At 38.7% G+C, this 144,179-nt stretch overlaps 2 protein-coding genes and 1 pseudogene across 2 annotated transcripts; 2 read left to right on the top strand and 1 right to left on the bottom strand.

The window, feature by feature from the left end:
* Positions 32,542–33,545, top strand: LOC102172417 (annotated as a pseudogene).
* Positions 34,282–45,401, top strand: ARL1 (ADP ribosylation factor like GTPase 1). The gene is made up of 6 exons (XM_005680512.3): positions 34,282–35,070; positions 37,255–37,392; positions 39,292–39,373; positions 40,260–40,371; positions 42,155–42,333; positions 43,060–45,401. The coding sequence occupies exons 1-6, from the start codon at positions 35,067–35,069 to the stop codon at positions 43,088–43,090; spliced, it is 546 nt and encodes a 181-aa protein (XP_005680569.1). The 5' UTR covers positions 34,282–35,066; the 3' UTR covers positions 43,091–45,401.
* On the bottom strand, positions 50,125–137,046 carry UTP20 (UTP20, small subunit processome component). The gene is made up of 62 exons (XM_005680513.3): positions 136,840–137,046; positions 135,919–135,999; positions 133,930–133,996; positions 133,685–133,817; positions 133,043–133,231; positions 132,118–132,199; positions 131,373–131,510; positions 130,753–130,908; positions 129,938–130,084; positions 129,719–129,853; positions 128,181–128,258; positions 126,268–126,446; positions 122,000–122,155; positions 121,767–121,855; positions 120,132–120,237; positions 116,521–116,671; positions 115,791–115,853; positions 114,854–115,012; positions 113,294–113,370; positions 112,460–112,539; positions 111,852–112,095; positions 106,380–106,565; positions 102,744–102,834; positions 101,615–101,700; positions 100,713–100,838; positions 97,293–97,459; positions 95,186–95,394; positions 90,092–90,235; positions 89,415–89,494; positions 86,961–87,178; positions 86,197–86,341; positions 84,498–84,585; positions 83,447–83,590; positions 83,199–83,249; positions 82,940–83,092; positions 81,462–81,617; positions 81,002–81,142; positions 80,442–80,579; positions 76,521–76,660; positions 76,190–76,272; positions 73,790–74,082; positions 73,340–73,479; positions 73,006–73,162; positions 69,649–69,747; positions 68,758–68,925; positions 67,228–67,394; positions 66,407–66,548; positions 65,393–65,509; positions 63,835–64,005; positions 63,471–63,602; positions 62,953–63,063; positions 60,891–60,970; positions 60,381–60,450; positions 60,074–60,256; positions 59,238–59,369; positions 58,634–58,766; positions 56,724–56,911; positions 54,133–54,204; positions 52,274–52,537; positions 51,963–52,089; positions 50,691–50,836; positions 50,125–50,447 (listed from the first exon to the last, which is right to left on the bottom strand). Exons 1-62 carry the CDS (start codon positions 136,882–136,884, stop codon positions 50,292–50,294), a joined length of 8,349 nt encoding a protein of 2,782 aa, XP_005680570.2. The 5' UTR covers positions 136,885–137,046; the 3' UTR covers positions 50,125–50,291.

The raw sequence follows: 144,179 nt of genomic DNA, 5'->3' as shown, positions 1-144,179 counted from the left end.
GACTCGACTGAGCACAAGCACAAGATCTATATATGCATTTACATGTATTGATAAGAGAAATGATCAATTGAGGTATGTTCACATAATGGAATAATATACAAAAGTGAAAATGAATAGACTATAGCTAAATGCAATAACATGGAAGAATCTTAAATATATAAAGGTCAGTGAAAAAAGTAAAACCCAGAAATTTACCAGGTTCAAAAATAAACAACTAAACAATATATATTTACTCAGGCTTTCTTTTTTTCTTTACAAAAAGGTTATCTAACAAAGCAAGTTGGAGAAGACTCTTGAGAGTCCCTTGGACTGCAAGGAGATCCAACCAGTCCATTTTGAAGGAGATCAGCCCTGGGATTTCTTTGGAAGGAATGATGCTAAAGCTGAAACTCCAGTACTTTGGCCACCTCATGCGAAGAGCTGACTCATTGAAAAAGACTTTGATGCTGGGAGGGATTGGGGGCAGGAGGAGAAGCGGACGACAGAGGATGAGATGATTGGATGGCATCACTGACTCGATGGACGCGACTCTGAGTGAACTCCGGGAGTTGGTGATGGACAGGGAGGCCTGGCGTGCTGTGATTCGTGGGGTCACAAAGAGTTAGACAGGACTGAGCAACTGAGCTGAACTGAGCTGAACAAAGCAAGTTAAATTCCAAGACAGAAAATTCTAAGGAGAGGATTTTGCTTTGGATCACGAACTCACTCATCAGTCAGTATTATAAATTTACCTTTTTTTTCTTTTTCCCTTATCACTTGTAGGATCTTAGTTGCCCAACCAGTGGTGCAATCCAGGCCCATGGCACTGGGAGCACAGAATGCTAACCATTGGACCACCATGGAAGTCACAAATTACACTTTTGATTCTGTTAAAACTCTAGCCTGATTTAAATATAATCTATACATTTATATCATGAAATAAATATGATAGTAATAAAGATTTACAAAGCACAGAAAATAGGTTTTGTCCCCATCATCTCAGCCTTCGATCAATTCCTACTGTTATTTCTTATTTGAAGCCTTTTACTCAAATGGGAATAATTTTGCCATCAGTTCAGTTCAGTTGCTCAGTCATGTCTGACTCTTTGCGACCCCATGGACTGCAGCATGCCAGGCCTCCCTGTCTATCACCAACTCCCGGAGCTTACTCAAACTCATGTCCATCAAGTCGGTGATGGCATCCAACCATCTCATCCTCTGTCATCCCCTTCTTCTCCTGCCTTCAATTTTTCCCAGCATCAGGGTCTTTTCAAATGAGTCAGTTCTTTGCATCAGGTCCAAAGTATTGAAGTTCCAGCTTCAACATCAGTCCTTCCGATGAATATTCAGGGCTGATTTTCTTTAGAATGGACTGGTTGGATCTCCTTGCTGCCCAAGGGACTCTCAAGAGTCTTCTCCAACACCACAGTTCAAAAGCATCAGTTCTTTGGCACTCAGCTTTCTTTATAGTCCAACCCTCACATCCATACATGACTACTGGAAAAACCATAGCCTTGACTAGATAGATGGTTGTTGGCAAAGTAATGTCTCTGTTTTTTAATATGCTATCTAGGTTGGTCATAACTTTTCTTCCAAGAAGTAAGTGTCTTTTAATTTCATGGCTGCAGTCACCATCTGCAGTGATTTTGGATTTACATATTGTAGGTTCTTGGATCCTACCTGCCTGGCCCACCCTTTATCTGGCTCCCACCCCCCCAAAAAATTTTTGCCATCAGATAACACAATACCTCAGGCTGCCCTGGTGGCTCAGCGGTAAAGAATCCACTGCAGTGGAGCAGACTCTGGTTCCATCCCTGGGTTGGGAAGATCCCCTGGAGAAGAAAATGGCAACCCACTCCAGAATTCTTGCCTGGAGAATCCCATGGACAGAGGAGCCTGGGGGGCCACAGTCCATGGAGTCTCAAAAGAGCTGGACACGACTGAGTGACCGAGCACATATGAGAAAAGCAGACCCCCTTCCTTTACACGTATTTAGTAAGGCATCCTACTGTGTTTAATGAGAAACCAAAGAGCTTGGCTATTTTTCTTTTCATTCACAGTGTGAATTCCCATGGTTTCTGTGGAAGTTAAGATCAGTTGTCAGGTTTACAGTGTATATAGCTGCTACTGTGCCAGAATGTTTGTGGGTATGAGAGGATCATTGCCAGTTGAGGTCCAAGTGAGAGACTCCTGGATCTTGGAAAGGGGAAAGTGTAGCCTCCATTAGCTGAAACAGCAAGAAGAAAAACCAACCTCAAAGTCTCCTGAAAGAGAAGGACAAGAAGGAATATCTGAAAGGAGATGAGTCATTCAGACAGGAAGGCTGCTACTGAAGGAACAAGCCTATTCTAGAACTCCAGAAGGAGAGGTAATCTGCTTCTAGGCAAAAGAACCCATATCGTAATGATAGATGCAGGGCGTGGTAGTGCATGAGTATTAGAAATCTCTATCATCTTTATCTTGAGGTGCAGAGCCAGATAAAGGGTGGGCCAGGCAGGCAGGATCCAAGAACCTACAATATGTAAATCCAAAATAAGACCACAAACAGATGTAAGGGAAATGTTTTTCTGTTTTGTTTGATTTTCAGCAAGATCCTTTTGGAGAAGGCAATGGCACCCCACTCCAGTACTCTTGCCTGGAAAATTCCATGGACGTAGGAGCCTGGTAGGCTACAGTCCATGGGGTCGCTGAGAGTTGGACATGACTCAGTGACTTCACTTTCACTTTTCACTTTCATGCATTGGAGAAGGAAATGGCAACCCACTCCAGTGTTCTTGATGGGAGAATCCCAGGGACAGCAGAACCTGGTGGGCTGCCATCTATGGGGTCGCACAGAGTCGGACACAACTGAAGCGACTTAGCAGCAGCTTAGCAGCAAGATCCTTTATTTACCTTTTGTTCTCAACCATATCACATGAGTACAGGTAGCCAGGTACCTGTGTGGGCTGTTGGCTTTGTAAATGTAGACCAATCAGTATGTGTAGAAAACATGCATCTCAATGATTCTTTAACAAGAAACATAATGAGCAAAAAGACTTCATGTGTGTTTGAAATGTCTGCCTTTTCCTGCGTTCCAATCACTAAAAATTATGTGTTGAAATTTTACTCAATGTAGACATGTCGTCTTTTTTTTCCTTTGGCCACGCCACACAGCTTATGGGATCTAAAGGGATCTTCACCCAGGGATTGAATCTGGGCCATGGCAGTGAAAGCACGAAGTCCTAACCACTGGGAGTGATTGAGAGTCCTCTTGAGAGTCCCTTGGAGCAAGATCAAACCAGTCAATCCTAGAGAAAATCAACCCTGAATATTTATTGGAAGGACTGATGCTGAAGCTGAAGTTTCAATAATTTGGCCACCTGATGCAAAGACTGACTCATGTGAAAAGACCCTGATGCTGGGAAAGACAGAGGGCAGGGGGAAGAGGGGACAACAGAGAATGAGATGATTGGATGGCATCACCAACTCAATGAACATGAGTTCAAGCAAACTCCAGGAGACAGTGAAGGACAGGAAAGCCTGGCAAGCTGCAGACCATGGGGTTGCAAAGAGTAGGACATGACTTAGTGACCGAACAACAACAACTAACCACTGGACCACAGGGAAATCCCTAAACATGTTTTCTTTGCACATTTGTTAGTAACTACCTAGTGTGTTTCAGGTCATCTTTACTTCTGATAGTTGTTCCTCCCAGAAGCTGCTGGTTCGCTCAAGGACAGGGCTGTATGTAGTTGGGGAAAAAATGTTTGATTAACTGTGGGTTAGAGGGGAGAAGTGAGACATCTGAGATACTCCCTTTCATATCTTTGATGGTAGGAGAACTGCCTTCATTTATTCCTTCCGATAGTTGCTGTGGGTTTCCCAGGTTGCTCAGTGGTAAAGAATCCATGGATCAGGAAGATCCCTGGGAGGAGGAAATGGCAATTCACTCCAGTATTCTTGCCTGGTAAATCCCATGGGTAGGAGAGCCTGGTGGGCTACAGTCCATGGGGTTGCAAAAGAGTCAGACAGGATTTAGTGACTGAACATGCATACCTACATAGATGCTGTGCTAGGTGCTAGAATATATTTGTGGATAAAACAAAAATTCCCATCTTTGTAGCATTTCTATGGGGGAAAGACAGATAATGGGCATGACAATAAAGTAAATCACATAGCATAGTAAACAGTAAGTGGTTCATGAAAAAAAGAAAGCTGAGTAGGGTAATGAAAAGCAGGAAGGAGAACAGTTCCTCTTTTAAATAGGGTCATCAGCCATGCTGTTTTAAGACGGTAGACTTTGTGCAAAGACTGGAAGGAGGTGAGGAAGTGAACTGCTCAGTTGCCAGTAAGACAACAAGTCAAGGACTGAAAGAAGCTTAGGACCAATAGTGTCTTAGGAGGGAGAGCCGCAATTAATTCCTGGGATTATATTGGTTGCCTGGGGTCACAGAAGTAGTCTTTATTTCACCTTTCCTGCTTTCAGAACCCACGTCTAAATGCTTTAAATGTCATGTTACTATCTCACGGATATTGATTTGAGTATTGACAGAATCAGGTTCTCAGGATGCCCCCTTGTTTTTCTCTCTTCTGGTGCCGTTAATGCTATGAGTGATGTGTGACGTGTGCGCAGTCACATCCGACTCTTTGAGACCTCATGGACTGTAGCCTGCCAGGCTCCTTTGTCCATGGCATTTCCCAGGTAAGAATACTGGAGTGGGCATTGGAGTCACCATTTCCTACTCCAGGGATCTTCCTGGCCCAGGGATCAAACGCACATCTTCAGTATCTCCTGCATTGGCAGGCAGATTCTTTACCACTGTGCCACCTGGGAAGCCAGCGCTATGGGTAGTGGAGGCATAAATTTTCTCTCTAACTTCCCTGGTGGCTCGGATGGTAAAGAATCTGCCCACAATGCAGGAGACTTGGGTTCAGTCCCTGGGTTAGGATGATCCCCTGGAGAAGGGAATAGCAACCTACTCCAATATTCTTGCCTGGGAAATTCCATGGACAGAGGAGGCTGGCAGGCTACAGTCTATGGTGTCTCAAAGAGTTGGACATGACTGAGCAACCAACACTTGGATTGAGAGCTTGCAAGCCCCTACTCTATGGTTAAGTCAAAACTGGAAGTCAAATTGCCTCACTAGAAGTTTTAGCCCAGTTTGTAGCTATCATTTTAATTCCTGAAATTGGATTTAGGGACTCAAAGTTGCTAATGCCCTGTGGCACTTTTAGATAGAAGATAGCACTGTGGCCTCAGGGTTTCAAATACAATGCCCACAGGCATTAAAAATCATTAAACCTGTATGGAGATAAGGCAATTTGAAGGAGAACAAGTAATAATGGAAAATAGAGTTACCACACCAGGGCTTCTGATATTGGAGTTGTCAGCCACAGGCTTTAAAATAATTATGTTTGATAGTGTTTAAGGAGATAAAACACAAGATTGAAAATCTCAGCAGAGGACTAAAAATTATTTTTGTTGATAGCAGAGGTTAGGGGTATGGCAGATTTGAAGAAAAACCAGTGGAAATTCTAGAACTAAAAGCATGCAGTAATCTAGATTAAGAACTCAATACATCCATTCATGTCTTTTCTATCTTGGAAAATAGAAAAACAAACCAAATAATTTTGTTCACCTTTTCAAAAACTTTTGGCTTTGCTGATTCTAATTATGTGCCTTCTTCTATTCTTTGTTCTCTGTATTATCTATCTCCTTTCATTCTGTTTGGATTTATTCTGTGTTTCTTTCTAATCTCTTATTTGAGATACATGTCTTTAATTTTTGTTTATTTGTATTTTATTAGCTAACATGAGCATAAAATGATAAAACTATTTGCTTTATCCTACAAGCGTGTCTAGTCAAGGCTATGGTTTTTCCAGTAGTCATGTATGGATGTGAGAGTTAGACTGTGAAGAAAGCTGAGCGCCAAAGAATTGATGCTTTTGAACTGTGGTGTTGGAGAAGACTCTTGAGAATCCCTTGGACTGCAAGGAGATCCAGCCAGTCCATTCTGAAGGAGATCATCCCTGGGATTTCTTTGGAAGGAACAATGCTAAAGCTGAAACTCCAGTACTTTGGCCACCTCATGTGAAGAGTTGACTCATTGGAAAAGACTCTGATGCTGGGAGGGGTTGGGGGCAGGAGGAGAAGGGGACGACAGAGGATGAGATGGCTGGATGGCATCACGGACTCAATGGATGCTAGTCTGAGTGAACTGCGGGAGATGGTGATGGACAGGGAGGCCTGGCGTGCTGCGATTCATGGGGTCGCAAAGAGTCAGACATGACTGAGCGACTGAACTGAACTGAACTGAACAAGTTTTGTTTTTTCCTATTCCACAAGTTTTGATGTACAGGGTTTTCACTATCATTCTGTTCCAAGTATTTATTAACTTTTCATTATTATTTCTTTTTTACCCTGGAGCAATGTATATTTTAAATTTCTAAGTACAGTATCTCAAAGGGCTTTTAATATGTTTTTTGTTATCAATTTTTAATCCTGAGACCATGTTCTCTAATCACTCACTATTAAGTTAAGAATTAGCAACAAAAAGAGAACCCAAAAAACTTCCTCTGTAAAAGGCCAGGTAAGTATAATAGTTTCCGCGGCATAGTCTTTTGTTTTTGCCACACCACGTGGCTTCCTGGATCTTAGTTCCCAGGGCAGTGGCGCAGTGGTGTGTGCTCAGCCGTGTTCGACTTCTTTTGACCCCGTGGGCTGTAGCCCACCAGGTTCCTCCATGCATGGAGTTTTCCAGGCAAGATCCCAGACCAGGAATCTAACCCAGACCCACAGCAGTGAAAGTGCTGAGTTCTAACCACTGGACTGCCAGGGAATTTCTGTGGCATATTCTTTAATGGACTGTTATGTAGCCATTACAATGAAGCATTTTTAAAATATCAACATGGAACTCTAAGTTACATTATAAAATAGACAATGCACGATCTAGTGTATATATGGTAATTCAATTTGTATTTTAAAGAATATATTAAATATGTGTGCTTACATATGCATGGAATATCCTGGAAGGATATATAGGAAATTGTTAAAAATGAATGTCTCTGGAGAAAACTGGGGACTGGGTACCAAAGATGCGAGACTTACTTTTCACTATATACTTTTTGATATTCTGAATTTCTTTTTTTATAACTTGTATTATCTAGTTTTAAAAGCATTAAACCTTTAAAAAATTATAGGCTGGCATTTTATTATATAACACTGTTTAATATATATTTTCCTCCCTTGTCCAAAAGAAATGTCACAAGTAAAAATAAAGGTTACTTTGAAAACAGGTAAGAATATTTTATTAACACCTATTCTCAGTAGAATAAAGAAATCTTAAATGTTGACAAAAGAAAAACAAAAAACCTTAAGCATGCATTTAAAACCTGGCTGTTTGTGGCCTTTAAAAATTATATTTTAAACAAAATTACCTCTTATCTGAAGTCTATTCAGATTCCAGAAGAGTTTAGCTCTTTTTTTCCTTAATGTATATATTTTATAGAAGTATAGCTGACTTACAATATTTTAGGTACACAGCAAGGTGATTCAGTTATATATATACACATGTTATTTAAAAATTATTTTCCATTATAAGTTATTACAAGATATTGACCATAGTTCCCTGTGCTATTTAAAAAAAATTTTCCAATTTTTTGGCCCTACCATGCAGCATGCGGGACCTTAGTTTCCTGGCTAGGAATCTCAGGGATCAAACACACTTCACCTGCATTGGAAGCAGAGTCTTAACTGCTAGACCACCAGGAAAGTCCCAAGTTTAGCTCTTTTAAAAAGTTGAGCTGATGAAAGTTAAAATCTAGCAGAAAAAGTCCAAGAGTCATAGAATTTAATATGAGTTAGGAAAGTTAAATTTCAAAAGCCTTACGTAAGAAGTAGCAGGGCACAGCAAGAGCATAAACTTTGAAAATCTTTCACCATGTAATAGCTACAGGAATTTGAATAATGGCTTACCTATTGGTTCATTTTCTTATCTGTAAAGTTTATCAACTACCTGACTCCTTGGCTGTTTTGGATCACCTGAGAATACACCTCCCAGAATGGAGTATTGAACAAAGTTGGTTTTCTCTCTCTTCCCTTGGTATATTGTCACATAGAAGGAACTATGATGATATAAATGCTGCTTTTACTTTTTTTTATAATAAGAAGAAAATGATAAAATAACACTAAAGAAAATATATGAATGATAACATATGAAATGTTGTTCATCAGTATCATTGTCATTGGGGAAATGCAAATTAAAAACCACAATGAGCTACATCTACACACATACTAGAATGACTATAATTAAAAAGACTGATAATTAACAAGCGTCAGCAAGGATATACAGCGATTGGAACTTTCATAAGTTGCTGGTAGGAATGTCAAATGGTATAGCCATTTGGAAAATAACTTGTTAGTTTCTTATAAAACTGAACATGTGTACCTCCTGTTATGACCCAACCATTTCACTCCTAAATAGTTGCCTGAGAGAAATAAAAACATGTTCAAATAAACACTTGTATGAAAATGACCATAGCAGCTTTATTCATAATAGCTCCAAACTGGAAAAACCCAAATTTCTATCAACTCATGAATAAGTAAACAGTTTGCTATACAGCCATGCAATGGAATTTTACTCAAAAGAAAAAGGAACAAATTATTGATACACAGTCATTCAACATGGATAAATCTGAAAAGCATTATGCTAACTGAAAGAATCCAGACACAAAAGACTACAAACTGTAAGATTCAATTTATATGAAATACCAGGCAAAATGATAGTGTCAGAGACCAGATCAACAGGTGTCTAGGGTTGGGGACTGGGGGAAGGAACTGGCTGTAAAGGAGCACAAGAAAAATCTGGGGGGAGGGGATGATAAATATTCTATATCGTAATTGTGGTGATGGCTGCACAACTGTATGAGTGCCAAGTCGCTTCAGTCATGTCTGATGACTTTATGAACTGTAGCCCTCCAGGCTCTTCTGTCCAGGGGATTCTCCAAGCAAGAATACTGGGGTGGATTGCCATGCCCTTTTGTAGGGGATCTTCCTGACACAGGGATCAAACCCACGTTGCTTGCACCTTCTGCATTGGTGAAGTGAAGTCACTCAGTCGTGTCCGACTCTTTGTGACTCCATGGACTGTAGCTTACCAGGCTCCTCTAGTCCACGGGATTTTCCAGGCAATAGTACTGGAGTGGATTGCCATTTCCTTCTCCAGGGGATCTTCCCGACCCAAGGATTGAACCCGGGTCTCCTGCATTGTAGACAGACGCTTTACCGTCTGAGCCACCAGGGAAGTCTAGATGGGTTCTTTACCACGAGCACTACCTGGGAAGCCCACATAACTGTATACATTTGTCAAAACTCTTTGCACATTTAAAACTGGTGAATTTTATTTTTTGTAAATTATACTTTGATAAAGCTGATTTTTTAAAAACTAATAATAGAAGATATAATGAACAACCTTATGTCCAAAATTTAAGTTTAGATGAAATGAGCAAATTCTTTGAAAAACATAACTTACTGAGGTGACACAAATAGGAAGGTTTTCTAAACTAAGTATGTTTGTGAAAAAGAAGCTAATACTGGCAAACAAACCAGCATCATACTTGTCAGGAGCATTAGAGGATGCAATTAGGACTTGTTATTTGTTGTTATTGTTGCTGTTTTGTTTGTTTCGAACTAGTATTTTAAAACCATATTTATCCCTCCTTTTTCTGTTTGCTTTTTTTTTTTTTCCTGCACCAAAAGGCTTGTGGGATCTGTTTCCTGGCCAGGGATTGAACTCTGGCCACAGCAGTGAAAGTGCCTGAATCCTAACCACTAGATCACTAGGGAACTCATTATCCCTCTATTTTCTTAGGAACTTTATCAATGAGTACTATATTGCTTTCAGAAAAAAAAATTCAACTACATTTGTTTACCAGAAACCCGGAGACATGTATTGTTAAAATCAACCATGAAAACCACAAAAGAAAAACAAATGATTAAATATATGAAAGATATACATAACTCAGTGTGAAAATAAGTATATACCCAGGATATTACAAAAATTATAGTAGAAAGAATTTTTTTCCCCATTTATCCTGTCTTTGTAATTTCCAATTTGGTTTCAGTAGAAAATAAAATCTTACTTAATATGTCTTTATGAAGATCTGGTAGTGGGTAGGAGAGGAAGGTAGGTCTCTGGGTTGAATTTTTGCTTTCTTTAAACAGAAAACTATTAAAGAGATTATTCCTACCCCCATTTTTCTTCCCCTTAAAAAAAGATAAAGCTAAAGTTGAATCTGTAAGTTATTGACCTTGCTTTTGTGTATCTGCACTCATTCAAACTTATTTACATAGTGTACTTCCTCTTGGATATCTTCTCATCTATTTTTGCTCTTTTTTTTTCTCTCAATTTAATAAATCAAGAAAAATCATCCAGGGCACAGACTCCTAAAGTTGGAGACAGAGTCCTTGGGTCAAAATCCCAGCTCTTCCATTTTCCAAATTCAAATTTTCCTATGCCTAATATTAATAACAATTAAAACATCACTGACAGTTATTTACTATATGGCATAGAGCAGTTAAGTAACTTGGCCAAGGTCATGTAGCACTCGCTACCTGGGAAAAGCCTCACCTTTATGGAAATTCTATGCAGAGGCAAATTAATCTAGACACTCCCATTCAAGTCCGGGAAGAAAAATTCCCTTCAACCCACCATTGTTAGCAGCCACGGAAACAAGACAAGACTTACAACCTTAGGTCCTTGATCATCTCAAGAGGAGGTAAATGAGGAGACAGCCCAGTAGTTATGTGTGAGAAACAGACATGGGAAGAAAATTGGGGAACTGATTTAAGTATGGATCTGAAGTCCTAGAATAAATCAGTAAAAGCTACGGGACATTGGAAAGGCAGCCTTAAAACATGCTCTTTAGAATCACCTTGGGGCTTCCTAGGTAGTGCTAGTGGTGAAAGAACCTGCCTACCAATGCAGGAAACATAAGAGACGAGGGTTCATTCCCTGGGTCGGGAAGATCCCCTGGAGGAGGGCACAGCAACCCAATCCAGTATTCTTGCTTGAAGAATCCCATGGACAGAGGAGTCTGGTGGGCTACAGTCCATAGCGTTGCAAAGAGTCGAACGTGGCTGAAGCAACTGAGCACAGAATCACTTTGAACCTACAGATTCTGCCAATGTCTGCTAACACAATTTTTGTAGTGGTTCTTCCAAAGTGAATTGACAAAGCCAGTCTGGTGAACACAGGGTTCCAAGCTGTTTACCTGGGACTGAATGGTCTCCCAGGATGTGGGACTTTCAGTTTTGAAACTGAAGAATTAAAGCAACCCTGGTCAAACTGGAAGAGTTAGTTGCCACTGCAGAAGTAAACTATAACAATGTTTGCTAGCATCTGTTGATTGCCTGCACTGTGTTAGGGGCTTCTCAGGTGGCTCAGTGATAAAGAATCCACCTGCCAATGCAGGAGACGCAGGAGATGCAGGTTCGATCCCCGGAGGAGAAAATGACAACCCACTCCAGTATTCTTGTGAGGAAAATTCCATGGACAGAGGAGCCTGGTAGGCTACAGTCCAGGGGGTCACAAAGAGTGGGACACGACTGAGTGACTGAGCATGCATGCCTACTATGTTAGATGGACACTGCTCTAAGAATTTTCCATATGTTTGTTCATTTAACTCTCCTAATAACCTCACCCACCATTTGAATACTATCAGTAGCTCCATTTGGAGAAGGAAATGGCAACTCACTCCAGTATTCTTGCCTGAAAAATCCCATAGATAGATGAGCCTAGTGGGTTACAGTTCATGGGGATGCAAAGAGTTGGACACGACTTGTTGACTAAACAACAACAATTAGCTCCATTAGGCAATGAAGGACACAGATGCTCAAGGTCATTGTTCCGGGAAGTGTTGGGACCAAATCCAGACATTGTCCTTCTGGGGTCGACCTTCACATTGTTCTATCCTGGACAAACATCCAAATATCCAGCTGTGCTTTATGTCTGAGGATCTTGGATCCCCAGGAAAAGCAGAAAGGTCAGACTTGCAGGGGGCCAGTATTACAATGGATAATGCGTCTGACTAAGGATCAGAAGAAAGGTCAGACTTAAGAACCAAAGCATTAAAAATGTCTCTTAATTTAAACCCAAGACTGCCAGACTGACAAGTCCATGACTCTCTAGGGCAAAATTCCTTCTGCTTTGGATGAAGTTCTAGGTCCTTAGGACACTTTGCAATTGGTTCTTATGGGCTCTGACTTGTTCCCAGACAACAATGGTTTAAATAAGACTCAGTCTCAGTACTGCTCAGCCAATATTTTTCTCTCTTTTAAAAATAAGTTATCATTAGTTGAGAATGTACTGTGTGCCTGGAATTGTTCTGAATACCTTGCCTATATTAAATCATTTAATCCTTATTTCTTGTAATGAGTCATATGCATGCCTGCAGAAGAGAAATTTGAAAGTTATCTCTTTATCCTCTTTTAAAATCGATGATGGCTCATGAGGAAAAGGAAATGTATATACTTATAGCTGATTCACCTTGTTGCATAGCAGAAGCTAAACAACATTGTAAAACAATTATCTTCCAATTAAAATACAAATTTAAAAAATTAGAAAAAAATAAAATTGATGCTGGCTAATTGGATAAAATAAATTGATGGAGAATGGAACATGTTGATACTTCAATTAATATTTCTCCTAGTATATAAGTAATTTTGTTTTCTCACAGCTAATCTCTGCTTTTGCAATATTCTGATTTATAACCTATTTGTTTTCCTTTTAAACACAATTTAATTCTCCCCATCAAAGTTCTATAGAAGTGTTCTTGGTGAATTATAAACTCATGATTTCGGTGTTAAGGAGCTTTGGAAATGTTGGTTTGCTTGTTCATAGAGGTTTTATCAGGCAGTTTATATGCCCCCATGCTCGAGGGGAGAATGAGAAACCACCAGCATCTGTGGAATTTGTTGAATGATTTGGCTTAGAGCACTAATACTTGGGGAAGAAAGGATTTGAATGGAGAGGGCTTTTTCCCCCCCGCCCAATTCTCAACCACTCTACAAGAGCCTTGGATTTCTGTTGCTAGAATATTCTTGCTTTCAAGTGGGATTTCCACTTCTCCGTTTTTATGTTGCCGCAGGACTAACAGTCATACAAATTCATGTCCCCTTCCAACCACCCCATTTATTTTCTCCTTCAAAACCTCCAAGGAGGACTTTCCTGGTGGCGCAGTGGATCAGAATCTGCCTGCCAGTGCAGGGGATGTGGGTTGGATCCCTGGTTCAGGAAGATTCCACATGCCGAAAAGCAACGAAGCTGATGTGCTGCAAGTACTGAAGCCCAAGTGCCCAGACCCCATGTTGCAGTAAGGGAAGCCACTGGGATGACACTGCAGTCAGAAGCCTGTGCACACCAAGGAGTAGCCTCTACTAGACTCCACAATTAGAGAAAGCTAGCGGAAAGCAGCGAGGACCCAGAGCAACCAAATAAATAAATTAATTAAACTTTAAAAGACCTTTAAAGAAAAAAGCCTTCTCTGGTGGCTCAGACGGTAAAGCATCTGCCTGCAATGTAGGAATCCCGGGTTTGATTCCTGGGTCGTGAAGATCCCCTGGAGAAGGAAATGGCAATCCACTCCAGCATTCTTGCCTGGAAAATCCCATGGATGGAGGAGCCTGACAGGCTACAGTCCATGGGGTCACAAAGAGTTGGACACGACTGAGCGACTTCACTTTCACTTTTAAAGAAAAAACCTCCAAGGAGGGAGAGACTAAAACTTTCCTTCGAAAACCAAGACTAGTGAATCAAAAGCCTTTATGGTAAGGAAAGGCAGTCACAGCTTGGATTTTGCCAGTTAGTCTCATCAATGGTGAATTATATTCATAGCATTTTGTATACATTCTTGGCAAAAATGTACTGTCCTGTGTCCAGAGCAGAGCCTGCCACCAACCAATAAGTGCGTTTTTTTTTCTTTAACATTTATTTATTTGGCTGTGCCAGGTCTGAGACATGTGGAATTTTTTAGTTGCAACATGCAGGATCTAGTTCCCTGATCTTGGATCAAACCTGGGCCCCCTGGATTGGCAGCTTTGAGTCTTAACTTTTGGATCACCAGGGAAGTCTCACAACTTTCTGTTTTAAAATAATTTCAAACTTTAAAGAGTTGCAAGAATAGTACGGATTCAGCAGTTATTAATGATTTGCTGCATTTGCTTGTCTAACTTTTTATTTTGGGGGGCCCAGCTGAGATCCATTTATTATTTATGCATAAATTTTTAATAAATCAACAAATATCATGCTCCTTTATGTCTGAATAGTTTGGTATCTATGTCCTATAAACAAGGACATTCTCTTATATAGATGTGAGGCAACAGAAAACGTATATTGGTCTCTGCCCCCAGTTCCTGAAATCTTTGTAAATTCCTTCGTGATAAGAGAGAGTACTAGTTACATCTTTTGTTCTATTGATGTGACTGGATGACCTCCCTGGATGGCTCCTAGGTGTGGGCTGGTCACCAGAAAGACCAAACTGTGATTAGAGGCTTGGAATTTTCAGACCCAGTCTCCATCCTCCAGAGAGAGGAGGGGTTTAGAAACAAAGTTAATAACTGATCATGCCTACACAAGGAAGCCTCCATAAAATCCTGATAGTGTGTGGTTTGGTGAGCTTCCAGGTAGGTCCTCAGTGGGAGGGTGACACACCCCATCTCCATGGGGCCCGAAGCTTCTGCATTCAGGATCCTTCTGGACCTTGCTCTATACTCTTCATCTGTCTGTTTACCTATATCTATTATCATGTCCTTTAATAAACTAATGAACATAAGTAAATACATCCCTGAGTTCTGTGAGCTACTCTTTCAAATTAATGGACTCCAAGGAGGGGGTCTTTGGAACCTCCCACCTACAGCTAATAGTGAGAGGCACAACTGGTGTTAGAAATTAGTATGTTAGCTCACGGGGTGAAGGGCAGTCTTATGGAACTGAGCCCTTAACCTGTGGAATCTGATGTACAGTTGTAGAATTGTGTTAAATTGCAGGACACCCAGGTGGTGTCAGAGAATTGCTTAGTGCGGGGAAAAATAATTTTTTTTGGTGACCAGAAATGGAGTGTTTGGGACTTCTCTGGTTGTCCAGTGGCTATGACTTCATGCTCCCAATGCAAGGGGCATTGTTTCAATCCCTGGTTAGGGAATAGATTCCCACATGCTGCAAGCAATGATCCCTCATGCCACGACTGAAGATCCTGCATGCTGCATCCAAGACCAAAGATCCTGCATCTCTACAACTATGACCCAGCACAGGCAAATGAATATTGAATTTTAAAAAGTGAAGTATTTCAGTTAAGCAGTAAAGGAGACTCATAGGGAAAAAACATACAGGTGGAAAACTGAGTTTTTTCCCTTTTAATAACCATGGTAAAATTTGGGAAATTTGTTATTGTTATAATACTTAATATATTGTTCATATTTGAATTTCACCAATTGTCCCCAGTCCCCTCATTTGGAAATTGATCATAGTGAGAGTATATGTAGTTCATTTGTCTAGAATGAGGTTTTGTAATAAAGCACTTAGCTCTTGGCTTGGCACAAAGTAAGTGCTCAATAAAAATTAGTGATTGTTACTATTATCATCAACCTGTACAATGGTAGGCAGAGATAGCTAGTTCTCCTTAAAATTTTCTCAACTTTCGCCATTGGGATGGGGCCATGTGATCCAGTCTGGCCACAGGACTGTAGGGGGAAGTGCCATGTGCCCCTTCTGGGCTGAGGGAGAGCTTTACAAGCTGGGGCTCTTCTCCTGCCACAGTGACCCTGGAGGCTTTGTGTTCCAAATGGAGTAGCTACAAGGTGGAGATAGGCTGCCTATTTAAGTTGGTGTTGGAAAAAACTCTCTTGGTGACCAAAAGTGTCTTAAGTGGGGTGTTCTATACGAGCAGTAAAGGAGAGGAAACACACAGGTGGGAAACTAAATTTAAAATAAATAAGAAGTAAACTTTTTTGTCTTAAGCCACGGATATTATATTTTACTACAGTAACACTTAATATTTCCTTGATTAGGTAGCATGTCCACATAATATGTGAACAATAATTGACAATTATTCAAAAGACTAAAACATACTGTTAATTCTATCTTTACTGCTGGTTGACTTATGTTTATTGAGACTGCCTGACCGTCTTGCCAAGTGGTGATGCAAAACCAGGGTTCCTTTAATTGTGAGTATAATAGTCTAGTAGGGGAAACAGGCATTAATCAAATAATGGCATAAGCAAATGCAAAAATGTGACCAGCTTATGCTATGAAGAAGGGAGAGGACCGTAGTGCTATAAGAGGCTATGATTGAGAAGCAAGATCTGACACCAGCAATGTCATCTTGGGTAACCTGGCTTGTTGTTTACTTGCTAAATCTTATCCAACTCTCTTGCAACCCCATGACCTGTAGCCCACCAGGCTCCTCTGTCTGTGGGATTTCCCAGGCAAGAATACGGAATGGGTTGCCATTTCCTTCTCCAGGGGATCTTCCCGACTCAGGGGTTGAACCTGAGTCTCCTGCCTTGGCGGCAGATTCTTTACCACTGAGCCACCAGGGAAGCAACCTGGCTTAGTATCCTTAGTAGTTTCTCTATAAAACGAGTACATTGGCCTAGTTGATCCTGAAGGTCCCTTCTTTTTTTTTTTTTTTTTAGGTCCCTTCTTTTTTAACTCTCATATTCTATATTTCTGTGTGGATTCCTCTTTTTTCCTTGTTTGTGTGAGCACTTTTTAATTAAAAAAAAAAAAAAACAAATTTAGCAGAAAATTTGGCTAGCACATGAGGCAATGTGACTTCTTTCCCTATAGCTAACTTAAATTCAATAGTGTTAGGCAGCCTCCCTCAATGTTTTTGCTGAAACTTTGGAATAATGCTTACTCATCATCTGCAGGGGAAACTTGTGAGCCATGAGTAAGCAGTTTCATTGAGTGACAAAGGCAGGCGGCTGACATCCATTTAGCAAATTCTCTGGGGTAGAATTCGGAAAGTCCATGAAGAAATCTGAGGGTGGAGACAATATTTCCCGCTTTGTCTACCTGAATTCCCATATTATTCATAACTTCAGAAAATCTTGAAATAGCAATAAGTTTTCTCAGGAACATCATAGTTCTTTTTTTCTAATGCTTCAGTGTGAATGTTTTGTGGTAGCTGGAAGTCACTGAGGGATAAAGAAGAGAAAGAGCTCAGAAAAACTGAGCTTATGGTAGCTCAGTCACTGAGGGACTTGGCCAGAGAATGCAGATTTGAGTCTGTGTGCTGAGGTCATATGCTCTAGGAAGGCCCTGGCTATCAGGCTAAAGAGACCACCCACAATGAAGGATCCAGGGACACAATCCTACCTCACAATGTTGCCAAGGACCAACAATGAGTACCTGGCTTGTTTATTATCAAAGTTCACTACCTCATACCAACTACCATAATAACATGAAATAGTGGACTTAACACAATCTAAAGAAAGAAACAAAGTACTCTGAGTAAGAAAAGTAAAAGGCATGATTTTCCCCCCTTTTTGCTAAATGGATGTAATGATTGGAGGTCTTTTCTACGAGTTTCATAACACTTGTCTGCCCTAGATAGGTGTCAAAGAGGGAAAAACGACAGAAAAAAATTAGCACAAACTTCAGTTCATGTGACTTTGATTCCCACGTTGATGGCAGCGAAAAAGCCAATACATAACTGCAAAATAACTTTAAAAAAATTACATGACTAAGCAAAACTGGTATTAATAAGCCAGTTCTTCTTTTTATAAAGGACTCGAAACTTGCTAACATAATAGGAGCAGTTTTCTCATGCCCATAGAACCATTTTCACATCCCACATCTTGCCAGTTTGATATTTCCTTCCTTTATTGCTTAAAAGATTGTCAGACATTTTTGAAAGGAGAGAAGTCAATTAAAATACATTCAGACTGTTCTTTAAAAATTCTAACAGGACAAGGAGAATTTAAAATGTCAAAAATGATTAAATATGAGGAGTGTATTTTTTGAGAAGGCAGGGAACTTTGGTTAATGTTCTGTATCTCTAAGGGAAAATACTATATTTTGTTCACAGTAAATATGGTTTTTTTATTCACTCAAGCAAAGAAATTTACTTTACTTCATATTCTTGAGTTGTCTCAAACATTAAGTTCACATAAAGTTCTTCATGATAATACACATATCTAAGATTGTATGGAGACTTTGGGGACTCACTGACTTTCAAATCTTTTTCTCTTTTAATCAATGGAACTAGTGTCTCATGGGAAATGTCAACATATGAAACGTATGAAAGCCACTTTGATGGGAGAGATGACTGAAGACTCACCTCAAACTCAATCCAACATTCATGTCAAATAAACTTCATTTCACTACTTTATCACCAGAAACCAACAAAGTATCTGGCACAGATGTTTGTTGAAAGAATATGTTAGGCTGCTTCAGTCAATATCAAATAGAGATCACTTATAATACATATTAGAAAAATTATAAAAATAAATAAACCCCAAATATTCATCAACAGATGAATGGATAAAATATTACATATATATATATTTTATATCTGCAATGGAATATTACTCAGCCATAAAAAGAATGGAATTTTGTCATTTGCAGCAACATGGATGAACATGGAGGATATTACACTTAGTAAAATGTCAGACAGAGAAAGACAAACACTGTATGATATCACTTATATGTGGAATCTAAAAAATACAGCAGACTAGTAAGCAGAGTCACAGATGCAGAGAACAAACTAGTCACAGATGCAGAGTTACCAGTGATGAGAGGGAAGGGGGAAGGGGAACATAGGAGCAGGGACGTAAGAGATACAAACTATTAGGTATAAAATACACCACAAGGATATATTATACAACATAGGGAATGTAACCAGTATTTTGTGACTATCAATGGAGTATAACCTTTAAAAATTGTGAATTACTATATTGTACACCTATCATGCATAATATCAAATAGCAAATATACTTCATTATAGAAAAAACATTAAAAATAATGTAATAACAGAAACTACCATTTAGCATATTCTTTTTAATAATAGTAATTAGCCAGGTAACAGCCTTGGAATATGTTTCAGTTCTTGGCAAAGCAATGTGAATTCATTTTCATTAGAGAAACATATTTTGAGCTCGATAGGGTACATGCATGCGTGCTAAGTCACTTCTGTTGTGCATGATTCTTTGCAACCCTATGGACTGTAGCCTACCAGGCTCCTCTGTCTGTGGGATTCTCCAGGCAAGAATACTGGAGTGGGTTGCCATGCCCTCCTCCAGAGGATCTTCCCAACCCAGGGATCGAACCCATGTCCCTTATGTCTCCTGCATTGGCAGGCTGGTTCTTTCCCACTGGCACCACCTGGGAAGCCCCTCTCAGATGCTACAATGAACTGAAGAGTTCGAGTACCTGGTGTCCACTTTGCCTGGACACTCTTCTCTGGTCTTCACGTGACTGGCTGCTTCTTCTCTTTCACCTTTTAGGCTTCAGCCAAGATGTTACTTTCTTCCAGGCCTTCAGGGATCCTTCTATCTAAAATAAGCCTTTTCCCCCAGTTATATTTTATCACACTACCCTACCCATTTCCTCCACAGAATATACTGCAATCTATATGTACCTTGTTCATTTATTTGTTTATGTGTTGAAAGTGACATGTTCTTGTATACTATCATGTAAGAATTGAATCGCCAGTCTATGTCTGACGCAGGGTGCAGCATGCTTGGGGTTGGTGCATGGGGATGACCCAGAGAGATGCTGTGGGGAGGGAGGTGGGAGGGGGGTTCATGTTTGGGAATGCATGTAAGAATTAAAGATTTTAAAATTAAAAAAAAATTAATAAAAAAAAGAAAGTGACATGTTCTGCCTCCTTTGCAGGTGAAGCCCAGGGCTAGGCACAGTGGCTGGCCTATTGTCAGAGCTCAATGAATAAAGAATCAAACATGTAGTGCCCCAAAGTACATAGCTGTCCATGGTGAGCTTATAATTTAATGGGGGTTTGAAAACAGTTCGTGATTGGAATGGCTGTGGATGGAGGGGTTCCCCAGCCCTGGGGAGGCAGTCTGGAAGGATAGAAGACTTTAATACCAATTGATTAATATCAGCCCCCTGTTTGAACATGCCAGACCAACTTCTTCCCATCCATGGTATTGAACCTCACTTTCTTCAACTGTAAATGAAAACAATAACATCAAATTTGATGTCCATTGATAAAAACCTTCTCTTCTCCATGCATACTGATAAATTTCGCATGGGGCAAGGGGACTCTATGGGAGCGCCTCATAGTGTATATTTAGGAGATGAGAAGTAAGGGGTGGGATGACTCATTTTGAGCCAATGAACATAGTTTTATTATGTAGATTGAGATCCAACTGGGAATAGTTGGACTTTAGTTAGAGAGGGTCTACCAGTTTGTCTGAAAGACTCAGGAGCTTCCTAAAAGGCTCTTATTTCAGGGGAATTAGTTATTGGAAAAAAAAAGGCAATTTCGAGTGTTGTCTATCGTTTATCAGTCAGATTGAAGAGCTTGTGTATCGTGTCAAAAGCGAGAAGTGGACAAGCTGTTTTGACACAAAGGTTTTAGTAGGACATAGCCGGGGAAGGAATGTCCCGTTGTTCTCTGTAGTGCAGTGATAGGGTTACCGAATCAGGTCCAGCTGCTTAGTACTCAAAAATCAATACTCATGAGACAGACAAATCTTTGTAGGAAAGGAGAGTTACTTCTAATCAGAATGCCAGCAATCTGGGGAGATGGTGGATTCAATGCACGCCTCCCCCCCGCCCCCACCCCTTCTCAAAACCAGCTCCAAAGATTCTGCTCAGCCATGAGAGTTTTTAAAGGGAAATAATCTCAGTTAATCATTGAGATGGGGGTGTGGGTCAGAGTCGCCACCATCCCCCACTGTTTGCAGGCTTGTCGACTTTAGATGCTCTCTTGTTCACACAGTTTGTTGATGAGGTTACTGAAGGGGAAGCTAGGGAAGAGATCCGGTCATCTGTTAATTATTTATTCTTCATTTCTACTTCTTCGATCTACAGAAAGAATCAACAGATTAAGTCAGGTACTGTGTGGTCAAAAAGATCTGAAATGTGTCCTTAGGCCAGAGATGAGTAGAGTGTGGGGGTGCCTGATTTTGGGTTAGTAACAAGACAAGGAGACCTCCTGCAGAGAGCTCTGTCTTTGCAAAATCTACTTATAAGAGCACAGTGTGAACTCCCTGTATGATGGCACCAGTATCCACCTGTATCTACTCCCATTAACTCCAGGTTGAGAGGACATGTCTGTGGACTTTGCAGGGGGCCTAGTCACCTTCTAGTCACATCTAGAAGGTAGAACCTAACAGATGCTCTTTATTACTGTTACTCAGTTTCCAGCTTTTCATTTCACTTTATTCCTCCATGTCTCCTCAACAGAACATTTTGCGAGTGTTAAAGAGAAGGAAGTAAATCTATGTGTATAGATACAGAATATTCTCCAAGTTATATCATTTAAAAATTTTTTTATTGGAGTACTATTGATTGACAATGTTGGGTTACTTTCTGCTGTGCAGCAAAGCAAATCAGTTACACATATACACACACCCACTCTTTTCTAGATTCTTTTCTCACATAGGTCATTACAGAGTATTGAGTAGAGGCCAAGATATATTCAGTGTAAAAAAGTACAGAACAATGTAAATATTATACTGCCATTGATAAATGAAGGAAATATACATATAATGCCTAGAAGACACTGGAAGGATACACAAGACCACTCAGATCAGTTCAGCCTCTCAGTCATGTCTGACTCTTTGCAGCCCCATGGACAGCAGCACACCAGGCTTCCCTGTCCATCACCAACTCCCAGAGTTTGCTCACACTCATGTCCATCAAGTTGGTGATGCCATCCAACCATCTCATCCTCGGTCATCCCTTTCTCCTCCTGCCTTCAATCTTTCCCGGTATCAGGGTCTTTCCAAATGAGTCAGTTCTTCACATCAGGTGGTCAAAATATTGGAGCTTCAGCTTCAGCATCAGTCCTTCCAATGAATATTCAGGACTGATTTCCTTTAGGATGGACTGGTTAGATCTCCTTGCAGTCCAAGGAATTCTCAAGAGTCTTACTCTAACACCACAGATCAAAAGCATCAATTCTTCAGTGCTCAGCTTTCTTTAGTCCAACTCTCACATTCATACATGACTACTAGAAAAACCATAGCTTTGATTAGACAGACCTGTGTTGGCAATGTCTCTGCTTTTTAATAGGCTGTCTAGGTTTGTCATAGCTTTTCTTTCAAGGAGCAAGCATCTTTTAATTTCATGGCTGCAGTCACCATCTACAGTGATTTTGGAGAACAAAGGCTCTTTAGTTGGTAGTGATTAATTCTGAGAAAGTGACTCTAGGTGTGGAAATCTGGGGAGAGAGAGACTTTTTTATTATTTCTTTTTCAAACATATCTACATTTATATATTATCACATATCTTGTATACATATTACTTTTGAAAACTATGCATCGCAAAAAATAAAATTAAAAATGACTGATAAGGAGAGTGAAAAAGTTGGCTTAAACCACAACATTCAGAAAACTAAGATCATGGCATTTGGTCCCATCACTTCATGGCAAATAGAGAGAGACTTTATTTATTATTTTTTGGGGCTCCAAAATCACTGCAGACGGTGATTGCAGCCATGAAATTAAAAGATGATTACTCCTTGGAAGGAAAGTTATGACCAACCTAGATAGCATATTCAAAAGCAGAGACATTACTTTGCCAACAACCATCTGTCTAGTCAAGGCTATGGTTTTCCCAGTAGTCATGAATGGATGTGAGAGTTGGACTATAAAGAAAGCTGAGTGCTGAAGAATTGATGCTTTTGAACTGTGGTGTTGGAAAAGACTCTTGAGAGTCCCTTGGGCAGCAATGAGATCCAACCAGTCCATCCTAAAGGAGATCAGTCCTGGGTGTTCATTGGAAGGTCTGATGTTGAAGCTGAAACTTCAATACTTCGGCCACCTGATGCAAAGAACTGACTCATTTGAAAGGACCCTGATGCCGGGAAAAATTGAAGGCAGGAAGAGAAGGGGATGACAGAGAATGAGATGGTTGGATGGCATCACCAACTCAATGGACATGAATTCGGGTAGGCTCTGGGAGTTGGTATTGGACAGGGAGGGCTGGTGTGCTGCAGCTCATGGGGTCGCAAAGAGTTGGACACAACTGAGCGACTGAACTGAACTGATAAGTTAGTCTGAACTTTCTCATATTGACTATTACTATCTAGCCTAAATAAAAGGAAAAGAACATACCATTTAGAAAATAATATGTAAACATTTTCAGTTTTCATATCTATGAGAAATATTTTCAGTTACACATATATGTTCAGTCACTAAGTAATATCTGACGCTATATGTGTATAAATAAATATATATATATACATGTATATACACACATACATATATATATTATTATTTTTTTTTTAATAAGGAACTTTCTTATTTTGGGTAGGTTGGTTTCTTTCCCAGAACAGAACATAGCAATACTGCTTAAGAGGTCTGGCTCTAACATCAAACAGCTTGAGATTTAATCTTAGGTATGCCACTTACTAACTATGCACCTTGGGTAACTTAACCTGTCTAAGCTTCAGTTTCTTTGCCTTTGAAATGTGGGAGAATAGTCGTACCTAATTTATATGGTTGTTAATGAAGACTACATGAAGTAATGCACTTGAAGTGGTTAGCGTATTGGCTGACCCAAAGTAAGCACTTGTAAGCATTATTAGAAAATGCATGATGAAAATGAAGGGCACACAGCAGTGAGGATTTGTGGGAAGTCAAATCTGTTTTCCTTTTTGAAAAATGTGGACATCCAGTGACAAATATCGATAATAAAACACTTTAAGAGAAATTCCATTGTGTAATTAATAATCTAGTAATTTCCAGTCACTGCTTGAAGTTTTGGATGTGGATTAAATGGCAGGGCTCAGTCAGTTTAGAAGAGACTGTATTACCTGTGTTATTGACACGTCTTCCTGGATGCTCTCACTATTCCCAGTTTTCCCATGTGTCACTTAACAAGGTGGATAGAACCAGGGAACAAAGAGAAAGAGAATAATCCAAGCCTGATTGTAACTAATGAGCTGGGCAACCTCAAGGCCACACCGGCCCCACTTGCAAAACAAGGAGACTGGCCCAGATGATTTCTCAGGTTCTTCTAGATCTAACAGTTCTACGAAAAAGCCATGCCTGCTTAAGCTCTCCTGGTCTCTACCGATTCTATATCCTGTGTTACTCCATTCTGATGAACTCAGGTTATGAGGTGACAGAAAGCTGTGTAAAGTGGGAGCTAAAAATAACGTCTTCCCATAAATATTTTATCAAAAGCTAGAGAGCTAAATAAAATAAAGGTAATTAAAAATCAGTATTAATGTCTGTTTTCTGAGAATTTTCACTTTGTTATTCATTTTGTGAAGAGAAGTTTCCACCAGAGACTAAGAATGAAAACCTTCAGAGTTTAAATAGAAGAAACAGACTTAAGTGACTAAAATCTACTAAGAATCATTCTGCTTTATATCTACTATTCAGGTGACCCAGTACTCTTAACAGGTGTGCTCATTTAGCTCATATTTTCTAGCATTTTGTAGAAATGTTATAAATTATGTGTAATAATGATTAAATGCTTTACATTTGTGGAATTGGTGTCTCATAGTTTACCAAGAGATTTTTACAGTTTAATAATTTACAGTCAAAACACCTGTCTGGTCATGAATTTGATAATATACAACATAGCTCTTTTCTCTTGTCAAAATGATAAATTGATATTTGAGTTAGGGTTTATTTTATTTTATAAAGCAAATATTGCAAATTGGTTAAAAAAAAAAACTGTTCAATAGAAATGCAAAATAGGGTGGTATGTTCTGGAATGCTTCTTTTTTCCCACAATAGTGAGTTAGGCAATATTCAAAGAACTTCCTTATTTTAACTTTAAAATTTAAAACAACTTCTCTATATCAATAATAAAGTTTCTTTGTTTTTTACCAGGCAGGGAGTTCACTTCATTATTTGATATGCAACATAGTATTTGGTATAAAGCCTGTTGTTTAACTAGGCTACTAAAATCATGTTATGATACTAATTCATATGCTATAGGACCAATCTTTTATTCTCTATAATGCTGAAGTTCTCATACAAACTATGTGCTTTTGGTTTTGGAAGTTGGGACAGAAACAGCAGTAGCAAATTTCATTGTTTCAAATACCAAACAGAAAATTTTATAAACTCATTTTAGGAATTTTAATATTGTTAATTTTTGAATAGATCAAATTATGGGGAAGTTCCGCATTGCCTCTTTCCTCCATGTTCTGGAAAATGACAGTATAGACAAGCAAAGCACTTGATTTATCTTTGGGATAATAATACTGAAGTGAGTCATTCAGTCATTCAACACTTTATTGTATATTTACAATTTCTTTCCTCACAGGAAAGAAAAAGAAGTATATAACTGTGTACTTGCACATACACAATGATAATCATTAATTGCTTGTAGATGATGGTTTCAAACTCCAAGTACCAAAAATGGATACTCTAATAGATTAAAAAAAGACAACAACAACAAAACACTGGGAGCAGCAGCACTAGGTTAGCCAGGAAAGGCTTTGTCCAGCACAAAGAGCTGGAAAAAGATGGACTGAATTCAAACAGGGGGAAATAAATGGAGGAAATATCCCAGGGACAAGAAGCAATATATAAAACATTATAGTATTAGTCAGGCAAAAGACATGTCCTGAAGACAATAAATAGGTCACAAAGCATAGAGCTTAAAGGGTGGTTTGTGGACCAGTAGCATTAGCATCCCCCAGGAACTTGTAGATCTACAGAACCAGAACCTAATTCCACATCTTCAAGGTTTTTGAGTGCTCTGTGTCTATATTAAAGTCTGAGAGGCTCCAGTCTACAGGTTCTTCATTTCGTGGAGGAATCTGAACTCCAGAGCAATTGGATGTCTTCCCTGATGAAAATGCAAACTGCACTCTAGAACCAAAATCTAGCCATTCCTGGAAATGGTGAGTTTCCCCCCAAATTCCACAATGTCTGCCTAGTTTGGAGAGAGGAAGTAAGTCAGATATGATTGTGAAAGTATTTGATTGCCAAGCTAAGAAACTCAGGTCTTATCTACTCATGAATTCAGTAAATATTTATTGAACTCCATTGTGATAGCACTGGGGATACAGAGAAGAATAAGAAAAGCCCTGCCCTTAAGGAGGTCACAGTCTTATGGAAAACTAAGTAACCAACAATTATAAATATCATTGTGAAAAAGAATTTTAAAGATTTATAACCGAGAAATTAATGATTTATTCAGTTAACATTTACTGAGTGCCTAGTATATGCAAAATGATGGTATTCAAGCATATTTGGGATTGGGGAGAAAAAGAGATGGAGCAATTAAGTGGCTACCACCTAAGAGTAGGAAATAAAGGAAGAATAAATAAGGTTTGGTTCCTGTGAATTTGATGGAAGGTCAGAGAAGAAGCAAGTCTTCATTAACTCAGAGGTGGTGGGCTGAGGTAGAATTTGGATCACTGAACAGAGAAACAGGAAAGTGGAGAGAATGAACCATATTTTGGGGGGTTTGTTTTTTACTTTTTAGCTGAGTGACAGATATGTTCGATTTTAGATATGTGAATCTTGAATGCATGTTCAAAGAGAACTTTCTAGTAAGGAGTGGGAGGTTCAGAACTGGAGCTTAAGAGAAAAACAGGGCTGGATAAATGATTGATCAGATGTTTTTTCTTCCTAACAGATCATTTGAATCATTGGACAGTAAATAGGATTGATTGTGCATTTTGAAGCTGTCTGTTGCAGGTTAATTACATTTTGTTTAAAATAAATCTTCAAACTTTCCTTTCTTAGCTGAGAACAACACACGCTAGTTCAGTGATCTCAATCACAACTATTATGTTCACTAACATCACTTTATTTCCTTTTCCTGCTAGTGCAACTGTAACAGCAAAAAAAAAAAAAAAATTACAATAGCAAGTTTTTCTTTCAACTCCATTTGCAAAGTCCTACTCTAGTACATTTCGCCTGTGTTCACTTTTTAAATGTGTTAGCTAACTTTGGAAACCACAGCTGTCTTGTATCCTACAAAATGTGAACAACTGTATCAACGGTTATTGCAGTCAATGCGCAGCTGAGTGACTCAAATGTCTCAAGAGTTAATCATGCAATTTAATTTTAACATGCAGATTTCATGCTATATTTACCTATTATGCTCTTGCTTTCCCCAAGCTTCGGGCAAGATTTATTGACAGATTTATTCCAACTACCAACTTCTACGTGGTATTCTCATTTGGTAGGGACTGAGTCTTATTGTGGTAGACTTGGGGGTGGAGTGTCCTGGGGTGATTTCTGAGCACTAATGCCATGACTCAGCGGTAGATTTCTCCTACATATCTGGGGTGTTGATTCAGTTCATATAATGGAGCTTCCATGTTGGTTTTCAGAGAGACCCTTGCAATGTAGACAAATACATTCACTTTACAGAGGAAAAAACTGAGACTCCACATGAGGAAATTCAGAGTTACAGCTGATGGTATGGGCTTTGGTGTTAAACTAGGACTTAAATCTAGGCTCTGTCACTTTTAACTAGATGACCCTGGACAAGTAAAAACAAACAAAAAAGTCAGCTAGTTTACTTTTATTAAAAGAGTAATCCATGTACATGGTATAAAATTCAAACAATATAAAGGGTATACAATAAAAAATGTCTCCTTGCGCTTCAAGTCTGTAGTCCTCTGTGCAGAACAACCATTCTTAAGTGTTTCTTGTGTAAATGTTCCGAATGTCATGCATTTGCAAGCACAGCATAGTACGCATACATAGTACGCGTTTGTGGCTGTGCAAACGTGCAAGCGTATGTATAATTCCTAAAGCTGACATTTTGGTCAGGGGTATGTATATTTAAAATTTTGTATGTAGATCCTGCCTAATGATAAATGCACTGTGGATGAGAGTGACAATTTTCCCACACGGAACTACTTAAAAATTTTACAAATTAGATACGTGAATGTCATCCTAATGTGCTTCCTTCAAATTATTTTTAAAATATAACACATAGACAGGAAAACACACAAAATATAAATATGCTACTCAGTGAATTATTAAAGAAGCAAACAAGTCAGGTCAAGAAAGAGAATATCTAAACATTCCAGAAACTTTCCTCATGCTTCTTCCTACCCCATTTCTCCTTTCCCAAAATTAACATTATAGTTCAGTCATGATAGCTTTGCCTGATTTTGAATTTATATCCATGGAATCATACATAGTATGCTTTCTTTGGTGTCTGCTGCTTTTGTTCAGTAATGTGTTTATGAGATTTCTCCAGTATACAACTCTAGTGCTTTTGTTTTGTTATATAGATTTCCATTATGTAAATACACGGCAATTTATGAATTCTTCTATGCTGACATAGTTGGGTTGCTTAGTTTTTTATGAATAAAGCTACATACATGTTTTTGTACATGTCACTTGGTGCACATGTGCATGCATTTCTGTTAGGTCTATGCCTAAGACTGTCACGGCCATGTCAAGATCAGTCTAGCCTTTGAGAAGATGAACCACCACCTGCAGAGAGAAGCCAACCACCTAAGCCAATGTACCAGTTGCATATAGCTGTGTAAATAAACTCCAGCAAGATCAGGAAAGAACTGCTTAGCCAATCCATATGATGGTGATAAATAATACTTACTGCTGGTTTAAGTCCCTACATTTCAAAGCAGTTTGTTACACAGCAATAAATAACTGACCTAGAAACTGGTACCTGAGAGATACGGTACATAAAAATTGCATTTCCCCATGTAAGGAAATGGCAACCCACTCCAGTATTCTTGCCTGGAGAATCCCATGGACGGAGGAGCCTGGTAGGCTACAGTCCTCGGGGTCGCAAAGAGTCAGACACGACTGAGCAAATTCACTTCATGTACATGCATTGACTTGGGAACCATACTGTGAGTGGAGGCTGGAAAAACGAAGAGGTTGTTAGTGAGAGCTGGAGGACTGGCAAAAATTATTTTAGGAAAGGATAGAAAGGTGGTGAGAAAATATTAACGAAGGCTTGGAAAAGAGTGAACTGTGGCAAACAGTTGTGGAACAGTGGATAAAAATGCTGCCTGTGGTAACTTGAAATAGAGATAAATGAACTTGCTGAACTGATATATTTCCAGGAAGAATACTGATAGTGTCATCTGGCTTCTTAGCACCGAGTATGATAAGGTATGGGAAGAGAGAAAGGCACTAGAGAGCTTTTCAGTTTGTAAGAAGAACTTGGAGGAAATACAGAGAGCCCAGACTTCCTGGGTCAGAAAATAAAACTGTTGCTTATCCCAAGTTTTTCCAGCTGGCAAGAATTTCAAAATAAGAAATATCCCCCATTCTATAATGAGGTTTGAGAGGAAATAAAGCAATGAGAGAAAAGCTCTCACTTCTGGTATAATAACTTTGATAGAAAAACAAGCCAGTCTTGCCCTTGGGGAAAAGGGGAAGGTGGGAGGAAGGGGTAGGGTTGGTCAAGAGGGCAGTCTATAAAAGAGACCACAGACCCTCTGCTACTGTGGCTTGTGTTGTGTCCTCTGGAACAGGGGATGATCACAGCAAGACGTAGTTTAGGAAGAGCCATTAATACTGTACCTAATGCCTGCCACATCCACCCCAAAAGGACAAATGCTGGTATTAGAAAAGAACTATAGTGAATACCTATTGTGTCCAGCTTCTATAACTTCCCCATTCCTGCACCCTTATTCATGCATATGGTGCATATGAAAGCAAATATGATTTTCCAGTGGGCACTGTTCTGAGCACCGAAGAATTGATGCTTTTGAACTGTGGTGTTGGAGAAGACTCTTGAGAGTCCCTTGGAAAGCAAAGAGATCCAACCAGTCCATCCTGAAGGAGATCAGTCCTGAATATTCATTGGAAGGACTAATACTGAAGCTGAAACTCCAATACTTTGGCCACCTGATGTGAAGAACTGACTCATTTGAAAAGACCCTGATGCTGGGAAAAACTGAAGGCAGGAGAAGAGGACGACAGAGAATGAGATGGTTAGATGGCATCACTGACCCAATGGACATGAGTCTGAGTAAAATCCGGGAGTCGGTGATGGACAGGGAGGCCTGGTGTGCTGCAGTCCAGGGGTTACAAAGAGTTGGACATGACTGAGTGACTGAATGGAACTGAACTGTTCCCCTAGCCACAGCTTACAGGTCCAAGTGTGAGCAGCCTCGTTACAAAGAATTTAGTGTGTGGGTGTGGGGAGAGTGGGTGCAAATGGTAGGGATAATTATCAAGCAAGAGTGACTCTGAAGTATGGCCATAAATTGATGATTATTACAGATGGGTGTTAAGTGCATGGGTGTTCTTTGTAACTATTCTCTCAAGAGTATTCTGAAATTGTGTATCAAATGAGAGTATGATGGAAGTGCTAGATTGTCTTTCTGGGAAAAAATGCATGTACACAGAGAGAGAAAATTCTAGAGATAATTTCAGTAGGTTTACAGTCTCCCACAAGTCTATCTATGGATTTCTATGATGCCAAGTTAAGAACCCTTAGTCCCAAAAAAGCTCAAAATATTCAGGAATAAGTTTAACCAAAGTAGTATAAGACCTGTACACTGAAAACTACAAAATATTGCTAAAAACAAGTAAAGATGACCCTAATAAATGGAAAAACATCCCATGTTTGTGAATGGGGAAGACTCACTATTATGATGGCAAAATTTCTCAAATTTACCTATAGAGTCAGTGCAATCGTTACTGAAATTCTAATTGCCTTTCTTTGCATTAACAAACTGATCCTAAAATTCATATGGAAATGCAAGGGATCTAGAACAGCCAAGACAATCTTGAAAAAGGACAAAGTTAAAGAATTCATTCTTCTGATTTCAAAATCTAACACAAAGCTACATGATGGTATTGTATGAGAACAATACATGAGAACAGATATAAACATCCCTGTACTAGAACTGAAAAGTCCACAAAAAACTGAAAAGTCCACAAATCTGTACATTTATGGTCAACTGGTTTTCAACAGAGTGAATGACATGACCATTTAACAGAAAAATCAGTTTCAACAATGGTGTTGGAACAGCTGAATATTTACATGTAAAAAAATGAACCTGGGCTCCTACCTCATAAATTACACACACAAAAAAACAATTAAAAATGGATCAGAGACATAAATGTAAAAGACAAATCTACAAAACTCTTAGAATATGGGTGTAAATCGATGTGAGCCTGGATTAGGCAATATTTTTTTTAGATATGACATATAGAGCGCAAGCTGAGAAATAAAAATACATAAATAGGGCTTCATCAGATTTTAAGTGTGTGCATTAAAGGATACTATCAACAAAGGGAAAACACAATTCACAGAACTGGAGAAAGTACTTGTGAATCATGTATCTGATAAAGGTCTAGTTTCCAAAATATATAGAGAACTTCTACAACTCAACAATAAGATGACAAATAATTCATTAAAAAATAGGTAAGGGATTTGAGTAGACATCTCTCCAAAGAAGACAAACACATAGCCAATAAGCACATGAAAAGATGTTTAACATCACTAGTCACCAGGAAAATTCAAACCAAATCCACAATGAGATATCATTCCATACCTATAGGATGGCTATAAGTTAAAAGTAAAAAATAAGTGTTGGTGAGGAAGTGGTGAAATAAGAACCCTCAAATGTTGGTTTGAGGGAAGCAACCAGGGCAGTTTCCTTGGGGGGAGCAGTGGGGGAGTTATTGCTTAATGGGTATAGAATTTCTGTTTGGGGTGATGAAAATATTCTAGGATTTGATAGTGGTAATAGCTGCAAACTTCATGAATATATGAAAAACCACTGAATTGAACACTTAAAAAATGATACTATTGTATGTGAATGATTTCTCAATTAAAAAAAAGGCCACAGTCTAACGAGAAATTCTCTAACAAAGTACATATTATTGCAAAGAAACATCTGAGATGTAACACATATGTGTGAAAATCACACATCTAGTTATGATTTCAAAATGTTGCTTAGTTTAAAAAACAATTATAAATGAACAGTGTGAAAAGCCCTTCTGAAGCTTATATTTACTATACTTTTATATTTATTATATTTCATAGGTTCTGCTTCATTCTGCTTGGAATTTATTCTGCTTGGAATAAAATCTAAGCAAAGAATGTAACTTTCACTAGCAATGGAACACACTTAAATCTTAAGTTTCTAACTTCGGAAACTACAGAAAACTACAGTATGGTAGTTTGCAAATCAATTTACCAAACGTACGGTTACAGAAGGCATCATAATGTAGTTACTTTAGGTCTGGAAGTTAAATGATCACAGTAGATGTCCTAGCTCTATCGCTTAGCTCTTTTCCACTTCTTCATCTGTGACTGAGATAGGTGGAATTGAAGTTCCTTCTAGCTTTAAAATTTTAAACTTACTCCATCTAATTGTGGCTTTACAGTCAAAAGAATTTTGGAATTGTTTTCCTTGCTTGGACTATATTAAAGCGTTCACATTTTAAAATTTAACATATGCTTTTTCCCCCCCGGAGCCGTGCTGGTTCTGCAGCTCTGTGGCAAGCCGCGGAGTTGGGGTTCTGTTCCTCAGGATGGGGTTTGTTAAAGTTGTCAAGAACAAGGCCTACTTCAAGAGATACCAAGTGAAATTCAGAAGGCGAGAGGGCAAAACTGACTACTATGCTCGGAAACGACTGGTAATCCAAGATAAAAATAAGTACAACACACCTAAATACAGAATGATAGTTCGTGTAACGAACAGAGATATCATTTGTCAGATTGCTTATGCCCGTATAGAGGGAGATATGATAGTTTGTGCAGCTTATGCTCACGAACTCCCAAAATACGGTGTGAAGGTTGGCTTGACAAACTATGCTGCCGCATATTGTACTGGCCTGCTGCTGGCCCGCAGGCTTCTTAATAGGTTCCGTATGGACAAAATTTATGAAGGCCAAGTCGAGGTGACTGGTGATGAATACAATGTGGAAAGCATTGATGGTCAACCTGGTGCCTTCACCTGTTACTTGGATGCAGGACTTGCCAGAACTACTACCGGGAATAAAGTTTTTGGGGCCCTAAAGGGAGCTGTCGATGGAGGCTTGTCTATCCCTCACAGTACCAAACGGTTCCCTGGTTATGATTCAGAAAGCTGAGGTACACCGAAAGCACATCATGGGGCAAAACGTTGCAGATTACATGCGTTACCTGATTGAAGAAGATGAAGATGCTTACAAGAAACAGTTCTCTCAGTACATAAAGAACAACGTAACTCCAGACATGGAGGAGATGTATAAGAAAGCTCATGCTGCAATATGAGAGAATCCAGTGTATGAGAAGAAGCCTAAGAAAGAAGTTAAAAAGAAGAGGTGGAACCATCCCAAAATGTCACTTGCCCAGAAGAAAGACTGGGTAGCTCAGAAGAAGGCAAGCTTCCTTAGAGCTCAGGAACGAGCTGCTGAGAGTTAAACCAAACCACAATTTTCTATCAAGATTTTTCAGATAATACAACAATAAACTTATTGAACAAGCAAAAAAAAATAAAATAAAATAAAATTTAAGGTATTATTATTGTAATAACATAATACATAACATTTGAAAGGTATTAAATCAATTAGACCAACTGATCTCATTCCGCTGAGAACTGGCCTGAGGCAATACCACCATCTGGTGGTTTCTCTTCAAACATAACTTTCTAGAAGACAGTTTGGCCTCATCAAATTAGGACAGGTGGTTTACATATGCCTATTTTAGGAAACAAATTTAATAATGCTGCATATGTTTTAAGTTAACTAATGCTATGTAATTGGTCTTAAAAACTTGTAATTCAACACATTCTCTCAACAGCTATTTGTTTAGTGCCCAATTATAAGAACAAAAGAGCAGACAAAATAAAAAATACTTGCATTCATAGATGTAACAGTCTAGTGAGAGAAAGTAGACAGACAAGCATAAGTAAGTAAATTATGTTAACTGGTAAGTTCTATTAAAAATCAGGATAAGGGAGATGTAGGGTAGGTTGCAATTTTAAAAAAAATCTGAGCAAAGATTTGAAAGAGGTCACGTCAACTCTACACGCTTGTCTCAAGAATAAAATTCCACTGACTTACAATCTAAGTATCTAGCTTTAATTCTATCGTGCTACTATACTTCCGCTTCCTCAAATGTTCCTTTGTAGTAAGCAGGGACTGCAATACCAGGTCAATATTAACAAGAAGGATATTAACATATTAACAGGATAATAAAATATTAACAAGCACTGCATTTTGAAAAATGACGGTGCCCTAAAAATACATACCTTTCCTAGAGTAATGACTTTAGTATCAGGAAAGGTACAGGTGGAAGAAAGGAGGGGCTCTAACGCTGAGCCTACAGACCACTGCGACGCCTAAAATCTCAACAGCCGCCTCACTGTAAGGCTGCTCCGGAATGGTGGCGCAGGGCTCTTCCTATCATTACTATGTAGTTCTATTTCCTGATCTGAGAAAGGAACTGGGGAAAATCAGGTAAACTCCGCAGGGTGCTTCTGGACCAGGAATTTCTGCGTCGCCGCAACCTGCGCCCGCGCCCAGTCAGACAGCCGCATCCAGGCGCGACGCGCATTCCTGGTTGGCGGATTCGTCACTTCTTGGTGTCAGAAGTTAAAATGAAAATTCTAATTTATCTACTTCGGAATCACTTCTTTTCCAAGAAAACAGAAGCAAGAGCAACTCGGAGTCCTTGAATCTTTTTTTTTTCCTCTCGTGACTCCCACAATATCTACACCATGTTTGCCGGGGATTGCGTCGAAAGCGACGACGCGGACGCTCAGGCCTCGGTGTCCAGCGCGCAGTCGCGGCGGCCCTCGCTCCCGCCCCTGCCGGGAGGTCCGACGTGGAAGTTGCTGGCTGACCAAGCTTCCAAAGAAACTGTCTGGGAGCCAAGAGTCCGAGCTGTGCCGGAGCGCAGGCCTAGGCGAGGGGAGGTGGCGGCGCCGAGACTCGAATAGGAGTCGCTGCCGAGGTCGGGGCCGGTCTCTGACAGTGGACGAGGGCGGACAGGCGGTTCATCATGGGTGAGAGATCTGAGAAGGGAGCCTGGGCGCACTGAGAGGCCGAGGCCGCGGGGGCTGGGGTTGGGGAGAGGAGGAACAGAGGGGCAGGCCTGGGAAGCCCAGCCAGCGTCTCAGGGAGCTGGTTGCTGAGGACTTCGGTCACCTTGGCTCTTCACTAGTGTGCGTGGACTCTGCCTCGAACCTTCGCTTCCTGTCTCCCCGCGGCGTCAGGGGTGGGTCACCGTGGGTCGGTGAACTTTTCCCTTACCTCCTCGGACCCAGCGCCGCTTGCTGGACGGAGTTGGTCTGCGAAGCTTGGCAACATGTCAGTCGCAAGTTCGCTAAGGTTTCTTGGGTGAAAGATGAGCTCTGACCTTGTAGTGGCAGCTTGATACTCTCTCCCTGGTCGCTGGGACAGCGTCAGTTTAAAATCCAAAAGGTGTTGCTCGTAATGTTTTATTGCCAACACGGCATTTATCTGCTTGCCTTTAACTTTTTCTGTAAGAGAGGAATATGGCGGGGGAAGTGGGCAGGGAAGGTATTACTGGTCAGTGATGACGTTTTAAACCCAATTTTTGGAGTGCTAATTGAGGGAGCTACATTGTCGTCAAAAGCATCAGATAGAGCTTCGCTCCCCAATGGAGCCCAAATGAAGGTGCAGATTTTTTAACTTGTTCACAACTCTCCAAGTGATGCAAATTCTTTGGGTTATTTAAATACCTCAGCTATTTTCTGGGGAGTTTCCATCTTGCTCTGAAACATCAGAAGCACTGCCTTGTCTTTTTGCATAACCCTGTAAGTTTTTTTCCTACTGCCTCTTTTTAACCTGTAAGAAAGGGTTTTGTCAAGTCACACTGCTTATGTTACAAACTTTCAGGGTTCTCTAGCCCATGGTGGATTCATTTTTCCAGACTTGTAGTTTAAAATTTTGTCATTTCTTTGTAAAATAACCAGGTGTTGTTTGTGAGCATCGTTTCTGTTGTCAACTTTTTTATATTGTCAGTGTAACTTTTTTCTAATCTTTTCAAATGTCTTTTGGTAAGAAAGGGCCAGAGTGCTTTTATTAGGTGGGGAGGGGTAATCATTAAAGAAAGAACTTATTTTAAAAGAGCATCTTGTTTGATTGTAGACATAATAAAGATTCTGAATTTCCACCTCCCTCACTCTTAGGGGTTATTTTATTTAAACACACAACAATTTAATCTATTACTGGGAGGCCCTGCTGACACAGAGGATGATTTTAAATTTTAACTTTTTTTCAGCTGTATTGAGGTATGAATGACAAAAATTGCGTATATTTAAGGTGTACAGCATGATATTTTGATATATATATACATTGTGAAATAATTACCACATTCAAGCAGATTAACACGTCCATCACCTTACAGTTACCCTTTTTGTCCGTGTGATGAGAACACTTTGAGATCTGCTGTCTTAGCAAATTTCAAGGGTACAATATATTATTAATTAAATATAGTTACCATGATGTTCATTAGATCTCCAGAACGTATCTTCTAATGAAAGTGTATACCCTTTGACTAACACTGTCTGATTTTCCCCACTCTCCCAGCATCTGGTAACCACCATTCTATTCTCTGTTCACAAGTGCTTTTATATTATACAATACCTTGTGTATAGGAAGCTTTCTGGTAATAGTTCATGATATGTTGAATGTAGCTTTATTACTAATTTTTAAAATGTTTTCATCAAAAATAATTTTTGTTATTTTTGGCTTCTGTCTCAATTTCTTTGCAAGTTACATTCCTTACGGAGAATTCTCAGTGATTGAAGGTACTTATGGTACTATTGTTGTACAACAATAATAATTGCTTTTCATGTTCAAGGATTTCATTGTCCCACTATCATTCTAATTTGCCCTTTAATTTCTAGGGGTAATGAGGATATCATGTTAAGCTATCCATATTCTCTCGTTTAGAAAGTGAGCTACATGAGGGGAGTCATATTTCTCTTATTTTTTGCCTATATCTTCTGAGCCTGCCTAACATAGTATCCAGGACATCGTAACAATCAGTAATTACTAGTTTGATGTTGAATGATGTGTTTCATTGGAAGCAATGTTCCTATGAATGGAGGAAAATACTACAATGTTATTGAATTTAGTATAGCTTTTAAAGAACAAGATTAAATGTTTTGTGGATCTAGTTCTTGAAATGATATTGAAATACATTTTTGTTATTTTCTAAGGTGGCTTTTTCTCAAGCATCTTTTCCAGTCTGTTTGGAACTCGGGAAATGAGGATTTTAATTTTGGGATTAGATGGAGCAGGAAAAACTACAATTTTGTACAGATTACAGGTTGGAGAAGTCGTGACTACTATTCCTAGTAAGTGTTGGTATCATAAACTAATTATAGGATAGGGGCTTTTGTTTTCCATTGAAAAAAACTTTCTTTCTGAATACATATGTAATGTAATTAATAAGATTTGTAGACTTCTATGAGCATAATATTGATAACATTTTTTTTCATAAATTTATGGACAGCTTGGTGTAATTTATGAACCCCTGTCCATGGCTGGGTTCTGCTGTTTAGAGCTGTTTTAAAAGTTGGGTAGAGTTAAGCCACATAATATCACTGAGAGCCAGTATCTTTACTGATAAAATGAAGATAATAAATATTCATTTGCTTTGAAAATAAAGCCAATGAATAGGGAAAATGAATCAAGTATATAAAATAATTTGTAATTCTGAGTAAAGAATTATCAGTATGTCGATACTAAGTTATACTATTACATGTGCAGTGTTTTTTTTTCTGTACTTGTTATTATTTGATTAAGATTAGGTGTTTTTTTTTTTTGAATCCTATTGATTATTTTTAAAGATCTGAGTTGAAGAGACTGAGTGTTGAATTAATCTGGAACTTAAAAATATCAAGAAAAGTAACACCTTTAAATCAATTGATATCTTAGAAAAATATTCTTTAGTAGTACTAATTTACTACATAAGAAGACTGTTCTGTTACTTATACTATTTTCATTTTTTTACCCTGATCATTAGTATACTTAAACTAAGTTTAATAGTTCGTAGAGTTTGTTCAAGAATGTCTTTAAGTTACTCCGTCACTCAAGGTATTTCTATTTAGTACCATTTAAACTTCCAGATTAAAAAAGAAAAGTCTAGCTTTTACAAAAGAACTTTTTGGACCATGTCATCTGTTACTTCTTGCTACCGCGTTCAAGAAATTTCAGTTTCTTTGGTTTTTGGTTCTCAAATCTCCCATCTGTGCTGCAGTTGAGTCATGGTGGCCGCTGTGGTACCCACAGCTCAGTGGATTGCGTTTTAGCAAATGTGGTTTATACCACGTTCTTTCTGCAAGTAAACAACATTTGTAATTGAGGTTGAAGATGGTGATTACACTGCTACCTAATTCTAAGGGAGACATCATGAACTTGCTTTTTACTTTTTCGCTCAAGATGTGCTATAGTAATTTTTTTATACTTGCCATATATACTCTTAAGCATCGTTTACCAGTATAAACTTAAATCTAAAAAATTAATTGTCCAGTTATAGCTGTAAGTTACATTTTACTTTGTTTTTTTTAAGTTTATAAAATCTTAGTAATTTTCATATGTATAGCTTCTAAGTTTTTTCAGCATCTTCTCCAGCTCCTCTGGATTCCTTTCATTGAAAGTAATAGTATCTTGCTTTAGGCATGTGATGCCAAGCTCCACCTAAGAAGGATGGCAGGGAAAGGGGTTGAGACTCTTCCCTTTTGACCATCTAGCTGTGACCTTACTGTGGATGAGCTCTTGAGGAAGTCTTCAGAGGGTCTGTGAAGTTCCCTGCCTTAGCGAACTCAGCTTCCATAAAGAGGTATACAGCCATTGCTGTGCCTTACTGAAGTTTAGAATCTAGGCTTTATCCTATTTGCTACATACCAAAATTCCATTTTTTGTAATACGTTTACAACTGTCCTTTCTAAGTATAACTTTCTGAACACTTTTGTATGCCAGCGTTTAACATAATAGGATTTCCATTGAGCAGATTATCTAATTGCAGAGGTGGCTGGGGGTTCTTATATACCCTGAAAGTGGGGTTGATCTTGCTTATTGGGGGAGGGTGGTGTGTGTGTGTATGTATAGCACAGCATACTGTCGTAAATGGAATAATATTTGAACTAATAATGTGATTCAGCAATTACCACTAATTGCTGAAACTCAGACTGCACACTTTGAAGACAGAAGGTATTAGTCTACATATACTATTAATTTGCTTTCTCTTCCAGCCATTGGATTTAATGTTGAGACAGTAACATACAAGAACCTTAAATTCCAAGTCTGGGATTTGGGAGGACAGACAAGCATCAGGTATGGTATAAAGGCCAGACCATTTTGTAGTATTGGGATCTTTATTGCTCTTTTAGGGTTAACAGCAATAAACCAAAATATGTCTTCTTTTGTAATGTAATAGGAGCTACCTAGTTTAAAATGAGGTAAACCCACCTTATTCTCTCAATTAAAATCTGAGAATTAAAGATTTTTAACTGAAAATAATTAAAATCTACAGAAGTCAGTTTTTCCTATATCACTTAGATGAAAATTTTTTCCATGAAAGTCTCAAGACCTGATTATTTCAGTAGTTTTTAAATAAAAAGAATCCTCTAGTTAATACTTGTCAGTCCCTTCCTCTGTGAGACAGACTGTTTTGGATTTCATGAAAATACCTTTTGGGCCCACTATTTAGGACTAGATGCATTCCCCAAGCACTTTGCTGCCTTTTAACTCATTTTATTTCTTGAACCACTTTGGATTCATTTGTTAATTTTAGCCATTTCTACTTCTTGTCTTCAGTGATCAATTTAAAGTCTGTTACTAAAATTATTTTTAAAGAACCCATTTCTCTTAAGGAGTTTCTAGTTAAAGATTTATAAGATACAGTGATCAGGTCTGCCTGAAACATTTTTTCATCAGTACATTTAGTGATTTTATAAATTCTTCTCTCAGCCTGTAGTCTAAACTTATTCTGAAGCTCCTTGATCCTGTTTTATCAATATTCTTTCTACCCATTCCCATCTGAGGGATATGATACATGTCCATCAGAAACAATCATCATGGCATTGATATTGATATGGGTGCGAAAGGATTGGCAAGTAACACCCTTCACCCCACCATAGCCAAGTCCTAGCATATAAATTAACCTATCAGTTTCATATTTCAAATAATAATATATTCTCCCTTTCTGAATTTTCTTTAGGCCATACTGGAGATGTTATTATTCAAACACAGATGCAGTCATTTATGTAGTTGACAGTTGTGACCGAGACCGAATTGGCATTTCCAAATCAGAATTAGTTGCCATGTTGGAGGTAAGAAAACTTTATTAAAATGTGGGTAAGTCATTTATATTTGCTTGCACTTTTTATTATTTATTGTCACATGCAGAAATAAGTAAAAGGGAAACAGGGGTCTCCCCCACACCCATGTCTGTAGTATCATTTTCTTTTATGCAAATTACTTTCTATTCCAAAAATACTGTTGGGAAGAGTTGAAGACAAAAAAAAAATTCCAGTCCTGTAACTTCCTTTAAATAAAATTCCTTAATTTCCAGAAAATTCAGAGCTAAACCCTTTCTAAACTGAAGTGACTATCTACATCACTTCTGTGAAGTGATTGTTTTTTTTAATGTCTTCATTTCTGGTTGTATAAATTAGCATATGGAAGCAGATTTATTATATAAGTATATAAATAATAAAGTATATTTGTTTTAGAAACATTGAAGTTCAGAATGGATTTCTGGCACAATTCTGGCCCCTGTTTACCTCTCCCAGCTTGATCATTTTTTTACTCTTTCCTGTGTTTACAGTACTTCAGCCATACCAATATTTCTTTTCTTTGCTCAGTGAGTTTGTGTACCTGACACCTGGTTTAGGGTTTTGCACTTGCTTCTCCTGCTTGGAATTCTCCTTCCCCAAATCTTTGTGTGGCTGCCTTCTTGACATGTTTTATCTCACATGTTTCTTCCTCAGAAAGGAGGTCTCAGTTATATTCTAACCCTTTATCTTACTTTATTCTTTGTAACTATTTACCATTTCTTTCCATTATTTGAAACATATTTGTTTACATATGTATGCTTCCCACCCTAAAGTGTAAAGTTCTTTGCCTTTACCTTGTACCCCTGATGTGTGGAACAGTGTATCACAGCTCTTAACGAAGAACCCAATACATTATATTCACTGAGGTTTGTAAGATACTGATAAGCTAACTGAATTTAGAGGGTGCATTAAGCAGTCATCTAAAAGATTTTAAAATTGTTAAATAAGCTTCTCAAATGTACTAATGATTAACTTAATAATGAAATTGCCTTTGCTTGAGAAAATTAGATGTATAGGTTTCCTTTTCCCACTAAAACTATGATTCTGAATCACTCAATTATTGAATGTTTAAGTTCCAGGCAACTTGATTCCTAGTTAGAACCAAAACTTAGAATATTTTGGACTTCTGAGTTCTTGGATGATTAACTTCTTAGTAGCTTCCAATTTATAAATTTCAACCTAAAGTTTTAAAGTTTTGCCAAATTTTTTTTTAAACAACATAGCATCACATTTATCATAAAAGCTTCTTAGACCAAATTCAAAGTATAAGGAATTTTAAGGGACTGGTTAAATGCCTCAGCTATAACATATTTTTAAAATATAAGCTTTATTTAGCTGTAATTCACATGGTATAATAAACTTTTATTATATGAAGTATGGCATAAAAGAAATGGATTATTAACTTCAGTTCCCAATTCTCAAATTGTATTGGATTGTTATTAGGTTTTTTGTAGTATTAGGATTTGACTTGTGTACTCTTTCTCCATAGAAAACTAAAAGTTGTATTCATTCTTTAGGAATTAACTTTTAATTAATTCAATCAATATTTATTTATTAGTGATATAAAGTACACGTGGAGGTTGAATCAGGACTATTATATTAAAACTTACAGACACAAAACCAATTTGTTTTACCTTTGTACACAAAACTTCTAAATTGAGTAAAGAAATATAAAAAGGAGTTAGGAAATATGCTTTTAAAATAAGATTTTTGTTTTGACATTTCTTCCTAAACTCAGGAGCAAATTGATTAGAGAATATTTTTTTATTTTACTTAGGAAGAAGAGCTGAGAAAAGCCATTTTAGTGGTGTTTGCAAATAAGCAGGACATGGAACAGGCAATGACTCCCTCAGAAATGGCAAATTCACTTGGGTTACCTGCCTTGAAGGACCGAAAATGGCAAATATTCAAAACTTCAGCAACCAAAGGCACTGGCCTTGATGAGGCAATGGAATGGTAAGTATGTTTCCAGAAGCCATTTGTGGATTTGTGTGTACATGCATTTGTAATTTCCCTTTGGTCTTAAGGATGAAATCAGATTACTTTGCATTTTATCATATTAAGTTCCTCCACCTTTTTCTTCCACTCGTTTTCATGTATATCTGCTTTTGTTTTAGCCACACATACTAATTATAGTTAGGTAAACCACCTCTCTGCTGTATTAATAGCTTTTTCCTTTACTCAGCTCACCCTCCAGTTTCTTATCCTTCAGGACTTAGGTTGAGGCTCTGCTTCTCAAGAGTCTTTCTACCTCCAGGCCCACTGCCTTACCACACACACAGATGTCCTTGTCAGAGATCAGTGATATAATAGTACTTGTTACACTGTCTTGTAGTTGATTTGTGCATCTGCTCATTAAATTATCATCTCCTTGAGAACTGAGGCTAGTTTTCATCTCTGAATTATCTACATCTGACCTGGCTATAGTAGGTAGCAGCCTGGAAAGTAGCTATTTGGTTGTTTTTGATTTTTCATTCAAAGCATAGACAAAGTGAGAGCTAAAATATACCCTTGTGGAAACTGAGTCCATAACTTCATTCTTTTAATATAACCATCTTAACCTTCATCATTTAAAGTGCTTTGGAATTCATCTTCAGTATGAAATTTATATTATAAACGGTCATTCTCTATACCTGAAAATTTGAAGTTAATTTTATGAAACTGTTCATTTTCTCTTCACAGGTTAGTTGAAACATTAAAGAGCAGACAGTAATTCAGTCACTTTTGCTCCTCTGAAACGAAGACCACATCACATATCCCTTTGGAAACAGTTAAGTGTGCTCCACACTACTAAATGTTAAAGCTGTCTGATTGTCAGCATATACCGAACTGACTGGAACATTTGTAATACATATTAAAACTAAGTATTTGGTTGGAAGGGTAACTCATCGTGATTGAACCAACTGAATGTCTGCCCTATATAATGTAAAATATTCCTTCCTTGTTATCTTGTGTTAAGGTATATATTCTATTTGTATGTAGTCCTATTATTCAGATACAGTCCTATTAAAGAATGTACTCTTAATGAGGAAAAAAACCCTCCGATTTTTAAATTAGTGGTTGCATCTTGTTTGTATTAACACTAATGAATATCTTAACTCAGATTTTTCCCTCTAAAATGAATTAGGTTTTTCCAAAGATTAGGCTCAATAGAGAAGGCCAAGAACTTAGCGTGGGTAATTATAGTCTTCATTTGTTTAATGACCACTTTATCTAAGCTGTTTAGTTTAAAAGCTTTTGGTTATAGGCATGAAATAATTATTTTGGTGGCTAACTTCACTGACTTATCTGTAATTATTATTTTATACTATTTATAGTTGTTTAGGAATTTTTTTCAGATTTGGACCTACTCAGTCAATTTGTACAGGAATCCTGCCATGTAGCTAGGACATCATTTTTACATCTTCATTTTTATGGACATGGGCCCAAAATGCTGATAGACTGGCTTGACTAAAGTCACCTGCAAGGGGATCTTACAGTGAGATTTCAGGGTCAGAAGCTTGTCCCATGAACTATACTATAAATTCCTGGAAGTGCCAGCATTGACAACACAAGTTAATTCCTTATGTAAAATTAAGCTAATAGAAGTTGACATAGTGCATTCAAAATAATGTCTATAAATTTTTCCGTACTAGTAGAGGTAGTAGAAATAGTCCTCAATGGTTATATTTGATCAAATTCACAACACATTAAACAGAATTTCATATTAAAGGAAATTTTTTGAAAACAAGACTTATTTTAAGAAGCTTTGTAAAGGATGTTTTTTACTGTCTTTGGTTCCTTCTATCTACCTGTAATTGAACATGTGACTTTGAATGGTGAAAAGTCAAAATCTTATTGATTCTAGAGGGAGAGAAACTAAGTATTCCTGATTTAAAAAATTAGACTTACTGCTGCTAGACTATCAAAAACAATTATTTCCTAATGGACTTTTTAAAGGAACTTTACAAACAACCCAGTCTACAGTGAGACAGAAGTAAATAGAGACCTTAGTAATTACTAAAATTGGGAGCAATTTTTTTCAGGCCTTCTTCCAGGAGCACATGTTCCCAGTGTACCCCAAAGTACTAACAATATATAACTGACATCATGTCCTGATTTGCAAGGCACTCCTGATGAGCAAACTGTCTTTTTCATATTCATATCCCTAATGTCCAGTATGGTACCTGGCACATTATGGCACTTCAGAATATGTTCATGGTTAAAAATGGTAGGCTGTATGTCTGTCAGCTAGGAAACTAGTACATCAGCACTTTATACTTGGGTCCCTTTCTGGTCAGTGGCACATATCTAGTGTTAGACTTGTACCTAAATGGATAAGCACTCCCCAGTGGTTCAGGAACACTGAAAATAGAAGTATGGGGAGGTACAACCTTGGCAGGCAAATACTGCCTGACAAATAGCCTTGGTAGCAAAGGCCTGCACTTGGATGATCCTGATCCCTCTGGTTTGCCACAAAGAATAGGATGGGATAAATAGAGCATACACTGACATTAACCTGGTATAAATGAGAAGGTCCTTGTCTAGCAGGAAACAGCTGTAGGTTACAGGAGGTTGAATGTTTATATTTATAAAAATCTACTTAGTCTTGTTTCATGAGAAGCCTGAAAAGGACCAAACTTGAAATCAGAGCATATGAGTTCTAGGCACAAAGGGCCACTCCATCAGTTTCTGTTTGGTTTTTCTTTTTGTACAAATAATATCAAAGGTTTCTTTTAGCGCTAACATTCTGTTTTATAATTCTGTTTAGTAGTTGTGCTGTGTCATGTGATCAAATTTAGAAAGAGAAATTGAGAGTGGAATTCTATTATCAGAATACCTGAGATGCACTTTAAATTGTGGAACTGTAAGCTCCTTGAGGGCAGGGACCATACCGTATTTACTGTTAGAATCCCTTGCATCTAGCGTGGTGCACCTGGCACATACTTGGTACTGGGCTCTCAATAAATATTTACTGGAATAAATATTGATTAAATACTGATTAGAATGATTAAATATTGATTAAAACAAAGCCGTGCTCAATATACTTGAGATATTTATTTTTCCTGACTTTGCCTTTAGTATTAATAACTTTTGATTTATAAACTTTCTATAAAAGCAAATACCTGCACTTTAAATCACTTAGAATTGGGTCTGCTTTCCAGGATGCCCCATGTTTATCCTTTTGGGATATTACAAACACCTTGGAAGTGTGAGAACTCCTGTTTGAGATACAAACTACATCCCAACACAAATTGTGAAGTTCATGAATGTTTGAACATTTGATTCCTATGCCATATGCTGTAATATTCTAACCCTGTCACCATAAAGAGCATGGGCGTTCAGTCCCAGGTTTAATCTTGACTCTGCCACATTCAACCTGTGTCACCTTTAGGTAGATTATTTAACCTGAGATGAGATTCCTTATCTGTAAAATAATGAGTTTTAGGAAGCTGTTAGAAAGACTTAAATAAATGAGTTAAATAAAATGTAAAGTGTAGGATTTTTCCTCCCCCTACCCTTCCAAATGTATTGGATACTAAAGAATATTGCTTCTGTTTAATATATCAAGTGTAGAGAGGCAAAAGATAACATATGGTTGAACAACATAATGCCATACTGTTTTCCATAGTATTTTATAAAAAAGTTCCCTTCCTCCACGCTTCCCCACATTTGGTATTGTCAGCCTTGTTAATCTGAAGGGTTCAAAATGGAGTTTCACACACATGTTAATCTGCATTTTCCTAATTATTAACAAGGTTAATACAGGAGTGACTCAAAAAAAGGACATAGCTGATACCAAAACCCTACTAGTACAGGTTTTAGTCCTTTAATTTCTGATGTGGTGAGACAGTGGTGTCTAGGGACTCCTACAGCCAAGGAGGAGGTTTTGAAGTTCATGAGTGCTACCACGAGCTGGTCTCAAGACAGTGACTTACTAACCAGTACACCAGTTCAGTCGTTCAGTCGTGTCCGACTCTTTGCTACCCCATGAATTGCAGCACGCCAAGCCTCCCTGTCCATCACCAACTCCCGGAGTTCACTCGACTCAGGTCCATCGAGTCCGTGATGCCATCCAGCCATCTCATCCTCTGTCGTCCCCTTCTCCCCCTGCCCCCAATCCCTCCCAGCATCAGAGTCTTTTCCAATGAGTCAACTCTTTGCATGAAGTGGCCAAAGTACTGAAGTTTCAGCTTTAGCATCACTCCTTCCAAAGAAATCCCAGGGCTGATCTCCTTACGGTCCAAGGGACTCTCAAGAGTCTTCTCCAACACCACAGATCAAAAGCATCAATTCTTTGGCGCTCAGCCTTCTTCAGTCCAACTCTCACATCCGTACATGACCACAGGAAAAACCATAACCTTGACTAGACGGACCTTAGTCGGCCAAGTAATGTCTCTGCTTTTGAATATGCTGTCTAGGTTGGTCATAACTTTTCCTCCAAGGAGGAAGTGTCTGTTAATTTCATGGCTGCAATCACCATCTGCAGTGATTTTGGAGCCCCCCAAAATAAAGTCTGATACTGTTTCCAGTTTCCCTATCTATTTCCCATGAAGTGATGGCACCAGATGCCATGATCTTCATTTTCTGAATGTTGAGCTTTAAGCCAACTTTTTCACTCTCCTCTTTCACTTTCATCAAGAGGCTTTTTAGCTCCTCTGCACTTTCTGCCATAAGGGTGGTGTCATTTGCATATCTGAGGTTATTGATGTTTCTCCCAGCAATCTTGATTCCAGCTTGTGTTTCTTCCAGTCCAGCATTTCTCATGATGTACTCTGCATATAAGTTAAATAAGCAGGGTGACAATATACAGCCTTGACGTACTCCTTTTCCTTTTTGGAACCAGTCTGTTGTTCCATGTCCAGTTCTAACTTGCTTCCAGACCTGCATACTTAAGGCAGGTCAGGTGGTCTGGTATTCCCATCTCTCTCAGAATTTTCCAGTTTATTGTGATCCACACCGTCAAAGGCTTTGGCATATTTAAGCAGAAGTAGATGTTTTTCTGGAACTCTCTTGCTTTTTCCATGATCCAGCAGATGTTGGCAATTTCCAGTTGAGCTATTTCAAATCCTGAAAGTTGATGCTGTGAAAGTGCTGCACTCTATGCCAGCAAATTTGGAAAACTCAGCAGTGGCCACAGGACTGGAAAAGGTCAGTTTTCATTCCAATCCCAAAGAAAGGCAATGCCAAAGAATGCTCAAACTACCGAACAATTGCACTGATCTCACATGCTAGTAAAGTAATGCTCAAAATTCTCCAAGCTAGGCTTCAGCAATACGTGAATCGAGAACTCCCTGATGTTTAAGCTGGTTTTAGAAAAGGCAGAGGAACTAGAGATCAAATTGCCAACATCCGCTGGATCATGGGAAAAACCAGTACACAAGTACTGGTTACAGCCTGTTACAGCCATATTTGGTAACTGGGTTAAGGGCCACTTACGTTTCCTTTGCAATGCCGATTTCTATCTTTTGCCACTTTTTCAACTGTATCATCTTTGTTGGTTTTTGGTATTTGTTATATAGCCTGGGTGCTGTTAATCCTCTTATCAGTATAAGGTACATACCACATCCCGGGTGTGTCATCTTATAAGTAGAAGTTCTTTTTTCACATCATCCCTCTCTAGATAGCACTTTTTGTCTTATTTTTCATTCTCTGACAGGACAAGCCCCTTACGCTCTTCTTTTTTGAGTATCATGGCTATTTTCGACTTACTATCTTCCATATAAATTTTAGAATCAGCTTGTTGGGATAATATGAGGAACTCCTTTGGGATTTTGCTCAGATTTGTATTTAACCGTAGGTTTCCAACTGGGGAAGAACCAGCAACTTATGATACTAAATCTTCCTACCCATGAATGTGAACTTCTCCATTTGTGCAGATCTTTCTTAATGCTCAAGTGTTCAGTTCAGCAGTCGCTCAGTTGTATCCAGCTCTTTGCTCCAGGCTTCCCTGTCCATCATCAACTCCAAGAGCTTGCTCACATTCATGTCTATTGAGTTGGTGATGCCATCCAACCATCTCACCCTGTCCTCCCCTTCTCCTCCTGCCTTCCATCTTTCCCAGCATCAGGGTCTTTTCAAGTAAGTCAGTTCTCTGCATCAGGTGGCCAAAGTACTGGAGTTTCAGCTTCAACATGAGTCCTTTCAAAGAATATACAAGACCGATTTCCTTTAGGATGGACTGGCTGGATCTTCTTGCAGTCCAAAGGACTCTCAAGAGTCTTGCTCCAACACCACAGATCAAAAGCATCAATTCTTGGGCACTCAGCTTTCTTTATAGTCCAACTCTCACATCCATACATGACTAGTGGAAAAACCATAGCTTTGACAAGACAGACCTCTGTTGGCAAAGTAATGTCTCTGCTTTTTAATATGCTGTCTAGGTTGATCACAGCTTTTCTTCCAGGGAGCAAGTATCTTTTTAATTTCATGGCTGCTATCATCTGCAGTGATTTTGGAGCTCCCGTCTGTCACTGTTTCCATTGTTTCACCATCTATTTGTCATGAAGTGATGGGACAAGATGCCATGATCTTGGTTTTTTTAATGTTGACTTTTAAGCCAGTTTCTTCACTCTCCTCTTTCACTTTCATCAAGAGGCCCTTCAGTTCCTCTTTGCTTTCTGCCGTAAGAGTGGTGTTACCTACATATCTGAGGTTATTGATATTTCTCCCAGCAATCTTGATTCTAGCTTGTGCCTCATCCAGCCCAGCATTTCTCATGATGTACTCTGTATATCAGTTAAATAAGTAGGGTGATGATACACAGCCTTGACATACTCCTTGCCCAATTTTGAACCAGTCTGTTGTTCCATGTCTGGTTCTAACTGTTGCTTCTCGACCTGCATACAGATTTCTCAAGAGGCAGGTGGTCTGGTATTCCCATCTCTTGAATTTTCCAGTTTGTTGTGACCTACACATAGTCAAAGCCTTTGGATTAATCAATAAAGCAGATGTTTATTGCTTTTTCTATGATCTAATGGATGTTGGCTATTTGATCTCTGGTTCCTCTGCCTTTTCTAAATCCGGCTTGAACATCTGGAATTTCACGGTTCACGTACTGTTAAAGCCTGGCTTGCACGATTTTGAGCATTACTTTGCTAGTGTGTGAGATGAGTGCAACTGTGTGGTAGTTTGAGCATTCTTTGGGACTGACTGGAATGAAAACTGACCTTTTCCAGTCCTGTGGCCACTGCTGAGTTTTCCAAATTTGCTGGCATGTTGAGTGCAGCACTTTCACAGCATCATCTTTTAGGATTCTAAATAGCTCAGCTGGAATTCCATTACCTCCACTAGCTTTGTTTGTAGTGATGCTTCCTAAGGCCCACTTGACTTTGCATTCCAAGATGTCTGGCTCTAGGTGAGTGATCACACCATCATGGTTATCTGGGTCATGAAGATCATTTTTGTATAGTTCTTCTGTGTATTCTTGCCAGCTCTTCTTAATATCTTCTGCTTCTGTTAGATCCATACCATTTCTGCCCTTTATTGTGCCCATCTTTGCATGAAATGTTCCCTTGGTATCTCTAATTTTCTTGAAGAGAGCTCTAGTCTTGTCTCCTTGCTATTCTTTGGAACTCTGCATTCAAATGGGTATATGTATCTTTATAAATATCTATGTAAAATTTTATAATTTTGCGAATCTGCTTGATTTACTAACTTCTTCTACCTGCTGTCTTGCTATTTTAATGTGTATTTTTAATAAAAGAAAACTACATTTTAAACTCTTTAGAGTCAAAGGCTTTTTAGACAGTGAAGATACAGTAGTAGTATGAAATATTTTAATTAAAAACAAACATGAATTATATTAAACTGTATAATATACAATCTATGCCAAAGTTTAAATTAAATAATAAAACCTGCTATGATTGTGGACCAGCAGATACACCAGAAAGTTCATGTTTCCGGGTAAGTTCGGACACAGCACAGGGAGCACTTTACTCCACCATTGCTAAATCTTTCAGGCTGTGGCTCTTTTGTCTCTTGGCCTTATAGCCTGGACGCAGGAACTCAATCTTTCTCTTCTTTGCTTCACTTTTATTTTTGTGTTTCTTCAGCTTTTTCTTGGCAGCAATATCAGGATTAGTTACAAACTTGAAAAAAGAATAGAAATTTTGTATTACTTTTAAAGTAAATGTTAAACCAATGAAATTCAAATGCAGAAATGAATCATTTTTGAACATCACAAAATATGGAGCCCCAGCTATAAAGTCCCACCTCTCAAACATAGCCAATTCCTCTTTCCTCCCTGGGTAAGTATGACACACACATGCACACACGCTTGGTTAAAAACAGTTAAGCCCAATGAACAGGTCAATTTGAAGCAGCAAGCCTACCTCCAAAGCCTTTCTCTTTTTCCGGAGTGCCCTTTTCTCAGTAGCCTGTTTCTGTACAGAGGCAAAGGCTAATGAGAAGCTCTCAAGCCCGACCAGCTTTTTCAGTAATTCTATGATTTCCTGGGATAGATTCTTCAGTGAAGGATCTAATGATACACAGAGTAACAATTAGGAACGCATAGGAAAGGACATATTTGAATATGTACAAAATTAACATGCAGAATTTAAATTCCCAAGGCATGATCGCTTTTGTTACTTCAGCATTAAACACTGATCTGAAAACTAGTCTCTGTTTCTGAGTTCCTGAGAGGAGAATAAGCAGAGGTGTTGGACACAGCATTCCATGGCACCTCCTCATCAAGGATGCGGCCAGAGATCAGAGACCATGAAGCACCTTCCCACGGGGACCCTGGTTCAGAAGACATGGAAGTAATCTGAGAACTGGACAGACGCTTTGTGTTATCTTTATTAACCTGCTCAGGTCTGTGCAGATGGGGGCAAAGAAAGGTAAGTATGTATCTCTAGGTCCTCTCTAATTCATGGGTCACAGAGGCTTGGCTCTGGCTGTAACCTCTTTTTTTGGGGGGTGGGTGGGGATCAAAGACTCCTTTTAACCACCAGTGCCTGGCAAATATTTGGCGCTCAATAAGTGCTGGTTGAGAGCCAAAGCCAACCTGACCTACTCTAAAACACTCTCAAGGTTGTAGGAATAAGATAGCTCCTGTTTTGACACTTACTTCATTTATTAATATTTTAAAACTCTTAACATTCACTTTACTCCCTTGCTTTCCAATCCCGAATTTCCACTAGTCCTGTTACCAAAAGAGAGAACTTAAGGATCATTGAGGGAAAGGTACCAAATGAACCAAGCAAGAAAATATACTAGGAAAAATGAGAACATCTGAAGTAAAAACTATTTGATAGTTTTGCCTTATAATTCTTAACAGACTTATAGTGACATTTGTTCAGTATTGTTCACAGCACTGTGAGGTTTAAAACCACCCCAAATTAGTTTTCTTTTAATATTTAATCTACACTTAGGAGTTAAAAAACATCATCCTTCAGGAGAGAAACCTTGACTCTTAAGACGCAAAAAAGCATACAGAAGATAGTAAAAAATAATGCAAATATGCTTTGTTTGTTTGCTGTTGCCTTGATACCGAGCAAGTTTTCTTTCTTAAACTCTGGCAGAAAGGGAGGACAGAAAAGAAGAAGGAAGCATTCAGGAGAGAAGATAGGTATTTTAACATGTAGAAGACGATGCAGAATTACCCTGCTCTGAATAGGTGCTGTTCAGTTCCCGGAACAAAGGCGCTATGATCACTGGGAGGTACGGCTTCACCTTGTCTCTTCCAAGGTCCATTGCTATGGCTCCGAGAAATTTAAAGATGCATGTTCTCTGAAAGTATAGATCATTTTTCTTTTGTACTTGTAGCTACAGAGTTAACTTAGAAAACAAGGTCTTTTTAGGGGCAGATATTATGCTACAGTTGTAGGTTCAAAAGGTTTTAGGGACTTGGGAGGATAGCTAGTGTCATTAAAAAAAAAAGACTACTTTTAGCCATTTTGCATATGTACCACACCTTTAAGGGGTTTCTAGGTGAATACGCAGCTTCCACTTTTGCGATCCGGGACAATTTCTGGATCAGCCAGAGCAGTGTGGCTGGCCTGCTGTGCTCTTCTTTCTCATCTGCACACGGCTTGTGTTCTTCCACACCCTCTCCGGCCATGCCATCACCTAAAACTTCCTGTTCTTCCATGTCTTCTTTTATGTCCCCTTGCTTGTCCCCAGAATCAGGTTCCAATAAATACAAGACTTTGGCTACAAACAACAAATTCTTAACAACCTTAAATAAAGGGGGTGTGGGGAGTGGGAGAGAGGGGAAAGGTAAGAATTAGATTCTGATTTTGCAATAAATATGGCTTGGAAAAGCAGAAGCTAAAACAGTATCCTACAATTAGACAATAAAAAACTGGTATTCATGAGCAGTCCCTTTTTGTAAAAATTCAGTTTACCTGACAGTGTGTCCAAATCTATTTCCATGTAACTTTTATCCATTTGGCCTACTTCTGTTCTTTAAGGTCCCACTGAGTAATTTCATTCTTGACCATCCATTTATATTTTTCAAGAGAGCTTTCATCCTCATTGCATTAAATTCCTTCATCTAGTCCTCATAGAAATAACAGTTTTCATTTTTTGAGCACTGACTAGTTGCTTTGTATACATTCCAATTCACCTTTAAAATATCCCTATCAGGTACTACTGGGCTTCCCGGGTGGCATTAGAATCCACCTGCCAATGTGGAGACGCAAGAGACATGGGTTTGATCCCTGGGTCAGGAAGATCCCCTGAAGCAGGAGATGCAACCCACTCTAGTATTCTTGCCTGGAGAATCTATGGGCAGAGGAACTTAGGAGGCTACAGTCCACGGGGTTGTGAATAGTCAGACACAACTGACCACATCAAGTACTATTATCAGCAGGGAAAATCAAGGCAGGCTCAGAGTTGTTGAATCTCACCCAAAGACAAAGTGGTCAGCCAGAAGTCAAAGGTCTTTAGAATTCAAGCCCAAGTTCTTATATACTGAGCCTCTTCTTTCCCACATATCCCTTTAAATCAAACTGTCCAGGGGTGTTTTTTTCAGTCTTATAATAATGGACCCATTTATCGAATCCTAATCTTGGGACATCTATGAAATCTCTGCTGTGGGTATTTCACACCTATCGTGTGATGGAGGAAATCAAGTTGGTTTTGAACTCCTTCACCATCCTGGCTACTCAACAGAGTAGCAGCCAGGAGAGTCTACTGTGTGCCTAAAGTTCCCCCAAGTGTGGCACTCAGAGTACTACACGCTGTCCAAGGCTAGCCTGGCTATCAAGAGTTAATGCCAAGAGTATCACTTCCTTCTGGAAGCTGGGCCTTTGTGAGGACAGTACCAGATTTAGAGGCCTTTCCCTCCTTAACAGCTACTTCACATTGTTAACTCGAAGATTAAGATGAACTAAAATCCACAATTTCGTTCATCCTGAGTCAGTATTAGTCAATCTCTTCCTACCTGTCCTGGGTATGTATGGTTTATCAGCCTCTACTAAAATATATTGTGTGAGACCCCACCCACTGTCCACCCTGGACTTCTTTGGCCTCACTTTGCTATCCATTCCCCCTGCATTGGGAGCACAGTCTTAACCACTGGACCACCAGCAAAGCCCCCAAATATACCATTTTTATTGGTAATTTTAACAGAGCCAGGAGTAATCCCAGTTTGGACTCCAGAGTCGATTAGATATGTGTGCCTAATTGATCATGTATGTAAGTGTTTTTTATATTTCATTTCATTCCTCAAGACTTAACTAGGAAAAACAAAAACTAAATGTGAGCTTACTCCTATACTGTTGGTAGCATAGGTCCCTTATATTTAACTGGAAGGATCATGATACCTACCTGCTCTCCTAGAGACTGGTCCAAGAATTTGGAGTGCAACTGATGGCAAGAGGCTAGGCAGATACTTTTCATCTGTGAAAAGAAAATGGACATTGGTAGACACAATACAGGGTATTCCTGATTGTTTTCAAAGACTTCAAGTAACTGTAATAATGCAACTATGGTAGTAGATTTTTGTCTGAATGAGCACCTGCATAGATCTAGAGAAGGAAGGTTCATGAGCAGAAATTAAATGTTCCCTTCTGTCTGTCATAAGCATTTTAACTAAAGGACATGGGGATATATAAGTCATAATCTTTAGATTACTGGTAGACAACTTTACAACCTTCAAATACTTTTCCTTCCTCTTTTCTTTTCTTCCATCCTTCACTCTCTTTCCTCAGAGAAAAATCCACTACCTTAGTTGCACTATTATAGTTACCTGAAATGTACCAAGGGAACATTTCATGCAAAATGGGGACAATAAAGGACAGAAACGGTATGGACCTAACAGAAGCATAAGATATTAAGAGGTGGCAAGAATACACAAAAGAACTGTACAAACAAACAAACAAACAAAAAGAACTGTACAAAAAATACCTTCACGACCCAGATAATCATGATGGTGTGATCACTCACCTAGAGCCAGACATCCTGGAATGCAAAGTCAAGTGGGTTTTAGGAAGCATCACTATGAACAAAGCTAGTGGAGGTCATGGAATTCCAGTTGAGCTATTTCAAATCCTAAAAGAGGATGCTGTTGAAGTGCTGTGCTCAATAAGCCAGCAAATTTGGAAAACTCAGTAGTTGCCACAGGACTGGAAAAGGTCAGTGCTCATTCCAATCCCAAAGAAAGGCAATGCCAAAGAATGTTCAAACTACCACACAATTGCACTCATGTCACATGCTAGCAAAGTAATGCTCAAAATTCTCCAAGCCAAACGTCAACAATATGTGAACCATGAACTTCCAGATGTTCAAGCTGGATTTAGAAAAGGCAGAGGAACTAGAGATCAAATTGCCAACATCCATTGGATCATAGAAAAAGCAACAGAATTTCAGAAAAACATCTATTTCTGCTTTATTGACTATGCCAAAGCCTCTGACTGTGTGGATCACAACACTGTGGAAAATTCAAGAGATGGGAATACCAGACCACTGGACCTCTTGAAAACTCTGTATGCAGGTCAAGAAGCAACAGTTAGAACCAGACATGGAACAACAGACTGGTTCCAAATTGGGACAGGAGTACCTCAAGGCTGTATACTGTCACCCTGCTTATTTAACTGATACACAGAGTACATCATGAGAAATGTTGGGCTGGATGAAGCACAAGCTGGAATCAACACAGCCAGGAGAAATCTCAATAACTTCAGATATGCAGATGACACCACCGTTACGGCACAAAGAGAAGAACTAAAGAGCCTCTTGATGAAAGTGAAAGAGGAGAGTGAAAAGCTGGCTTAAAACTCAACATTCAGAAAACCAATATCATGGCATCCAGTCCCATCACTTCATGGCAAATAGATGGGGAAACAATGGAAACAGTGGCAGACTTTATTTTTTTGGGCTCCAAAATCACTGCAGATATTGACTGCAGCCATGAAATTAAAAGACACTTGCTCCTTGGAAGAAAAACTATGACCAACCTAGATAGCATATTAAAAAGCAGAGACACTACTTTGCTAACAAAGGTCCATCTAGTCAAAGCTATGGTTTTTCCAGTAATCATGTATGGATGTGAGAGTTGGACTATAAAAAAAGCCGAGTGCCGAAGAATTGATGCTTTTGAACTGTGGTGTTGGAAAAGACTCTTGAGAGTCCCTTGGACTGTAAGGAGATCCAACCAGTCCATCCTAAAGGAAATCAGTTGGTCCTGAATATTCACTGGAAGGAGTGATGTTGAAGCTGAAACTTCAGTACTTTGGCCACCTGATGTGAAGAATTGACTCATTTGAAAAGACCCTGATGCTGGGAAAGATTGAAGGCGGGAGGAGAAGGGGATGACAGAGGATGAGATGGTTGGATGGCATCACCGACTCAATGGACATGAGTTTGAGTAAACTCTGGGAGTTGGTGATGGACAGGGAGGCCTGGTGTGCTACATATAGTCCATGGGATCATAAAGAGTTGGACACAACTGAGCGACGGATTTGAACTGATCCTCCACTCATTCAATGTGTTTATGGTGTTCCCACTATAAGCCAGGTGTTGTGATAGGCCCTAAGACACGGGAGACAGACAGAACATGGTCCCTGCCTAACATTTTCATGAACGTGATGATCTCACTGAGGCATCAGCAAGGTTATGAAGGAGGCGCGACAGACAATATCTTCCTTTCCAGCACTGATAAAGAACTTAAATATGTAATGGAGGATACATGTGCTAAATAAGCAAATAAAAAATCTGATTAGGGTCTAAAATTTTTCTTCGAAAAACCTTGGCCTTGAGGGTGACCCCTCTCTAGTTACTAATACTCATGTGGATCCACATGTACATCAAGTTGTTGACTGGAAGAGTTCCTCCCAAGGGCCAACCCTAAGATGGTAACATGAACCAGAATGAATACCTCACGAAGATGAGGGAAGGAAAAGGTGTTAGAGAAATCTTACCTTTTGCTCAAGGTCACTTGTTAGGAAGCAGATTGCAACAGGTTCCGAGACTTTGTTTTTAGTTTTTCTGACATGCCGTTTTCTAATAAGTTCCTCAGGTTGGCAAGAAGCAAAGAGTAATCCAAAAATCTGGGCTGCTGTGAGCCACACCCAGCTGTGCGGATATCTCAAGTGGGACTGCACGTGACCTGAGGGAGCCAAAATGCATTCTCAGACGTCTCAAGGCTTTCCTGACTCTATGGTGGTGAGCATGACTAATTTAGGCATTTCTTGAGTATCTATTATATGCTTGAATTTAGGAACCAAAGATGAACAAAATAGTCCCTGCTTCTCAGAAGTGAGGTGGAGACTGAAATAACTAGAGAACCAACTTCTACCATGAGAAATGACATGAGGAGAGAGATCTGAGTAAGCCTAAAAACAGGCCAGTTTCATAAGAACTTAGCTTCAGATTCAAGGAGGTAAGGTAGCATCAACAACTGCAATTTCAAATTAAAATTAAATATATATATGGGTACACTCGTTTCTCCTAACTGTTGAAATCAGTGGCACCAGGTAGCTGACTGGAAAGGTATCATTTAATAAGGCATTCTGTGTGCCAGCCATAGGCTAAGTGTATTACACATATTAGCTCATTTAGACCTCACAACAGTTCTGTGAGGTTGGAATTGTCATTCACAGTTTATAGTTCCAAAGGGGGCTAAGTAATGTGCCAAGCTGTACCAGGCAGAACCAAGCCTGGACCCAAGCTCAATCTGGCCCCAAAGCTCATATCCTTAAATATGGCCTCGTAAAGGATCTTCATTATGTGCCCTCAAAGCTCATATTCTTATGCTACTCTCAGAGCCACTCTCCATATACCACACTTCGGAAGTGCAATAGAAAAGCCTTGTGTTGGGGAACAGGACTAAAATTTTGAATGATCCGTGTCATATCTGAGTTTTAGTCTATGCTATATTTTATGAAGATGGTTTTACTTTTTTTTTATATGAACCATTGTAATATCTCAATGGAGCCATACCAGAGTAGGCTATACAGTAACTTAGAAACTGGATTATTTTTCTCATAAAATCATGAGTTCTCTTGAAACAAATGGTTATTTAAAGCATTCATTGCAGTGTCTATTTCCTAGTATTTAGTTTTGATTAATCAAAGCTAAAATGTTTAATTAATAATTCTAGGATCTTATTTTTTATTTAAAGAGTGTTACATAACAAATATTTCCATAGCAATGGAATGATTTAATAAATTATGGCACATTTACATACAATGGATTATTTATAGCCAATTAGAAGGATATCTATTAAATGTTATATATAATATGCTTACTTAAATATAAACAGGATATAAAAGTTATATGGAATTAGGCAACCTCAAAAAAACCCTATGGCTATTTGACAAAAGTAAGACTGGATGGAAATGTGTAACAAATAAGTAGCAAGGAGGACTTCGGGAAACTTCTTCCTTTCTTTTACTCCTCCATAATTAACATAGTTGGGCTTCCTTGGTGGCCAGTGGTATGGACTCCACTTGTGATGCAGGAGACACAGGTTTGATCCCTGGGTCAGGAAGATCCCCTGGAGAAGGAAATGGCAACCCACTCCAGTGTTCTTACCTGGGAAATCTCATAGACAGAGTAGCAGCCTGGAGGGCTACAGTCCATGGGGTCACAAGAGCCAGACAATACTTAGCAACTAAACAATAATTAACATAATTTATTTATAAATGAAATATATTATTTATGAGATTATATTAATTTGCTTTTCCTCCCAGAAAAACATACTTTCACTGGGTGCCATTGCCTTCTCCGAATCAATCTGAAAGGCCTATTAAATCTTTTTCTTATGAACTTTCCCCCGATATTATATATTCCTAATGTGTTTATTTTTAAAGAAAAAGGAAATACTCACTCCAGATTTTACTCAGAGTTTCAGAGGGCTTGGTAAACTGAATGATATTACATTCCTTGATGAGTTTACTTATCAGTATAAGAAAACTGAACAGAAGGCGATCTGCAGCTTTTTCTTCAGTCTCTTCCATGATCTAAAAGTAGGAAGAATGTTAAATTAATTAAGACAATAATTTCAAAGTATTCTACGGACATTTTCACTCCAGGATGTACATCTATAGCAGGGTTTCTCAACCTCAACACTGCTGACATTTTGGTCAGGTAATTCTTTGCTTTGTGGGACTGTGCTATGCATTAGAGGATGTTTAGCAATACTCTGGCATCTACCCATTAGACGACAGTAACACCCTTCTGTCCTCCAGTTGTGACAACCAAGACTATCTCCAAACATTGCTCAATGTCCCCTAGGGGCTTATGAAATTTTGATCATCATATACTATGGAAGATAACTTAATCTTCATTTCAAAAAAGAAGAACTGCACTGAGTTCTTACTTTTATTAATAAAAAAATTTTTTTGACACAAATATTTAACCTGTTAGCTACACTACCTCAAGTAAAACTACAAAACTAAGCCAATACTTTTACTCCCTAACAAATAACTTACATCTGTAAAGTTTTCAGGATCAATCTCCTTTTCAATCACAGGGAGAACAATTCCAAGTCTTCTCTCAAAATTGACTCCTTCACTCTCCGCAAAAAAGCCACAGATCAGGGCAGCTAGTTGTCGATTTAAGCGCTACAGAAAATAAAACCATGACAAGACAATAAACTTGGGAGGCTATTTCTAAAACTGAAATGAAGGTGGTTATGACTGTCCTCAGCAGTTCTTTATGATACCAGAAGTCAACAGAATGTGGATTTTTGGTAGCTAATATGAAAAATACAAAGAAATCTTCATCTCCCTAGAAGAAAAATTTTAAAAAGTGGTATTCATGATTATCCACTGAATAACTCTTTCCTCATTTTTTTATTAAAAAAAAAAAAAGCGTTCCAGGCCCCCTGCCCAAAATCCCATTCTGATTTTAAAGCCAGTGTTACATTACGATGTGTTGTTTGTATTCCACAAAGATGGGCCAGTGATGATAGGGATAGATTTAGCAAGTTGATATAATTATTGGCAAAATACATTCTATAAATTGCATAAGCAGATATTCATCAATGGAGATGAATTGGAAACAAAGATACCAATGGAGATTGATTAAGTAAATTATAATACATTCATGTAGTGTAGTAACTGGGCAACCCTGACCTTGTTGTGGGAAGACAGGAGATTTTTATGTTGTTCTCTATTTGTTGTTACTCTCTATAACTTATTACTAGAATCAAATAAAAACAATAAGGCTACTTGGGAAAAACTAATTCAACAATGTATATGTATTCTTAAAGTATAAACACCAAAAGCTCAGTATTTTTTGCAGTATGACTATAAGCAACCCTGACCTTCTTTGCCCCAAACCAGGTGGTAACCATATCGAAGAGCCAATCTTTTTTCTCAAGGCTGATTTTACTGAGTAAGGATTTGATTGCCATGGATGCCATCTTCTTACACGTGGCAGAGTCATCGTTCACCATCATTAGACAAAGAGGAATAAAGAACATTCCACAGTTCTCATGGAGCAGTCCCTAAAAGAAAACAGATACTTATGAGCACACTGAGACCAGAATTCTCACATATGTCCTACTAAAGGAGGACGAGGGGCTCCCAGGAGCCACAGCTAACAGAGTCTGTCTCTGTGATTCACAGTACCTGAGGGAACGTGTCAAAGAGATAAGCAATCATTTCCAAGGCGGACTCTCTCCCGGTCTCATGTTCATAACTAGGGTAAGAACATCAGAAGGACTTGTTAGTAACTTTAAAATTGACCAATAATTATTTTAAAGAATTTAAAATATTGCCTCAAGGTGCCAGTCTATTTCTTAAAAAGTGGGAAAAAACTCCATTTTCCCAACTTTAATACAGGTACTTATCAGGCTACTTTGCAGTTTAAAATATAACTGTTAGATTTTTACTGTTCTCCTAAGCAGACTTTAAGGACAACTGATGATCAGACCGAACTGAAAAGCAGCTTACAGGACTGCTCTATGAAGCCATGTACAGTGCTTGGCAGTCAAGCCAGTGGTCCATAGAATAGCACCCTGGGAAAATGTGCCATTATGTTTTGACTTTGCTCTTTTCAAGACAGCCCACACATTAAAAGGAGAGGGAACCTACTGCCCCACCCACCACTGCCTTGTATGGTTTATGACTTCAACTTACGTCAGTTGAGCAAGCATGAATTCCAAGTTTGGTCGCAATTTGTCACCCAGAGGATAGTCAAGAATGTATTTCAGAAAAACCTAGAAACAGAAATCACACAAGAGCTTATCTGGAGCCCGTCTCTCCAGGATTCCTTTTTCCTGACCTGCTTTCTGGGACACACTGGTAGGCTATGAATAGTGGGGTGATAAGTTAGGTGAAGTCTGCCTCCTGAGTCCATAACTGTGCCTCTCCCCTCTCCTCCCACTTCACTTCCTCAGGTCCTGCCTGGTGAAGAGTCAAGCCCTGGCCCACCATGAGCCTGGATGTTTAGAGCTCCAAATCTCAGCTCACACCCTGGCAGCTCATCACTCTGAAAAGAGGCTTTGGTGAACTGAGTATGGACTGTGGTTCAACCCCATATTTCTCCTGAAATAAGACTTCCCTGGTGGCTCAGATAGTAAAGCCTCTGTCTACAATGTGGGAGACCCAGGTTCGAGCCCTGGGTTGGGAAGATCCCCTGGAGAAGGAAATGGCAATCCACTCCAGTACTATTGCCTAGAAAATCCCATGGACAGAGGAGCCTGGCAGGCTGCAGTCTATGGGGTCGCAAAGAGTTGGACACAACTGAGTGACTTCACTTCACTTGACTTCACTTCAAGAATAGCAATAATAGCGATAGTAATAATAACCATTGCATTTACTGAATATCTTCTGTGTGTCAAGCACGGGATGAAGTGTTGCTCAGTTGGTTTTCATACTCCCTTAAGAAGTAGATATGACCCCTTTTACAGATGAAGAGAATGGAACGGGCACAGAAGCTAAGTAACTTGCTCAGGTGATAGTACCAGAATCCCATGCCTAGTGTATCTACATCCAAAGGCTCTGGTTTCAGAGCCTTCAAACTGCTGTATTATTCAGCTTCCTTTATTAATAAGCTGTGAGAACTAAGCACACCATTAACCTTTCCAAAGCCTGTTTTTCCGTCAACCATAAAACGGTGGTACTGTTTCCTTTGAAGGGAAGTTACAAATAGAAGCCGTGTATGTAAAGTGCTGGGCGTGCAGCTAGTGCTTAATAAACAGCACCTGGCCCTCCTGCTTCCTAAATAAGTTAACTTTCTCTGAAGATAGCCTCAGCAGCCCAGCCCTCCTTTACCTCCGAGTTCATATTTGCAATTCAGAACCTTCTATTTCCTGGGTTGATATGTGGTCATATTATCAGGACAGATTTATGAAAACAAACCTGCTAATGTCATTCCTCTGCCTACTGATTTCAATGACTTTTTGTTATTCTTAGAACAAAGTCCTAAATCTTTAACAAGACTACAAGGTCTTGCCATATCTGGCACCTTCAACAAGCTAAGCTCTTACCCACCTCAAGGCTCATCTTCCAGCCTGCAAGGCTAAGCCTTATTCTTTCCTCAAATTCTGCTTACATGCCAATCCTCAGGAAAGCTTTCCCTCACTGTCCCACTAGGGTGGTCTTCCACTGTGTCATATGGTTCTTCCATATTTTGTAGACTTTAAGAAGTACAGTTTTCCACATTTTAACATATCAGACTGAAATTGAGATGTCTTACAATGAATGGCATCATACCACTATGTCAAAGTTTTTTTCCTTCTCTGAGGTATAATGGTGTATCTTTAAGTGATGAAATAGAAATATGACAGTATTGTTTTCCTCATGGCACTTACAATGATTATAATTAAATAACCATTCATGGGATTTCTTTTTTTTTTTTTCATTTGTGGGATTTCTGCTTTGTGTGTGTCTGCTATAGGACATACAGGGACTCTGACGGGACCACCATATGGAAATCTTTCTTGCAGGTTACCATGCCGCTGAGGAAAATGTATTTCTTCATCCATCGGAAATATGCCACATAAGTGCTATACTCAAAATGCTCCTTATACTGAAAAACAGCCCTGTACTTGGTATGTGAATGGGCTCCTGAGTCTCAGAATCAAGCAACAGCATGACACAAAGTTTTCAGAATTCAAGCAGTGTTGACATCTCTCTACCTAAAAACCAAACAGAGAAGGAAGGGCCCAACCATGGGAACAAACTTCTCTCCACAAACCTGTCTGCACTGGACTCTGGCAGGTTCGCTTTGTGCAGAGATTGCCAGCTTGGATACTTTCCGCATGACATCATCAATTTCTGGGACCAACAACTTTCTTGATAAAATGGCCTAAAACACAAAACGAGAAGACATACTCGTTTCATATTTTACCGCAAATGGCCTCTTGTTTACTAAGCCGACCTGATGTTCAAGTAGCCTCAGGCAGTTTTCAAACATAATGAAAGTATCCCCAAAAGAAAAAGAATATAAACTTAAAAAAATGGTTATAATGGTCAATTTTATGAAATGTACAAGTAAAGTACCTGCCTTTGTACAGAATTCCCTGAAGTGTAATATAGAGCTCATGTTCAAACATTTTGGTAAGTAGCTATGTTAGCTTATAATTAATCAACCAAAAAATAATAATCTTTTTAAGAACTACCTACAGCTAGTCAGAGCACTATGTTCCATGTAATTCTAAATATCTGACATGAGGCTCGTACACTGTACAACCCAACAATCTGGTGATGCCATACCTTTAGAAGACCAAATGCAGTGGCTTGTCTTGTAGTATCATAGATGTCCTCCTCAGCATATGCTAGTAGAACTTGAAGCTGCTTTTGAGTTATCTGGTACGACTTCACTTTCTTCACAAGTATGGTCACACACTGCAAGTCAACAACAGTGAGGTTAACAGAACATCTCACAGATAAGCATCCAGTGTTATGATAAGGACTCAATACAACAGCAATGTTTTTTCACACAGTTTACTAACACTCTGGCCTTACCAAATAAATCTGGAAGAAATTTTGACCAAGACCATAAAGGATGATGAGGAAAATTCACTATGTTGCTAGTCCTGGTCCTGGCTTTTTCTAAGTGCAAGTGAAAACACCTCACCTTGAAACAATTTACCACCAAGTGGAAGTTCTGTCCCCTGGCAGCCCCGAGTTTTGCATAGTCCTTCAGCAAAAGAAAAAGGTGTTTTGTCAGCTGCTCTGCTTTTGTTTCTATAGATGGCAGGGGGAACCTCAAGATCCAGATCAGGCATTGCAAAGCACCTGTGATCACCTGAAAAACAAAAAACAGAGAAAGCCAATCAACTGATGAAGTGACCAAACTCAAGAATTCAGCACCCGAGGCTGTGTAGACTCTGGGCAATCAAGCTGAAGGAATGAAGTGCTCTGGCAGTCTATTCAGGAAGCACTATGCCCGAAGTATAAGAATAAGATAAGGAACTTTCCTCTTTCCTGTTGGAGAAGCACCACACAATGGAAGGTACAGCCCAAGCCAAGTGAGAAAAAGTGCTCACTTACCACATTCTTACCCTACTATGTGTAAATGATTAGATGAGGTGGCTGATTTTAGCATTTTTTTTAAATCACGTTATAAATCCCTTTCCAATTTGCTAGAATGGTTCTTTCATGTAATCCATTCTTATTGAGCTTATGTCACAAGACACTCTACAGAGTGTTAGAAATATGACAATAAAAAGGATGCCATTCTGCATTTAAAGAGTAGATAGCTGACTCAGAAATTAAGCATGAGAACTATGACCTATAATTTGATATAGTTATGTGGAGTGCCAAAGATACGAGAAATGTGCTGGGATCAAGTGACTACAAAAGGATCCCTGAGTCTTCAAGATTATCTAGATCAGGTGGTTCACTTGGCTCAGCTCTACCCAATAGATGCCTACACTCTGATTGCCGGAATGGCCTTATTGGCCTAGATCAGATGAAGACAGAGGAAAGAGCTTAGGAGTCAGAAAAACCAGGGCTTCAATCCCAGTTCTACAGCTTATTACCTGTTTGACTGCAGAGATGTTCCTTTACCTCTTGGCACCTTTACTGTAAAACAGGCCATCTGACAAGGTTGGCAAGGTGTGGGCTTTGGAGTCTGATAGACTGAGGGTCACATCCTAAATCTGTCATAGGCGACAAGTCACTTAGCTAAAGGCCTGGATTTCTCATCTTTGAAGTAGAAGCATAAATAATATATACTTCATGGGCTGTTATGAGGAATCATGGCAGTGAGCAGTAGTGACAAGGAGAAGGAGATGATCACTGCCATGGGGACAGCACCACTTACCATCAGGAAGTTGTAAGGATCAAATGAAACAACTAATGTACCTAGAAGGGCCTTTTTTTTTTTTTTCCGGCCTTATTGAGTGGCATGTGGACCTTCCCAACCAGGGATTGAACCTGTGACCCTTGCATTGGAAGCACGGGGTCTTAACCACTGAACCACCAGGGAAGTGCCTTAGAAGGGCTTTTATAATTAAGAGCTCTCCATTATTATTAAATTGCTATTAAGGGAGCAATTTAATGCACGAACAGAGGTGGTTCATGTTGTTGTAAATGTCTTTAAAAACTCAATCACCCTGTGAAGCATGAGCCTAGAAACAAGTTTTAGGTATTCTGCACAACACAGGTCCTGTGAAGCAACAGATGCTCACCTTCACATCCATGGAACCCAGGCAGTCTATGAGGAGAGACACAAAAGGATCCAACATTTCCAGGACATGTTCACTTGAAGACTTGACCTTGGAGGTCTTCAGACTAAGGTGCAACAGCTAGAAGTTTTAAAAAGATACTTCATAAGAATGAGGTTAGGCGTAAGAATAAGATTAAGACTAAGGGCATAAGAATGAGGTTAAGGTGAAATGATTTTGAGACTAATGTGAAAAGTTAAGATGCTTCTATTTGAAATCAGAAAAAGTGCAAAGAAAAGGGAACCACCTGGGAGAGTCTCAGTAAATGGAGAAAGTGGGAGCTTACCATGCAGCTGAGATTTGAAGTTCATTTAAGAAGTGGTTATTGCTCAGCATCTACTTTGATTCTATGCACTGGCCCAGCATGAAGGATGTGGCAATAAACCAAGATGGGCAGGGTCCTGGCCCTGATGGATCTTGGCCAGGAAGACAGACTCTAGGGAATAATTCACTATAAAAGGAGGGTGCTTTGAGAGTTCTGTGGGGACCTGGGCAGAGGGAGGAATAGATGGTGAGGTACTGGGGTGGGAAAAGTGTAGTGACTCCAGAGAACGGAAGGGAAGCCCTGCATCCAGCATGAGGCCATTCCCCTTTGGCCCAAATGAAAGACAGGCTCTCTCCTGGGAAAATGGGAGCCAATGAAGGATGAAAAAAATATATACAATAAAATGATCAAACTTGTGTTTTCAAACCTCACCATCTTTTTAAAAGATTTAAGAGTAGTTCAGAGGTACAAACTCACAGGCAAAGCAACAGTGAAAGCACTGTAAATATTAGGTCAGAATCACTAATTCTGAGAAAGTTCTACCGTCAAAATAAGTAACAAATAGTAAATGGACCAAGGTACCTTAAAACGAATTCCATAATTTATGGTAAAAAGTGTTTCCAGAGGAAATGAGCGGTAATGGACACTCAGCAGAGGATTAAAAGGCACAGACTCACTGTGGGCCACAAGTCTTACTTAAGGTTAATTCTTACCCGAAGCCCAGACTCAATAAATATGTGCATGTTGGTTTTCTTGCTCACGACAGCTTTCTGTCCGCCTCGAACTGGAGTTGGGGGGAGCAGAAGACAGCTCTGGGGTGGCAGGCGTGGATCTGGTGCGGGGGCTGCTGGATTTCTGTCAATCAAATGGAATGAAAACCAGTGGAAACAAACACATTGAGATGCTGCATCCCCAAAAGCTACTGTCTCTTTCTGGTGACGAGCCTCCAGCACCAAATACTGTGCTCTTGGCTGTGGGGGTTTTTCTCCCTTAACCATGAGACACAGAAGGGATGATCAGGTTGCTGATCAAAGTTTCAGAGGAGGTGAACGCACATCTAAGTTAAAATCAACAGCAAGAGGATGCTCCCTTTGACTTCTGAAAACAAATGCCAAGGAGTCTTTCTTAGAACACCCCAGAAGCAAAATCCAAAAGAAGTTCACAAATAGGTATTTAAAAATCTTTGGAGGTCTAAGACTCTGTTTGGTCAGAACAAGAAGTATATATTTAAAATCTACCCTAACTTGGACTGAATAAATATCTAAAAAGTGGTGGCAGAGAAATGTTAAAATAATTGGTTGCCTTCACAGCTACTTCATTCAGCAGAAAAATAATCTTGTGTTGACATGTATCACTTGGAAGGACCTCAGTCCAAATACCACAAAGTAGTACCATCTCACAGCTCAGATAAATATACCCTTTTTTTTTCTCTTTTACTAAAGCCAGTTATTAAATGAATCCACTTAAGATGCTGAGAACTGAATGGCTTATTTGAAGCAAGCACCTAAAGGATACTTGTTTTTTTCAAACTTACTTTTCTTTCTGTGTTAACAGGGGGAGATTTTCGCTGACCAAACCATAACTAAGCAACAGAATGGATTCTGCTGTCATTTCCTGGTTTACAAGTAATCCTGCTATGATTCGGCGTAAGGTTTCGTGAACTTTCCGGGCCAGTTTTAAACTTGTGGTATTTTGCAAGATCTAAAGGCAAACACAAATGCATGCTGAGGTGACAGAACGGCATTTTGATTTGTTACAACAGTAGTTTTATATATTATTTTTAAAATGTTTTTTCCTAACTAAAAATGAAACATTTTAAATAAAATTTCAAATGCAAGTATAACATAAAATCAAATTTACCCATGACCTCATCACCAGAAATAATCACTGCCATTAGTGTATGCCTCTGGAGTTTTTGGGCCTCCTCTGTATTCTCTTTGTTGTTGAGGTCTGGGCACAGGGCTGGAGATAGGACGTGACCCTTGGAAGATGCCAGCCTTCCAAGTACATTGAATGCAGTGATTTACAGACAAGCACATACACATCAACACAATGCAGTCACTCCTCACAGGAAACCATGCTAATGAAGACAGATGATTGCCAAGTCTCAGGGCTGGATATTAGGTATTGGGCCAAATCAGAGGAACTTAATGGGAGCTTAGCACCATCACCCCAGGAAAACACTCAGCGTGTCACAGCTAGTCCTCTGCATAGGACATGGTATTAGTAACTTTCATTACCTTGAAGGGACTTGATAATTTACATGGAAAACGTGTGCTTTGTTGACTCTTTTTCATCTTAAAAACGTATCTAATGTTCTTAGATCAGGCTCAGATAAGCTAAATGTATTTCAGGAACAATTAGGGAGTGAATCTAGCATCAAAGCATGTGGAATTAGTTGATTTACATCATTAGATAGGGTTTTTTGCTCTAGGTTTAGAATGTAAAACTGTAATAAAGTGAATTAATAATGCTTGTTGAATGTTCACCCCTGCAACAGGCACAGTGAGCACTCTGAAGGCAGGTAAATTACAGTCCCTGCCCAACAGGAGGCAGAATGAAAATGGAAAGAATGTGAGCTTTGAAATTCCAGCTTCAGAAAGATCTGGCATGAAATCCTGGCTCTTCTCCTTATTCAAGTTTCTTTCTACCTTTTTGAGCCTGAATTTTCTCGTGTGTCAGATGGAAGTACTGTCAGTCTCAGGGACGGCTGTGCAGATTAGAAGACATAATGAAGCACAGCGCTAAGAACACAGCGATATGTTCAATGAATGCTGGTTCTCATCCTCTTGGCAATCTGGGAGCAGCAGTCTCCCTCCAAAGGCTGTTCTCAGTTACCGATGGACTCAGCTGTGTAATCCACCTATCATTCAATTTCTGTTGCCCTTGCTTCTGCATCTCATGGTTCACATCTGACTCCTGGATCAGAATGCCCATCTCAGGGCTGCCAGACACATGGTACTCGTGTTCTTAGTACTAAAGTGAATCACGATGCTCAAGGCTCTTTTCAAGAACTCAAGACACTGAAAGGTGGTGATTCCCTATATTACATTCAAGTCTTTACCTCTTTCAGTGGAAGGATAAGTTTTGTAACCTGATCTTTTCCTACAAACTTGCCCAAAATTTCATAAGAATCGTAACTCTTGCTTCTTCGTGCCTCCATGACCTTGGAGAGGATCTGCTTTACTTCCTTCTCTTCAGCAACGGCACCAAACAACTCGTGGTTAAAAATCTTTAAAAGGAAAAAGCTAGATGGTAATTATGTACACTCAAGCAAGATATGCCAACATAAGCAGTCTCTGCTTATGGTTAATTTCTATTAGATTTCACTTTTTTTCAATGTAGCTTAGAGACCAATTACAGAAACACTTCAAGATTTATACCAATGGAAAACAAAAGAATACTACATAGATTTACATATATAACTATATAACATACAAACAGGGACTTTTTTTGATATTACCAAAAGGTACCTTAATTTCCCTTTAAGAAAGTCTCATGATATTTGATATTTAATTATCAAAATTAATTCATTTAAAAACACAGTATCTAAACTTTTAATATATAAACAAAAGATTGTGTGCCAAACTTAGTGTCTTTCTAACCCACCCTCCAAATTACTGTATTATCCAATTTTAAAAGTTGAGTGTTACTAATTTTTCACTATTATACATACAGCTCTGGTGAATATACATTTGTACAAACCCCAGATCACACCTGATTATACCAACTCAGGACCTACAGCAGGGCGCCCATCTCATGTCACTTGAATCTTAGCTTTTTAAACCTCTTCCAGCCTAAGAGGTGAGATAGTACACTATTTTCATATTTATGTTTTATATTTATTATATGTTTATATGTTTGTTTATAGGCTATTATTGTCTTATTTTGTGAAATGATTTGTGTTCTTTGAACTCTTAAAAAAAAAATCAGAATTCCTTTCTCTAAATCTTACCTCAATCATTATATCCAAACAAGAGTCCAAACTCCCGACTTGGAGCTTGTTGGCGAGGCCTTGCAGCAACATATAGACAGTGAAAGTCAGCACATGAACCTGAAGTGAGATATATGAGAAGAGCACAGATGGTCAGGACCACCACAGTAGGAAGAACAAGATCCAGGAGGACTGCAAAGGGTACACTCTGATTATATATCTGTCAGCATTGCAGGAAGCTTTGCTAAATGACACATATTTATATCAGGGTCTAAAGTCCTTTAGCCAAATGGTCACTTTGTAGAAAAGATACTCAGAAACACATCACATGCACAGGGTCTATCACTGTGACCAAATCAGGCCAATCATTTATAAAGAACAGCATGCATGCTAATTTGCTTCAGTCATGTCTGACTCCATGGGATGGATTCTCCAGGCAAGAATACTGGAGTGGGATGCCAGGCCCTCCTCCAGGGGATCTTCCCAACCCAGGGATTGAACCTAGTCTCTAATGTCTCCTGCACTGGCTGGAGGGTTCTTTACTATTAGCACCACCTAGGAAGTCCATAAAGAACAGCACAAGTCTTGAACTTTTAAAAACCAACCTCTGAATTAAGGAGCCTACACGAAGAAAACAAGTTTCTGCCCTGTTAACAGTGATCACACCTAACGTTCCTTAGAGCTTACTATGGGCTAGACACTGTATTACTACTCACATGTACTATATCGTTTATTCCTCACTCACTCTATCTATGGTGTAGGAGAAATAGCATCAGTGCTTTCACTTGAGGAAGCTGAGACACAAAAAGGTCAAGCAACTTGCCCAAGGTTACAGGAACAGGAAGTGGTGAAGTCAGGATCTGAAAGCAGATGGTGCCAGAGTATACACAGAATACGTTCTCTACACTGCTTCCACTGCTGTAAGTTATCAAGGTAAACAGGTAATGACCATGTGCTAAGAAAATACACTTGGCTGTCAATATACAGACTGTATTTTAAAGGCATAATTTCATATATATCCACTTACGATCTTTAAGTACCTTTAATATATTTAAAGTGTTTGCTGAAGACGCTGGACGCATGGAACCACTACTGGGGAAGAACACCAGAGTGCAAGTACCACCAAACTTCCAGTCAGTTTACCCCTGTTTTCTATATGGCTATCCCCAAGCCAATATGGAAATCATGCTAGGATTCAGAGAAGTCTATGAGAAGACCTGTGGCTTTAGGAATAGGAGAGAAAACTCAAGAATGTTCCAAGAGAATAAGGAAATCTGTTTTTGTTTTTCTTTTCTCCATTTCCAACACCCCAAGGATCCTGTGGTGATGGTGGCAGTGGCCTAGACATAGGGGCTGCAGCAGCCACAACTCTGCAGGGAGACCTTCCTTTCCTTCAGTGGGACTGCAATTTGGAAAGGGTGGGCCCACAAGCTGCTTTTCTCCTCTCCAACTTGCCACTGCCTAGCCTCTGTGTGGTTACAGCTGTGGGAAGTGTGTGGTAAAGTAGGAGAAACAGCCCCAGCTTGTAGCTGGAGATCTGAAACATGGAAAAATAAAGTGTTAACAAAGAATCAGAAGATATAAGGAACTAAGGAAACTTGAGAAGTGAAAAGAAAAATAACTGACGTAAGAAAATTTACTGGATGGGTCCAACAGCAGGATGGATGGAGATTAAGAGGAAGGAGTCGGTGAACTAATATGAATCAACAGAAATTATGTAATCTAAACAGAAAGGAAGAAGACTGAAAAACAAATGTGAAGCACGCATCAGGGGTGGACGCTGCTGCTGCTTAGTTGCTTCAGTTGTGTCCAACTCTGTGTGACCCCATGGAATGTAGCCTGCCCGGCTCCTCTGTTCATGGGAATTCTCAGGCAAGAGTACCAGAGTGGATTGCCATGCCCTCCTCCAGGGGATCTTCCTGACCCAGGGATCAAATCTGGGTCTCCTGCATTGCAGGCAGAGTCTCTATCGCTGAGCCACCAGGGAAGCCCCCAGGGATGGATGGGACCCTTCAAAAAAGTCTAATATACAGTTCACTGAAGTCCCAGAAGACAAGAAAGAATGCAGTGCAGAAAAGTGTTTGAAGAAATAACAGCTGAAAACTTTCCAAAGTGACCAAGAAGCTCAACAAACCTCAAACAGGGTAAAACCAAAGAAATCTGTGCTCATAATCCAACTGCTGGAAAAGAAAAAGCCTTTGAAGCTGCCAGAGAAAAATAACGTGTTACTCAGAGGGGAAGAACAAATTTATCAGAAAGGCCAGAAAAAGCGGCATGACATTTTCACAGTGCTGAAAGGAAGAGAAATAGCTGTCAACGCGGAAGTGTATGTCCTTCAGGAAAGAAGGTGCAACAAAGACAGTCACAAGGCAAAGAAAACAAACAGGGTCTGCCGCCACCACACGTGTCCTACATGCTTGTCTAGACCAAAGGGAAATGATACCAGAAGAAATCTGGAAATTCAGAAATGAAGAAAAAGCAGTAGAAACAATAAGAATCTGAGGATTAAAAACAAAACTCTGCGCTGCACTCGCTGTCTGCAGTGGCCCACACTCTTGTCTGCGGAGCATGCTTCTCTCTGAATCTGAATAAGTCTACTTCTTACCTATCAAAACAAAACAAAGCAAAACAGCTCTAACACTGCCTGATAAGTTTTCAACATATGGTGAAGTAATACATAAACAACTATTAAACAAAGGAAGGGTGAAGGGATCTGTATTTTTACATTCCACTTGAAGTAGTAAAATATTGACTCTAAACAGATTATTAAAAATTAAATATAGTTATGGTAACCTAGAGCAACCACCCTACCAGGAGTCTTGGCTGGTTACTTCAGAAAAACAAGCTGTAGTGTTTCTCAAACTTTCGATCACTTGGGGATCTTTAAAAATGCAGATTGTATAGGTCAGGGCTAAGGTCCTGATTGTTCTCCTAACAAGTTCCCAGGTGCTGCTGATGCCATGTGTCCAAGGCCCACATTTAGGAGCAGCAAGACAGCCAGGTAACTACTCAGAGAGCTCTGCATTCCACCTGGTGCTCTTACTAACTTCATGACATGTATGTTTCAACTCAAAACAAATTTTTATTGTTCACATTTGTGGCAATACATTCAACAAGAATTTTATTAAGAACTCACGGAATACAAAACCTGGTATCAAGTGATTCGAGAGAAAATCCAGATTCTTCCAAAAAATAAAAAGGCTTTTTAAAAACTAGATTTTTTAAAATATGGACTAGAAATTTTTAAATATTCTTGCTTGCACTCTTAGTACATCAACTTTGCAAAAGATAGACCCAAAGTACCATGACTTAGTGTTCAAAGTGCAACTATGTGAACTCCAACCCAATCTGAATATAAAAATACATGGTGCAATTTACCTGATAGCCACGCACAAGTGTAGTCTGTAATTCTTTTAAAATATATTGTAGATAATGCACACCCAGGTCCTCTATTATTTTTGCAAGGGTGCTGCGTGCAATGTCTCTGATTTCCTGTGCTCTGTTCTTGAGGAGGGCACACACTTTCAGCAAAATACTAGAACATGAGTTGAAAATCTAATTAGCAGAAACAAATAAAAATACAAATATCCTTTTGTTTCCTAATTACTCATAATCCAAATTATTCCAGTTAGGATTCTAAATTACAGCCAACTGTGACAGTGCTTCTCTAACAAAAAAGAAGAACCAATTTCTGATTTGTCACATAACATACCTTGGCAGATTAGTTTCCATAACTTCTCTTGGAAGGGACTGCATTAGTTTAACCATGGCAAAAGCTAAAGGAACTCGAACCACTTCCTCATCATTCACAACCTTCGATTTTATGAGTTTGTGTTCTTCGTCTCTTTTAGTCTGTAAGAAAATAAATAAATAAACTGAAACAAAAATAAATGGATTAGGGACCTACCAACACTACAACCTTGCAGCTGAAAAATTATCTACCGGTATCAAAATGATCATGAAGAAGGATCATTACTCCCTTAGCTGCAGGAGAGGAATCTGAAGATGAGGAGATAAGAGAAGGAAAGTGAAACGTGTAATGTAGAGAAAAAGAAAATCCAAAAGCTGATGTCAACCCACACAGTTAGGAGCCTCAGTCTGATACGGCCCCACAGACACCCGAGTTCAAAAAGACCTGCTGGGTCCCAGACAGAGTGATTACCGTAGATGCCAGGCATTTATGGAGCCTGGGCAGGATGTCCCCAGTTATGGTTCCTTGGATATTTTTAATTGTTCTCTCTAATTCTTCCTTATTCCGAGGAAGGAAGGAGATGGACTTTGTGATACACTCAGATTCCTTAGCCGCTGTCCCTTCATAAACAGCTGGGTCAGGGTTCTCTGGCTCTTCATTCTTGTCCGACAAAGTCTTATTACATTCATCCTCCTTCTCATCCTCATCCATATGCTCTAATTCCATGGCTTCGTGCTCTGGCAACTCAATCGCTTCTGTGGTATCTATGTTTAGTAAACAACAAAAGTCAACTTAGATAAGGAAACAACACAGTTGTGTTAAGTAGTCTTTTCTACCAACATCTAATAAAAAAAATCACCAACTACAAGGGCACGATAAAGACTGAGGAAACAGAAGTAAATGAGAGTGTTACGGCTCTTTACTTTCTTACAATTTAGTCTAATGAGGAATAGAGGCAAGTAAACTGATAATTATAAAAAAGAGTGGAATAGCAAGTACAGGGTACTTGAGGAACACATGGAGAGGCTGGGAAAAATGTTTCTAAAGCTTCCAAAGTACTGTGGTTCAGTTCAGTTCAGGGGCTTAGTTGTGTCCAACTCTTTGCCACCCCATGGACTGCAGCACACTAGGCCTCCCTGTCCATCATCGACTCCCAGAGCCTACTCAAACTCATGTCCATCAAGTAGGTGATGCCATCCAACCATCTCATCCTCTGTCGTCCCCTTCTCCTCCCGCCTTCAGTCTTTCCCAGCATCAGGGTCTTTTCAAATGAGTCAGTTCTTCGCATCAGGTGGCCAAAGGATTGGAGTTTCAGCTTCAGCATCAGTCCTTGCAGTAAATATTCAGGACTGATTTCCTTTAGAATGGACTGGTTGGCTCTCCTTGCAGTCCAAGGGACTCTCAAGAGACTTCTCCAACACCACAGTTCAAAAGCATCAATTCTTCGGCACTCAGCTTTCTTTATAGTCCAACTCTCACATCCATACATGATTACTGGAAAAACCATAGCTTTGACTAGACGGACCTTTGTTGGTAAAGTAATGTCTCTGCTTTCTAATATGCTGTCTAGGTTGATCATAGCTTTTCTTCCAAGGAGCAAGCATCTTTTAATTTCATGGCTGCAGTTACCATCCACAGTGATTTTGGAGCCCAAGAAAATAAAGTCTGTCAGTGTTTTGTTTCCCCATCTACTTGCCATGAAGTGATGGGACCAGATGCCAAGATCTTCGTTTTCTGAATGTTGCGTTTTAAGCCAACTTTTTCACTCTCCTCTTTCACTTTCATCAAGAGGCTCTTTAGTTCCTCTTTGCTTTTACCCTAAGGATGGTATCATTTGCATATCTGAGGTTATTGATATTTCTCCCGGCAATCTTGATTCCAGCTTGTGCTTCATCCAGCCCAGCATTTCGCATGACGTACTCTACATGTAAATTAAATAAACAGGGTGACAATACACAGCCTTGACATACTCCTTTTCCGATTTGGAACTAGTCTGTTGTGCCATGTCCAGTTCTAACTGTTGCTTCTTGACTTGCATACAGATTTCTCAGGAGGCTGGTCAGGTGGTCTGGTATTCCCATCTCTTGAAGAATCTTCCACAGTTTGTTGTGATCTACACAGTTAAAGGCTTTGGCGTAATCAATAAAGCAGAAATAGATGTTTTTCTGGAACTCTCTTACTTTTTCGATGATCCAGTGGATGTTGGCAAAAACCTACATTCTTGAGCATGAATGTAGGCCAACAGGGCTAATGCAGAAACATCCCTTATTACAGGATTCAAGCTGGGCAGTGTGTTGGGGCAAGTCCAGACCTGGCTCTGCTAACAAGCCATGACTAACTACAGTCCATTAATTTAACTCTTGTGAGCTTTGGATTCTTCACCAGTAAACTGGAGATGGTTTACTTGCAAGGGTATTATAAGTATTAAATGTGATAAAATCTCATTTCTGACACTTCATTGACCTTAATAAATAACAGCTATATGTTAGTCTTTGTTTTGTTTACGTGCTGTGCAGCTTTAGGAAAGTTACTTTATATCTGAAATCTCAATTTCTCATATAAAAAATATGGAGTAACTAACACCTAAGGTTCTAGTAAGATTCTTATGAAGACAAATGAGAATTTCTGTGTAAATAACCTATAGCTCAGATTTTTGCCCCATACATTTTAGACTGGACTTCTCTATTGTTAAACCAGTTTTCAGAATACTACTCAAACCATTCATTTTAACTTCCTCCTGACTCATTCACTGGTCAATGCTACAAGAACAGAAAAAGGGATTTAAGCTGAATTTTGCCTTCTTTAATTCATAATAATAAATAACAGAAAAATAGGAAGGAAATTTGGTTTAAGAAAGTTTAAAAAACTTACCCTCTTCACTCTGAAGTTTTCTCATTTGTTCTTCAAGAGTTTTGTGGTCAAAGTGGAATGCTTCTAACACTATCACTAGCAAACTGTTAAAAAAAAATTTCACAGAAACATTCATTTGATTAATAATATCATTTGACTCTTAAAAGAAGTTAGACTTCTAAAAATTAAAATTACTTTTTCCTATTTTAGGTATTTTTTCACTTTAACAAATCTTAGTATCACCTCATTGATACAAATTAAAAGTAAACTGGGATTATAGAAAGGTTATTTCAGAAAGGAATCCAAATTTTACATTTCATAAACAAAACAAAAATAAGAAGTTTGGCCATACCTGACACCCAACTTTTGATTGATCTGTCCCGCCTGTAAGACATGAATGAAATGTTTCAAGTAGTATACATATGTTGACCAAGAGAGATGTCTGCAAACAGCTCCAATGACTTCTGTGGCAGCAATGGTTATATTTTCATGCTGTAAAACAAATCAAGAGCATCAGTAAGAATAAGTATTTGCAAATAAAATACACATACACAGCTAACTTGGTACAATAAAAATCTTAGATAGCAGGTGATCAGAAATTATAGAAAGGAAAGAATGCCCAAACTATGTTAAATAGTTTTCCTCTAGCTCTGGAAAAGCTTCTGTCAATTTCAAATGATATCTTCCTTTCATTAAAGGATTTAACACATTTTAGACTCTATTTCACTCAGACCTCCTTTATAGGTTCAAGCCTACAACTGTGAAGTAAATTCAAGGTACAAAAGTTGATAAATGTTAAATTTAACTGTAGATTGCACTATTGAGCACTCATAAGAACAATGCTTTGGAGACAACTCTTTCAGACCTCATGAAGAAGAGAAGCTGGATTTACTCTCATACCTTAACTAGGAAAGTAGAGAACAATATATGAAACAGTTTTCAGACTTTGAACATCAGTATAGGACAATGACCCCTGACAGAAAAGAAACAAATAAAACGAGCCTTATAACTACCCTCAGTTGATTGTGTGGGGATGACTATCAGGCCATAGCACAGGAGAAGAAACCCCAAAAGAGACCTGTATCTCCTTGAGTTAAGGGGTCAGAGCTCAGGCTGTGGAGCTAGAGTCCGTAGGGCAGAGTACCAGAGAGAAGAGTTCAGAGAGAAAAGCTGCCCAGAGAAAGAGCCCCTTAAGCTTCAGCTGAGAATTGACCAGTACACTCTGAATAAGGAAGAGATGAGGAGAGAACTACCAAAAAGGAAAAGATGCAACAACCATCAAAGACCATACAGGGACGAGAACAGTTCATGTTCCTCTCAGCCAGAGTGAAAACCCTCACGATACACGCAGGCCTGGGTATTCAGGTACTCAGAAGGTTAGTACCTCAGTGGCAGGTTCAAATGAGCACCACACCAAGGGCCACTTGTGCCTAACAGAGCTTAAAAGTGAGCCTCAAAAGGACCAGACTACTCACAAGTAGCCTAACTGCATCTGAAAACAATTCTCAGAAATACTTAAGAGAAATACAAAAATACCCAGCACCTAGCAAAGTCAAATTTATGATGTTTGGCATCTGATAAATAACTACCAAGCATACAAAGAAGCTGAGAAATAAATCTAATAAGAAGAAAAATCAAACAACAGAAGCATAGAAATGACACAGATGACAGCCCTGAAAACAACTGATACAACTGTACTGCATACGATTAAGAAGGGAGAGGAAAGCACGAGCATGTTACGGAGACACATGCGAGGCTTAAGAAAGGCCCAAACTGTACTACAGAGATGGAAAAGACAATTCTGAGGGAAGAGATACTGCATGGGATTAACAGTAGATTACACATGGCAGAAGCAAACACTAGTGAATTTGAAGACATAGTAATAGAAAAATGAAACCAAATGAAACCCAGAAGGAAAAAAAAAGCCTCAGTGAGTTATGGGATATGGGACAATTTGGAATAGCCTAATATATGATGTTATCTCCAAAGACAAGCTGCTACTGCTGCTGCTAAGTTGCTTCAGTCGTGTCTGACTGTGTGTGACCCCATAGATGGCAGCCCACTAGGCTCCCTCGTCCCTGGGATTCTCCAGGCAAGAACACTGGAGTGGGTTGCCATTGCTTTCTCCAATGCATGAAAGTGAAAAGTGAAAGTAAAGTTGCTCAGTCGTATCTGACTCTTAGCAACCCCATGGACTGCAGCCTACCAGGCTCCTCTGTCCATGGGATTTTCCAGGCGAGAGTACTGGAGTAGGGTGCCACTGCCTTCTCCGAAAGACAAGAAGGGGAACCAAAAATATCTTTGAAAAAGTGATGGCAAAAAATTCAAAGTCTGACAAAGACTACAAATCTATAGATCCAAGAAGCTCAGCAAACTCCAGGCACAAAACAGTAAGGCAATAAGGCACCTGATAATCAAATGGCTTAAAACTAGCGATAAAGAGAAAAATGGGTGGGGGGTGGGAGGGGGAAAGAGATGCTCCACTCAGAACAAAGGATGACTTCTTTTGGAAACAGTATAAACGAGAAGTCAGTTTGAAGTATTCTTAAAGTATTAGGGGAAAAAAATCCAAAACCTGTCAAACTAGAATTCCATACCTAGAAACATTATCTTTCAAAAACAAAGATGAGAAAAGACAAACAGGAGCTGAAAGAATTCATTACCAGTAGACCTGCACTACAAAAAATTTAGAGTCTTCCTGTCAGTAGTAAAATGATACAGGGTGATTATCTGGACCCACACAAAGGAATGAAGAACACTCAGAATTATAAACATGGAAACAAATACAAAAGATCTTTTCTTTAGTTTTAAAGATCTCTTTGAAAGATAACTGATGCTTTGAAGCAAAAACAACAGTGTATTATGTGGTTTAAAGCTAACATACAGGTAAAACTTATGAAACAAAAATAGCACAAAGATAACTAACAGGCCAACAGAAGTAAAATAAAATCACTAAAAAAATATCCAGTTAATCCAACAGAAGAAGAAAAGGAGGAAAGAGGAAAAAACGGGACAAATAGAAAATAAATAACAAGATCATAGATTTAAACCCAACCATATTAATAATCATCAAATGCAAATGGTCTGAAACTAATCAAAACGTAGAGACTCTGAGTAAAAAAGCAAGATTCAGCTATATATGCTACCTATAAGAAACCAACTTTAAAAGTAAAAATCACAAATAGGTTAAAAACAATAGAAAGGTATACCAAAGCAATATCAACCAAAGCTAAAACAGTTTATCTTTTCCACCTACACCTCCTTCCTGTTTTACTGCCCTCTATCCCTGAGGTGCTTATTGGCTCCTTAAACTAGAATTTAGGGACTCATTCTTTTACCTACTTAGGAAGTTTAAAAAAATTCTTTAAACATCCTGAAAATACAGAGGGAACCTATCCTTGAACAAAATCATATAATCAAGTCACAAATCCTGCTAGTAGGTCAGTTAGACTTAAATATTTATCAAGTCTTTACTATGTGCAGGCACTGTTCTTAGGCACTGTGTCAGCTGCACAGCTGTGTCCAACCCTTTGTGATCCCATGGACTGTAGCCTGCCCGGCTCCTCTGTCCATGGAATTCTCTAGGCAAGAATATTGGAGTAGGTTGCCATCTCCTTCTCCAGGAGAGCTTCCTGACCTGGTTCTCTTGCATTGCAGGTGGATGCTTTACTGTCTGAGCTACTAGGGAAACCCATTCTTAGGCATACGTTGTATAAACCTGAAGATATTCTAAGTTCAAATATAGGTTCTGACTGTATGTCTCTGAGAGTTATATAACCTCACTTATTCTCAGTTTATTCTCCGTTTATTCTCCTATAAAATAGCAGTAACAGTCCCTACCCCACAGGGTTGAGTTGCTGTGAGGATTAAATCAGAATTGTGCTTATATCTGGTATAGTGCTGAAGAAAGGTAGCTATTGTTTTATTTCATTTCTTACAAGCCATTTGGGAAAATAATGAGAATTAAGGCCTACGATACAAAAATAAAAGTATGACATCTTGGTGATGTGATCATTTCTGTGAAAGGAAATATTCTGTGGTTAGCCTTTGTGAGCTAATAATAGTGAACATAAAATAATAGCCACCATTTTCAGAGCATGTGCCTGGTACAATTTTAAGGGCTTTTATAAGATCTATTTTTAAAAGAACTATTTTAAGTCTCTAATTATGGTGAACAACATCAGTATGGATGCCACCAACCCCACCTACACTTTGCAGAAGTTCTGTCATGGTCCAGGGAAAAATTTACTGGCTTCTACAGCTAAAGCCCTACCTTGAGCATTTTCTCGTCAAAAACTGGTGCCATAGCATAAGGCATGATGTAATTCTGAAGAGATTTAGAAGACAGCACGACTTTGCCTTCCGTTAGTTGTTTTGCCAGTTTCTTCAAGGCTCTTGCTCTTCTGTGGATCTATGAGTTAGATAAAATATAAATTAGCTACTGAATGAGCTCACCAACAATCAGCTCCATTTCAGTATCACATTCCTCTTCGATGAAAAGATTAAAAGAGTGAAATACAGTCCATGTGTTACATGAGCAAACACCTGTGCCTTGATTTGTTTCCAGAGACATAATGCATAGCATTTCTTTACCAATGAATCCCAGAGCATTTAAATTTCTTAGCAAATGGCAGGGAAAGGTAACACTATTATTATGGCTTGTGATACCACCAAGCAAACAAGCATGTGCTATGCAAATCTGATGACCACAAAGACCAAGAAATGAGAAGCTCAAAACTTTTTGGAAAATTAAAATATATCTTTTAAAATGAGAACCGTTGAAATGTTTGTTTCAAAGACAAGGGGGAAAGAAAAAACAGAATTGTCTTCTACCTGAATGTGCTTCATATTCTCAAAGAAGTCCATTTCCGGATCGTGGCAGTCAGTAAGCTGAACCAAGTCTTTAAATTCTGGTTGATTTGGAAAGGTTTGAATTAAACAGGAAAGCAGTGTGGTATAATCCTGTTGAATACTCTGCAAATATTAAGTTAAGAAAAAAAAATTTTTTTTTAAGAATTTGATTAAGTAATACAAAGAAACACCAAAAAGTCATTAGAGTTTTTAAAAAGTAAAACACTGCCAATGTAAAAACAAACTATATAAAATTAGAAATGACTGCTCTCTTCTCCATTCCCACTCCCCTGTTAAAAGTCTGGTAAGTATTTATACAATCAGGTATTTTAATTAAGTGTACTAAGGTTGACTGCTTTTCCACAAATTATAGCAGAAGTACAGGAAAACAAACAAACAAAAAATCCACAGATAACGAGTACTTAATTGCAAACCTCAATACCTCTGTCTGGCTCTTCAATCCTTTCCTCAATTTCTCCAGGAGAGAACGATGAATGATTTCTCTATATTCTTTCTCTGTGACATTCAAAGCAGCAATCTTTTTGATGATATTCATCAAGCACATGCTTGCATTATCACTTAAAGACATGTCTCCTAACTGGACACAGGAAAAAGCCCAAATTATACTGTGCAATAACTGTAATATGGACTATTATTTCCTACTGAAAGAGCTTGTAACATTTAGCCACTCTTCTGTATAAAACTCTCTACTAAGAAATGTCCCACAGGCACTTCACACTTAAGGAAGAACAAATATAGGGGTGTGAGGAACACAGTAAGCGACTTGGAAAATCCATGCTTACTGAAAAAGATTGGTTATTTGAGAAAATACTATGATATGTTCTTTTGTAAAATTACTGATTTTGTCTTTTGAAATTTGGTATTTCGTACATCATGGCTTGTTTTTCTCCCCCCTCCCCCCACTTTTAATTGAAGTATGAGATACAGTTTTTAATTAGCTTTATTTCTCAAAGCAAAGAGAATAAAAGGTTCCCTAAAGCCAGTTTCAATATTCAAAATCAGCCGTTCAGTTAGAATGACAGAGTTGGCTGGTGTAATTCTGGTTAGCTGCTCCAGAGTTCATTTATAAAGAAGGTAGGTTGTAAGTGTAGAAAAATATTCTCAACTATGCTAACGAGGCAGTGATTCAGAATCCCACATGTTGAACTTTGATATATGAAGAATGAGCCCCAAATGGGGAGATTACTTTTTCCTCTATTACTTAATCCTTAATATTTGACAAATAACTATAAAATACCACTGAAGATTACTGATACCACTATACAGTCAACTATTAAGCAAGGGTTTCATTCCCTATTTTTGAAATTCAATTCATTTTAGCAACATGGCACTTAATATATAGCTCCAAACCTTTTTATTTCTACTGTATCAATAAAAGAGGGAAACTGTCAAATAATATGGCTATTTAACTTAAAAAAAGTGATATGTAACTGACACACTGTGAAATTTACCCTTTTAAGTTGTATAATTCAATGGTTTTCAGTATATTCCAAAGGTTTTATAACCATAAAACCACTAGCTAATTTTAGAAAATTTTTACCATCCCGAAAGGAAATTTTGTACCCATTATAATATAATCACTCATTCCTTATTTCTTTCTCCCGTCACAGCTCCTGAGAACCACTAATTTATTTTCTGTCTCTGTGAATTTTCCCATTCTAATACACAGCTTTTGACTTTTCAAAGTGCTTCCACATACACTATTTTTTTCAAAATATCTGCCTTTCATATCATGAGAATAAAGTATGGTCTTTGCTAAACTAAGTATTGAGCAACTAAAAGAAATTTTATACTAAATATCCCATCCCCCTCAAAAACCAAATTAAGAAATTAGGTTATACGGTTGTACTGTTGAAAGAATAAAAAATAATCCATAAATTTTTACTATAAAAAACCTACCTCCATGTTATAGAAACAATTATGCATAACCGGAATTAGGTAGTTAATGTCTACAGTTTGCATCTCTTTAATGTAAGAGGTAATGGTCTGGAACGCCGAGAAGCGAACATCAAAGTTGATATCATCAAGATGTCTTTGATCAAAGGCGTTAAGCTATAAGAAATGCCAGTGAAACCATATAAATGAAGGCATATAAATCTTAAATAAGGAAAATAATAGCAGTTTTGAAGCAAAAGAGACTTAAGATTTTCTTTCTTACCTTGACAACATCAGTAATATATGTTAATCCACTCTCAAAATCAGAAAGGGCCTAAAAGGAATGGAAGCGGTATATTAGTAGTGACTACAACCTCGACTTTCCTGCTCCCCATCCTCTCTGATTCCCTCCCTGCACTCAAAAGTACACGGAAACATCATATTGGTACCAAGAAAGCTGCTAGTATACATTCCATGTCATAGTGATCTTTGAAAAAGGAGTGATTTAGGATAAAAATGAGTATTACAGACCTTGAAAACTGTACAAAGCAACTGTCTTGACAATTTGTTCTTAATAACTGAGAACAGTTTTGCTAGAGGCTTGAGGAAGCTTGTAGGCTCCAGACAATGTTTCAACAGGTTTTGTATTGTCACCAGAATGTCAATTTCTGTGTCCTTAAGAAGTAATAACATTGAGAGAAATCATATTTCAGTAATTCAGAAAACTGGCCATGTTGTTTCTAATATATTACAGCACAGAAAACAAATAAATATGTGTAACAAGTAAAAGTAGTAGTAATTAGAAAAGTTATTTTATGGTCTTTTAAAGTTCTTTACATTTTAACTTGATCAAAAACCCGTAATAGTGTCCATCAACAGTTTCTTCCTTTAGTTCTAATAGAAAATATGCATGGTTTTAAAACATAATTTCTTCTATTTTCTAGTCAAAAAAGAAACAAAGAAAATGAACTTGCTGACAAAAAAACACACACTTTCAGTTGTGCAGAAATGCGTGGTCTTCTAAAACTGAATTACTACACGGTAAGAGTCATTTAGTATAACTACTAAGGCTTTATAAATGAGTGTGAGAACTGGGGAGACTCTTTTAAAAATTAAAGGCTAAATTAGGGTTTGAAAATCATACCAGAGACTCTCAGCAATGTGTGAATATATGTGAATATGAAAACAGTTTGACTTTTCATTCAGCTTGCCATTCATATTTAAGATCACTATCATTCACATTTAAGATCAATGTACACCTCAGGTTCCAGATTTGTGACTGATCAAAGCCAGAGAGGGGGGAAAAACCCTGAAATGGATAAGAAGCTAAACAAAGGAAAACAAAGAGGTGAGACTTTTACTGTAACAGTAGATGATGAAGTCTTCACTTTCTTACCTGCCCTCATTCCTTTCTGTCCCAATTTTTCTCCCCTGTTTTCAGTTTTATATTGCTTTATGAAGTCTTCTCACAAATACTCTGAGACAAATATCTCACAGACTCTAACCAATAAAATTATTTTTCACAAATAAACCTAATAATAAACTGTCACTTCAAAGACAAATAACTGCTGTGAATTCATACCTGAGCAACACTGCCACGGTAGAGGAACGGCAGGAGCAGTGTAATGAGCAGAGAACTTTGTTCTTTTTCTTTCACAAACTTGCTGATCCTGGAGAAGGAAAAACAAATGGGATAGGTAAGGAAGACATGTAAGATATTTCCCAAGAAGTTAAACTTTTTGTAGAAAAACATCAGCGAGGGAAGACCCAGGTAGCTTATAACTATGTGAACATGTGTAAAAAGTTTAATTCAGTTTTTGAACAGTGCCCACTCTCCTTCCATCTTCAGGTTGGTGGCTACCATTCCATTGTTCTTGTTACATCTGACTGTGCATTGCTGCTGCTGCTGCTAAGTCGCTTCAGTCGTGTCTGACTCTGTACCACTTCATAGACGGCCTCCCACCAGGCTCCCCCATCCCAGGGATTCTCCAGGCAAGAACACTGGAGTGGGTTGCCACTGCTTTCTCCAATGCATGAGAGTGAAAAGTGAAAGTGAAGTCGCTCAGTCGTGTCTGACTTTTAGCGACCCCATGGACTGCAGCCTACAAGGCTCCTCTGTCCATGGGATTTTCCAGGCAAGAGTACTGGAGTGGGGTGCCATTGCCTTCTCCGGATTGTGCGTTGGTAACTGCTTATTTTGCAAGGAAATAACATTTTTAAGTGTCGAGATTTGCTTTAGGCTTTATATACATTTCAATTTAACTTCCACAAAAGCCATATAACGAGGAATTATTAACCCCACTTTGCCCAGAGAAAACTGAGGCTCAGAGAAACTGATGTCACACAGAAAGGAAGTAGCAGAGCAGGGTTTGAAAGACCCTGGTCTTTCTGGTGCTAATCATCATCATCGTCTCACTACCACACAGCCTACGATAAAATGTAATAAATATATTTGGTACGGTTTCCCATTCTACGTAAGTTAGAAATACACTAGTATAACCGAAACATTTAAAAGAAGTTCCTGGAAGATTTAACACATCATTTTCTGTTGTTGCTAAAAGTAACAGAAAAAATGAACTTTCAACAACTAAGTCCTGTAACAATTTAGAGTTTAAGATATAACCATTCTGGGGGAATTGCCTGGCAGTCTAATAGCTATGACTCCGTGCCTCCACTGCAGGGGCAAAGGTTTGATCCCTGGTCAGGGAACTACGATCCACATGGCATGTTCCATCCCCCCACAAAAAAGACACAATCATTCTGTGCACTCAGATTTACCAACCAGACACTTTATAGAAATCACAGTTACCTACTACCAGGTCTATAGTATATAGAGAATTTTTAAGAAAATCTTTAAAAATCCTTACAAGATCTTGACTCTTAAAAAAAAACAAACATAGCAACCTGCTCTTTTAAGTTAGTTACTTTAATCAATCCCACTAAAAAACTACAACTTTATGATCTCACATAATTCAAAATCCTAATTGAACAAAATATGCAAAGGCTAATAAAGCAAATCTATTAGTCTACCTTAGAATTCTGAAAACTCTGTTATATTTTATAATAAAGACAGATGCTATAAAAGGTCTATTCCAGCAAAGAAAACGAATTCTACATAAACTTAAAACTGGAGGACATTTAAAATACTGAAAACCTTTTTAGGTTTAACCTAAAACCTTTAACCTTTACCTTGCTAAAGCAAACGAAAAGCCAAATATAATTTAAAAAAATTAACATCACAAGTGGTAACATTACCTTTTAAGAACCAACAGACCACTTACTTTGAAAGAATGCCAAGTTCCTTACTGACTTGTGCTCTATTCTTCTTCTTTTTTAACTTTTCTGCACTTATTGTGGTTTTGCTGAGATATTGGAGAATAGCAGGTACATGAGGTAGAATTAATCGTCCTCCTATTGTGACAGACTCTGAAATATAGGTAAATGTACTGATTTTAATTAACTGCACTCTTAAAAGATAACTGTACAATATCTTCTCAATGCCAGAAAAGGCAGGCACTCAATTACCATGAAAATTTCATACATTTCAACCTCCAAGATTAACTAAATTTCTTCTTAGTTAAAACATCTATGCTGTTGTTCAGTCACTAACTCACGCCTGACCCTTTGCGACCCCATGGACTGTGGCACCCCAGGCTTCCTTTATCATTATCTAAATTGAAAATCCAATATGAGACCCTCGAGGTTTTATTTAAACCACTTTCAGTAGCACTAAAAGAACTGTTAGGATAACATGGTAAGAAGAATTCAGAGACATGACAGTGGAAATCATTCGATAATGTCCTAGAGGACAGTTGAGCTTTCTGGAGAGTAAATAATCTGAATTTCTAACTACTGCAAAGAAAATTCAGTTTATATAAACTGAATTATTAGGTATTTAATTAATCTAGATATTAATTCCTAAGAAGAGAAACTCTCTTAATAGCCTAGATTATCTGAATAATCAGATTCTATTGACTTTTTCGTTCTGAGAGTACAAATGATACCTCAAAAGTAGAACCCTTTTTGCTCTGTACAGCTTACGTACCATCTGCACTTTCTGTGTATACACATCCTGTCACCGGCAAGCTCAAAACTGTTTCTGAGGGTTCAAAATCTGGAAGACTAAGAAGGTCGTCGGCTATTTCCATCACAAGACTAGCTGTGGCTTCAGAGAGGTTCTTTGCTGAGAGAATCGCAAAAACATTGGTCAGGATATCACATTCTGGGTGCCCAGGTTTCTGTTTAGCCAGGAAACAGAAATATCTGCAAGAGGAAGCATTGAAACAGTCACCTTCTTTCTCAATATGTTTACTTCTAAAAACATGTTCCTTATGGATTTTCAGTTTAATGAAGATATATGTGTATGTGTGCAGATGAATGCTTGCTAATAAGCTCAGAAGGGAAATTACTTTAAAATTTGATGGATTATAATTCTAGGCACCATACAAACACTGTATTATCTTGACACTTTATGTGTATTTCTCATATTACCTTGGCACTTTATATATATTTCTCTTTTTATGTATATGTTAATCTTCCTAACATCTCCGTTATGGTGGTATGCTTATCTCTACATTACAGATGCAAAAACAGAACTGTCCAAAGCCACTAAGCCAATAAGTGGTAAAACTGAGCTCTGAACTGCTAGTTCTAAGAGAAATGTACTAAAGACAGGCTATTTTTCAATTATAAGCCTTCTAGAATGTGAATGTTTATGCTATTGTTGCTAAGTCGCTTCAGTCATGTCCGACTCTGTGCAACCCCATAGATGGCAGCCCACCAGGCTCCCCTGTCCCTGGGATTCTCCAGGCAAGAACACTGGAGTGGGTTGCCATTTCCCTCTCCAATGCATAAAAGTGGAAAGTGAAAGTGAAGTCGCTCAGTCGTGTCCAACTCCTAGCGACCCCATGGACTGCAGCCCACCAGGTTCCTCCATCCATGGGATTTTCCAGGCAAGAGTACTGGAGTGGGGTGCCATTGCCTTCTCCAGTAAATGTTTATACACTCACATAAAAACCAATGTACTACAACATGAAAATTAGGAATACAGACCACAGGTCAAATAAACATTTGCTGATCTAGGATATGCAACATTCAGATTAGGATCATTTGTGAAAGGAAAGGTGATGAACCCATCCCCAATAATGAAAGCCTCAGATAAACAATGCCCCAAAGAGAAGGGAACACAAAAGCTTTCTAGCTACACATAAACCAGCAATTGTTTTACAGCAAGAGATGCGATCCTAACAATCAGTAGGAGGTCAAACTGAAATGGTTTGCTTTACCAGTTCATCATCACTGGAAAAAGAGCTCAAGCACTTGAACATGTTTAATCTTGACAAACTCAAAGAAAAGTTCTAAGAGGTTATGTTCATACAAGTTTGTCCAGTAGATACTGGGGACAGTGTGGCCAGGCACCAAACAAGACAGTTTACATATTATCATCTCTATTGTCAACGAGAAAGAAACTGTAGCAGAGAATGAAATGGCATCCAGTGACATGGCTCTATCCTTGATGAGGACCTAATTAACATAAAAACGGAATCACTACTGTAAAGTCTTCTTCGGTGAAAGTCCTTCATACCTTATTTGTGTAACAATGATACAACCATAAAACGTTTCTCAAGTATGCCTATGAAGTGCTGCTTATAAACGTCCAATGAGAAAACAAGATATGAAATCACTTTATCCAACTGGGAATTAAAAGAGCCCTTCTGACAGTAAAGACAAAATAGGCTTTCCTGAGGAAGACAATATCAAGGTATTCGGTTTGTTTCTGAAGACTATTTAATGACATGGGGAAATGTTCATGACAATATAAATGAAAAAACAAAATCAAAAGATAGCTATACGGTATGATCCAAATTTTGTAAACTGATGCCAAGATTTTAACATCACTGAATCAATGATAAAACACATTTTCCTTTATTCTGTCTTTTGTTCTTCGAACTAGATAGGACAAACTTAAGTCTGCTTCCATCACTCTTCAGTAAATATGCATTTAGTTTTTGTAACAAAGCATCTCTGAACCATCAGTCAATGAAGGTTGTGTTAATGGCTCATAATGGCCATAAAGGGATACTGTATTTGTGACCATGAGTGCTGCATGCAAATTTAGATGGCGTTTTATAAAGAATAGAAGAAAATGACCTAGAAAATCCAGGAAACCTGTGAAATTTTTTTTAAGTGGGAACTGAGAAAAAGACTAGAATGCCAATCACAAATCAGCTTTTACTGATTTTCTATTTCATTTTATATTTATACATAGATACATATGTAAAAGCATTCTTCCTGGATCACACTACACCTATGATTCAGCAAATGCACTTTTCTTTAAACTATGGATTTTGAGACTCAATGACTTTATTCTCTTTAACTGCACTAAACATAGTTCACTATGTGGAAAGAGCATAAATGACACTATTAGTTCCCTTTATTCGTTTTGACTAGATTAGTCTAAAACACTGCCATTTTTAAAGGTACAAAAAAAAAAAATTACCTTGCATTTCTGCACCAGATACTAATTAGCTTCAGTAGAGGAGTAGGAGAATACTGACTTTCAGATCCAAGCCTGCTGATCTAGATACAAAATAAAAACAATACAAGATAAGAACATATACAGACTTGAAGGAAAAATTCAAACAACTAAAAAGCAGAACAAGAACAGAAGCCACACGAGGATAAAAGAGCCAAAAGATAGAGATTAATATTTAAAGGATAAACTGAACAGTGAGCAACTGTGCCTAAGATCAAGTCTCTGCTACAGTCTTAGCTATAACTACACCAGTTATCATCACCAAGTGCAGACAACCAGAGAAATCAAACAAGAAAACACGCGACAAAAATCCCGGTGTGTTTTTTCTCATGCTTGTCAAAACCCAGGGGCATACCATGTGAGGTGCTATAAAAGTTATATGGCATTTGCTTAAGAGACACAGTCATATTCAAATTAGCCTTAAGTATAAATGCTGCTATACCACAGAAACTAGCTCTTGAGCTTTTGGTGGTAGTGGAAGCAAAGAAAAGTGTTCTAAAACTTCCAGAAACAAAGAAAAGCTTGACATGACAGAAAAGGCCAGGATAAGCATTCATGCCTGGGTGTAGACTGTGCAGGTAAAGCAGTAATAAAGGAAAAAGCAGATGGTATCTGGGTAGAATGTGGAAATCAAGGTTTACCTGGGGCCAAACTACACCATGAAATACTGCATCAATTTCTTCTGTTCTGAATGGATAGGACTCCCAATCCAAAAAGATATCAGTTACCATTTTGATTCCAAGACGTCTTAAATTTTTCAGTGGGTTAATAAACCTCAGCTGTATCTGTAAAATAAAGATCTTCTATTATAAGAAAGTATTGTTTTTATCTTTGATTCCTCAGGGAGGCACTCCTGCTCAGACAGCTAAGAATCAAGCTGGAAATCCTGCTAAGTCGGTTGACTTTGGTTCTGATTCACATGGAAACATCAGTAAGTCATATCACTTTTCTCACTGAACAAGAAGGGAATACAGACTTCAAAAAAAAAAAAAAAAAATCAAGTGGTGATATGTGTTCTATTATCAATGTCCAGCAAAATCACACTAAGTGTCCTCAAGGCAAAACAAAATCTCAGTGGGAACATCTGTTTTGTATTCCACACTGTTTTACTGTTTTATTCAAGCAATTGTCTCAAGTAAAATTCTGATTTCTTTCCACAAATAGAACACTCTAAACAAAACTTTTTCTCCCATTATAATCCTTCAGATTAGGAAAAATAAAATCTAAATGTTCATTTCAAATGAAAGCCACTTTTCTATTTTTTTTATATTTGTATTATTATTTTTACTTTTTTTTAAGACTATGAGTTTTTGGTTATTGTTAAAATTAGTCCACAGGACTGAAGAACTTATAATTTCTTCAAACAGTGAAATACTTTGTGCAGTAAAGGAGAATGAATTAAGGCCTGCAAAGATCTCAAAATATACAGCTCAAAGGAAAATACAATTTGGAGAAAAATAAGATTTGTCTGTTTAGAGGCATAGAAGCTAGAGTCAGTAGATGTCTAAATTAACAGCAAATTTCTTTTATTAACAGGTTCTGGCATCTCCTTTCCTACGAGTTATAAAATATAAATAATGTAGCCAATTTTTTTAGGCTCAGAGTAGAAAAATATACTGAGCCTATACTAATGAGTCCCATGGTATGCTAGCCATAGTCCTGACCTCAACTTATAATCTTCCTGAACATTTATTAAACTACATGTGAAATGAAAAATAACAAAGATATCTGACTTAGGACAAGAATTACTATAAATCAGAGAAAGGTTAAACTTCAGGCAGAATTTCCACTGGATCTTAAAAGATGAAGAGATTTAGGTCAGGCAGAGGGAAAAAAAGGCCTCAGATTTCTCCCAAGCACAGAATGTTGTAAAATCAAACAAATGGGAGACGATTCAAAACCTAATTGTTTTTCCACTTGACTAACATATTGTGAGCTCCAGATATATAAGTGGCAACTTATTTTCTACACTTGACTTTAATTAGTGACATTTAAAGCACACTAAAATGTATGAAGACAACACAAGTGCTCTAACATAATGAACATCAAGTCTTGTGGCCACGATAACATGGAGAAAACTCTTAAGTTACTTGTCATAAGAATCTGATAATCTGATGAACAGAAGTATCTGAATATGAAACTGAACATTTTAAATTCAAGAGAGTATGAAGATGCCATTAATTTGCTGTGTAAATCTGAGGAATCATGATGGCTGGCATACCCATCAAGTTTCTACCACTCACTTCTAACTAATTATTTCATTATACAAGTTACAAAGAGAGGAAGTGACAGACAAGCAGAAGACAGCGACACTGTTACAAGTCATTCTGTTTTGCCTCAGTTCCACTGGCAGTATTTCCATTGTTCTCTGGATCACATCTGGCGAAAGATAAAAACTATTACTGATATTTGAAGAAGCACGGTATCAAGATCCCCTGGAGCAATAAGAAACTAACCTTGGCAAACATGACACCAAATCAGAGGCCCCACTTTCCTCCACCTCCATCAGCCCCCCAAGGCCCCCATCAAGTAGAATCTGCATGTTCTATTCTCTTTTGTAACTACAGGGCCAACTGCTCAGTCTTCTCAGTAATTGTTGAGAAATTAAACTGGAGAAAAAGCCTAAGAATGAGCAACTGCAGACTTTAATTCCTAGAGGAATACTCCATATGACAGAGTTTATGGACATTTACAAGTTACTTCCTTACTTAAATATACCAAAACAAAAAAACACAAAAAACTAAAACCAAATCAAAACAACCTTCAAGACACCATTTCAGTGTCAGTCAATGCTCTGAAGGATCTGAAAGATACAAAAAAGTCAATTTTTGACTTCACTCAGACACACAAGTGCAGAACTTTAACTCACTTGAGCATATTACTATGTGATAATTCATTACAGAAACTCAACGAATTCCCTGGACTTGTCCAAGAATTAACAAGAAAGAAGAAAAGAAGGCTTTTATGTGTCAGGAAGGCTAGCACCTCACTGTCTAATGAACTGTGAAACTGCATAAATGATCCTTTGAATTACTGATTGTTGACTCAGGAGTAAGGCTGCATTACTGAGTAACATCTTCTAAGTTAACCAGAAAGTCAGAGGACTTTCGTGATTTAACATGCCCATGTACAGGCAGTCACTGTCACTCACTATAAGACAAAAACTAAAGTTCTGTTTCTTCCTGGGATATGTCAATACTGCTCTACCCCAGGACTTTGTGCTACTAGTCGTTTTCTCTGCCTGAAATGTTCTTCCAGTGGCTGGGTAGGTATAAGCTCAAATATCAGCTCTTGAGAGGTGACCCTGAACACCCTACTAAAAGCAGCACCCATCTACCTCTAGTTATTTTAAATTCTTTACATCTTCATGTCTTTCCCTAACACGCTCATGCTTTCCTTTACTTTTGTGAATGTATGGCACGTATTTCTTAATGTCCTTGTCTAATTCTATCACCTGTATCATTTCTGGGTCTGATTCTATCCTTTTTTTTTTTTTTTTTCCCCCATTACCGGCAAAATCCTCCTCTTTCCTGGTAATACCCAACTGGATGTTAGACACTGTGAACTCTAATTTCATTTAAATCACCCAAAAGGTTTTGAGCTTTATTCTGGGATGCAGTTGATTTACTCAGGAAAAGTTTGATCTTTTTAGGCTCTGTTGGGTGGAGGCACAGTAGCTTTTATGCCTGGGCTAATCTGGCTCCACTACAGAGACAGTCCCTTTCCAAGGACACTCTGTGATGCCACATTTCATGAGGTTTCTGCTCTGGCTGTCGGGAACATGAGCTGCTCCCAGCCCTGTGTTAGCTGCAGGGCTGCTGTGCCTGCTCTCTTCAGGTGGTTTTACTGCTTCTAGACATGATAAAATAACAGGGACCAGATTTAGCCTCCCATCTCAAAACGCTAAAGAACATATGAAACAATGATTTTCTGGACACTGGACAGCAGTTAACAGAGGACAGTCATCCCTGAGAGAGGAGAAACAGTCGAGATGAGTCCTACACATTCCTTGGCTTCCTGCCTGCAGACTTTCAGACCTTGGTATGGGAAGGAAGTGCCCAGAATGAGGGGACAATGGTGCGGCTCGGGGAGGCCAAGGTGGCTAGAAGTCATGAACAGAGGACTGGAGAGAAAACAGGGACACAGAGAATGACTTACAGACGTCTGCAGAGGGACCTCCTGAGTTTATTTTCCTCTTAGAACTTACCAACTGAAGGAATTTATTTATTAAAGGCTGTAGTCCCTCTCGAGCCTCTCTTTTGAGAGGGTATTGTTTCCAGTTAGGAAACCAAGTAGGCTCTCGGAGGACAATGATGACTGGTTCAGCTTGGTGGGCTCGTCCAGGAATCCCCTGGTCCCACACCTGGGGGTTCATTTTGTTCTCCCATAGTTTTTGGTCCCTCTCTATTGGAGGTGCAATGGGTTCTTCAATAGTAACCAGGAGCTGCAGGGCTCTAGGGGCTGAAAAACTTCCCATCTAATCTCCCCAAGATACTGAGCCCTTACTATTTCATTTTCCATCTACAACAATGTCTGGCAGATAGCAGGTGTGAAGTAAATATTTACTAAATAATTAAATGGACAGGAACTTTTGTTTGATCCTTCACCCCAGTGCTTAGTACAGTGTCTGACACAGTAGGGGCTCAATGAATAAGGCAGCATAAAATTCTGGCTGTATCTGAGAGGCAGTTTACCAGGCACATCGATAAAACAAATAAGTTTTAGCCAAATTAAAACTGTGCCTATTTGTCATTAACAACAGCAGAAACCTGAGTTATGAATCAATAGCAGAAACCTGAGTATGGATTTTCACTTCAGGTCCTATCTCCTTCAAGAAGTCTTTAGTCCATAAAAACATTTTAAGTTCCCCTAAACTCCACAGAATAAACTTATGTTCACACACCTGTTTCAACAGAACATAAATATATCATCTTCAGAATCCTTCAGAAAACATTTCCTAAGCACCATCTCATGAAGTCTCCTGGCAGTTAGCTAGTTGGCTTATCATGCCCAATCTTGTTACTTACCTTCACTTAAAACATTGCATTTAGAGTAGGTAAGCATTTACTTTTACAAGACTTCTGGGCAACTCTATCTCAACAAGGACAATGCCAACAGTGTTCTCTTCATTCTCCAAATACTCTGAATAAATGAGAGTTAGAAGATGTCTCTCATACTTTCAGGCTTCTGAAATTATAAATCTAAGAAACATAAGTTCAACTATCCCAGACTTTGGTCTCTGAGACACAGATAGAACTAAGTGCCTCCCTACCATTTCACCTCCTTTTTAAATAGACACTTGATATAATCTGCATTTTCTAGCTATTCATAAGCATTTATAACAGTGAAGATTCCCAAAAGGAAAGGTCATTTTAAAGAGACACCTTACATAAGAAAGATTTAACCTAGAATGATGTTAGCTATTCAGGCTCCAACCAATTTTCCAAGTAAAACACCGACCTGTATTAGCCCAAGAAGAAAGTGATAAAAGTTGCTCAGTCATGTTCGACTCTTTGCAACCCCGTGGACTGCAGCCTGCCAGGCTCCTCCGTCCATGGAATTCTCCAGGCAAGAATACTGGAGTGGGTAGCCATTCCCTTCTCCAGGGGCTCTTCCAGACCCAGGAATTGAATCAGGATCTCGTGGATCGCAGACAGATTCTTTACCAGCTGAGCTACCAGGGAAGTCCTATTTGCCCAAGAAGAAAGCTAAAGTTTAAAGTGAATCTCGCTCACCTTTTCTCGTTGGTCAAGGATGTGTGATACAGTTGCAGTCATGCAGAGCAGTAGCTGCAGAATCTTTGGTAAATATGCGCTGATCAGGTGACTAATGTTCTTCAAGACTATCTTAAGGCTATTTAATATGCCGTGCTGACGACCTAAAGGAAGAACTTTAGACAAATCTAAATCTTCTACTGCTTGAATGACAGCAGAATGGCACTCTCCTGGTAAAACACAGAAGAGCAGAGATAGCATGTGAAGTGAAATATTAGCTCGTTCCCATTTACAATTACAGCTTCCTTTCAATTTCTCCCAATAATAGAGCATTTTCTATTGTTATAATTTACAGATAATATATTTTACTTATTTTTTTCTCCTTCTGATTCTTACCAAACATTAAATGAGCTAGATATAGTAGGTTTTACTATTATCACTTTATAGATGAGGAAACTGAGGAATAAGAGAGAATAAGAAACCCGTGAAAGAACAAAGTCTCTAAGCCCAATTCTTCCCCTATTTATACAATTCCTCAAAACCTGAGGAATTCCATTTTATTAATATTCCGTCTATCAACTTTCCACATTTTCCCCTCTGAGCTTTCATGGACTATGCTAATTTCAGCAGTTTCAAAGAAAATACCTTGCTATGTGATAAGCTCTTTAAAGGCTGAGAATCGAATGTTTTATTTCTCTTGCAGCTGCTTGCGAATAAGTAAAACAATAGTCCTTTATAAATGGGTGCCAAACTGATTCCATAACTTACTTAAAAGACTTGAATTGTTATTGCTTGAGCTTTACTTCAGACCAACTGGTATGAGATCATGAGCTTGCTGATTCACACACCTAAGTGGTTTATCCATAAAGGTATCATTTATCGCTACACTCTTACAACAGAGGCCATTGCACTGAACAAAACCTTTTGTATTTGTTAACAGCCAACTTTCTTCACAGGGCAATATTATACTGAATGAAAACTTTTTAAACAGCTATACTTATTATTAAAAAAACAACAAGCAACACATTACCCTACAAATAAATCTATGTTTGCCTAAAGCAAACCAATTATAAAATTGGAATAGAGGTATTGTAGTCAGGAAGATCTGGGTTTGAATCCCAGCTTCATCTGGGTTCAAATCCCAGGGCAAAGTACCTACCTCTCTAAGCCTGTTTCCTACCTGTAAAATGGCAACAAATAAATACTGAACCCTAATGTGGCTGCTTTAAGGGTCAACTGAGTTTTAGGTAAAGGAGCCTGTCATTAATTCTGGCACGAAGTAGATGCTCAATAAATGTTAGCCAGTATTACTTTTAATTACTAACCTCGCATACTGGAGAACATATGACAGAACATCACACTGTATACAGTTACTAACCCACTTTGTTTAGACTGTGAGGTTAAGAGCAGAGGTTATAAATGCTCAGTTTTCTATTTTCAACAGTGTCCAGGGCACAGGGGGTATTTGACAAATCATTATTTAGTAGGTGAATGACTCAGTGAAAGAATACCCGACAGGACAATTAAGATTCATTCTGCAGCATGCTTTAAGTTTCTAAGGAAAAACCTATTCATCATATATGTCTGAGAGGTACCACTTTTCAAGGGCTTGCTTTCTTGGTGGCTTGGGTTGGTAAAGAATATGCTTGCAATGTGGGAGACCTGGGTTCGACCCCTGGGTTGGGAAGATCCTCTGGAGAAGGAAATGGCAACCCACTCCAGTATCTGTGCCTGGACAATTCCCACGGAGAGAGGAGCCTGGCGGGCTACAGTCAATGAGGTCGCAAAGAGTCAGACACGACTGAGTGACTAAGCGCTTGGCACATGCTCTACAACTTGGCATCACTTTTCAAATGGCCAAAATGTACAACAGAAGCAGAAAATACACATTTTCTAATCAGGGGCTTATTAGCACAAGGCTGATGATAATCCCAAGAACATTTGTGAGGTCCACCTAATTCAATCAAAATTTAAATGAATTGCATGTCAGCAAAAGACCACCACTGAGACTGGGAGGAGCAACCAACCCCCTGACAAAGATGCCCAAGAGCGTAGGGGAACAGCCTGAGACGGCAGACGTCTGAACAGAGAATGTGCATTCAGAGCGCGGCAGGCAGTTGATACCTACCGTTCCTGAAGTGCTTCACAGGCTCAAACAGCAGGTCTAAGAATATCTCGATCTCTTCTGGCTGGGTCCCTGCCAAGAACCTCAGGACGATGGACATGCGGGTACCAGAAGCAGATTTCCCCTGAGTTTTACTTCCAGTCTTATTCTTCATTCGACCATACAAAATTCTAAAATGTCCAAGAAGGTTATTTGTTTGCACATTAATCCTAAAACATTATTTTTTTGCACATTAATCCTAAAACACAGTTGTTTTGTTTTCCTAGAAGGCTGGAATAGCAGCTCAACAGATTTATATGAATGTTTCTAAAACAGGGAAGAATGAAATAAAAATCAAATTTTTAACATGGAGATTTTAAAATAACAACAACAAACAAGGCAAAGGGAAGCAGGAAGAAGAAAATGATAAAGACAATGACTGGAAGCTGGTTCTTTGGAGGAGGGAGAAAAAGAAATAAAACAGGCAGGCCAGAGATAAGTCTCAATAAGGAAAAATGAAAACAGGAATATATAGATTAAAACGAAGTAAAACAAGAGTGCAACTATAAGTAAAACAAGGAAACTGGAAAGATTTCAATTAAATGGGCAATCTTCTGGAAAAAATCGACATCTATAAATAGTCAAAAGGAACCTAACAAAACCTGAAGAGATCATTAATCATGAGTAAACTTGGAGTCAACACAGTTTTACAGATGAATTGTTAAAACTTTCAAGGAAAAACAATCCCCATGATATAGTTCCACAGCAGGGAGAAAGAAGGAACTAGTCCTTTTTCAGGGATGGATCTAGAGGTTATCATACTAAAGTGAAGTTAAGTCAAAGACAAATATTATATGATATCAATTATATGTGGAATCTAAAAAATAATACAAATGAATCTATATACAAAAACTGACTCACAGGCACAGAAAACAAACTATGATTACCAAAGGGGAAAGAGATGGAGAAAGGGATAAATTAGAAGTATGGGTTAACAGATATAAACTACTATGCATAAAATAGACAAGCAATGAGGATCTACTGTATAGCACAGGGAACAACTATATTCAGTATCTCATAATAACCTAAAATGTAAAATAATCTGAAAAATATATACAAGTAATAATCACTGTGCTGTACACTTGAAAGTAACACAATATTATAAATACTTCAATAATAATAACTACATAATGGGGTGGTGGGGGAAGTCTACAACATTTCTGAAAACAGTACCCAGTGCTGCATTAAAACGGTATTAAAGCTGAATAAGGATTACTCCAGGAAGGCAAGAAAGAATCACCACTGAAGTCTATTAATACAGATCAATGGCTCATAGAAAAAAGTTAATATGATATTCAAATACATGTCAATAGGCATTCTAATAAAATTCAACAATCATTTAGAAAAAAACTAAATAACATAGTAATAAAAGCTACCTTCTTAGCGTGATAGAATTACTGACTTAACATAAAATATTTAAAGACAATGGTTTTCAAACTTTTTGATATTAGGATCCCTTTTTACTCTTAAAAATTACTGAAGAGCTTTTGTATATGTGACTTTTATCTATTAGTATTTATACATTTTTAATAAAAACTGTATTTTCCAAACCTGCCCCTCTCCAAATGAGAGAGACCAGAGGCATTGTTGTACATTTTTTTCCTCTCCAAATTTCTTTATTGCTTGGCTTATTAGAAGATAAACGAATCCTCCTATCTGCTTCTACATTCAATCTGTTGCAATATACTGTGGTTGAAGAAAATCCAGCCTTACACAGATACGCACTGGAGAAGAGGAACATATTTTATAAACTTTCAGATAATTCTTCTCAGATAATTGTGAATATTCCACTTTGATTCTACACCAAAGCTCAAGAAGAGGCAGTTTCTTAAAGGCCAGCTGCAAGGTGGAATCTAAAACCATTATCAGTGAACTTTGTAAACTCTGTTACATTAAAATCCATCTGTCTACTCTGCACTTTGAACAGATCTTGACCCATGAATGATTCTGTAATATGCATCAGTTACTTGGAAAACCTGATAAAAAATTCCATGGAAACCAATGAGCTGAAGAAGTGTTTTATGCATACCTCTCAATTCATACAGAATAATAAAGACAAGTCGCTCAGTCGTGTCCGACTCTTTGTGACCCCGTGGACTGGAGCCTACCAGGCTCCTCTGTCCATGAGATTCTTCAGGCAAGAATACTGGAGTGGGTTGCCATTTCCTTCTCCAGGGGATCTTCCCGACCCAGGGATCGAACCCAGGTGTCCTGCATTGGAGTCAGACACTTTAACCTCTGAGCCACCAGGGAAGCTCAATAAAGACAAGTACTCAAGTCTCAAGACTTAATAAGGGCAGTGAGTGAAACCAACTTTTAATTTTTAACTCTAGGTTTGTGGCAATGAAGAATGACTAGCATAGTTTGGAGCCACTGTCCTGATTCATGCTAAGCACCTGGAGTTTTATACATCATTGCTTTTGCCTGGTCAGCATAAACAGGAGCACAACGAGAAAAGGGAATGTCTTTATGAAGAAAGTTTTAACCTCGTGGATGTCCGAGAAGCATCTCTGGGACAGCCCCCACCAAGAAGGAGCAGACCACACTTTAAGACAAGAACAACTGTTCTAGAAACATTACTGTTAAATACAGTAGCTAGACAAGGATAACCACAACTACCACCACTCCAATTAATTCATCTAGGCTCTGTAGGGAATATGTAGATCAAATGACAAAACAGTGAAGAGGGTATTTATATCAGAAAAGAGAAGACAAACTTCATCCTACCACTACTGCCTAAGAGGCATGGAGTTTGTCTTCTGGTAGAGAAGACGGATAGTAAGAGGCCATGATGGATGATTAAGTACTATGAAGAAAGACTGTGGTGTGGGCTCTGAGAGGGGTGGTAAACGAGAGAGATGTTAGAGAAGCAGGTCTGGGCTAGGTCATACCAGGCCCTTACGGGAGTAGTAAGGACTCCATCTGTTGTTCTCAGTAAAATGGGACCTCAGAGGTTTTTAAACAGGGACTAACAAGCTGACTGATGATTGTTATTTACAATTATTTTTTGACCCAGAAAAATCCAGTAAAAACTATAATAAAGTTTTATACATGGTTAGTTTTTATATCTCATAATTCATTACCTATCAAACAAATGCATTATTTTTACTATTTCTCAATGGTTTAAACCTTAGAGAAATACTGGATTTAATTTTAATAGCACTATTAAAAAAACACAATGTCAAGATCTTTCCTCATATTAGGGACAAAATATTTAAAATAAGTCTCTATAACAATTTGACTTTCCCCAAAGAACCAATTATAAAAATGAATAAAATTCAAGATGAAATATTCCATTACAATTGCTGAAAGAATCCTAATACGATATTCACAACTGTTTTTGTGATCAATCCTTATGATCAGTTTTGAAAGAGTATAAATTACCTCATCAGAACAGGAAACAGCTCTACTCGGTGGGCTGCTTTCACCACTGCATTGTCTTCAGAAATGCTAAAATGCACTATCTCTTCCTTAAAGTTTCTGTCTTCAAGCAATCTTTGTAGGTTTTCCCTTTAAAAATAGAATTTAGCACGAATCATCACTTAATCAAAACTACTTTTTAAAAATATAATTGAGTAATAAATATACACATAAAAGAAATAGGCATTAAGAATATTTTACATCGTAGCTGACATCCATAAAAGAAAGTCTTCACACAAATACCTTCCCAAATGGCAAGTTTCAAATTTTAAAAGGTAAGAGGGATCATAGTGAAAGTGAAAGTGGCTCAGTCGTGTCTGACTCTTTGCTACCCCATGGACTATATGGTCCCTGGAATTCTCCAAGCCAGAATACTGCAGTGGGTAGCATTTCCCTTCTCCAGGGGATCTTCCCAACCCAGGGATCAAACCCTCTCCCGCACTGCACGTGGTTCTTTACCAGCTGAGCCACAAAGGAAGCCCCAGAGGGATTATAAGCGGTTAGTCAATAATTCAGCTGTTTAAAAAAGCATAATATGAAAGCTTTCTTCAGTTCTTGGAATGTAATTACGATGATCCTTAAGTAATCACCAAGATTTTAATGCCTTATATAAAGCAAGAAGAAATGACATAACCTCAACACATATTTTTCAATTAATATTCTCTCTCCTACCTTATTATCTATGAAGAGGCACTCTTAACAAACAAATATACTTCTAGTTTTCATTTCTTACCTGAAAATAGCATTATGATTACCTTAGAAAAGAGGGTTAATTTCCTGGGGCCTTTAAAAAATTATGAGGCTCTCTGGTAAAGAGAGTAAAAATAGCCCCCTAAACACCATTTCTTTAGCTTCAAATAACTTACCTGTAAGGGAGAATATGTGGATGTTTATATGTCATTATGCAATCCAGTGTTATTTTTTGTACCATCTGATCCTGATGTAGCAACAACTAGGAATGATATTTTATAAAATAAATGAATGAAGTCAAATATATACATGCCATCAGATAGTAATTTACTTTTACTAATTTGCTAAATTAAAATTCTTAAAATCTAAATTTTTAGATGTGGGTTAAAGATGATTCATGACAATAGCTTTACATTGTCCTGGAGGTAACATAAGATAAATAGAATGTATGTAAGGAACAAAACAAAAACACAACTCTGACACCTGCATCCCACATGCCAAACTCTCAGGTCTGTCTTTTGGCCAAGGCCAATTCCCTACAGGACTTTAGATTTACACCAACTGGATTGGTCCTGTAATGAGGGAAAGCTCTTATACCATGAAGGTAACCACAGTCAGTAAGATGCCAAGAAAGACCCAGCTCTAAGGCCTCTCTGATCAGTCCAGATCTTTGCTTCCTGTCGACAACTGAGAATTTTGACTTCTGATTTTATAAACAAGTTATATCTGAATTATAGACAAAATAAGGATAAATTCTGCCAAAATAATGTTTCATTTAAAAAATCTCCAAGTGAAAAGAGAAAATCTTATTTCCCCAGATGGCTAAGAATGACATCCCATGCTTTACTCTGCTTCTGACATCAGTTTTTTTTTTTCTTCTGCAATATTTTCTGGAATTCAAGGTCATATACTATAACTGCAACAGACTACTACTCCACCTACTTTCATTCAGTCTACCAGACCCTGAAACGCTAGGGCTCCATAAGGCTAACGTGCCTAGCAGTGAAAAGTAGCAGCTTTCTTGGCACAAACGCCTACTCCCTTCTCATGAGACAATGAACACTTTGCTACACCCACTGTTAACACAGCCAATTAATGTTTAGTCACCCTCAATTTCTTTAAAATCCACTAAATCAGTACTGTCTAAAACTGTTCCTCAAGGTACAGACAGTATCTGTTAGTTAAAAAATATATACTTAAAATGTAGAAATCAGCCCTAGTCAACAATTACTGAAAACCTGGGTAAAGAAAATGGTAGAAAAAAGTTCACAACTAACTACAGTGACAAGAGTTTATTTTACTTACCTGAAGATACAGCTCGTATAATTTGGATTCCAGATATAAGGCTCGTGGATTTGAAAACTTAGAGAAAACTTGCAAATGAGCAATTAACTGCCTAAAATGCAAAAAACAAACAAACAAAAGATAGAGAGAAAAACAGAAAAAAGAAAAACCAGATATAAAAACAGACATTATTTTCGTAAGATGACAGTATCTACCAATTTTATCTGACAAGTACTCTAAACATCTCAAATACACTTTCACGGTTAATTACACTAGCAAGTTTTAATTAGTTGAATTTAAGAAACCATTCTCCAGAAATTCTAAATCTCAGGCAGGCCTTTCCCCGAAATTCAGGCTCCCAACCTCAGAAAACCATTCAGGATGTGCTTGCTAGTTGCTAAGTCACTTCAGTCGTGTCCAACTCTCTGTGACCCCATAGACGGCAGCCCACCAGGCTCCCCCGTCCCTGGGACTCTCCAGGCAAGAACACTGGAGTGGGTTGCCATTTCCTTCTCCAATGCATGAAAGTGAAAAGTGAAAGTGAAGTCGCTCAGTCATGTCCGACCCTCAGCGACCCCATGGACTGCAGCCTACCAGGCTCCTCCATCCATGGGATTTTCCAGGCAAGAGTACTGGAGTGGGGTGCCACTGCCTTCTCTGCAGGATGTGCTTAGAATGGTTTAAATGAAACCAAATATAGAAAGAAAGTAATCAAAACACTAACATATTCCAAAATTGAACACAGATGATTTTTGGAATGATCCTTTTTTTTTCTGTCTAGTTTTTATGCAGTAGACAGGAAAGTGGAACATACTACGCTTCCTCACTTTCATATAACATAAAAACTGATGTCAGGCAACAGAGGTCCAAGTTTGGAAAACCATGGCTCTTGCTTACCAAGAAACAGAAAGATAGCACAATGTTCTGTGGTTGGAATTTAAACTTGAAGATGGGGTTGCCTTCAAATAAATGGTTCCATCAAAACAGAATGAGCAGAGAGCTTCCACTGCATTTACATGTTCAGCTTCCTAATACTTAAGACTCCGTGATGCTTTAAAAACACGTGAGAAAACTATTTTCCATGTATAATTTAAAAGAGGCATTAAAACTTAAAAAACTGAATGAATAAATTAAGATCTTGAGAGATGTTATTTGCCTATTTCAAGAACCTAAGCAGGGAGAAGTGAAGAGAGGTAGAAACCAAGCCACATGCGTGGTTCTGCCATTCTGAGCTGCTGACTTTGGGAAAAGTCCCAGAATGTCTCAGCATCTCATTCCTCATCTCAACAAAGAACAAGACTTCCAGCTTTTCTGCAGGACTGAATTAAAGAAAACAAGTTGTGGTACTTCAGTTCCTAAGAGTTTAGTGAACAACACATTTCTTTGCCTAAGAATAGGCAAAAAAAAAAAAAAAGCAAAACTGAAAGTCTTACTAGTTAATAAAGAGAAAAACAGCTGGAAATTATGACCTCTTTAGATACCGTAGAGAAACAGGGGTAAGGGAAGCACTATCATTATATTTAACCTAAATGCCTGTGATTAGTCTTACGTGTCAATCTAAGTTACCGTCCCAGCTGTATAACAAAACACTAATCTAGGCGTTGTGACGAAAATATTTTTGTACATGTGGTTAACATCCACAACCAGTGGACTTTAAATAAAGGAGATGACCCTTAATAATGTGGGTAGGCCTCATCGAGTCAACTGAAAGCTGGAAGAACAAAAACTGATGTTTCCCAGAAAAGGAATTCTGCCATAAGGCTGTCACATAGAAATCCTACCCTATGAATTTCACATGTAAGACTACAGCATCAAATCCTGCTCCAGTTTCCAACCTACCCAACAAATTCTCTGGTAAGCTCTGACTGATACAATGTCCCTGTAATTACTTATCACTGAGCCTTTGCAGTTTTACAAAACGTAATTTTAAAATCTACTGAAACATATATTCCTTCCCTCAACATTTACTAAGTATTTTTTATGTGCCATGTAGCCTTCAAGAGACAAACAGAAGTTAATTTACAGGTTCTCATTAAATACCTACCAGTGAGGGGTGTGTTCCATGGGTTAATAAAATTGAACTATGAATATACTGAGATGGCCCCCAGAAGAATGTGATTATACATTTACTTACACTTTCAATGCTGCTGAATGCTAGCAACATTCTAGGTTTGGCTACAAGGGGCAGGGAAATTAATCAAGACATGGAACTTGTCTTTAAAGAGCTTTAAATTTACATGGAAGATTTATTTAAAAAAAAATTAATATCCAAGGCAAGGAACAGCATCTGACCAGAGGAGCTGTTATCAAAGTTTGAAGGTGGGTAGATAATTAGATAACTTCAAAAGACAGGAAGAGCTTCACTGAAGAGGCAGTGTGAGAACTGCGCCTTGAAGTTATGACTAGAATTTCCCTTGGCAGCAATGAGGCAAGGGCACTGCAAAAAGAATGCTATAGCAAAGGTCCAAGGATAAGAACAAAAGATGTATGAGCACCTGAGTAGCTTATTCATTCACTCAGCAAACAAATATGAGGACAAACCCTTGGCCAGCTATTATGCTGAAGCACATGAAGACAAACGCAGCAATCTCTGTCTTAGGGGAAGTAGTAGGCGACAGAACACTCAGAGCTGTGGAAAGGCAGGAGCAGGGAGGCTGGGATGTGATCTTTCTCGCCCCTGTGCTTTATACACTATTTCCATCAGCCAGCATGTCCTGTGCCTGGTAAACTTGTTTCTCAGCTCCAAAGGTGATCTCCTCTTTGTAAAAGTCTTCCCTTTGTGGTAGAATTATTATTATTATTATTTTTTTTTTTACTGTGCTCCTGTAACTTCTTTAAAAACATTTCTATTAAAATATTTCACCAGGCATTAGACTGCTTTCAGCTCTGCAGAGGCTAAAGACCATTCATCTCTGTAGCTCTGCATTTAGCAGAAGAACCTCAATACAGCTGCTGAATGCTCGGCGAATAGATGACTCATGGGAAAGACTCAACAAGTGGGAACATGAGATTGAGATGCAAAGTGTTACAGTAACACAGCAGCACCAATCTGGTGAATCCCTGACACTTCAATTCAGACAATCTTTAAGTAAGCTGAAAGCACAGTCCCTTCTTTTTTCTAAGATTTCTAACAATTTAGGTAAATGAATAATCCAGAGAGCCAGAAAGAGAATATGACAGCATGAAAAAGCGAAGAAAGCCAAAAGTAATCAAGACAGAAGTCAAAAGACCAAGTTGAGAGTGCTGACACCCTTATTTATAAAAGAAAATATGTTCCATTCTGTGTTCCCCTAGCACACAAACATAATGTCCCAGTGCTATGAAAGCGAACGGCAAAGGTCAAGGCCATTTAACTGCTACAGGGCCCAGGGCTCTCATCTATAAAAAGGTGCTATAAGCAGATGATTCCAAAGTCCCTCAACTCTAACACACTGCAGCTAAACAAGAAAAAATAAAAAATAAGCAAGCAAAGAAAAAAAACTCAGAACACTGGCAGTTTTCTTTAGGCTGTAAAAGAAAATCCTGGGAAGATGCAGCAGTTTGGTAAATAATTATCTGAGTAATTTCATCTCATTCCTGGCTACTTCATAGGCGGTCACACGAGGTCTCTTCCTGCCCCTCCCGGAGCCCTGCATCTTTCAGCAACGCTGAACCTACTTTGCCGCAGCTCTTCTTGTCTTTTTCTTCTGTGAGGGCTCCTCTTGAGGCCCCAGCTCTTCCTCCAACTCGTCGTCGTCTCTGGTGGCAGTCTCCTCTTCTGCTTCCTCTATTGCCAGCCCTCTGCCTTTTCTTCGCAGATCCTGGGTTGGTGCGACCTGCAGATCTGCTGGGTAATACTCATTGCTACAGTGGAAAGAGATCAGACAGATATCCTAAACGCTTGTGACAAACGTGTGCCCCCAGTTCACAGACTCACACACAGAAGAAACGCCAGAGGCCCCTTAGTGGAGGTCTTCCACAATATTTAAATGCAGCCTCTCTTAGGGACCTTATTTGACAAGTCTATCACTAACTGCAGAAGAGAGCCTGCTTCATCGTTTACACTGTTGAGAATAACTGAAATGTCTATTTTGGACTAAGCTGAAATCGGCCTCCCTGTCTCTGGAACCACAACTCGGGGAGGAGTGTGTAGGGGTAGATTATATTACAGTATTTAGACCATGCTGTATGTGTATCCCAAATACATTGTTTTGAGGATGTCCTTTCAAAAAGAGTGCCACAACAAATTCCAGTCCTCCAGGTATGGCCTGGTAAGACAGGCAGGACTATCAGTTCTGTTGCTTTTGAGGGAAGTCACAATATGACAGACTCGAATGGAATGTCCAGGCAATGAAAATCAGCAATGCTTCATGTTTTGGCTCCTCTAAGCTTGTGCAGTTGGTATTCATATGTGTTATTGAATTCCATAGCTTAAATTCTGGTCCACTGTTGTAGGTAACTAATACTACCTTGAAGGCTATTGTTCAGTGCATTACTTTTGTGTCACTTTGGGTCATTAATCTAACAATTATAAATATGCTGTCTATTCTGTGCATGACGCTGGGTTATAGATGTGAGGAAACTGATCAGACTGACTTTGAAGTCCTCACTCAAAAATATGCTGACACATGTTTGAGGACAGCATCCTATAAACACACCTTAAAGAAATATACTACAGTTTAATACACTATACCACACCTGGAGGGCTGAGACACTACCAGGCTCAATGCTGTATTCTTAGCTAGCAGGCTCTTCCCCTTAATAAATTAAAAAAAAAAAAAAAAAAGAATGAATGAATGAAATGAACAAAGTTGCTCTGTCCTTTACAAACTGTACTATCACTATTTAAAAACATCCGTATTATACTCTCAACGCTCAGTTAACCAAATGAAGTATTTTTATAAATAAGACAGTTCATACAAAGCACTTATAAGAGTGTCTATAAGACACAGCAAGTAGTCATTAAATGTCACCTATTATTAAGATACTGTTTCTATTGTTAGTCATTCATTTCTGCTGCTGGTTTGGGGCTTCTCAGAAAATGTTTACAAGGGATTCACAGTTAGTACTAATATCAAATTATTTGAAAAATATTTAGAAGTATAAATGTATAAGCCCCCAAAAGAAAAAGCCTATAATGTATTTCAAAGCCAGATTTAAAGGTGACTCTTGGGTTTTCCATTAGTTTGGATCATCTATCAAGATATTGTTTATAGGTATTAAGTGCCAATTCACCTTAAACATTTTTTAAAAATTATATCTTTTTAGTCATTATCTTTTTAAACTCAGAGACTCACTTTCTGTTACAGCCTCCTCTCTCCATCCCCACCTCCACAGTACCTAGTCCTAATAGAGGTAGATGTTTACCTAAGGCTAAGGAGTAATTTATTTCTTTACAAAAAAACTTTAAAAAATCAACATGACAGGAACTTCATATCCTACTAACACCTTTAATACCAGCTTCCATGGGTACAGCTCCTTGAAATTCACAAAACAAATGATAAACATTACTTTACATGATCTTCAAAACAAGGAAAGGAAGCTAAATGTCACTGTTCCTGTTCTAGAAATAAATTAAAGCCCAAAGGGTGAAAAAGAGAAAATCATTACACTACTACCACCATATCTATTGACCTGTGTGCATCTTTGCTCGTAACCTTTCCCAGAATGAATTATTCATGCAAACCTTTTTATTTATGCATGGGATCCTTTCTCCCCTTACCTATTCAAAGACAGGGCTCTAGCGATTTTACCCCCTCCGGTGTGACTAGTTCCCCCCCCTTTTGGATCATTCACACCAGCATTACATACATAGAGACTGTTTAATTAAGTTAAACAGCAATACCACCAAAGGCCTTCTTTCCATTCCCACACTTCCTTCCACCTATGTCTGCTTCCTTTCTATAAGAACTGCCCATACTTGCCGTTTCCATTTTTCTTCTCCATTTTCTCTTAAGCCCATTTTAATCATACTTTCATCTCTATCAGATTAACCAAAACAACTCTTGTTAAGGTCATTCTAAAGTCAAAAGTCAACCCTTATTCTTCATCTAATTGATGTCTTAGAGATCTGATTCCACTGATTACTGTAAGAAATACTGAGTGGTTTTAGTTCTATTACTCTGTCCTGGACTCCTCTGCTGGTTCCTTAACCTCAAAATATTACAGTTGGTCCTTGGAAATCTTTTCTCCCTGCATTTACACCCCAGGTGTGACTTCACTCCCTATCTCATAATTTTAAAATCTATCCATATACTGATGAGTCTCAAATTTATTATCTTAAAACCAAACCTTTCCTTTGAACTTTAAACTCCACAATCAACTGTCTACTTGAAATCTCTACTTAGATGTCTGTTTAGTATCCCAAACTTAATATGTCTTTAACAAAACAAAACAAAACAACTCTTGATCTTCCCCACAAATCAGCAAACTTCTGTATTTCTTCCATCTCAGTCAATGGTAACTTTCTCCTTCCACTTGCTCAGGCCCCAAAAAACCTTATAGATATTCTTATTTTCTCCCGTTTTTCCTTACTGCATACCCCCCACCACTCACAACCCCTATCCTACATGTAATATTAGCAAATGCCTCAGGTTAATCTAGTTGCAATTCTTCAAAAACGTACCTTTTTAAATTGAAATCCGAAAAGTGTCCAGAATTCAACTACTTCTCACCATCTGCATTACTCCCACCATGGTCAAGTCACCATCGTTTCTTGCACAGATTTTTGCCATCTCCTCCCAACTCCCCTCCCCAGTCCCTCTGCTCTCACCACTTCTGTCCCACAGTCCATTCTCAAAACAGAAGCCAGAAAAATTCTCAAGAAAACATTCGTTGTATAATCCTTGTTTAACCTTCCCAAAGGCTTTCTATTCCACTGACAATAAAAACCAAAGTCTTTACTGTCACTTCAAAGCCCCTACACAAATTCATTCTGTTAAATTTTTTGCTCTCACCTCCAACTACTTTCTTCCTGGATCACCCTGCTGTTCCTTGAAAAGGCTGGCAGGCTGTGGTCTGTGGCCTGCCTAACCCAACCCTACACCATTTTCCCATGTAACAAAATAATAACGGAAAATTTACCTTTGATTGACTAGTACTGTTCTATATTTTGCACCCCTTATCTTTAGCATTTTAAAGCAATCTGACTCTCACAGAGCATATCTAGTCAAAGTAAAACAGTACTCCAGAAAGTTCTTGTTATTCTTTGAGAGCACATTCCTCAGCATCATGAGAAACATTCAAGAGGTTCAAAACAGAGTGGCTCAGTCATTAAGACAGTATGGTACTGGCACAAAGACAGAAATATAGATCAATGGAACAAAATAGAAAGCCCAGAGATAAATCCACACACCTATGGACACCTTATCTTTGACAAAGGAGGCAAGAATATACAATGAAGTAAAGACAATCTCTTTAACATGTGGTGCTGGGAAAACTGGTCAACCACTTGTAAAAGAATGAAACTAGATCACTTACTAACACCACACACAAAAATAAACTCAAAATGGATTCAAGATCTAAACGTAAGACCAGAAACTATAAAACTCCTAGAGGAGAACATAGGCAAAACACTCTCTGACATAAATCACAGCAGGATCCTCTATGATCCACCTCCCAGAATACTGGAAATAAAAGCAAAAATAAACAAATGGGATCTAATTAAAATTAAAAGCTTCTGCACAACAAAGGAAACTATAAGTAAGGTGAAAAGACAGCCTTCTGAATGGGAGAAAACAACAGCAAATGAAGCAACTGACAAACAACTAATCTCAAAAATAAACAAGCAACTTATGCAGCTCAACTCCAGAAAAATAAACGACCCAATCAAAAAATGGGCCAAAGAACTAAACAGGCATTTCTCCAAAGAAGACATACGGATGGCTAACAAACACATGAAAAGATGCTCAACATCACTCATTATCAGAGAAATGCAAATCAAGACCACAATGAGGTACCACTTCAGGCCAGTCAGAATGGCTGCAATCCAAAAGTCTACAAGCAATAAATGCTGGAGAGGGTGTGAAGAAAAGGGAACCCTCTTACACTGTTGGCGGGAATGTAAACTAGTACAGCCACTATGGAAAACAGTGTGGAGATTCCTTAAAAAATTGCAAATAGAGCTGCCTTATGACCAGCAATCCCACTGGTGGGCATACACACTAAGGAAACCAGAATTGAAAGAGACACATGTACCCCAATGTTCATCACAGCACTGTTTATAATAGCCAGGACATGGAAACAACCTAGATGTCCATCAGCAGATGAATGGATAAGAAAGCTGTGGTACATATACACAATGGAGTATTACTCAGCCATTAAAAAGAATACATTTGAATCAGTTCTAATGAGATGGATGAAACTGGAGCCAATTATACAGAGTGAAGTAAGCCAGAAAGAAAAACACCAATACAGTACACTGACACATATATATGGAATTTAGAAAGATGGTAATGATGACCCTGTATGCGAGACAGCAAAAGAGACACAGATGTATAGAACGGACTTTTGGACTCTGAGGGAGAGGGAGAGGGTAGGATGATTTGGGAGAATGGCATTGAAACATGTATACTATCATGTAAGAAATGAAGTGCCAGTCTATGTTCGATACAGGATACAGGATGCTTGGGGCTGGTGCACGGGGATGATCCAGAGAGATGATATGGGGTGGGAGGTGGGAGGGGGATTCAGGATTGGGAGCTTGTATACACCTGTGGTGGATTCATGTCAATGTATGGTGAAACCAATACAGTATTGTAAAGTAAAATAAAGTAAAAAAAAAAAAAAAAGAGTGGCTGGGGTTGAGTTACCTGAAAGTACTTTTAAGCCCTAGGCAGACAAAAAAACAACGAACAACAGGGCAAGAAATAACAAGGCCACTGTGCATTGACCTAAGTCAGTATGGCCTTTCTTACTTTGCAACCTGGAATTTTTTATTAAAACCATTTATGAGCTGGTTAGATTTTGATTCATGTAAGAACAAGTAAACACAACTAGTTTATTTGTTATCCATAGAGCCAGTGCTTTAGAGATGTGCTAGTGATTTGAAAAGAAGACAGATATAAGAACTCAGCCAATCTGGGAATTTCACTTTGTACCTTCTCTTCCTCACACCCTACTAGCGACATATTCCTAGGAAAGAACACTTACTTGATAAACCTCAAGAAAAGTGGGGAAAGCTCCCTGGACCGAGGCTCCACCCTTTCTGGAAATTTTGCCAGAGCTTGCCAGAGCAAAAAACGAAAATTGGTGTGGTCCAGTCTTTCCTGAAGGTCAGTTTTCAATGTCAACTGCTTGTGATAAAGCGCTCCAACGTTTCCTTCCTGAGTCTGCTCCCAATTTGCATCTCCAATGGACTTCTCCTCATCTCTTGTGTCATTCTGCAATGCTTTCTCTGAAAGAAAAAAGGTCATCATAACCACTAGAGAAATGTTACTAACAACATCTATGTATGTCTTCCAGTGGGAGAATTTCCTGCTCTAGTAATACAAGCAAACAATAAACCACATACAAAGGTTATTAAAGATAATCTACTTCTCATTTGTTTCCCAATTTCATGTGTAATTAAGCAGCAGTAATTAGGGAATTCCCTGGCTGCCTAGTGGTCAGGACTCTGCCCTTCCACTGCAAGTGGAACAGGTTCAACCCCTGGTTCAAGAACTAAGATCTTGCAACCCTCACAGCATGGCCAAAAAATAATTAAATGAACAATCTTTCCCCCGACCCCTCAGTTCTCTTCTTTAAATTCCTTTACATACCAGCATGTGTAGCTGCTTTTTCTAGATGCTCATAGTAGACTTTCCAAAACTGCTTATTTTCCATTTCATGTGCATAAGAACTAAGAGTAAAGATCATAAAACAAATATATAGTACAGGTCTTATTTTGAGAGATCTCATAGGGAAAAAAAAAAGTAAAAAAGGATATAATTAAAATATTAAGTTATCCCTGAATGTGAGTCATAAGCAACTTTTGTACTTCTTATTTTTCAAAATACTTACACTACTTAGAACTAATAGTTAGGCTTTTGAGAGGGCATATATAATATATTTCCAATCTGACAAAAAGGGTAGACAATCTGAAGACAAATGCCTACAAAAGAATAGATTTCTACAAATGAGGCACAACATATGCATTTTCATATGATTATGACAATCTTTTTTAGCATTAAAGGGTTTTGGATACTAGACAGCAAAGGTTTTAAGAAGTCTTATTTTAAAATTAAAGTTTGGCTCAAAGATTTTATATATATAAATAAAATTATGTATTAAAATTTTTACTTTTATTATATTACTGTTACTATAAAAAATTCAATAATACAGACATGCAACATAAAGTAAAAAAGAGAAAGTTCCTCAAAGTGATTTCAAAGCACAAAGAAATACATATAAAACATCTGACTTGTCAAACAGTTGGTATCAGATAGAATAAATTAATGTTTATCTTTTCTTCACCTTGTCCCATAATGTCTTTAAGGTAACTATAAATAGTATACACATCCAGTCATTTAAACTACACCCTGGAGTACAATACTGGCTCCATCATTCTGCAGTAATGAAAGCACAACAGCTTCATCCATTTCACCCAGGCTTACCTTATGAGTTCAATAACAGGATCCCAGAGAGCACTGAAGTTTACATACAACATGCCTAATAAGTAACGAAGTGGCACCTGTAATCATAGAGAACTAGTTCCGATCAGCATCAAAACGCAAATATCCTGACTTAGGACAACCTGAGGTTTGGAAGGAAGCTTGTGTTTTAAGAAAAAAACTTCTATGTATCAATACTGATTTCAGTTACAGTAATTTTCCTCCTCTCCCCAAAACGTCACTGGCTATTCAACAGAGAAGAATCACTAAAGCAAAAATAGTATTTGAACTCACTCCAGATGTTTATGCAGGAAGAATGTATCTGAATCAACAGATTTGACTCATGATTAAACTCACTCCTAACAAACACTGCTATCACCTGACAAGACAAAACATGAACAGTAATTAGGAAAGTACAGGTGCCTAAGAACCCAGAACAGTACTGTGAGTGGCAGCTGGGGCTTCATGAGCAGATATGTGAGTTCTTAAGACTATACATCAAGAGTTTAGTTCAGAGGACCTAAAGTCTTCTCAATCCCTTTTGGAATGATAACCATTGTCACCAGCATCCCCATGTGCTCAGGAAGCATCATGCAACATAGTAGTTTCATTGTTATTGGGGGGTGGTGCATGTATCTACTTTAGCATCAGAACCCTTTTCCAAGTGAAACATTACATAGGACATACAAAACAAGTTAGGGACAGAACTGCTCTGACAGAAACGGGAATGCCTCCACTTGGCCTTCTTCCCAAAGGGATCATGATATATCAAGGGTAATGGACAGAAAATGCCTCATAGAAAAGGTAGAGGGCTGACATCCTGCTGCATTGAAAAAATCGGGAGGTGAGTTGCTATTCAGTCGCTAAGTTGTGTTTGACTCTGCAACTCTATGAACTGCAGCACACCAGGCTTCCCTGTCCTTCACTATCTCCTGGAGTTTACTCAAACTAACGACCACTGAGTTGGTGATGCCATCCAACCAAGAGACTCTTCAAGAGTCTTCTCCAGCACCACAATTTGAAAGCATCAATTCTTTGTACCTGATTGTTAACTTGACATTGCTCCTCCTGCTGCTACCTACTATTTATCCTCACACGTGTGTGCTTAGTCGCTCAGCTGTGTCCGACTCCTTGAGACCTCACGGACTATAGCCCACCAGGCTCCTCTGTCCATGGGGATTCTCCAGGAAAGAATACTGGAGTGGGTTGCCATGCCCTCCTCCAGGGAATCTTCTCAACCCAGGGATCAAACCCAGGTCTCCTGCATTGCAGGCGGATTCTTTACCATCTGAGCCACCAGGGAAGCTCCCTTATTCTCACATACTATACACACTCAGGAGAAGGAAGGATAATAGAGTATTGTTACTATTGAAAAGGCTGCAGAGTCATTTAACTCAAAACACTGAACAGAGCTGGGAATTTATTTAAATTCTTTTTAAAAAGTTCTTTTTTAAAAAAACTCTCTCCACTTTTCTACTTGGTATACTTCCCTCTTTAAAAAAAAAAAAGCTAGCTAGGCAGATCTTAAAGTATAAATTAAATATTTTTTTAAAAGTGTTTTACCTCCTGTAATGGCCCATCAGGGACTGCAGACTGCACTACATCGTGCCTGAGTTTTCTCAAATGAAGAAGCTTCTCTCTGTAATCATTCACAGTGGCTGGCACGAGCTCTGCCTGGCGCAGTATAGCAAAAACAGACTGACGCTCTGAGAGCCCATCATCCTGAACAACCACAGGAAACCAAGAGGAAGGTCAGTGTTTTTATTTTCCAAAAAGAGTTATCAAATGTGCACAGAAGTCTAAAAGATAAAAACTGGCATATATTAACATTTTAAATTAAATAAGTAACACATTTTTGGAGTAAATGATTCTTTCTTCACACTATTTACTTTTTGGTCAGTAATTTATGTTAAAGGTCTAGCACAGGCGCGAAAAGTAAAAAAATCTCTAGACTGGCAACATTTATCAAAATAAAGCAAATGTATATATACTTTCACTGTATAATTCTACTTCTAAGTAGAAGTAATTTCTACTTCTGGAAGCAGTCATTCGTGTTACTGTACAGATATCTGTGTAACAATGTATACAGCAGTATTATTGGAAATGATGAAGACTACCAATAACCCACCTAAGCATCCAGCAAGAGAGAACTGGTTAAATACAACATTTTAAACAGTGGGGCACTATTCAAACTTTAAAAGAAATGAGGTAGCGCTGGAGGAACTGATATGGAAAACCCTGTGTGACACGAGTTGTTTAAATTATATAAGTATGTACTAAATTATATGCATATGTACAAAAGTCTAACAGTCACCAAGTAACTGGATTTTCAGTGATGGCCTTACTGAAAGGGCAGGAAAAAGAATTACAATTTTTTTTCTTCAAATTTTGTGATAGATATTTACATAGTATTTGAATTTTCTGCAAAATTATCATTTTAGGAAAAAATATATCATATTACATTTTTTTTTAAGTTATTCAAAATGAACAGTTAAAATACCTCCATTAATTCCGGAAGCCTAACCTCAAAGTGGTTTAGGATCCTTATTGTCAAAAGTCGAATCTACAGAAATTAAAAAGCATGTTTCAAACTCCAAAGTTGAAAAGCAAGAAGAAACTGACAGAGTCAATGAGAGCTAGAGTTAAGTTTCATGGAATTATAAACGATATACCTGCCACTTGTCAGAGTAGTACATGTTTATTCTATCTTATTTCATATTCTAACACCAACCAACACCTGACTCAAACGGTCCATGGGAAAATTAATGACCAGACTAGACTGAGAAGATAACGAAACCATAAAACCATGCTATTTCTTTGAACTATGACACTATAAGCATCTCTATAAATAAGTGCAAAGATTCTGACTAAACTTCTAATTCCACTGAAATTAGTGATCCTTATTTACAAGTAACATGTTCAGGTATTTCTATACACCTTAATGAGCAGCAGAATCACCTAGACTTTGAAAAATCGTATAGAGATTTTACTTCCACCCTATGCCTGCTGAATCAGAACTTGGGACTGTGGCGACCCAGAATCTATATTTTTAGTAAGCTCCCCAATTAATCCTGCTGTAATCAGCTAGTAGGTCAGTGTTTAGGAATCACGGCTTTAAACAAAAACCACCTCAAAGCAGCATTTTCTGATTAAGGAGCTCTGACAACCCTTGGCAATACAAATAAAAACAAAAGATGAGAGGCAGAGAATACACCACAAAACCATAGTACCTTGGATATACCAGTCGAAATGTTTGCTTGTAGCTTGGGAAATAATTCCATTAAAGCCTCCTCTGAAAGTGGCCCCCTGCAGCCACATAAGGATAATCTCTGATAATAGAGATCAGCCAACAGCAACACAGATGGCTCCAAAGGAAACGTTCTGCAACGAGATATTTATTAGACCCCAAGTGTGCCACACACCCCAAAGACGTCAGGCTATACTAGAAACCACAGAAGATTATCACTGACAGAAATGTAAGACAGAACAGGTAAAAATTATATGTGGACATTTAGCATCACTTAAGACATGAAGAATCTGAGGCTTAGCAATAGAGAGTCACAAGCTCAAGAACAGACACACAGCCAAGTGGAGGCAGAGACAGGATTATAATACTGTATTGTGACTAAAGTCCAATGCTGTCTTTTCAGCAATAAATGACAATGCCATATGAGAGGATGTGTAATATTTGTGGGGTGTTTTCCATGTCCCAGGCACTGAGTTACGAGGGAAGAGGTACAGAGCAGGGGCCGGCACACCAGCTCTGGGGTAGGGTAGTCAGCCCATCCGCATCAGCGATGGAACCCCAAATAAGCCACTTAACCACTGTGTACTATCCTCCAACAAATATCTATTGTCTACCATGTACCAGTGACTTTTCCTAGATATAGCAGGAAACCACAGAAAAAGTCCCTTATTCTAATAGCAGAACGTAGCTCACAAGTAAATAATTAATGACAGTGGTGAGGATGGTGGACAAAAACAAATTGGGGAAGGGAGGCTGGACAGAGAAGACTGGTGTGGGGGGTCGGGAGGGGTGGTCACGGAAGGCAAAAACTGAAGGAAGTCAAGAAGTGAGCTGCAGGACACCTGGAAGAAAAGCATTCCAGGCACAGGGAGCAGCAATGCCAATTCCCAGATAGGTGTGCCTGCCCCTGTGAGCAGAACTGAGGCAGCCACTCCAGCTGGAACAGGCTAAACGAAGCATGATGGGGGATGAGGTCAGAAGCCAGGGCTAAGATTACAGAGCCCCAAGGAACACCATGAGGACTGTGGACTTCATCCCGCAGGAGCTGGATACCATGAGAGCAGGGTTTCTCAACAGTGGCTCCACTGTCGTGTGGACCAGGGACTTCGCTGTAGGCCCGTCCTGTGCACTGCAGGACACTCCTCTACCCACCAGACCCCACTGGCAGCCCCCAGTTGTGACAATCAAAAAGTCTCCAGAATTGCCCCTGGCTAAAATTCAGTGTCAGAGGGTTGTTGGCAAAAGAGTGACATGTACTCTTTCAACTGAAAAGAATCACTGTTGATGCGTACAAAACGGACAGCAGCAGGGCCAGGATGGAAGCAAGGAACCTTGTTAGGAAGCTACTGTCATCACCAGATGAGAGATGGTGGTTCCCAACATAGCAGCAGTGGGTACTGAGCACCTAGGATTCTGGATTTACTTAAGAACGTTTTTTGGGTTGTGCTGGGTCTTCACTATTGCACGGACTTTTCTCTAGTTGCAGAGAATGGTCTACCCTAGTTGTGCTGCGCAGGCTTCTCATTACGGTGGCTTCTCTTGTGGAGCAATAGGCTCTAGGGCATGCGGGCTTCCATAATTACAGTTCCCAGGCTCCAGAGCACAGGCTCAGTAGCTGTGGCTTACGGGCTTAGTTGCTCCACAGCGTTTGGGATGTCCCCAAATCAGGGGATCAAACCCATGTCTCCTGTATTGGCAGACACGTTCTTTATCACTGATCCATGAGGGATGCCCCTGAATTTATTTGAGAGCTTTAGTTCTCCCTTTTATCATGTGAACAGTACTTCCAGTTCAGGGAGTTGTGAAGACTGCATTAATTAACACACAGAAAATACTCAGAAGAGTGATCAGCAGAAAATGAAAATACAATAAATGCAATTTGCACAGTTACCACTGCACTCAGGGTTTGATTCAATCTCTAGGACGGAAATACGGCTATTCCTTTCTGAGAATAAAGTGGAGATGAACTAACTCAAGGCTATTGAGCTGGTAAGTAGTAGAGACAAGGTTCAAATCCATATTGTCGTGGCTGTGAAACCTCTGGCTTAACAATAACCAGCCCACATCCAGCACAGAGGCCTTCACCTACAACTTGTACAACCGGAGCTTTCACCGCCACCCTCCAAGCTGATCCATTCCTGTTAGAGGTTTCCAGGCCTCTGAGGCTAAGAGCACCTGCCTGGGAGACCAGCTGGCCTTCTGCAGGGGACAGACAAACCCTACTCTGTTATGAGTGCCTTTCTGTTTCAAAACCTCCACAGATGCCTTAAATTCTTCCCACTAAAGAACACAGTGTGAGAAGTTTGATGATTTTAAAGAAACAGTGGTTGGGGGGCAACATATGTAATATGATAAGTAGGATGACAGCAAATTCTCTCCTTAAAGGAATTTAAGGCAATTCAATTAACAATAGAGACAGGGCTGCCTTGCCCAGATTGTATTATTGCAGTAAGTCTCCAAACTGGTCTCCTTTATCCTCCTTCAGTCTCTTCTCAATATAGCAGCTGGAGTGATCCTGCATCAGCCTGAGTCACTCCCCTATCAAAAAAAAAAAAAAAAAACCCGGGCTTTCCCTTTCACTCCCGAGTAAAGGCCCAAGCCCTGCGATGGCCAGAGGTCAAGCTCTGCCTGCCACCTCCACCTCTCCTATCACCTACTCTTGGCTCCGCTCAGGGACAGTGGCTCCCTGATGCTCTAGTCAGGCACTTGCATGGAGCCCCAGCACTCACGTCTCCCCCAGGGCCCAGACATCCCCATGGCTTACTCCCTCACTGCTTCTGTGATTCTGCTCACATGTCCCCTTCTTCGTAAGGACTCCCCTAGTTAAAAATCCTATTGTTCCCAACCTCCAGACTCGCCCTATCCCAACTTTACTACTGTCCAACAGGCTACATATTTTAAAATATGCAGTTGTTTATTTTGTTTAGTGTATCTTCTTGCTAGTGTGTTAGCGCCATGAAAGCAGGGGATTTTGTGTCATATACTGTGTCTCCCAGTGCCTAGAATAGGGTCTGGTATATGAGAAAAGCAATAACTATTTATTGAATGAAGTAAATGAACAAATATATTTTTAAAAGCATGGAGATAAATTGGATTAGACTCCGGAAACGGAAGCAAACTACAAGATTTTCAAACGGCCTGATCTTTAGAAGGGGCACTAAACTGAATGGCTCTGAGTAATGGCCCTGTGTTACGACTCAAATAAAAATAAACTTAAGAGACCAAAAACTGAATTGTCTGGTATATAGTGAAGGACCACAGTGGAGTTTGCTAAATGTGTAAAGCTGAGAAAGATGGTGAAAGCAGCAGAACTGTATATGCTGGAACCACTGTGCAATGTCATGCGACTGACATTATCTACCCACAATACTCTGTTGTACTATAAATCTACATGCACAGTACAATACCTTGTACAAAGATGAATCATTTAAAGACTGTATCTGAAATGTTCTTATTTTAACTGAAGTATTTAAATCGATAATAAATTTGCTATGTGAATACAGCTCAGGTAAAAAATAGACCCAAGATTTCACAAACACAGACGCCTTTATATCTGATTCACCATTAAGCTGAATGGAAGGTACGTCTACTCACAACACTAAGTTCTTCACACGTTCCACAGGAACCAAACGAAGAAGTTCGGAAGATTCTTCCAAACCTAGCAGAGTATTTACAGCTTGACAAAGAACAAATAAGTTTCCTAAAGGCAGGAAAATAGGAGAGACCACATTATTTATTTCTTTGATACAATAACTATCATACAGTTCCTGAATTAAAGTGAATCTGTGCCTTCTGAAGGATTTTCTGTCAAATGTCAGAATATAACAGAAAGGAACTGAAAGAGGTTTCCAGTCTTTTACTTTCTTAAAAGAAAAATATATTCAGAAATAGAGTAAAAATGTATGTTTCCTTCAACTGAGATGAGAAAATTCAATGGTTCTACTGACTAGCATTATCAAAATTAGAACTTTTGAGGAGAACAGACTTAGACTTTCTAAAAGCTAAGAAATTATCTTTGTATAAAACTCAAGTTGATTTTATGACTCCAATTTGTAAGAAATCACACAATCCACTCCATTTATGTTAGTTAGATAATCATCTAATCCTAGATCAAAGGTTGGCAAACTATGACCCACAAGTCAGATTTTGTAGGTAGTCTGGTTTTATATGGGCAACAAAATGAGAATGCTTTTCCCATTTTTAAAAGGTTGTTTAAAACAACAAATAAACAGAATATGCCACAAAGACTGAAGACTGAACGTGGCCCACAAAAGCTAAAATCTTGACCGTGTGGCTACAAAAAAATGGCTGACCTCTGCTCTAGCCTTAGAACAAAGCTATCCAATAGAACTTTCTGCAACGGTAGAAATGCTCTATAAATGTGCCAATGTGTAGCCACAATCCCATATGGCAGTCACTAGCCACACGTGGCTACAGAGCACTGGAAATTCTCTAAACATGTCTGCTTAGTATCTAAACAGATACTAAACACAGAACCTAGTACATTAATATTTAAATGAGTGACTACCATATATACAGATTAGGAACAAAAAATACTGAGCTAGAATAAAACAAAATACCTTTTATTTTTTAATTGTAGCAAAATTTTAATACTTACCTTCTTTTAATCAAAATGCCTACTTTTAAACTGCTGTTATCAGGGAGTAGGGAGAGATGGACACGTATACAACACGAATGGTGTTTGGGACAGGGCAATCTTATTCTGCCTGGATGAGTCAAAGGCCTTCTTAGAGATACTGTGCTGGAGTTGCTTTGAAAGCTAGGAGTTCACTGAATGATGACAGACCCAGAAAGGACTCCAGGCAGAAGGGACACATACATAAGGGCAGCTGGAGGGGGTACAAGAGAGTGTCTTGCCCAGAATAAGTAAATGCTGGGGGACAAGTGTACACTGGGGCTGGACTGGGCATAGAAGACGCGAATAAGACACAAGCTGGTACTCAAAGTTGTATCTCATTTCTTTGACAGTAGTAGCATTCTGCTGCTTTACCTTTGGACTCAGGCAAATGTTCAGACCATCCTGACCTGGTCACCACATTACGAGGTGGTAATCTTGTAATTACATCTCAGCCTCTTTCTTCCCTATTTACACTCGGGGGGTTCTGCCAGAATATAATGCCGGTACTATTCTCTGGTACCCATGTGTTTACAGTTCCTCTGGGTGTGCCAGAAAGACAGACAAGAGAACAAATGGTGATTGTAACTGACCTTTTCCAAAGCTCCCTCTGTCAACAGTCATGAAGAGGGACTCAATGAAGCCGGTGACTAGTGGTGTCACCTTCTCCTTCTCCAGGGGCCTGTCCAAGAAGCGGAGAGAAAAAGGGAAACACTCAAACTGGCATGCAACAACTTTCTCATGAAACAGCAAAAAAATGACTACTAAATATTTTCATCAGTTTGCTAAAATACTTTTCACAATTAAACACAGTTGATTTTCTCACCTAATATGAGGTAACACGACAAGGGCCGCCCAAGAACATGAAAGGTAAGTAGTATCTTGATTCGGGGGTGACTGAATTATAGATAAAAGATGGTCCAACACCGAGATCTGTTCCTTTCCTCCCTTGGATTTCGTCGTCTTCTGCCTTATATAGGATCTGAGAGAAGAAAAGATGAATACTTAAAATAAGAAAAGGAGGTAATTGCTTTTGCCCTCTGAAGCTCGAAATAAAATTGGTTCCTCCACTGATACTATGTATAAAATAGACAACTAGGGAGAACCTACTGTATAGCATAAGGAACTCTACTCAGCACTCTGCAGTGACCTAATTAGGAAAGAAAACCAAAAAAGAGGGAATATATGTACACATACAGCTGATTCACTTTGCTGTACAGTAGAAACTAACAACACTGTGAAACTATACTTCAATTAATTTTTAAAAATTGGTTCCTTTCCATGTGTGGAGATTAGCAGGGAGGAGGGAATTGGTACTGATGGTTGAATACAAATAACTAAACAAATATGACTCATTCACTGATTTTCAGTGACAAGGTTTTTCAAACCCGTTGGTTCTGCTTTTTCTATTTTAATTTGCTTCATAACTTGCAAAGCAAGTCTCTTCCAGTTTTAGGTATTATTTCTGAATTTGAACTACTGATGGACAAGTGTTTAAGGTAATTTATTGTATGAACTGACTTCTTCCATCCCCCTCTTTCCTTTTTAACATGATAAAATGATTAAGGGGCTTCCCTGGTGGCTCAGACAGTATTAGAAGTTACTTCCTCTGCTGCTTTAATCTGGTAAGTGTTTACTCAATGATATTTTCTGACATGACACTCAGTTTTAGGTACCTGTTACTTTGGCAGTATTACTCTACCTCAGTCTCATTTCAAAGACAGAATCTAACAGAAAGAAAAGTCAAAGAAACAATAAATAAAATGATCTATTATAATTTATCCTTCCATGACCAGTCTGGTAAACTTGTTATGAAATTGAAGTAGAATATCAGGTTTTTATTCCTGTATCTTTTTATCTTTAAAGTTAATGAAAAAGTTGTACTCTGTTTTGTTTCATACTTATCAGGACACTGAATGCTTGGAAACTACAGTAGATAAAAATCAAGTTAATTTTATTGGTAATTTCTAAAAGTTGTTCTAGAACTTGTTTATACAGTCTTTCTAGTACTAACCATGACTCATAACCTGCAAGAAAACTTACAAACAAAAAAAAAATGAGATGATTTATAAAGGTAAGTCATTAGTTGCTATGTCATCCCCCTGCTTTATCACACCTGCCAATGAGCTCCTCTGATAAAATCCATAATTCTGACCTCATCCTGTAAGGCCCTGGGTGATTGACTCTTGTCTCCTCCTCTCACTTCCTCTACTTCCACTCTCTTCCTTTCTCGATGCTCTTTACCTGCACAGGCGTTCCTTTAGTTCCTCAAACATACACGCTTATTCCAATCCTACGGTCTTAGCAGGAACTCTCCTCTCTGTCTGGAAAACCTTTCACCCAGCCTTTCTCTGCCAGGCTGGATCCTTCTACCATTACAATTGGACCAAAAGTCCCCTCTCCAGACAGGACTAGTGCTGTTCTCTATCTACTCTCTCTCGACACCCTGTTTTATTTTTCCTTTATCACTATCTAAAATTATTCTATTTACCTGCCTCAAAAGCTTGCCCCACAGAGAGTGTCATCTCCTCCAAAGAAGCCCTTTTTCATTATTATATCCCAGTGCCTAGAACAGTACCTGATATGATAAGCATCTGTCAAATGACAGAATACATTTATCTTCGGAAGACTCTTTTCACATCTATTATCTTCTTTAATTTCCACTATAAATTTGTGGATGAAGTGTGACCAGAAATATTCAGACAAAGACAAGTTATTCTACAGGGTGACAGAAATTTTCTTAGTGATGGAAGTTTTCTTACAGAAAGAAAACACAGAATCTGTGGCACTTGCTTTAAGTTAATATGCTTCCATTTATTAGGAATGATAATTTCTATTTGAAAAATAGTAAGCAGAATCCTTTCAAATAACTACATAAACTTTGCTTTAACTTCCAAAGAGTATGTATCATTTTTAATAAAACTGAGAAAGTAATCCACAGCCCTTTTAACAATTCAAACAATGCAAAAGTGTATAATCTAAAAGCTAATAATCACATCTTTCTTCCTCTTACCATCCTTCTGACACAAATAAAGGTAACAGTTTTGTGTATCTTTAGGGAGTTGTCAAGTCTCTCCAAACTGACCTTCAGATTTAATATAATTCAGAACAAAATCCCAGCAAGGATTTTTTTGTAGACATAGGCAAGTTTCTTCTAAAATTTATACAGAAGAAAGGACCAGGAATAGATGAAGCAATTTTGAAAGTGAAGAACACAGTGGAAGGATATAAGATTTCCTGATTCATTTTACTGTAGTAATAAGACAGTGTGGCATCAGAGAAGAGACACATAGATCAATGGAACAGAAGAGACAGCCAGAAAGTCCCACACATTAATGTCCAGTTGATTTTTGACACAGATGCAAAAGTAGTTCAATGAGAAAGAATAGCCTTTTCAACAAATGTTGCCAGAGCAGTGGACATTTAGAGGCAAAAAAGGAAACTTGATCTAAACTTCACACCTTATAGAAAAATTAACTCAAAATGGATCATGGACTTAAATGTAAAACATAAAATAATAAGACTTTAAGAAAAATAGGAGGAAATACTTGAGAACTATAGCTAGGAAAAAAGTTCTTAGACTCGACATCAAAAGCATTATCCATAAAAGGAAAAGTTGATAAACTGGACCTCATCAAAATTTAAAACTTCTGATCTGTGAAAAATCTTAAGTGAAGGAAGATAAGCTACAGACTGGGAGAAAATACTTACAAAGCAGGTGGAAGGATTTACATCAGAGTATATAAAGCATTCTTGAAACTCAACAATAAAGAAACAATCAAGTTAGAAAATGGATCAAGGAAATGAACATATATTTCACTAAAGACGATATGCAGCTGGCAAATAAGCAAATCAACATCCTCAGCCACTAGGGAAATGCAAATTAAAACCACCATAAGATATCACTACATCCTATCGGACTGGCAAAACCAAAAAATTAGTGATAATATCAAATGCTGGTGAGGATGCAGAGAAACTGGATCACCTATACTGCTGGTGGGAATATAAAACCGCACTACCATTCTGCAAAACTACTTGACAGCTTATCAACCTGAACATGCCCTTATCACATCATCCAACAAGTCTGCTTTTAGGGATTTATCTCAGAGAAATGGAAAGCTATGTACATGAATGTTAATAAGAGCATTATTCATAATAGCCAAAAACTAGGAATGGCATAAATATCTTTCAACAAGTGAATGACTGAACAGACTGCTCCATCCATTACCTTGGAATACTACTCAGGAACAACACACAAAAAAATGTTCAAAAAATAACGGGTTACTGATGCACAAAACTTAGATAGGTCTCAAGGGAATTATGTTGTGTGGAAAAGTCAATCTCCAACGCTGTACAGTATAATTTCATGTATATAATATTCTTGAAATGACAAAAGTGTAAAAACAGAGTGTAAGATTAGTAGTTGCCAAGAGTTAGGGTTGGAATGCAGAGCCGCAGGGTGACTGTGGCTACTGAAAGTAGCATCAGAGATCCTTGCAGTGAGGGAACAGCTCTGTATCTCGACTCTGGTGGTGGCTGTGAATAGACATGATAAACCTGCACAAAACTATATATCCATGTACATTTACACACACAGATGAGTGATGTAAAACTGGTAAATCTGAATAAGGTTGGTGGATTGTACTGATGTCAATTTTCTGGCTGTGATATTGAAATAAGTTTATGTAAGATGTTGCCACTGCGGGGAAACTACAGGAAAGGTATATGGAACCTCTCTGTTCTGTTTATTATGACCACACATGAATATATAATCGTTTTAAAATAAAAGGTTAAGAAAATTAATAGTGACTTCTTTCTTCCACTTACCATCTTCCTGAAGTTAACAACTTAACCTGTTTTTGTACCATTCCACATGTGTTCCTATGCTTATATATACTTTAGATTCTAACTTTACAATATGTGATGGTATTAGATGTACTCTCCTACAACTTATTTTTTTTCATGTAACAATATATCAGAGACATTTTTCCAGTTAATACATGTAGATCTTCAGTTTTTACAATATTCTGAATGCATTATTTTTAAATGGGTAACCCTACCGAGAATATAAGAAATTGGGATTTTAGAACTTACCCCACCGTCTGCTGGGAGAAAAGCAGAGGGTACTTCTCAATCGCCATGGAGCCAGCGGTGGGAGGTGCTGCTTTGTTAAGAATGAGCTTGGCCAAAATGGCCAGAGCTTCATCTCTGACTGCAGCATCATTCGTCAGGAAGCAATTCTCAATATACAAGAGAAAGCTGGGTAGGAAAAGCTAAAAATAAAAAAGGAAATCACACTTATTAACAGATGTAAATTTCAGAACATCTAATGAAGAGAATATCCTAACACTTCCACAAAGAAAAAGAGATTATAAACAAAGATACCAGATCTCTCCACAGGAGCAAAGGAGGCAAGAAGACAATGGAGCAAGGCCTGAAAAACTGAGGAAGAACCCAAAATGCTATACCTGGGGTACTGGCAGTGTAGAGTGAGGAGACACGACACTTTCAGACGGACTAAAGCTCAAAATCTTACTACCGTTCACCTTTTCTCAGGAACCTCTGGAGAACGTGTTTCATCAAAATAAGAAAGTAAACTACAATGTAAGAATGCAAGCTATAGCAAGAGAAAGACATGGGACCCAGGAAATAGGCAAGTCCCAGTATGGCATCTGTGCAGTGGGCAGAGAAAGCAACCCGTTCAGAGTTAAACGGCTCTGGGAAGACTGTCTCCAGAAGAGGAAAGATCTGTTAAATGATCTGCTAGTTTGCTGTGTGAAAGGCATTCTACGAGGCTGCTGGAAGGCTCGCTGACAAACAATTTTAAAGAAGCAATTTCCAGTTTTTAAAAAAATGAGGCAACTGGAAAAAAGATGAAAGGGTATACAAAAAAGGAAATGTAAATATAAAATACTCCTTGCTTAAAAGAAGTACTGAATATGACCTCAACCAAAATTTGTGATGTTAACTCTCTACTGAGAAGAGTCGTATAAAAGAAAAAGAATCCATCTACTCAGGAGGAAGCCTACAGATGAGGACTCAAATTAATGTCAAGGAAAAGCAGTATATTCAGATGATTTAAAAATATAAAGTAAATATTAGAAAAAAAATAGCTAAAATAAAATCATTAGGTGTGCTTGTTACTGGTAAGGAAGATGGGGGTGGGAATTAGTAACTGTTTTTTAGCCCTGTGTGACCTTTCAAACTACATGCATAGGATACTCTGATAAAAATAAATTATTTTTAAAAAAAGACCAAAAGGAACAGAGACGGAAAAGATGCAGCTGCCAAGAAAATGAGAGGGCTATAAAGGGTCCTCACTGGGCAGGAAAGAACAGAGCTAGGACATGTCTAAAGAAGTGGTGTTTTTGTTTTTGTTTTTTTTTTGAGACAACCAAAAATATATATTATTAAAGACTAAAGGGGAAAACGAGTGAAGAGATAGATTTCTATGCAGTACATAGTAGGATCACCAGTTTTAAGGAGTGGCAAATGTTCGATGGGGGTGAGGGGGAAAGATAAACTCAGGATTTGACGACACATTGTTTTATAACTTCCTAAGTGAAGAGTGTAAGTGTTTGTCGCTCAGTTGTGTCCAACTCTTTGTGACCCCAAGGACTATAGCAAGCCAGGCTCTTCTGTCCGTGGGATTCTCCAGGCTACTAGAGTGGGTAGCCATTCCCTTCTCCAGGGGATCTTCCCAACCCAGGGACTGAACACAGGCCTTCCACACAGCAGGTAGATTCTTTACCTTCTAGGCCACCACTACAGGCTATAACTTCCTAACAGATTACTAAAACCAAATTGGTTACCTATTATAACTGAAAATGCTTAGCATGTGGAATAAAGTTTCACATGTGACCTAGAACTGGAATATAATTGCTTCAAAAAAAAGAATTAAAAACATCATATCCTTTTCCTTTCAAAACACAAAAATCACAGGATTTTTTAAATTGATTGTTTTCATCATGACAGAGTCAAATCCAAGACTTAATAATCTCACTCACCTGCTCAAACTGCTTCATACCAAACATGACTTCTGAAAAATCCAAAATTAAGCGTCTTTCAAAGTTGCTTTCAAAAATCTGTGGCAAAGAATACTAATGTAAGTACAAAGAGTACTCTCCCATTCCTGAAAATAAAAACATCCCAAATCTTCAAGGCCCTCTAGCTTGCAAGGAGGAAGTAGTGGGATGCTCAATACAAGTTAAAGTAGTCATGGGAAGCAAGAAGAACTGGACTGCTGAATCTGTCACTGCCAGGTGTGAGCCCAGGCACTGGGCCCCCCTCCACAGGAAAGGAACTACTCAAGTAAAGGAATGGTGGGCACACTCCCAGCAGCATTCTATGTGCTCAGCCTTCTCCAAAGGGACTTACAGATTCGAAGGGCACTGTACTTCCAGCGATTAACACAGGTGCTCTGCCTAAGACCTGCTCATTCTTTCCCAGCTACACAGAAACATAAAAGGGCAAGCAACACTTTATACCTTCTTTGTAACTTTACACTGCTGCCCTACAAAGAACCTAACTGATTTTTACTTTCAGTCCCACCTCCCTCCAATTCATCTTCTTAACTCACTAAGATGCCAATCTCATTCATTTCCCCGTTTATCGTTTTTTCAGGACCGTCCACTACTTGCAGAGGGAAAAAATCCAACCTAATTTTTCAAAGCCAAGCAGAGCCTTAGTGATATATATCACACTTCCTGTGCCCACGGCCCATACATTTTTGAACACATCTTTGTTCTTCTCTCTCCTAGAGTTTTTAATTCCTTCTCTGACTGGCAGACTGATATTTAACCTTTAAGGACTATCCAAAATATAAATCCGTTGAAAAGCGTTTACTGTTCCACAATCCCAGATAGAATTAACCTTTAAGTTTCACTTCAGTCGCTCAGTCGTGTCCAACTCTTTGCGACCCCATGAACTGCGGCACGCCAGGCCTCCCTGTCCATCACCAACTCCCAGAGTTCAATGTGACACAAATGCTGACAGACTGATTCAACAGATTTTAACTATATACTACCAAGACGCTCAGAGGTTAAAGCATCTATCTGCCTGCCATGCAGGAGACCTGGGTTCGAACCCTGGGTTGGGAAGATCCCCTGGAGAAGGAAATGGCAACCCACTCCAGTATTCTTGCCTGGAGAATCCCATGGACAGAGGAGCCTGGTGGGCTACAGCTCACGGGGTCGCAAAGAGTCGGACATGACTGAGCGACTTCACTTTCACCAAGACACCACCTCCCTGACAAAAAAATCACAGGCAAAAAAAAACACAAAAAACTGTCCATCCTATCATATCTAGTCCATAGCCTTCACTTGGTTAAGTAAATATTTGGTCAGGTGAATATTTGCTGAGCAGATTTAGCTTTTATCACATTTGTTTTATTTCCAATACAGCATGTGATTCACATTTCCTTAACAAGATTATAAATTCCCTGAAGGCAGAGCCTTTGCCAGGCTTCACTGGTATTCCCCTAAAGGCTTACTCAGTGCTAAACATAATATTAACTACTCGATTAATATTTGCTTAAGTAAATTACTTTTTCTATGGTTTCTCTAATGAGGGTCTCTGGCAAGGAAACATTTTCGCCTAGGATCAAAGCAGAAACTACATCCAAGAGTGTCTCCCGGCAAGATGCAGAGAGATGGGCTGTTTGTAATGTTTGCGACAAGACCTATAAAACAAAAGGGAAAACAATGAACACTTAGCAGTCAGCTTCTAACAAACATGCTATAAGCAAACTAAGTTGGGAACTTACTTTACAAACATCTACAGGTTTGGTTATCTTTGATCCATTTCCATGTTTTACAAGTATCAGGTATGTTTCTAACAACCTTTTAATCTGTTCAGAACTTTCACCACAGTTAGTTTCGGTTACTTTTGTATGTAGGTCCAGGAGTGATTCCTGCAAATGAAGAATTTAAGAGAGAAAAACTATCAACTATCAAACTCATCTGTTAATGAAAATATTATGTGAAGCCACTCAAATTTTCACACTCTTTTGCTTTGAAAGAAAAAGACACCTTTACTGGGAGTCACTAATGATAACCATGACTGTTACTCCCATCCAAGTACTAACCAGGGCTGACCCTGCTTAGCTTCTGAGATCAGATGAGATTGGGTGAGTTCAGGGTGGTGTGGCCACAGACATAACCAACAACGTTTCTGAGTGCACTGTTTCAAGTTCTTAACAAGTATTTCCTCACCATCCTCACAGGTAGAGAATACTATTACTCTTAGTTACCAGATGAAAAGAATGAGGACTAGACACTTAAATGACTTTCCCAAGTCACAGGAGCAGTAAGTGACAAAGCCAGCATGCAAAGAGGCCATCTGGCTCCGAAGCCTGCGCTCTTAACCACTATGCTCTATTGCATGCATCTCAAGATATTGAAAGCAAGTAGAAGTATCAGTACAGGGGGTAGAGGGAAGGAAAATCCTAGAAAGTGTGTAAAATTATGGTAACAACAATTATAGAATATAATCTCCAGCAGCAATCCGCTGAGCTAAGAACAACAGCAATCAACTCCTGGACTCCTAGTTACACACAAATACTTAAAAACCACAACTCACTTGCAAACATTCAAAGAATATTCCAAAATGTTCCTTGTAGATATAGAGTGCAGTGGATTTGACCATGTTTTTGAGTGTTTCTCCAACTAAAATCCATGGAAGTTGAGCTTCTGTTTCTGTAACTGGTCCGAGCTTTTGCAAAATTAGCTTTATTGCCTGTGGAAATCCAAGAGTCATGAAAATGAATGTGTACACTCTTAGTCTCAAGTACTACACTGTTACTCTTGATTATTCTCCACTCTGATCAAGCTATCTTAAAATCTGATTCAGGATAATCAAGGATATGACAGTTTTGGTGGTTAAATGTGTCCCAAAACAATTTCAAAACTAGGATTAGGAATTTTATCATACAACTGCCCACCCCCCCGTCAACCTCACTCACTGATCAATTTTCTTACCTTCCAGCATGCAGGATGAAAAAGAGAGCAGTGATTTTTTACATGAGAAATACCTAATAATCCAGGGCCTATATTAGGTAAGCACTGCTTTTAAAGCCCTAATGCTCCCCAAATGTTTTCTATTTATTCTACGTAATCCTCTCTCTGAATCACCTGTGGATCTCATCCATTTCCTTTTTAATCCTTTTCACAAAGACTCAAGAACTCCTCTAGCTTATTTACCTTCTCTGTGCAAGAGTGAAACATATTTCTAACTCCTTTGCACATTTCAAATAGCAACTGTCCAACGCCTTCTGCTTTTTCTGGATGTTCATCAAGATCAAGAAACATTAAATTGAAAAGTGCATTTTTATCAGAAACCTAAAACACAAAATGCAAATGGAAAACTGCATTTACAACATAAACATATCCAAAAGAAGAATTATTATTTGCTATTCTACAGATTTATATTTAAATGTAATAAGGAAAAAAATTCTGAAAAGAAGAGACACTTGCAATGATTTCAAACTACTGCGAGAGTACAATAACATTTTTAATGTTACACAGAAGTGATTAATTCATTGGTATAATATGAAGGTATGTACCAAGAAAAACTATATAAGCAACATTCTGAGTATGAAAGAAATTTAATAGCAATGATTTTATTATAAAAACAAAAACAAATGACACTATACAACCAGTTGCTTACAGGAAACTATTATAAAAATCCCTGTTAATCTCACTGCTCATGTACAGACTGACGTGAATCAGAGAATGTATATACGCCATATAATAATAAAAGAAACAACCAAATTATTTCACATTAGTAAGCAAAAACAACAATGAGATAACCTCAAAACAGTAACTGGTTTCCATTTTTATATATATATATGTCAGTCCATAATAACCATATTACAAAAGATATCGCCTTCTGTTCATCAGATTCTTGAGGATTAATGAGCAATAAACATATAATTATCAAACTAACCTTTCTCATCAAAAAAGTAAAGCTTTCAGCAGCAAAATTTCTTATATGTAGCTTTTTATGAGCCAGAAGTGTACTATACATGCTATAAATGAGAAAATAAGATATTTAATTAATCATTTTAATAAAGATGCATTAATAGTACATGTCAATTATGTTCTTAACACTATGCAAGGAATGCAAGGAAGGTATAATAAAATAAGCAGTTTAAAATCTCATTTGATTACATGACACTCACATGTCAAATGGAAGATTGAAGGTAACAGACATAAAAATTCTAGGACTGGCTGTTGTCAGTATTAGCAAAAACTGCCTGGACTTCCCTGGCGGAGTAATGGATAAAGAATCTGCCTGCCAAAGTAGGGAACATGGGTTCGATTTCTGATCCGGGAAGATTCCATGTGCTATGGAGCAACTGAGCCCCTGTGCCGCAACTCCTGAAGCCCATGCACCTACAGCCTGGGCTCCACGCACTGAAACTAGACAGCAGCGCCTGTTTGCCACAACTGGAGAAAGCTTGTGTGCAATAACAAAGAGCCAGCGTAGCCAAAAACTAAAAAAATAAAAACCTCCCTTGACCAAAAGATAAAAACTTCACACAACTTAAACGCTAAGAACTATCACTGTAGAAGAGGATCACTCTTCTGAGGGGCTTCGAGCACACAGTTGTTTCCACAGAGGAAATCTTTTGTTCGACAAGTGCATATTGCTTTTGCTCTCAAAGTGATACAGATGGGGAGCAGGACTGACTGCAGAAGGGCATGAGAAATCTTTTGGAGATGAGGGAAACATTCTTAAACTGGATTGTGGTGATCGTTGCATAACTTTATAAATTTACTAAATAGCACTGAATTATATACAAAATAAAATTTTAAAGCTAAAAAAAAAGAGGAAAAAAAGAAAAATGTGTATGAGAGAAAAGGGTTACCTGTATATATTGGACATGTCTTTCACCATCAGTCTCCAAAGGTACTTGTACAGGTATGACAGAGAGGTGAAAGCCCACTCTAACAACTCCGTGTCCTGAGTCTCCAGGATTGAGGTGATGGTCAGAAAAAAATCCTGAAAATGGGGATAGAAGTCTGTCTGCAGATCTCGTGCCAACTGTACAACCAAACTGGATGAAAAAAATAAAGAAGGTAACTGATTCTGAGACATGAAGATTAAAAACCAAACACTACAAATCTAGTTCACAAATGATAACCAATCGCCTATGATGAAAAGGTTAATTGAACCTTCTAAACCAAGTCTCAAAAGAAGTATAAAATTTTTCATGTTTTAAGAGTTGAGCAAAGAAATCAGGCTAGAGCAAGAAGATACACTATCACAAGTTACGGTCAATCGTTCCAAAACTGTCAAAAATCAGGTTCTTATAAAAGTAGAGAAAGCAAAAGAGTACATATCCTTAAGATTCTGCTTTACAGTAATATACCAATATTTTAATCTAACAACAACAAAGGTAAATCCTTCCTTCTACATTACAAACACTAGATCTAAAGCACATGTAGCTATAAAGCAACCTTTCTTAAAATTCAGATAAATGTCACCTTTCTCTCATCATGCTACTTACTCCAAAAGGGGCTGATAGGCGTAACTGTTCTTGATTTGCAGATGAGTCTTCAAACTCTGAACTATCTCATTTTGATGGTATACCAGCTGATTGAATGACTGGCATTTGTCAATAACCTCTTTGTAAAATTTCCCTGGGTAGAGGAAAAAAAAAATTCTACTTTTCCATCACACCACTCTTTAGCTGTTTTGATCATATTCAGTGCAAATGACAGGTGAATAAAATAGAAAAAAAACAGAAAATACCAAAGTGTTCCGTCAGGTTCAATTCTCTCCACTTCAGCAGACCCTCAAAAAAGTAGGTTTCAACTTCCTGCCAAGATTAAAGCAGTCCATCAATCAGACAACTCAAAGAAAAACTATAATCAAGGTAAATAAGAATAAAGATACATTAATATTTTAAGACAATGATGATAGACAACAGTTGAAAAAAATCCTTAGTTTTTTTTTTTTTAGAAAAGGGCATTAACTAACACACCTTAAAAAGCAATCAGGGATACAATACGGGCAGCAAATTTAAACATATGCAGTAGTCACATTTTTTAAAAAAATTTATTTTTTTCACAATTTTAAGCCAGGAAAAATGTTGACTCTTACAGTTCTTTCATTCTGCTTTTGGAAAAATGAATTGCTACACTATTACAGAGAAGTAATCTGGCATTTCTATTAAAATTAAAAACAGGTATGTCCTTTAACCCAGTGATTCCATTTTTGGAGATTTTCTTATAAAATTTGTGATTTTATAAGTATAAAGATGTTCATTCAGCTTTATTGTGGGGGGCGGGTAATAGAAAAAAGCCTAAATATCCAACAATAGGAAAATGGTTGGCATATACCTCATGGTCTACACATAATAAGATATACCATGTGTCAAAAATTATATCTATTACTGAATTAGAAGGATGTTGACAGTATTCTTTCAAAGTGAGAAAAGCAGGTTTTATAGGGAGGAATATGGTAGGAACCAATTTTTCTTAAGAGGAAAAAAAGAAAACCTCTTTAAGTGTTTGTACATATTTATATGAAACTAAAGTTCTTACTTAGATGACTACCAAATCATCAAAAATGGTTGCCCTGACTCCAGTTGTGCTCTTTCCTCCACATTAAAGCCAAAGAGATCTAAAACTTACACTTGGATCATGTCACACACTCCCCTGCCTTATAATCCTAGAATGATTTCCCATAGTTTCAGGATAAATTCAAACTTAGCTGGATATGAAGGTTTTCATGGTCCTTAATTATCCCTTCAGCATTATCTTCCACCAGCTACCCCTTTCACCCATTCACAGTTACCATCAACACAAACATCCCACATCCAATTATAAGCATACCAAAATGCTCTGCAGGTTCTTGAATGTGACATGCCCTCCTTAGCCTCTATTCCTTTATAAAGGTTTCTTCCTCAGCCTGAATCAGCCTTTCCTGCTTTCTTTGCCATGCTAAAACCCGCAGAAACAAGACTCAATTCATGTAACACTTGTCTACTTAATCTTTTTTGATACCTCACTTTACACCCCTAAAGAATCTTGGTTAGGCTCCCTTCACTGTGAGCTCTCAAAGGATTATGTGCCTACCTAGATAACATCACTTAGCTGAATTCACATATTACAGACAAGGCATTCAAAGTGACAGTGAGCAGAGCCTGACTAGAGTCAAGTGAAAAGCTGTAAAAACTGAGGTTGAATCCCAAGTTGATGCATGTTATAAAAATTATGGCAGAGAAATGATGCAGTGATATTTGAATAGAGTTATGGCTGAATTATAGCATGGTCAGAAACGTAAAAAAGTTATATGGTCAAGCCCCCCGTTTTTTAAATAAAGGAGGAAACTAAGCCCCAGTAAAGTAACTTGCTCAAAATCTCTTTAAAACTGTAGTTTCAGGAATACAGATCTGCAGCGGGGCTCAGAATGCACAAGGGAAGGAAGAGACTGGAGTCAGAGGCCACCTGAGAATCCAGTCAATTTTCTAACATCATCCAATAGAACTTTTGCAATGATGAAAATGTTCCATATCTGCATTTGGTCAACATGGTAGCAACTGGCCACATATAGCTACTGAGCACTAGAATTTTTTATTTAATTCTATCTAATCTGTCAAGTGTGGCTACTGTTTGAGACAGCACAGGTCTAATGCATTTCAGGTTCATAAAAGAATGGCTTGAGAAATAATTCAAGTCTCAGACTGAAAAACCAACTATGAGTACTTGAAGATCAGCTAATTTAACATTCTCTTACCTCCTCATAGCTTGCAGTTCTATCAATCCGGTGAATAATGTCGATATTCACATTCCCCAGTCGCTCAGCAAATGTAAGAAACTGAAGGGGAGGAGTATATTTAAAAAACATTATCATTTTATACGTTTCACATCTTGAATATCTGTTTTAGTGCTATATAATCATGTTGACAATTTCCTTGTGAAAGTATAAAGTTTAAAGCTTCCATACGCCACCTCATGTTCTATCATTAGAAATGATGATAAGCTTTACTTTCAATTTCAGACTTGTATTTTAATCAATCATAAAATGTATAACTGAGTTTTACAACTATAAGTAGACATCACTGATGAATCACAAAAGACAACTTTAAACAAACTGAATGAGCGTTAAACAAATGCACTGCACTACTATAGGAAGAAAATGAAATATTTCTATATTTGCAAAATGTGTAAAACCAAATTCCCATGCTAAACTGTGCTAAAAGACAGCAATGTGGCCTCGCTAGATCTACTGCTAGGTTTCATTCATACCCTACTGCAAGCACAGAATCTGGCGAAGTCGTTTCACCAACTGTATTTTTAAATATACACAGACCTACGGTTGTGGAGTAACAAAGAAACCCTCTAGAAACAAACAGAAAGGGGTGCTATCAGCCAGAAGCTGTAAGTCACTTACCTCCGCCACCGACCCGCCTCCCCAATTCGATTTTCAACGACAAAAGAGCAAAAAAAAAAAAAAAAATCCTAACCGGTTAGTCTGTGATACTGAATTGGTTGTCTGGAGTTCCGGCTTCCTTCCCCATCCCATTATTTATTACGCTAGGAGAAAGGAAAGCTCGTTTGCCAGAGCCTCCGGACAAGAGACTCCCGCTCGGTCCGGAGCACGGTACTCCTAGAATCCCGCTCAGAATCAGGCCCACCGGCAAGTTCCCTCGCTCACCCGGTACGTGTTCTCGGTCTTGTGGGAAACCGGCTTTGGCTTCATGGCTGCAGAGGGGCAGCGGCCCGCGAAGATCTCGGGAAGGGTCGAAGGGATGCTACAGGCTGTAGAGAAAGAAAACTGGTTCACACACGGGATCCCACGTAAGTAGACTATCTCACGTGCGGCTCGAGTTAGTGGGAGCCGCCATGTTGGAAACCGGGAGGAGCCTAGGTGCATCACGTGAACGGAAGTAGCGGACGGAGCAGGAGCGCCAGTCCCCAGAGCCTTCTGGGAACGGCGGAGTGTCTGAGTGAATAGGTGGGTGTGGAAGTTTATCAGCTGTCTTGAGTGAAGGTTTATAAGAGAAATGTGCGTATCGTAAAAGAAAACACGCCCGTCGTCATTAACAGCTGACCATCACTAACCCTCACTATGTGCCCTACACCAAGCAAAGTTCTTTACCTTCATGGTTTCACAGTAAAGCGCATTGTGACCGTTCAGTTCAGTTCAGTCGCTCAGCCGAGTCCGACTCCTCGCGACCCCGTGATGATTCGAAATGATGTACATATTTTTAAGTCTCTTCGGCTTACGAAGAAAGCAAGGATTAGCAACTGATAAGTGGCAGTCTGGCAGAGGTCACTCAGCTTCAAAGTCTGATATTCTTAACCTGCCTGCCAACGCAGGAGATGTAAGAGACGCGGATTCAATCCCTGGGTTGGGAAGATCGCCTGGAGAAGGGCATGGCAACCTACTCCAGTATTCTTGCCTGAAGAATGAGATGGACAGAGAAGTCTGCTGCTACTGCTAAGTCGCTTCAGTCGTGTCCGACTCTGTGCGACCCCAGAGATAGCAGCGCACCAGGCTCCCCCGTCCCTGGGATTCTCCAGGCAAGAACACTGGAGTGGGTTGCCATTTCCTTCTCCAATGCATGAAAGTGAAAAGTGAAAGTGAAGTCGCTCAGTCATGTCTGACTCCTCGCGATCCCCTGGACCGCAGCCCACCGGGCTCCTCCGTCCATGGAAGTTTCCAGGCAAGAGTATTGGAGTGGGGTGCCACTGCCTTCTCCCACAGAGAAGTCTGGAGGGCTACTAGTCTGTAGGGTCGCAAAGAGTTGGACAGAACTGAAGCGACTTAGCACACACACATCGCACAGTAACTCATGGTTTCATGCACAACCAATTAGCTTTTTGTTATTTTCTTACCAGTTTTATGTCCTGTTGTTAAACATAATTATATGAACGTGTGTGTGTGTGTGTGTGTGTGTGTGAGAGAGAGAGAGAAAGAGAGAGAGAGAGAGAGAGAGAGAGAGAGAGAGAGAGAGAGAGAGAGAGAGAGAGAGGTTTTTTCACTTCATTCAGTATTTCTGGAGAGTCTGCTATGGCCCGTGCTCTGTTCTATTTGAACTGTGGTGTTGGAGAAGACTCTTGAGAGTCCCTTGGATTGCAAGGAGCTCAAAACAGTCAATCCTAAAGGAAATCAACCCTGAATATTCATTGGAGCTGAAGCTTAGATACTCTGGCCACCTGATGCAAAGAACTGACTCAGAAAAGACCCTGATTCTGGGAAAGATTGAAGGCAGGAGGAGAATGGAACAGCAGAGGATGAGATGGTTGGATAGCATGCCTACTGGGTGGACATACCTTTGAGCAAGCTCAGGGAGTTGGTAGTGGACAGGGGAGTTGGTGATGGACAGGGAAGCCTGGTGTGCTGGAATCCATGGGGTAGCAAAGAGTCAGACACAACTGAGCTGAACTGAATAATATTACTATTAATAATAATTTTGTTTGGAAATGTTTATTCTGGTGTGCTTACATTGTAAATACCCAAGGAGAGATATTCAGTAGACAAACTGAATATATTCCTGCTTAGTCATGTATGGATGTGAGAGTTGGACTGTGAAGAAAGCTGAGTGCCGAAGAATTGATGCTTTTGAACTGCGGTGTTGGAGAAGACTCTTGAGAGTCCCTTGGACTGCAAGGAGATCCAACCAGTCCTTTCAAAATGAGATCAGTCCTGGGTGTTCTTTGGAAGGAATGATGCTAAAGCTGAAATTCCAGTACTTTGGCCACCTCATGCAAAGAATTGACTCATTGGAAAAGACTTGATGCTGGGAGGGATTGGGGGCAAGAGGAGAAGGGGATGACAGAGAATGAGATGGCTGGATGGCATCACCGACTCAATGGACATGAGTTTGAGTGAACTCCGGGAGTTGGTGATGGACAGGGAGGCCTGGCATGCTGCAATTCATGGAGTCGCAAAGAGTCGGACACGACTGAGCGACTGAACTGAACTGAATGCTCAGTGTAGAGGTCAGGGCTGGAGGTGTGACTTAAATACACTTAACTGAAAGTGTGAAGTTATTTAAAACCATGGAACTGAATAAGATGATTTAGGGAGAGAGTGATGTAAAGGAGAAGGGAGAAGAGAAGAGAACCCAAGTTGAGCAATAGAATGCTCCAACATTTAGCAGCAGCCAGAAGGGTGACAGGAAAGAGAGTCATTGACAGAAACAGACTAGTCCTGGCCTAGAAGCAGAGCCAGTCACCAACTGTAGTGAAAACAGGAGAGAGAAGTAGCTGCTGGATCCGACAAGGTTATGGTCACTGGTGACTTTGAGAAGTACTGTCCAGTGTGGAGGAAAGGAAGGAAAGGAAGTGAGTGAAATATGTATGGTGAAGAAATAAAGTCGATATTGTACTTTTATATTGTTATTGATATTACATGTTTTCCCATGTTGTCACAGGGTTGTAAAAAATAATTTTTAATGTCTCCATAACATGTATGAGACTTTAAAAAAAAGTTTTTATAGGAGTATACTTGATTTACAATGTTGCATTAGTTTCAGGTGAGTAACAAAGTGAATCAGTTCTATACATACTCACTCTTTAAAATTCTTTCCCTCTATAGTCAATTACTTCCCTAGTGGCTCAGAGGTTAAAGCGTCTGCCTCCAATGTGGGAGACCCGGGTTCGATCCCTGATTGGGGAAGATCCCCTGGAGAAGGAAATGGTAACCCACTCCAGTATTCTTGCCTGGAGAATCCCATGGATGGAGAAGCCTGGTAAGCTACAGTCCATGGGGTCGAAAAGAGTCGGACACAACTGAGCGACTTCACCTGCACCTTCACCTTGATAGTCAATTACAGAGTATTGAGTAGAGTTTCCTGTGCTATTGAGTTTTAGTTTTTAATAATAAAATATAGAAGCAGCCAATGTTTGGCTGTCTTCCAGTAGGCTAATTGACTTTTTTTTCTGTAGGTGGTTGTTCACTTTGCTGGATCACAGATTCTTTAAGGAAGTCTAAGAAAGTTGTAGATTTTCTCTTCAGAAAAATGCTAATAAGCTCATTCACACTAAAATGCATAGATGATTTCAAAGAGTTAGAAGTCTGCAGTTACCTGAGGGTAAAAGCCCATACTTTAAGCAGTGTTCCCAACCTATTCTTAAAATTATCCCCAGATAATTGTGTCCTTTTCCTTCTCTTATTTAGTTTTTGAAATGAAGTTAATGGGACAGTAAGGAGTAGAGAGAAACATGAAAATCAAAAAGCTGACACTTGCAAGTTGTATATTGCATTATTATTCCTTATATGATCCTTATATATTAGCAGCTCTGGTTGAACTGTTTATTAATACACCATAGTGTTTAAGAGCATAGATGCTAGAACCAGTTTACCTGGATTTCGTTGAATCCTAGCTCTGCCATTTATTCCTGGTGTGGTTTGGGGGAAAGTTACCCTCTCTGAGCATCAGTTCCTTCTATGTAAAATGGAGCTAACAAAAAGTACATACTTCATAGGGAGTGTTGTACAGAATTAAGAAGCTAATGGATGAAAAGTACCATAACTGCACAACCTTTCACAAGTTACCTAACCTACCTGAGACCCAACTTCCTGAACTATTAAAAAGAAGTGACATTAATAATGATACCATTTTTAAAAGGAATTGTATTGGCACAGAGGATGGAATAAATGTTTACTGAATGGATAAATGGTCTACTATCTTCTACTTGACAAGTTCCTTAAGGACAGAAATCATGTACTTTTTCAACTTTGTATCACTAGTGCATCCCCTGAACTTGAGGTTAATGAGTGTTTGTTGAATTAACAAAGTGTACATTTTGTTTAACCCTGCCAAACTCAAGAGTAATGTAACTTCCTACATTGAATATGGTTTGTGTCACAGGATTTTTAATATTTCTTCCAAAGCTGTTTCTTAGGTTCTATGGAATATCCAAAGCAGCCCTGAAAAGCACCACTGTTTACTTGGGAATCTGCTTTCCCCCAGCTATTGCCCTCTATGTCAATGTCTTCAATACCCAATGCCATCCTCTGTTCCCTTTTACCACAGTGGTTCTGCCTGCCCCATCCCTTCCAGCCAGTTCATTTAGACAAATTCTTTCATTTCTTCCTTCATAAGCTTGATTGGGAAGTCTTGGCAATTTTGCTCTTTAATCTTTGTTTCCTCAGTGCCCTCTAATTTAAAGCCCAGGGATTACAAAAGCACAAGGAGTTTGCCTAGCTACGTGAACCTCAGTTTAACTCATCCACAAATTAAGGGTAATACTAGTGCCCCTCATGGAGTTGTTCTGAAGAGTCAGTAACCTAATACTTTGGTTATCAAATTGTGGTCCCCAACCAGCAACATCAACTCTGTATGGGAACTCGTTAGGTGTGAATTCTGAGGCTTCACCTCAAACCTGTGGAATCAGAAACTGGGGATGAGATATTTTTATTAAGTATTTGCTATTGTCATTATTTTATTCTCCTATCCATATCACCAGGGTAGGTTGTATTATCCTCACTTTAAAAATAGGGGATCTGAAGCTCAGAGGACTTCTAAGCAGTGGAAGGATTTGAATTTGGGTCTTACAGTGGTTTTTTTTTTTTTTACTGCCCCATTTTTTTAAAACTTTTTACTTTATATTGGAATATAGTTGAGTAACAATGCTGTGTTACTTTCTGTACAGCAGAGTGATTGAGCTATACCTATACATGTGTCTATTCTTTCTCAAATTCTTTTGCCATTTACCTGGTTGTGTGGTGCTGAGCAGAGTTCCCTGTACTATACAGTAGGTTCTTGTTTTCTATTTTAAATATAGCTGTGCTGCCCCACATCTTAAGAGTGTGAACTAGGAGGGACAGACTTAAAGAAATAAATGCATGGATATCATGGTGGACATTTGTAGATTTCTTGACAGTGTGTGTTCTTTCTTCTTCTGGAAACAACATCCTGATTTTCCTTTCAGGACTCACTCTTCCCTCATTCTCAGTATCTGAAGTTCAGACTAGACACCTAGGAGGGCCTGTGTCCTAAGAAGTATTTCTTTGACCAACTAACTGGTTCAGAGGTGAGTATGTGTCCTAAACTGGACCAAGGGCCCTATCTGGAAGTTTCATTAGAGCTGTTGGGAAAGAGGTGCTTCTTTTTCTTGGATTTTGCAAGATGATAGTAGCCTTAAGCTGTTGGTGGCCATTGTGTGACTTCATGGAGAAGTCCACCTGAGAATGAGTTCTGTGCAAAGTAAATGAGAGAGGGAGAGAGAGAGAGAGACAGGGAGAAGGGGTGAAGGAGGGAAGGAGATTAAGATGAGCCAATGGATCCCTCTATCCAGTTCTTGGTCTTTTCAGTTGCCCTAGTTCATAGGTTCCCTCTTTGTGTGCTTAAGTCAATTTTAATTGGGTTCTGTCACTTTCACCCAGTTCAGTTCAGTTTAGTTCAGTCGCTCAGTCATGTCTGACTCTTTGCGACCCCATGAATCGCAGCACGCCAAGCCTCCCTGTCCATCACCAACTCCCGGAGTTCACTCAGATTCACATCCATCGAGTCAGTGATGCCATCCAGCCATCTCATCCTCTGTCGGCCCCTTCTCCTCCTGCCCCCAATCCCTCCCAGCATCAAAGTCTTTTCCAATGAGTCAGTTCTTTGCATGAGGTGGCCACAGTACTGGAGTTTCAGCTTTAGCATCACTCCTTCCAAAGAACACCCAGGGCTGATCTCCTTCAGAATGGACTGGTTGGATCTCCTTGCAGTCCAAGGGACTCTCAAGAGTCTTCTCCAACACCACAGTTCAAAAGCATCACACTTAACACATCTGATTTAAACTTTTAATGTTGCTGATAAATAAGACTGGAAACTTAAGCCTTCCTCTCAATGCAAATGTTTATATGGTGAATCAGAGTCAAAAAAAAAAAAAAGACAAAATCTTGAAAAATAGGAATCAGTGATAGACTGGAAAGAATATCAGACCAGGAGTCATAAAACCTGGTTTCTAATCCTGGGAGGTTCACTCAGCTGTGTGACTTTGTAAAATTAATGCTGCTCTGAAAGAAGTAATGTATACATATGTGCTTTGAATGTTCCATTGAGGTCAAATAATTATTAGAGTTTCTCCTTAAACTTCTTACATGTTTACAATGGTACATTTTCAGTTAATTTAGTGGTGGAGGTAGAGAAGGAGATGCTTCTCAGTTTCTTATGTACCACTCTTTGATCTGGGTGGTAGAATACTTTAAAGATACATTTAAAAATACATCTTAAGAGAATGGAAAGGCAAGTCACAAACTTTATTTTTAAAAATAAAATATTTTTATTTTATAAACATATATCTGATAAAATATCTGAAAAATATTTTTAAAACATATATCTGATAAAAGATGTGTATCCAAAATGTGCAGAGAACTCTTATAATTCAGAAATGAACTGAGTTTAAAAATGGGTAAAAGATGTGAACAGACACCTCACCAAAGAACTTATACAGATAGAAAATAAGTGAATAAAAGATGTTCAACATCATAAGTCATTAGACAGTTGCCTAGATGTTAGATTGACTAAACTGTAAAACAGAGGTCTCCAGCCTCCATACCACAGACCAGTACCAGTCTGTAGCCTGTTAGGAATGGGACCACACAACAGGAAGTGAGTGGTTGTCTTCCACGAAACCAGTCCCTGGTGCCCAAAAGGTTGGGGACTACTGCTCTAAAATATTGGCAACACTAAATCCTGGGGAGGAGCAACACAAACTCTCATTCATTGATGGTGGGAATACACAATGGTACAGCCACTTTGGAAGACAGTTACCTGTTTTTTGTAAAGCTAAACATAGGCTTATCATATGATCCACCTGTCACTCTCCTAGGTATTTATCTAAATGAATTGGAAATTTATGTCCACACAGAAACCTGCATATGGATGTTTATAACAGCTTTACTCATAATTGCCAAAATTTGGACACGTTCAAGATGTCCTTCAATAGGTGAATGTTTGAACAAACTATGGTACATCCTTAAATATAGTATTGCTCATTGATAAAATGAAATGAATCTGAAAAAGAATGGATATATGTATATATATGACTGAA

Source organism: Capra hircus, chromosome 5 (genome assembly GCF_001704415.2).
Source record: "Capra hircus breed San Clemente chromosome 5, ASM170441v1, whole genome shotgun sequence".
In the NCBI taxonomy this organism is placed as follows: Eukaryota; Metazoa; Chordata; class Mammalia; order Artiodactyla; family Bovidae; genus Capra; species Capra hircus.
This window is presented reverse-complemented; position numbering and strand designations above follow the sequence as displayed.

Excerpts from the sequence above, each read along its gene's own strand:
- ARL1 (XM_005680512.3), top strand. Across the intron at positions 39,374-40,259 it reads GGAGGACAGACAAGCATCAG|GCCATACTGGAGATGTTATT; the intron begins GTATGGTATAAA and ends AATTTTCTTTAG. Across the intron at positions 42,334-43,059 it reads CTTGATGAGGCAATGGAATG|GTTAGTTGAAACATTAAAGA; the intron begins GTAAGTATGTTT and ends TTCTCTTCACAG.
- UTP20 (XM_005680513.3), bottom strand. The coding sequence starts at position 136,884 with ATGAAGCCAAAGCCGGTTTCCCACAAGACCGAGAACACGTACCGG. Across the intron at positions 133,232-133,684 it reads GCCTATCAGCCCCTTTTGGA|TTTGGTTGTACAGTTGGCAC; the intron begins GTAAGTAGCATG and ends TTTTTCATCCAG. Across the intron at positions 116,672-120,131 it reads CGTGTGAAGAACTTAGTGTT|AACGTTTCCTTTGGAGCCAT; the intron begins GTGAGTAGACGT and ends ATCTCGTTGCAG.